This window comes from Balaenoptera musculus, chromosome 19 (assembly GCF_009873245.2).
Source record: "Balaenoptera musculus isolate JJ_BM4_2016_0621 chromosome 19, mBalMus1.pri.v3, whole genome shotgun sequence".
Taxonomy (NCBI): Eukaryota; Metazoa; Chordata; class Mammalia; order Artiodactyla; family Balaenopteridae; genus Balaenoptera; species Balaenoptera musculus.
The window spans coordinates 59,961,269-60,088,465 of NC_045803.1; the positions used below are offsets into that span (position 1 = coordinate 59,961,269).

General features: G+C 57.1%; 1 protein-coding gene and 1 long non-coding RNA gene across 4 annotated transcripts; one reads left to right on the top strand and one right to left on the bottom strand.

The window, feature by feature from the left end:
- Positions 1 to 53,390: 53,390 nt before the first annotated feature.
- LOC118885502 lies at positions 53,391 to 58,352 on the bottom strand. The gene is made up of 4 exons (XR_005017497.1): positions 57,943 to 58,352; positions 57,699 to 57,865; positions 54,397 to 54,645; positions 53,391 to 54,087 (listed from the first exon to the last, which is right to left on the bottom strand). It is a non-coding gene; the product is annotated as an uncharacterized LOC118885502 (long non-coding RNA).
- A 397-nt stretch (positions 58,353 to 58,749) lies between these two features.
- Positions 58,750 to 115,868, top strand: ACSF3 (acyl-CoA synthetase family member 3). Of its 3 annotated transcripts, none has more exons than XM_036834940.1 (10): positions 58,750 to 58,808; positions 64,910 to 65,613; positions 66,823 to 66,978; positions 79,783 to 79,937; positions 81,532 to 81,677; positions 88,642 to 88,754; positions 104,024 to 104,150; positions 111,591 to 111,725; positions 112,166 to 112,277; positions 115,535 to 115,868. In XM_036834940.1, the coding sequence occupies exons 2-10, from the start codon at positions 64,942 to 64,944 to the stop codon at positions 115,680 to 115,682; spliced, it is 1,764 nt and encodes a 587-aa protein (XP_036690835.1). In that variant the 5' UTR covers positions 58,750 to 58,808; positions 64,910 to 64,941; the 3' UTR covers positions 115,683 to 115,868. The 3 variants fall into 3 exon arrangements, with proteins under 3 accessions (XP_036690835.1, XP_036690836.1, XP_036690838.1); XM_036834941.1 differs by having other exon boundaries at positions 58,761 to 58,808; positions 64,914 to 65,613; XM_036834943.1 differs by lacking the exon at positions 58,750 to 58,808 and adding an exon at positions 58,864 to 58,960 and having other exon boundaries at positions 64,914 to 65,613.
- Positions 115,869 to 127,197: the final 11,329 nt, after the last annotated feature.

Genomic DNA, 127,197 nt, shown 5'->3' on the forward strand with positions numbered 1-127,197 from the left:
GGTAAGCGAGAACGGTGCAGCAGCTCAGACTGGAAGGGCCTCCAGACGGGGGTGTGAGGCTGCAGGACCAGGGGTGTCTGGAGACCTAGGAGGTCTCCTTGGAGGAGGTGAGGATGTGTGGGTCTTGGAGGATGAGCCTCTGAGGTGGAGAAGTTGAAGAACATTCCACGGGCAGAATCAGCATAGCAGGGGAGGCCGGGCTGCAGAGCGGGCAGCCGCTCAGGCTACTGAGTGTGGGGCTGGGGGCAGGAGGAGGCGTGGGCAGGGGCGGGGTTGGTTTGGCCTTTGACGCCAGTTGGCCAGGTAGCTTGAACTCCACCCTGGTGGGTGACGGGAGCCGCTGGTGAGGACGCCAGAATCAGATCTCCCACATCAGTGTGTGCGTGAAGCTCTGTGGGGACCAGGAAGACGGCAAGGCTGGCTCTGTTCAGGGAGACAGGGGACCCAGGCCAAGTATGAAGAGTCAGGGGCTGCTCACTGTGGTGTGTATCAGCTGACTCTTGCTGTGTAACAAAGCACCCCATGGCTCAGTGGCTTCAAACAACAGAGGTTGTTTCTTGTGACTGGGGGTTGGTGGCTTCTGCCTGCATTTATGCCTGCAGCCGCTTCAGACAAAGGAGCTCTGGGCTGGACAGGCCAAGACGGCCTTGCTCACATGCCGGCACGTGGAGCTGGCTGTCCGTGGCCTCAGGCCCCCATGAGCTGCCCCAGCTTCCTCCCACTCGGGGTGGCGTTCCAAGAGGGTGAAGTGGAGGCCACATGGCCTCTTAGGGCCCAGGCTCCAAACTCCCCCGACATCAATTCTGCTACATTCTATTGGCTAAAGCAAGTCAGAGGCCCGCCCAGGCCTGAGGGTGGGGGAGACGCACCTCTTCATGGGCATTTCCACAAATCCTTTGTGGCCACATTTCATCAACAGTATCCCAGTGCCGAGGATGGTGTCTGACAAGTGCTCACATGTGTTTGCTGAGTGCCTGGCTGTGGGATGCTTCAGGAAGGGAAAGGGGAGGGGCGCACACCTGCGGAGGTGCAGAGGCGAGAAAGGGCCAGGACAGGTCGAGGGAGCCTGGACGGGCTCCGTGGGGTGGAGCCGAGGATGGAGGTGGATGTGAGGAGGTGGTCAGTTAGGAGCCGACCAGGTGAGCGATGGGGGGGCACAGTGAGGTCGGGGAGAGCCATGGAGGGAGAGTGAGGGACCCAGGGCTGGGGAGCAAGGGGCCTCTGGGAAGGCCGACATCTGCCTACCTGGCCAAGGGAGGGACCCAGGGCAGCCCCCGGCTCTGGTCTCCCACCCCATTTCCAATCCCCACTACCCCCCCGCCCACGGGCCCTTCCCAGGTCCTGAGGGAGCCCCGGCTCTGCCTCTTCACCCCCACCTGAGCCAAGCATCCAGCCTGGAGAGGAGAGATCCTCAGATCCACAAACCACCGGGGAGAGCTTTAAAAAATGCAATTAAATGGAAAATAATTGAATCCAATTAAAAATGAACCATGGGGGGAACTCCTGCCACTGCTGTTGGATGTTTTCCGAGTGAAGGCCCAGGCCGCCTCCACCCTGTCTTGGCAGCCTTCCCGGTGCTCACCGGACTGGGCTTTTAAGGTGGAAGGAAGAAGCCAGGTGCCCCCAACACCCTCAGGGGCCCAGGACCTGCCTGGTCCTCCCCCGCCTCGCGGGCTCCCCCACGCCCACCCCTCCTCCCGCTGGGACGCCTGGCGAGCCCTGCTCCCTCCCAGTCAGGCAACCGCCAAGAACGTGTCAGAAGCGCGTTCACTCAGCATCGCCGCCAGGCCCTCTGGGTTTGTGACCCTCAGAGCCACCAGGTGCTTGTGAAATGCAGATTCACCGGCCCCACCCCACCTAAGCTGGTGGATCCTGGGGCTCTGAATTTATACCAAGCCCCAGGGATTGTTCTGGCTCATGGCCTTAATCTAGGGCCTTCCCTTCAGAGTGGATTAGCCCGTGGTCCGGAGAGGGGGCCTGGCTGAGGCTCATGGGGAGCGTGTGGGCCTGGGTGGACGCACTGTGGAGAGACCACAGGCATTGGCCAGCTGGGGCGGGTGCAAGGACGCCCTGTGCGTCTGCGCGCCCCACCTAGGAAGCAGCCCGCTGCGATGGGCTTTCTCAGGAATCCGACGCACCCCTCCCCTGCAGCATGCGTACCAGGCAGGGCCACAGCTGTTTGCCAGCTGGGGGCTGAATCCACGAGCCAAGAGTCCACGAGGCTGTCTCCCAGGGGCCCAGGGGTCCATGAGACTGAACTGCTCAGGGCCATCAGCAGGACAGGCCGTGGAGGTGACAGCTCCAGCCGGGGTCATCTGCACCCTCTGTCCCCAGAGCACATGGGGGCCAAGGTGGAAACCCCGTAGAGGGCAGTTGAGGGGGTCTGTCTGCCCCCAAATAACGCTCCAAGGTCGTCACTGACCAGAAATTCCAGTCTTGGAGGGAGGGCAGAGTCTGGAGAAGGTATCTTTTAATGATAAATGGAGAACAGGTGCCAACAGCAACACAACAAAAGCAAATGACCAGCACAGTCAGGCAGCCCCCAAAGCGTCCCCCGTCGCCGACCCCCCAGGGGACTCCCAGAGAAGACAGACCCAGTGGAGAAGGGAGCTCCAGGGCCGAGGGCAGGATGGCCATAACCCTGCGAACGCCTCACTGAAGCTTGGGGTTCACCACCTGCTCCTCCAGCCAAAGGCCTGGCCATGGACGGGAAGCTGGCCTCCACGGTGCCTCTGCCAGGTGTCGGAAGGCTTCCCAGACCCCTGCTCACCATTCTGCAGGCAGCTCACACCCGGGGGTTAAATGGGTGGAGGCCTGGGGACCGGCCTCCAGATGGCCAGGTTATCAGTGCCGAGGGTCTCTCGGTTCCCTGCCCCTCTTCCCGGCCGGCTCTCCCCTTCTCTCGCAGCGCCCGGTCCCACTAGCTCCTCAGGTGGACCCCAGCCTCCTGCCTTCGCGACCCCGCCTGCAGGCCTTCCTTCCACCACAACGCGGGCGTCCGGCTAGACAAGGCGGGCCCTCCAGAGCCAGGTCTGCGTCCACACTGCTGCCTGCTCTAGATCTCCCTCCTCCACCCGCGCAGCAATTTCGGGCAGGGTGCGAAGGCGGCTGCTGCTCAGGCGCAGTGCCTCCGCGTGCACGGGGCCTGATTCTCATTGGGTCTAGCACCTGTCAGTCATCTCACATGGGGGGAGGAGCTTGGGCCAACCGGAAGTGGGCCGGCGGCCATTGGCTGACAGGTCGGAGCCCACCTCCCCAGGTGTGGCGGCAGTTGAGGCCACAGGCCGGAGCCAGGCTGGGACCCAGAGGGACCGGCCGCCCTGGTTTGGGTCACGTGAGGGGCTGGCCGCTCAGCCGCCCCTGCCCTCACCCTACTCCTTCCCCCACCGGCGCTTAGTGGGGGAGGGGACTCAGATGGACTATGGGGAGGGACCGGAGGTCCAGAACCTGTGCCAGCGCCTGGGCTGCCTGTCTTCACCCACCTGCCAAGGACGTCCAAGGTGCTGCAGGGCGCATCCTGGCGAGGGGGCTACTGAGGAGCGCTTTAGGGCCATCGGGTGGTGACAGCTGGAAAGACAGGTGACAGGGAGGTCAGGCCGAGCTGGCAGGGGGTCCCCAGCCCCCCACCGGCTCTTCAGTGCGGGAAGGAGTGCCTGAGTCATGGCTGACTCATTCCGCAAGGAGATGGCGGCCCCCAGTAAGACGCCTTCTGTCACCAGCAAGCGGAAGATGGCATGAGTGTTCCCGCCCCAGTGCGGCCCCGGCCGGCTTTGTAACCTTCCGGGGGCTGCTTGAGGCTTCGTCTAGAGGGAGGGTCTGGCCTTACGTGGACACGCATCGTGAGGGTGACATGGCAGAGCCAGCACTAGGGTTTTCACGAGGACGAGGTGTGAGCTGCTGCCCGGGTCCTGCGTGGCTCGCCCGCCCTCCTGGGTGGATGCCGACACCTCCCGCCCGGCGTCCTTGCCCCACTGCCCTTCAACGGATCGGTTCAGAAATGGCCGTGAGACCTGCTAGAGGGAGACTCCTGGGAAACGTTCTTCTGGCACTTCAGAGAGATCTTGGGAGGACGGCCCACCTTCCTCTCTACGTGAGTCCCCCGTGTCAGCGTGTGACACCCCGATCGCTGAGCCTTCTCGCCACCAGCCTGTGTTGGGAACTGTGAAGGGCTGAAGCTAATAAGTTAGTCTGCCCTGGTTTTGAACATGCTGGCAGGACACAAGCGTCCTGGATCAGAGCCAAAGCGCTTTATCACCCACAGCACAGCCGGAGCTGGAGTTCCCTCGTGGCGCTGGTTTCCCTTCCCCGGACGTGGTCCAGGTAGGTGCTGTGCATGCCAAGGAATGGTGAGCTTAGGCAACCTGAACCTTTCATGTGGGCTGCAGGCAAACTTGCCTGATCTTACCCCAGAGAACAAATCACCTTGTCCTCCACTTGGAGGGGCATTCTCTCTGTCAAGGCCGCTTGGTAAACAGGCATCCTTGAAAAGACAGTCTGGAGCACAGGCTGTCCGTGGCTGTGCTTGTGACATGTGCAGAAGTGTGCAGGGCTGCGGGAAGCTGCAACACGGCCAAGGTGGGAACAGGGACTTTGCTGACACAACGGGGCTGCTGAATCCGCCCCCGCAGGACCCAGCCCTTTTGTGGACTTCCGTTTGGGAGGGGACGTTTACTTATTGTCTCAGCCTGTTACCGCTACCATGAGCACTGGGGGAACCCGCTTCTGTCTCCATCCACTTAGTCTTACCTGCTGTTGACAGTGTGACCTGGGCAGGTAATTAAAATCCTGCTCACCTCGCTAAGGGGTGGTCAGAGCCCAGCGAAGTTTTGTTGGCAAAAGCGTTTAGAAAACTACAGACCGTGTCAGGAGACAGACATGAGTGTCTCCATTTTTTCTCTTCCTCCTGGTCAGAGATTGGAATCTGGATTCATTTCCTGGGTGCTTTGTTCCAACAGCTGAGATAAGCTCAGTTAGGGTTCACCGGACACCGAGTCTTCCGGCACCTTGATCTTGGACTTCCAGCCTCCAGAGCTGGGGGAGCTCAATGGAAGTTGTTTAAGCCCCCCAGTCTGTGGTATTTTTTTCGTAGCAGCTGAAACAGGGGACGGGGCGGGGGTGCTGGGTAGGAGAGAAGTGAAGACCCTCCTGGGCACGTTTGTGTTCACCACCGACAGGTGATGCCAGGGTTTTGCTGAGGGGCAGCGGAGGTGTGAGCCCCACAGGGTTAGCAGGAGCCAGCTCGGTGGGCGCGGTGGCGGCGTCCCCAAGGCTTCTGTTCACGTGTTGCCCATTTGGAGGTCTTCCTTGTGAAGGGTCTGTTTGGTCTGTTGCCTCTTTTCCTACTGACGTGTAGGGGTTCTTCATACATCCAGGAGGACAGCTCGGCTTGTGGCGATGGGGCAGGAGGTGACGCGGGCCGCTCTGCACGAGCCCCTCCCGCGTGCAGTCCTCCCGGCCCCGCGCCTCCCACGTGTGCCGTGCGGAAGGGGCTCACACAGAACTGGTGGCCGCGTGAGGGGCTCCCACACGTCCTGGGGAAACAGACCGGCTCAGCCGTGCTCCACCGGTGCTCCACCCGTGCTCCGCACACTCACTGACCAGCTTTTGGGTATCTGTGACCGTCTTAGGGAGGCTGTGAGGCGTGTTCCGAGAAACGAGTGGGAAGTGCCGACCCAGCCTGGTCCTGCCTGGAGCCGGACGTGTGGACAGGCTCGTGCACACACCACCCACCACACACACATGCACACACACACGGCGCACCACGCCCCCCCGGCGGCTGCCCTCCAGCGTCTGGGCGGCAGGTCCTGAGCACTGGCCCCTGGTGATCCGCCCCCCAGCACAGGTTCTCCCCTGTCCTGGGGTCTCACTACTTAGGAGCTTGGGTTTCTGCATCAGTGGGACTTGGGGTGCCAGCCGAGGCCCCCTCTGGCAGCCTGGCTTCCTGCCCCCCAACCCAGACCCCATTCCATTCTGGGGCCCCTTCCCCCAGGAGCTCCGAGGCGCCCCCTCCTTGGCCCTCGCCCTCCCCCGCCACCGCCGGAGCTGGCCCTGCCACGCATCATAACCCCTGAGCTCCATGACAGCTGGCTGAGCTTAATTAAGCCCCACAGCACCGGGGTCCACCTGGCGAGGAATTAACAATAACAAAATAGCAAACACGCAAGGGGGGTGTGCCGAGGCGGGCGGGAGTGGGGCCTCCCAAGTAGCCCTCAGGTCCTGGCTGCACTGACCCGCTCAGGTATGACACGGCCGGCCGGGGGGTCTGCGGGCCCCCGTGTCCCTCACTGTGCGGGAGGCCGCGGGCAACCCCACTCCACAGGTGTGGGGGCCGTGGTGTCCAGGCCCATGTGCCGCTCAGGGCACAGGCGTGTCCCCAGCTCAACAGCTAGGGATGAGAGGACGGGATGGCACTAGAGGACGGAGGCCTGCCGCGTGCTTCCAGAGGGGCTGGAAGGGGCGTAGGTTTGCCCTGGGGGTGGGGGGGGCCTCCCTCCGTGATGTCTTGGCTTTCCATGGGGTGATCAGGCAAAGGTGGTGCCAGCAGAAGGGGCCTAGAGTCGGGGCTGGGAGGAGCCAGAGAGCAGCAGGGTCCCCTGGACGGCTCACAGCCTTGGGCGCCCAGGATCCTTTAGCTGACGGAGCCTGGGCTCAGCAGAGGGCCTCTGGGGGTGGGGTGCGGGAGGGGTGCGGTGGAGGGTCCTGAGGGCCAGCCTGCAGGGCTGGAGCTCTGTTCGCTGCCCCAGATACACTCACCAGCCCCCCATGGTGGGCGGGGCTCCTGCTGGAAGCAGGCGCTGAGTTGACCTGAGAGAGGAGGGCTGCGGGGTGGACACGCCCAGGAAGGTACTTTGCGGGAGGCTCGGCGTTGGGCAGGACTGGTTCGTGGAGCACGAGGTCCGCCTGTGCACACAGGTTGGTTCCTTTAGAAGTCGTGTTTATGACTTGCGCCCCATGTGCTTCCGAAAGGGCTTTGGGGAAACGTGAGAAAGCAGGAGGCTGTGGAGGAAGAAGCGGCAGGTCGACCTGTCACACTCGGATCAGCCTGGGCCTCCTGACACCGAAGGTGCTGCAGATCCATCTTTGTATTTCAGAGTTTCCAGGAAATTGTAGGAGATGGTGCTTTCAAGGGAAAGCTCTGTAAGGCCTAGAGTGGCTCCCCGCTCTCTGACCTCAAGAAAATCAACCCACCTGCCTGGAGCAGGAATGACAACGTCCACCTGCTCCCCGGGCGGTGGGCAGGCGTGGGGCCGATGGCCAGGAAGCACGGTGCAAGCAGTGACGTGGCTGCAGAGCTGTCACTGCCGTGGTTATTGTATCACGTCCGGTCCCTGGACAGTAAAGACCCTGTCACACCTCCCGCTCAGGCTGGTCCTGGTCTGTGCCCGTCATCCTGAGGTGGCTACCAGTAGTGCCCCTTTCACTCTCCAAGTGCCTTGCCCTGGGGGATAAATGATAGGGTTACCGTATGTGTGTGTATAGGTATTTATGTTTCTGCTTTATTACTAACGCATTAATAAAACGGAGTCCCTCACCTCCGGGGCATGTGCTACCAAAGAGTTGACAGACGTGACGTCCAGAGAGCAAGGGGGGGTGTCGCTGTTGTGGGGGGCGGCTCTGTCCTTGGTCTGGAAGGTTCGGGGGTGAGAAGGAAAGATGTGGGAGCCCAGCTTCAGCAGCTCCAAGTAGCCTCCCTGCCATGGAGAGCTCTGAATCCTGCTGTGTGACTTTGGCCAGAAATTAAATCTCTCTGAGCCTCTTATCTTCTCATCTGTGAACCAAGGTTGCCATGAGGGTGAGAGGTGGTGGGATAATCCCCAGGTGGCGCCCAGGGCAGACACAGGAGAAAGGGCAGAGGCGTTAGGCTCACACCACCCTCGCTGTGTGTATCCACACTTCCCACACACCTTCCTCAGCAAAACCCGGTGACCCGCCTTCCTGGCACCAAGCAGCCTCCAGTTTTTGCTCTGTGGAGAGGGGTTCAATTATGAATTCATTTTTAAAAATCAGATATACATCTCTTCAGAGTTTCTGTTTCTTGTTCTATCAGTTTTAGTAATTCTTGTTTTTCAAGGGGTTTGTCCCTTTTCTCTGTGTGTCAAATTTATTGGCACAAAGTTGTTCATAATATTCCCTTATTTCCTTTTAATGTCTATAGGGTCTGTGATGATGTCCTATCACTCATAATTTGTTTCTCTTCTCTCTGTGTGTCTGTCTGTTTCTCTTCCCTTGAGTAATATAGCTAGAAGTTTATCAATTTTATTGATCTTTAAAAAAAACTACTTTTGTGGTTTTAAAATTTTTTCTCTATTGTTTGTTCAATTTCTGTTTCATTGATTTCTGTTCTTTATTAATCCTTCCTTCCACTTTGAGGTTAATTTGCTCTTCCTTTTCTAGATTTTCAAGGTGGAAGCTTAGATCACTTATTAAAAACCATTAGTCTTTTCTAACACAAGCATTTAAAGCTATAGTTTTCACTTTAAGCACTGCTTTGGCTATAACCCACAACTTTTGATATGTCATGTTTTCATTGTTATTTAGTTCAACATATTTTCCAATTTCCTTTGTGATTTGTTTTACTCATGGGTTATTTAGAAGTTTTTTGTTTAACTTCCAAACATTCGAGGGAATTTTACAAATATCTTGATGTAATTGATTTCCAGCTGTACTAGGTTAGAGAATATATTTTGTGTGATTTTAGTTTTTTCATATTTATTGAGACATGTTTTATGGTGAATAATCCATGTGCATTTGAAAAACAGAAGTGTGTGTTCTGCTCTTGTTTGGTGGAGTGCCCTATAAATGTCACCTAGGTCATTTGGTTGATGGTGTCGTTTAAGTCTTTAAATCCCTTGCTGATTTTCTGTCTACATGGCCCATCGATTATTGAGAGAGGAATGTTAAAATCTCCAGCTTTAATTGTGGATCTGTCTCCCTTTAGTCTGTTAGTTTTTGCTACACATGTTTTGAAGCTTGTAAGTGCATATACATTTATGATTATGATGAATTGAAAATACCTGTATTTCACTTACATTTTTAAGAACTTTTTTTCTTGCAAGATATAGACTTTTAGGTTCACAGTTTTGTTTGACGTCTTTAAAGATGTCATTTTATTGTATTCTGGATTGCCTCATTTCTGATGGGGAGTCAACTGTATTTCTCGTCCTTGTCCCCTTGTGATGTGCTGCTTTTTGAGGCGATCTCTGTATCTTTGGTTTTAGTATGTTCCTAGGTATGGGATATTGGTTTTTGTTTTTGTTTTTTAGTTTCTGCTTCTTGGTTTTATTGATTTGTGGGTTGATATTTTTCATCAAATTTGGGAAATTTTCACTTATTATTTCTTCAAATATTTTTTTCTGCTCCACTCTCTTTCCTCGCCCTCTGGCACTTAAATTATTTACACATTGGACTGCTTGATATTGCTCCACAGGTCACTGGGGGTCTTTGCTGTTTTTTTAAAAGGCTTTTTTTTCTCTCTCTGCTTAAATTTGGATTGTTTTTATTGGACCTGTCTTCAAGTTCACAAGTCATTTCTCCTGTAGTCCAGTCTGCTGTTAGAGTCATCCAGTGAATTTTTCATTTCAGATTTTGTACTTTTCAGTTCTACATTTTCCATTAGATTCCCACCCCATATAGTTTCCATTCTGTTGAGAGTCTTCATCTCCTCACTCATGTCTTTCTTTTGTAATTCCAGCATCTGTGTCATCTCTGGATCTGTTCTATTGACTGTTTTTTCTTTTTTCTTTTCTGGTTACATTTTCTTGCTTCTTTGCATGTCTAGTAATTTCTTATTGTGTTCTGGACATTATGAATCCTGTATTGTTGAGGATCTGGATCACGCTGTGGTTTTTGGTTTTTTGTTTGTTTGGGTTTTTTTTGGCTGTGTTGGGTCTTTGTTACACGTGGGCTCAGTAGTTGCAGTGCACAGGCCCTAGGGCGCGTGGGCTTCAGTAGTTGTGGCTCGCGGGCTCTAGAGCGCAGGCTCAGTAGTTGTGGCACATGGGCTCAGTTGCTCCGTGCCGTGTGGGATCCTCCCGGACCAGGGCTCGAAACCCATGTCCCCTGCACTGGCAGGCAGATTCTTAACCACTGTGCCACCAGGGAAGCCCCCACACTGTGTTCTTTAAAGAGTGTTACGTTTTGTTCTGGCAGAGTTAGTTTGCTAGCAGCTTGGCTTGATCTGTCAGAGCTTGGTTTGGGGCTTTGTTAGGGCAGGAGCTCAAGTAACCCTCCCCCTCAGGCTAGGAGAGCCCTACTCCTGAAACAGGCCGTTCTGGTGTGTTGGTGCGGCCCCTCCACCCAGCCGTCTGGACTGCACTGTGCCTCCCCGCACCACCCACCCCAGACTCTCCGGTCAGCTCGCGGCATGGTGCTTCTCTGCTGGCTCTTGTGCATTCCCGCCCTGCCTGTGTGTGGCTCACTGTCCGGAGACTCGGGGAGCCTGTGCAGGTTCCTGGGCCTTCTGTGCACGGCTTCCTCCTCTCTGTGCTGTGCAAGCTGCAGACACCTCAGCAGCCCCAGCGTCACCTCCGTCTCCCCTCTTGTTAAGACCGCGGCAGTACGTTGGGCTCTGCTTCCCTGTGCTGGTTTGGGAAGTGCTTTCAGACAGGAAGCTGGGGGAATGTGGAGCTGTCTGTTGTGCAACGTCTGAAGACAGTTTTTGCACGTATTTTGTGCAGTTCAACAGTTGTTTATAGCAGGAGGGTAAGCCTATGCCCTTTATATTTATCACAGCCAGAAGCAGAAGCCCACTTTCTACTTTTGCAGCCCGTTGCCTTCCATTTGTAATGCCCTTCCCAAGGACACACTGAGTCCCTTCCAAGCCCTTCTCTTTCCCCCGACCCCATTTGGACGCTGCGTCACCAGTAACGCTTTCCCTGAGCCCTCCGGTGGAGCGGTTCCCACGCTGAGCCTCGCCATGTTCTCACGGGCCTCCTGGGTGGCTGTTTGCCCATCTTCTTCTGGACAGGGGCACCTTGAAGGGACTCTGAACTGTGCTCTGTAGAAACCATTCACGGATCCTGGCACACTGCAGCTTCAATATGTGTGGGAGGTTTGAATTATTGCTGAAGCAGGGACTCCTCTCCCTCCACAGCTGACCTCTCCGCCAGGCTGGAGCGGACGTGGGAAAGACTGGGGGGTGACAGTCCTCAGCTACAAGGGACCAGGGTCTTCATTTTCTATGTGAGGACATGGGCCCAGGGAAGATTTGTGATGTGTTTCAATGATGTCATTCATTTATTCATCCTTTAACAAAAAGTCGTCGAACATCAACCATGTGTGAGGCGCTGGAGCTAGAGATGACACACTGTGCCCTAGAAAAGCTCTGCGGCTGGGGCGAGGTGGGGGAAGTAGAGGGATGGATAAGTGATGTCCACCCACGGAAGGGCTTCGGGAAGAGCAGAGCTCAGCTGTGGAGCTGTCAAGGGGGAGAGGGAGGAGCTTGTGGAGGGGCCGGGGGGCCTGCGGGTGGCGTCCCGGGTGCGCACGTGGGCTCGCCTGGGATTTGGGACGAGGGCCTTGTGTGCCAGAATGAGGAGGGTGGACATGATCTGGACGGCAGTGGGGAGCCTTGGGGGGAGGCGGGCTCGAGGGGGACCAGGAGGTGGACGGGGAGGCACTCACCAAATGCCAGCTGGCTGTCCCCGAGCTGAGACCCCAGCCCGATGGCACGGAGGCAAGGAGGGTTTCCTAACTTCCCATTCACCACGTGGTGTGGAGCTCCGGCTGTGTGCGGGCACCCCGTGTGGACAGACGGGCTCTCGGACAGGTGGTGTCCGTCCTGCACCGCGGGGCTGAGCGGAGGTGACTTTGCGGCCAAGACTGCGCACGCATGCCCACGCACGCGCACACCCACGTGAGTGGGTGAGGGTGTCGTGGGGGCTGCCTGGCACAGCGCGGGAGGGCAGCGTGGTGGGTGGAGGCGGGCTCACCCGAAGCAAATGCCCGTCAGGTGCAGCCCCGCGTGCACGTGGCCGGCAGGCGAAGGTGCCAGGGCCCCAGGACAGCAGCGCCGAGACCGGGCCGGCCCTGCGTGAAGGCTGGCGAGACGGGGGTCCCACAGCTGCGCCCAGCCCTGTGCTCTGCTACGACTGTGTCTTTGGGGACAGGGGCTGCATGGCTTGTCCGTCAGAGAGGGGCAGGCAGAGCCAACACATCCCCCTCGGCACGTCCCTGGTCCCAGGGTGGCTGCGCTCTTGGGGTGCCGGGTGTGCCCCTGACCGCGTACCCCTGCAGACCCCGCCCCTCCTCACTCCCCCAAGATCCTTCCCTCCCCTTCCTTCCCTTCCTCCCCAGCCTTTTGTCCTTTCCTGTCTCCCTCCCTCCGGAGCCACCCTCCCCCCGCAGCAGCAAGGAGATGGACTGTCAGCCCCCCGCCAGCCCTCCCTCCCGGAGACGCCGACCTGCAGACCTGCTCGTTAACTTGCCATCTTCCTCCCCTCCCGCCTCTTCTTCCTCTCTCCCCTGCTCTCCCTCGTTCTTTATCTTTCTCTCCCCCTCACTCCCCTCTCTCTCTCTCTCCCTCCATCTCTCTCTGTCTCTGCCTCCCCTCATCCCCCTCCCCATCTTCCTCCTCTTGAAAAGCAAGAGCAATGGAAGTCAAGCTCTTCTCTTGGCGATAATTATTGAAAAGTTCAGTGTAGACAGAGCGATGCTGTGAGGGGGAGAGGAGGGGAGAATATTAAAATGCGTGTGCACAGCTTGGTTTGCAGCAGATGTTGGCATAATTAGAGAGGAAAAAATTATGAAATTAATTTGTGGTTCAGTGTAAATTTCAGCGATGGGGGAAAGCTGGGCTCCAGTCACCTCATGTGCACAGATAGACACGCACACACGCGCGCACATACACACGCGTGCGTGCGCGCACACACACGCGCGCGTTCAGTGCACCCCAGCTTCCAGGGAAGTGGTAATTGTCGGAACCCATCTAGGGGGGAGAGACAGGCATGAGCAACAGGGAGGGGGCTGAGGGTGGGATTTCGTCCTCTTAAAGGCACAGCGGCTCACCTGCTCGATGGGCAAGAGGGGAACGCCCCTCCCCCCAGGAGGAGGTGGGAACTTGGTGGGAACCTTCCGGCTGGTCAGGCTCTGACCTCAGGCCCTCTGATATCACAGCAGCCCAAGGAGGACCCTGCGGCCCTCACCTGAGGGTAGATACACCACAGGGTGCCGGGCCCTAGCCCTGTGGGTGTCCCTGCTCCCCATGGGCGGCCCATCCTCCCACCGCGAGAGGTCAGGTTGGGTGACACGGTCACATGGGGCCATCAGGGGATCAGAAGAGAGATGGTCCCTGCTGGGGGTGTGTAGCAGTGCAGCTGGTTCTGGGGGTTCCGTCAGGCAGGTGCAGGGACCCCTTGAGCAAAGGCAGGGATGCCAGCTCCAATGTTGCTGAGGAGGCACTGAGGAGCCATGGAGAGTTGCTGAGCAGGGGAGGGGCCCCTCCCGCCCAGCCTCCCAGCCTCCCAGCCTCTCTCTCTCCTTTACTCTCTGCCTGCCGCCGTCCCGGTTCCCTCTCACTTGTCAGCTCATCTCCGGAACCTCTGACACTGGGTGGCACCCCCTTGCAAGGAGACTGGGAGGCAGGCATGTCCCTGGGGCAGGTGAAGGTGACAGAGACCCATCGCCCACTGCACCGCGGCCAGCACGGGCAGCCTGGCCCTCCAGCCCTGTACCGCGCCAGACCAGCTGAGTGAGCCTCTGGCCTCGGTTTCCCCCTCAGTCTCCCAGTGAGGGCTGGCCGGGGCTCTCCATCTGTGCCCTGGGTGACTCTGCCCTCCCTCTGGCTGCCGCCATTCCCCCCACACCTCCCGCAGCCTGCCGGTAATGACAAATGGTTTGTAAACGCGGCCCCTGCCGCCTGCTCGCTGCATCCCGCACGCTGAGGAATCACCCCCAGCCCAACTTGGAGGTTCCTGCCAGAGCCTCGGACCCCCAGCGCCTGCGTCCCCACCTCCCATGGACACTGAGCCCTCCTGTCTCCCCACCCGCCTGGGGCACATCCCTTGCAGGTGGTCTGTTGTGTGTCCCGGGGACATCGTGCCCTGTGCCCCTCACGAGCCGTTCCTGCCTGCAGCGTGCCTCCCCATGGGGCCCCTGTCACCCCCTCTGCCACCTCATACACTGGCCTGGGTCATTTTGGCCCCTGTGTTCCCCAGGCGAGCCCTCTTCCAGGAAGCCCTCCCGGATCACCCTCTGTAGGCCTTGTCAGCGATGTCTGTGCCCCTCCCCTCAGGGCCACAAGCCTCTTCAAACACCTCCAGGTGCACTGCAGGCCCAGAGCACCTGCCCACGGGCTCCTAGGCGTGCTCCATCCTCCTGGGAGCCGTGTCCACACATCCTAGATTCATCATCGACGTTGCTGACTCTCCTTTGACCCTTCTGGGACCTGAGGAGAAGGTTGGCCTCCCCAAGACTCAAGCATTGGCATCAGTGGGGCTCTGGCCCGCAGGCATCCAAGCCGTGTTTCCATGGGGCATCCGGCACTGGCTCTCACCCAGTCCCGTGGGTGGTCACTGGTAGCAAAGTTTCCCAGTGGCAGCTTCGTCACAGTGCAGGACAGGGGTCAAATGTGGCCCCAGGGAGCCCCCAGCCCCAGGTGGTTGTAGAGGAGACAGCTGGGTGGCCAGGGGGCCTTGTGGTTTGTCCAGGGCCATCAAGGCTGGAACTGATGTTTGATCCCACATCTGCGTGGACCCAGCGTCCATGTGTCTGCCACCTCCTCTGGATGGGGACAGACCTTGTGCAGGGCTCTGGTCAGAGGCCACAGCCTCTCCTGAGATCGCTGCTGACTCCAGCCCTGCCCGGGATCAGGGCTCAGAACCCTGGGGCCAGGCTGGTCTCCAGTCCTCTCCAAAGTGCTGAACGACCGCCTGGCCAGCTGGTCAGCGCAAGGCTGATGCCACCTCCACATCCTCAAAGGGTGAGGAGAGAAAGGCAGGCAGTCCAACCCCCGTGCCGTCCTCGCAGGACTGAGCCGTGTGCCCTGGGCCGACTGTGGCGCCCTTGTCCGCAGCCCCCCTCAGATGCCGAGAGGAGGAGGGATGGTGATGGGGTTGGACTCCTGGGGCCCAGGTGGAGGGGGTGACTCCTCCCCCCCCAGCGCTCCCCGCAGTCACAGGGCAGGGGAGCGGCCCAGCCTCTTCGTTGCTCTGATTCTGTTCCTTTGTTTCAACCTCTAAACTCACATCCTTATTTATAAGGTGAGTAAGAAGCAGCAGGGAGGCTGAGGCTTGGTGAGAAATGTCTGTGTCCATCAGGAGCGGGACAGATCCTGTAACGTGTGGAGGGGGCCCTGCGTGTGGAGGGCACGTGTGCGGCGGCCACGGTCTGTGCACCCATCCCGTGCGTCTGTGTAGCATGTGGACATGCCTGTTCTGGGTTATTCCCAATAGCGCCACCCCCCACTCCACCCCCAGCTCATTAAGGCTCTCCCATTATTCTGACATTTGTGCGCGTCACGTACTGGCAAGAAGTAATTTACTTAGAAGAAATTAAAAGTTCATTTTAATTGAGCGCACACTGCACTATGCAAATGAGCGCATTATGCACCCCAAGCAGAAGAAGTAGAATCAGCGCTTAACCCTCTGCGCGCCAGGCTCCTCAGCTCAGTGCTGGTGTGGTCCCCGCCTTTCCGAGGTCTCCCCAGCCCCAGGTGGGAGGGGACTGGCCACACTGGGGGGCGTGCATCCCTCCTGAGCCCTCCGTGAACTTTTTCCAGATGTAACAGCCATGTGAGTGCCGGTGCCCTGGGGGACACCCCGGGCTCTCTGGGGAGCCAGGCTCACCCAGGCTCCCAGAGGCCCCCAAACCAGGGTGAGTGCAGCGGCAGAGAATCCCCGAGGCCCGACACCCCATCCCACTGCAGGAGGGCCCCAGGGTGGTGGGACATCTCGGACTCCCCAGATCTGTGACCTGGGGCTGGTGTCCAGCATGTGCTCCGACCCTGTGAGCTGAGACCCCAAGAGCTGGTGCTTTACCGCAGCCCAGGGCGTGGTCAGACAGGCCGAAGGCCAGTCCCCCAACACGGGCCCTCCCCTGTGCCCAGATAGGATGCACCCACCCACCTACCGCCATCTATGGTTGTGGCTTCAGAGGTTCAGAAGGGGCGAGTGGCTCATCCAAGAGATGAAGAAATCTCCAAAAACAAGGCTGATGTCCATCCTTGGGGCCTGCTTGAGTGCCCATGGGGCTGTGTCTCGCGGTTGGGGTACTGGGGCCGCCTGTAGTGCCCTGACAGAGGGGCGTCGGCTCCTTCGCAGGGCCCTGGGGACCACCACGTCTCCCACCCAGAAGGGCAGGGAGGCCTCAAGTCTCAAGGACAGCAGGCCTGGTCTCTGGCCAGAGGGCCTCTCCCAGGAGGCCCGGTGGAGGTCAGAGGCAGGTGTCGGGTTCCATCTGTGTGCCTGTGGCATGTGGCGCGTCATTTGTAGATGGGGCGGTGTCGGGTCACTCACTGCGGTGTCCAGCGTCCCACAAGGCGTGTACGTGTGGCCCAGGGCCGGTCTCTTTGCCCCCCATGGGCGTGCCTTCCTCCTCCATTCCCTCCTCCTGCCTCTCTGTCCCCTCTTGTCCTACCCTAACCCACCCCAGAACAATGGGGGCAGGGCGGACTCCCCACCCCGGTTCCCAGAGGGCCCTGGCCTCTGGCCCGGGAGCTGGGCTTCCGCCGGAGCTGCGATTGGTCCCTGGGGTGTTTTTACATTGGATTTTCCCTACCTGTCAGACCTGGGATTTTTAACGACAGTGAGAATGAGGCCGGTTCACAGATGCGCGCTGACAGCAGCTGCGGGAGGCACACAGCACCTCCAGACCCAGCCCACGACGCCAACAGGTGCAAACAAAAGCGCCGTTGTGGCTCACATGGACGCGCGGGGACGGCAGGGCCGAGCAGGCTGTTCCCACCCCCCTAGGGTGTCCGGACGACCGCAGCCTGGCCGCAGCCCCTCCTGCCCTGCCGCTCGGCGTCCGCACACGCGGGTGTCTGTGCGCCCCGGGTGACAGCCCCGCACCTCTGCCATGGCTCCGCCTCCTGAGTCCCTTGCTGTTTCACCTCACAGGTTCCCTGCAGGAAGAGAGCAGGAGGGGGAGGCTGCCGCCCCGACGTGAGGCTCAAGGGCACTGGGCTCTTGGACGCTGGGTGGCCAGTGACCCTGGGAGGACCCCAACAGTCAGGCAGTGGGACCCTGGAGGGTGGGTTGGATTCACTGGGCCAGGGCGAGCCCGGGAATCTGCATTCTCAGCAGGTGCCTTGGGAGCAGGTGAGGCTCGCCAGGACCACCCTGAGAAGGATTATGGGCCACTGGCCTGGGGTCCTCAGGCGAGCCCTGCACCAGCCCTCAGCCCCTGGGCCTCGTGGCCACCTTTTGTTGGAGGCAGAGGGAGAGGGCGGTGATCGCCGGCCCGGGTGAGAGGGGCTTCAGCCTTGGGGCTTCTTCCCTCCCGGCTACTAGACACAGCACTGAATTCCATCCTCCCAAATTATCTGGAGCAGCTATCTCCGGGCCCCACATTATGGGGGGTCAGCTAGTTTCTCTGGAGCCGCCGGGCTCCTGGCTGCACTCTGAGTCTGCCAGAGTCTCCGCAGGGTGACCCAGAGGGGCTGGGGGCAGGCAGCCCGCCACTCGGTGCAGGCTGTGCTCGGGAGTTTCCTGCACCTGCGGCGCCTGCATCTCCTGCATCTCCCACATACAGACGCTGGTCTCGGCAGCTTGGCTGAGCAGAGTAGGCTCCATGGGGGCCCACGGTGAGGGGCCCGAGGACTTGTCAGGTCCCAGACGCCCCTGCGCTGGCTCTGGTACCTCGTTACTGCGCGTGGCCACCCCCTCCTCTCAGCCAGCAGCTCCCAGGAGCAGGGCGGCCTCTGGCCTGTTGGTGCGCGCCCACCACCCTCTCTCCCTGACCTCGGCCACGTCCTGTGTCCTCGGGCCTCCCGAGCTGGGAGGTGCGCAGCCCTGTGTCCGTCGTCGTGGCCGACGCCCTGCAGCTCTCGGCACTGTCGGCTTCACGTGTGGGCGCGTGTCGGTGCTTCACCGAGCACGTGCAGTGTGCCCCACGGAGGCATATCATCTGTGGCCCCGTGGTCTGTGCTCTTGGTCACAGCGCGCAGCTCAGCAGGGACGGAGGCAGCGTTTGGCTGCGGAGATCCCCGGGGCAGAGTGCTGGGCAGACCTCGCATCCACGCACCGTTCACCAGCTGATGGTGGGAGCTTGGTGGGAGCAGGACGTTCACGGGTCTGTGCCAGGTCTCCACTGTGCTGGCTGCCACATGGGGCAGAGGTTTACCCTGAATGGTCATCTTGGAGCTCATCCAGTCCAGGTGGCAAACAGCTGGTGGACAGCGGCTCCCTGGAATTCCCCTGGGTTGTGGGAGAGGCTCTGTGATGGATTAGTGATGTCTGCCCTGGCTCAGGATGGGGCCAGGCCTCTCGTGACACAGACGGAGAAACTGGGTCTCCAGGGGGCACGTAGCTGCCCTGGCCTGAGCTCTCCCTGTGGGCGCCGGTTTCTGTCTCTGGGGTCAGCCCTCCACCCGGGTCTCCCAGGTCTTGTGGCTCACAGGGGCCCTGGCAGCTGCCCTCAAGTCCCCCGCCTGCCCACTGCCTGACATGGGCACCCTGTCCCAGTTCTGAAGACGATGAAATCCTGCATGGCCAGCTGTGGTTTGGGTGGTGTCTACACACTTTACGGGTTGCTTCGTGTCGCCCCACATGCGGCCTGAGCTCCTGGTTGCCGTCAGGCGCGTGACGGGGCCGCTCTTGTCCCGCTCACTGTGCGTGGTGGGCCGACCCGTGTCTGCAGTGCACACTAGGCCTGGGGGTGTCTCCTCGGACCTCTGACGAGGCAAAGAGCAGGCCTTCTGCGAGATGTATGCCCCCAGCCCCCCAGTAAACATCGTCTCTGGGGAACTGGGCTGCCCGTACGGCTCTGAAGCATCACACCCTTCCAAGCGGACGCGCTACTGTCCATCTGAGCGGGAAACGTGACCGCAGCTCAGGGCAGCGTCGCCTGAAGACAGCAGCCGTGCTGATTGCTCACAGCGTCTCATTCCATCCTGCAACAACCCTTGGAATTATTATCATCGCCTACAGACCAGGGCCATCATCGGGGGTCCTGCACAACCCCTTCCAGCTTCCGAGACCTCACAACCCAGCTCCCCAGGCGTCTCCCTCCCAGGTGCCCCCTGCCCCAAGGCCCTTCCTCTCACCAGCTCCCTCCTACAGGGCCCGGGGCAAACGCCACCTCCACCTGGAAGCCTGTCCTCCCCTCTGAAGTCGGAGGGCTCCCCACAGAGTCCCACCCCTCTGTGAGTACCAGCTTCTGGCTCCAGTGCGGGGCGGGGCCACCGGCCCCGGCACTGGGCGGAGACTGGATGCGGGGTGCCGTGGAGGTTATGGAGTAAATAAATAGGTGAAGGTGGCGAGGTGGCTCTGGGGACCCGGGGATCTCCAGTCCCGGAAAACCACAGGTGAGGGTCAGTGAGAAGGGGAACTCGGGGTCATCAGCAGACTCCCAGCAACACCAGTTTCTGTGTTGTCTGGCCCCTGAGGAGCCCCACGTGGGCCCTGCAAAGAGAGGAGGCTGCAGCCTGGCACGTGCAGGGGCCACCAGGGTGGGACACGGCGGGAGGCCTGGGGTGGGGGGGATTTTGGGACGCTGGCTTCGCCCCAGGCATGCCCTCCGGGTGAGGCTCCAGACAGCAAGCAGGAAAGAGTTAAGTCCTCTGTGAGCGACTGGGAGAAAGAAGTGGTAAACAATTTTTCTCTCCCTGGGCTAAATTAATATGCAAATTCCTAAACCCCCTCCACTCCCTTCCCCAGCCTTGAAATTAGCGAGGTAGGATGCTCAGGCTAATTATGCATTCAAGCAAGCGGGCTGCGCTGGGGCGCTACGAGGATGCTGAAATGATTGTGAGAAGATGGCACGACACGAGCCTGCCCCCCTGCTGCATCTGGAGCCGCTCTCCTGTGCCGGCAGATGCGGCCCAGCAGTGGCCACGGCCCCCAGGCTCAGGCAGGGCCTCAGGACCAGCGTCCTCCACACCCGGGCCCCGGGCGAGGGGAGGGGCCGAGGGGAGACCCCGTGCACTGTCCCTGTTCCCCTCCCTCCCGAGCCAAACCCCACATTGCCACCTGCAGGCAGCATCCCCCCGAGACCCCCGTGGGGCAGGTGCCCGGGGTCAGGACCGTGGGCTGGGGGGCTGACGACTGGAGCGGGCGGGGTGGTCAGTTCGGCTGGTGGATGAGGCCTGTGAGCAGGGCGAGCAGGGGCGGCTGAGCAAGCGGGACCCTCACCTCCAGCCCCTCTCTACAGAGCTCTCACAAGCTGCTTTATACGCTGTGGCTGTAGGGTCAACTTCATCCCCAAAAGGTGTTTCTCTGCCAAGTGGGTGTCTGGACAACAGGGGAGGACAGGGACCAGGCACCAGCGGTTCCCTGTCGTCTGGCAGCGTCAGCAGGAAGCAGGCAGGCCCAGGAGCTGAAGGTGGGCCAGACCCCGGCCCCTCTCCTGGTCCTTCCTCTGCTCTCGAGGCCCGGCGCTCTGCCCGTCAGCCCCAGCCCTCCCGACCCACCCCTGCAGCCTCCTCCACACGCTGCCCCTCCCTCTCGGGTGCTCACACGAGACCCCTCCTGCCTGCCTCCTCCCGGCCTCCACCTCGGTTACCCCCCAGGGCCCAGCTCCAGGTCGAGTGCCCGAGCCCCCCCCACTCCCTGGGCCACTTCTCCTGAGAAGCCTCGCAAAGTCTGAGAGGTCCTCCCAGCTCGCCTCCAGGTCCCTGCAGGACAGCACCTTGTGCTGGGCTGTGTGGCTCTCCTGGCACCTGGCCCTCGGCTCAGGGCTTGAAGCTCTGCCCCGGGGGAAGCGGTGAACGGGCTGGGCGGGTGCCCTGCTCCACCGGACACACCGGGAGCACAGGGCAGGGAGCACCCATGTGGGGGCTTAGCGACTGCAGGAGGTCGGGAGGCTAGAGTGGGCAGATGGGCGGGTGGGCACCGGCACCCTTGCCAGGCAGGCAGGACAGGGATACCCCAGGGCCCGGGGCTGTCCTGGGCTGGAGAGGGGTGCAGACCCCCGCTTTCCCCGACCTGGAAGCAGATGTGCGGGCCGGGCTCTGAAGGGCGCAGGAGTGGGCAGTGGACAGAGCCTGTGGGTCGTAGTCCTGGGGCTGTGACGTGGGTCAGGTCACTCCCACTGCGCTGGCCTCAGTTTCCCCACATGGACCACTGGCTTAGATGCCCTCCCACGATCCTTCGTCGTGTACAGTTCCGGGTCCAGGACCTTGTCATCCCACCTGTCTGTCTGTCTGTTCATCCGTCACCCCTTAAGGACTCACTGAAGGCCTCTGGGAGCCCAGCGCCTACCTCAGCAGCAGACGCAGAATTCCAGGGCGACCCTCCTCCCCCAGAGGAGAGAAAACAAGTCGGGAGGGCAGAGGGGACCAGCAGGCAGGCTGACGCCCCCGCCCTCCACACCTGCCCTCTCCCTGCCCAGCCCGGGGGCAGCCCAGGTATCCGGAGTTAGAGGGTCAAGAAGGCAGGAGCACAGGCGGCAGGGAGGGATGGATGGATGGATGGATGGATGGGTGGGTGGGTGACGTCAAACACTGATCGGATGCGACGAGGGATGTGGAGTGTGGTCCAGCTTTCCCTGACCCTGGAGGTGGGCACTCGCCAATCAGAGGGCCGTGGCGGCTGAGGAAGACAGATCCCCCCGGGGGAGGCAGCGCGTCTCAGCGCCTCCAGTGTCGCTATGTCAATAGGAAGCTGCAGCTCTGAGCAGCCGCAGTGGTGATAGAGCAAATGGACAGGGGCTAATTAGGCCGGGGTGGAGGGGACCTCCGGTGAGGGAGAGCCAGGAGGTGGGGTGTCCTTGAGGCGCCAGGGAGAGGGGCCCAAGAGCACAGGGTCCAAGGCAGGACTGGCCGCCTGCCCCACCAGGTGTGACCTGGGTTCCTGCAGGAGGGGGTCCAGATGGCCAGCCACACCTGACCCCACCCGGACCCCACTCCTGACCCAGTGGTGGGTGCTGGCCGCTCTGGGCAGGGATGTCCGGGATGGGGGAGGGTCTGAAAAGCCGATCCTCTCGCTTCCCAAGCCGGCCTCTCCCGGAGGTGAGGGCTGCCCCCGTCGGGGTTGGGGCTTTGTCCCTCTGATGGTGATGCATGGCCCCAGTAATTCGCTGTGTGTGCGCGTCTGTGAGTTCTGGCGCAGCTGTTGCCCCCCACCCCCAAGCGATCGGCAGGGCCAGGCTGCGGTGCAAATTAACACCATTTGTTCTGCAGAACATGCTTTATTTCTACGCTCCACACAGAGCTCATTACCTCGCGGCAGCTCCAGGAGGGGCGCTGGCCCCTCCAGCTCCTCCATCCCCAAGCCACTGCCTGCACTGGGGAGGGCGCTGGTGCCAGATCCTTGGACCGTGAACTTGGAAGGCTGGTGGGCTCTGGGAATCATTTCTGAGGGAGGGTTTGGGTGACAACGCTCAGGGCTCCCGGCCTGACGCTACTGGCAACTTCATTCCTGCACCGCCCAGCTGTGTGGCCTTGGGGAGGTGATTTGACCTCTCTGAGTCCCTGCACCAGCCTCCCAGATAATCAGACAAACCAGTTGGTGAAGCTGGAGCTCACCTCTCAGTAAAAGGCACCGAGTCTATTTTTTTACTGTAGGTGACAAGGTCAGAGCAGGCATTTAAGACAAAGACTCCACCCAGAGGCCAGGACAGGCGGGCGAGGCCTCATGCAGATTCAGGGAGAGCTGGGCGGCCCTGGAGCCCCTGCGTGTGGCAGAGTGAGCCCAGGGGTGGGCCGCCTGGCTCTGATCCAGGGCGGAGCCCCCAGGACTGGACCCTGAGAGCACGGGGGGAAGGGTGGCGGGTTGAGCATGTGATGCCCGGGGAAGGCCTGGGGGGTAGGACTCAGGCCCTGGGGGGGCACAGCCACCCTGTGGCCACAGCCTGCCACCGGAGCCTGGGGTCTCACCGACCCCTCACAGTGCTACTCTTACCATGATTCCCGCCTCTGTGGGGCCTCAGGGGCAGCCACTTGCCCCACCAGCCCTCCCTCCAGACCTGGGAGACCCAGCTAAGCAGAGGAGCCCAGCACAGGGAGGATTTCGTTAAAGACCTGCCACGCGCCGGCTTCCCAGCTTAGACCTGGGGCCACAGGCCCCCCTCCCGTGGGACGCACGTGCTGGCCTCTCCCCTCTCCCCGCGAGCTTTCCCAGCCGCCTGCTCTGCCCCTCGGGGGCTGGAGTCCCAGGGTGGTGCGCCTGGGGAGCTCACGCTGCGTGGAGAAGCCGCTGGTCCCCCAGACCACCCCCCCGATTAGGGGAAACGCCATCGGTGTCTCCTCAGGGAAGGACTGTTGAGTCCAGAGTTCCGGAGGTTCCGAGCCCCTCTCCCTGCGAGTAGCACCTTCATGGAGGCCGCTGGACCAGAAGGTTCCATAGGGCTCCCCTGGTCCACCATGAGGATGGTCCCTGGGGGAAGAGGTGGCAGAGGGGTTGCGTAGACCCAGGGTGGCCAATGGCAGCAGCTGGCCTTGGCCAACTGGATCCTGGTCACTGCCAGCTGGCTTTTCCTGGGGGCAGTTGGGGCCAAGCACCATCCTTCCGTGAACTTGCATGTGGCTGGGACCATCATCCCATTTTACAGATGAGGAAGTGGAGGCTCAGAGAGGACAAAGGTCACACAGCAAGCTCGGAGCTGGGCTCAGCGTCTGGCACCGCCACCTGCACCCCCCACTCCATCCCCCGCTCCTGATGAGCAGAGCGCCAGGCCACACAGGCACCAGCAACGCCGCCTGAGCCCCACCCACCTCCCCCTCCTCTCCTCTCTGTCCAGCCCCTGCCTCTCACCCAACGACCCAGCCTCGAGGACCAACGGAGCCTTGGCTTCGAGCTCAGACACGTACCCCGTGTATCCGAGGGTCGGGAGGAGTGCTGTACCGCCTGGGAGCGCAAGTCAGATTGGGGAGCAGAGGAGGCACGCTGCAGGGGTAGTCACTGCCTAAGCACAGCCGCAGAGGTGCAGGCTGAGGGGCCGGGCGGGTGGGACGGCGGCACGGGCAGCCGACCTCAGAGCTGTTGTGGATGCGCCTGGCACCATCGCAGAGCATCTGCCCAGGGGGCGGCTTTTGTGGGCCGCCCACTGGCACTGACAGCAGGGCGGTCCGCAGCCATCCCAAGGGGCTTGGCCGGGTCGGTTGGTTCTCCCATTTCGTGGAATGCTACAGTGGGGCCGGGGGCCGGGATCCATGCGCGTGCAGCGCCTGGCCCACCTGTGTGAGCAGTGGCTGAGGCCACTCAGTGCCAGACCCCGGGCTGGGACCCCCCCGCCGTCTTGTCCTTGCTCCCACCAGGCATGGCTGGGAAGGGGGCACAGCGACCGTGACGTTCTCCATTGCGTCTCAGGCACCTGATGGGGAGACCTGGGGCCCCTTGCAGGCTGCAGACCGTAGTTGGGGTTCTCTATGGACTTTGCAAGGGTCTGGGGGCGCCCAGCGTGACCAGCGTGGGTGATGTCAGTGTGTGTGGCCCAGAGCAGGGGACTGGGTCCGTTTTGCTCCATTATGAAGCCCCATCTCCACGCATGGAAACCACACATAGGTTTTCAACTGATACAGAATGAGCAAGTGGATGGATGGATGGATGGCAGGGGGATGGCAGGTGACCAGAGTGTGGCCACCACACAGCGGGTGAGACTTTGTGGGCTGTGGATTGGTCTTGTTGGCATGGGGTAGGGGGGCCGTCAGACACCAGAGCAAGTCTTCAAAGGAAGCTATAGATCCCTTTCCAGCTGGGGCTGCAAAACAGCACAGCTTGTCCCCATGGGGCAGCTGGTGCCCACGAAAGGTGGCCAAGGTTTGATGCGGGGAAGGGCGGTACCCTGGCAGTCACCTGCTCATTCCCGGGACTTCTCTGGGAGGCTGGGTGCCGAGGCTCACTTTCCGAGGTGCGGGAAGCTGCAGAGGCTTTTCTGTCAAGAAGCAGAAAGACTCCGTGAATATTTCATTAGGGGAGCGCGTGCCGGCCGCGAGGAACGTCTGGCAGGGTCTCCAGGGCGCTGGGAGCCCGTGCAGGAAGCAGGACTGTGAAATGTGGGGGGGCGGGGTGGGGGGCTCAGAGGCAGCGGGTGGGACGCCAGCCTCTGCCTCCGAGGGTGGCTCTCGCGTCCAGCCGCCCGGGGTCCCTCGCGCTCTGTCTGTCACCACGCTGGCTTGGGCCACCACCCCATTTCTGTGGACAAAGACCTACTGGCATGTGGGTGGACGTCCTGGGCCAGCTTCCTCGTTTCCCCCCAGCACAGCTCCCATGGCCCATGCTGCTCCAGTCGGGCCCGTGGCCAGGTCAGAGCGTCTAAAGGGGCAGGGGACCCCAGAGCGGGGCTAGACCTGGGGTCGGAACCTCTAGATGAAGCCCCAGAGCGGGGGCAGCATGGGACCAGGGGCGCCCAGGGAGGCAGAGAGTGCCCACCTGGAGCTTGAGGGGCAGGTGAGCTGTGGTGGGGCGGAGGTCCCTGCACCCTTCACTGGGGGCACAGTGGACAGGCACGGTTGCCCAAAGCCCCTGGGGTTCCGAAATCTGCTGGGAGCTCAGACGGGGGCTCACCTGGGCCAGGCCAGCACCTGCCCTGCTGGTGAGAGTGTCAGGGCCAGAGATGGAGAGGCCTGGGGGCTGGGACAGAGTGACAGCTCCGGCCTCAAAGACCAGGGCAAACCCACCCCAGGGCTAGGGCGTGGCCCTGGCAGAGCGGGGAAGGCTCTCCACGGGGCCGCCCTGGTCCCACTGGCCGCACACCGAGGGGGTCGCCCCCTGAGGCCGGGAGACCTTGCTCTCCTGCTGCTTCTGGGGGCCCCGGGGTGCTGCCCACCCAGTGCTCGACGCTGTGCACCGCTGGCCCGGTTCCCGGAGATGGGGGTTGGGCTGGGCACCCTCTTCAGAGCCCCCATTACCTGCCTGGTGAGGTGGGTGGCCCCCCGCTGGGAGCCCCTTCCCTCTGCCCAAGGGACTGCCCAGAGCCCAGACCCCTCTCTGCCTCCCAGGGCCAGGCACCCTCAGCCCAGCCAGACCCTGCACTTGGCTTTTCAAGCTCCTCCCGACTCGGCAACACTGGGACCGGCCACTGCCTGGGGCGCAGGCGCTGCTGGGGAACCGCCACACCCTGCTGGGCCACGCGCCCCATGAGCTTTCTTTCTGGGTCTATACTGGGAGCTCCAAGCGTCAAAGTGGACAGTGTCCAGCCTCGGGCCCCTGGGGCGGCAGTGGCATCCCGTCTGCTCCTGTGCCCCCGGCCGAGGTGCTCCGAGGCTTCCCTCCCCCGAAAACATGGTTCTCACCCAGGGAGGGGTGGCCAGGCGCCTGCCGGCTGGCCTGGCCCCTTCTGCCCAGGAGGGCTTTGTCCAGTGAGCCCCTGGCACGGGTCCTCCCCAGCCAGGCAGCTCGCCCCCACCCCGTGCCCTTGACAGCTGGCACCGCCGCCCGAGCTCCTCTGACGGGCACGCTTGGCTGTGCTCCCGCGGGTCTGCACACGGCACTGCCGGGCCAGGCAGGCTGTGGGGCTCCGCACAGACGGGAGGGAGGGAAGATCTTGGGATCTCCCAGCCCCTCCAGGTGTCGCCCTCCAACCCCGCTTCCCAACCCAGTCCCCAGGTTGGTCTGCGAGAAGAAACAGACATTCAAGGACGGTTTGGGGACACATTCCAAAACGGGGGGCAAGAGGACCCAGCCCTGAGAGCCAGCAGGGCTTCGCAGGGTGGAGATGCCGCAGCCACAAGACCCTGGAGGGAGGGCTCAAGCACCAGAGCCAGAGGCGCCGCCGTGCAGAGCCAGGGACCCTGGGCGTGGCTGCTGGCAGCTCTATTCTCCGGTGCAGGAACGATTCCTGTGCCACCTGAACAGACAGGCCCCGGGGTGGTGGACCCTCGCCCGCACCCAGGGCAGTGCTCGGGGAACCGGGGAGTGAGGGGGCCAACTGCGCTGGCCTGGACATGGGAGGGTCCAGACCCGCACTGGATGCAGCTGTCCTCTCAAGCTGCGTGCCATGTCGCCCGCGCCCAGGCCAAGACCCAGCCGCCTGCCCGGTGAGCCCCACACGGCCATTACCTGTGCCGCGCGGGCTGCCCGCTTCCAGCCGGTCCTCCGTGGCTTCTCTGCCGAGCGGCTGCCGCCTTCGGGACGGGCTGCCAGCAATCTGCCGCGGGTTTTGTTTGTGAATTTTGGCCCCGTGCGCCCGCTGGCACCCGGGAGGCGCCAGCCCTACCGCTTGGCCGTGGCAGGCGTCCATCTTCCCTTCCGCAGCATCCGCTAGCCTCGCCCTCCTCCTGTCCCCGCGGCGCCAGCTCAGACGGAGCTGGCCAGCCTGTCACAGCGGAGTGCAGCCACGCTTCCTTTTTCCATGTTTTGAACGCACACACGTGCTCTGGCACACGCACGCGCGCACACGCCAGGCCCCCGCTCCTGACGACACGCAGCCCGTCTGTCGGGAGCAGTCCCAGCCAAGGCAGCCCGGCGGTGGGCGGCCTCTGCACGGCTGCCTCTGCCATCGCCTCTCTCTTACGTCAACCTCGGGGAAGGAGACGGACTCAGAGTGACACACGCTTCAGAGCCTCCAGACGGGTCCGCGTCGTCCCCGGCCCGGTCCGTCCACGGCGTCCCACTGGCCGCGCTGCCGCGGTGACGGCACCCACTCCCCGCCCTTCCCTGAGGGCTGCTCGCTTGCGGAGGGCTGACTGCGGGCCTCGTGCTGGGCAGCCAGCTGGGCGAGTGCGGGGCCGGCCTCCTGGAGCCCACAACGTAGCAGACGTGATGAAACGCGGTCTCGAGGACGCGCGCGGGCTGTGTGACGGCGGCCAAGTCTGCCTGAGGGGCCAGAGCGGGGCCCCAAGTGGCCGTGAGTGTCCAGGCCGACCTCAGCCCAGGACCGGGGATGCAGGAAGAGGGGCCTCACCCTAGGGAGAGGGCGGCAGGGCGGATGCAGCTCTGAGCCCGCCCGGCATCGCTAACGGAACCCGATGTGGTCGGCACGCAGCTGCTTCTGACCCAGGAGACAGAGGCGGCCGACCCGGGGGTGTGGGGTGTGGGCAGGTGCAGCTCCAGCCCCAACCGGGCTGCTCTGGAGGGTGGGGAACCAGGGCCCTCCCTCGGGAACTCGGAGCAAGGAGCCGAGCCTCAGTGATGCCCAAGTGGCCCTTCCACCCGGACCTCCCACCTCCGCCTTACCATCACCGGGAAAACAACCCCTGCTGGGCCGAGCCCGCCGCCGAGGCCTCTGGGAGCCCACAGAGACCACTGTCCCCGCAGACGCAGGTGGGAGGCTGGCAGCTCTCGGGACTCTCCCTGCCCCTCTCGGGGACCTGGTCTGGCCGTCTGGCTGGGGGTCCGTTTGGGTCAAAGGTCACCCAAGCCAACCACCTGCCCTCCCCTGAGCGCCCGACCTCGGCAGGAACCCCTCTGACCTTCCGTCTCTAGGCCTTGCTTTGCACTTCTCTGTGTGAATTCTTTTCCTACCAGTTATTCTAAGCACTTGACAACCGTAATTGGCTTGAAAACTCCTTGAAGTGCCCCAGGTGGGCAAGAAGGAAGAGTCGCCACCGGACGGTCCTGCTCTGTGGGACTGAGGCCCAGCGGCCCCTCTGCTCCGCCCGACCCTGGCCCCACGCACCATCCAGGTGGCTCCGAGGTGACCTCCAGCGCAACCTCTGACCGCGAGGCCACTGGGTCTCCCCCTCTGGAGGGTGAGCCTGGACCGCCCTCCTCCACATCCTCCTCACTGCTCCGGAACATTCCGGCAGCTCCTGCAGAGGTACCGCTATACCCTCCCTTCCTGAGAGGCCCACGTGCCCCCTCCTCAGGGAGTCTTCCCTGACCATGCCTTTTGTTTGTTTGTTTGTTTTAAATTTATTTGGCTGAGCCTGGTCTCAGTTGCAGCACGTGGGATCTTTGTTGTGGTGTGCAGAATCTTTAGTTGTGTCATGTGGGATCTAGTTCCCTGACCAGGGATCGAACCTGTGCCCCCTGCATTGGGAGTGCAAAGTCTTAACCAGCGGACTGCGAGGGAAGTCCCCTGACCATGCCTTTTTTTTTTTTTTTAATATATATATATATATATATATATATATATATATATTTATTTATTTATTTATTTATTTATTTATGGCTGCATTGGGTCTTCGTTGTTGGCTCTTAGTTGCTGTGCGTGGGCTTTCTCTAGTTGCAGTGATCGGGGGCTACTCTTCGTTGCGTTGTGCAGGTTTCTCACTGCGGTGGCTTCTCTTGTTGCAGAGCACGGGCTCTAGGCGTGCGGGCTTCAGAAGTTGTGGCATGCGGGCTCAGTAGTTGTGGCTCACGGGCTCTAGAGCGCAGGCTCAGAAGTTGTGGCGCACGGGTTTAGTTGCTCCGTGGCATGTGGGATCTTCCCAGACCAGGGATCAAACCCGTGTCCCCTGCGTTGGCAGGCGGATTCTCAACCACTGCACCACCAGGGAAGCCCCCGACCATGCCTTTTTAAAGTGCGTTCAAATACACGTAAAGGTCACCATTGGAACCACCTGGGAGAGCAGAGGTCAGTGGCATCCAGCGCGGCCACCACCTCTGTCCAGTTCCAGGATGTTTGTGTCCCCAGCCCGGCCACCACCTCCGCCTTCCGCCTGGGGCCCTGCTCTGGCTGTCGCTCGTGGCTCCGCCCGCACGCGGCTCCTCTCTCTGACCTCGCTTCGAGGCTGCTCCAGGCTGTGGCCTGCGGCAAGGCTGCCCTCCTCTGGGGGCTGATTTGGCTCCTTATTCAATGGCCCTGCCTCCTCCTAGGTGGCGGCCGGTGGCTCCGTCCATGGTGACCGCAGGGTGCGACCGGGTGGGGCCAGGCTCGCTTTGACGAGAATGAAGCTTTTTAGTGACTCAGGATGGTGCGGGAAAGGAGGACACACAATTCCCCTAAACACAAGCCGGGTCCCCATCTCGGTCGGGCTGGGGGTCACCCTGCCCTGGCCCCCCCGCCCCGTGGACAGGGTCACGCCACCACCCGCTATGCTCTAAGCCCTGCTGGGCGCACCCGGGGCTGCGGGGCCCAAGGCCCACAGACACCCTAGCAGCCGCCACTGCACCCAGTGAGGTGACACCTGCCATCCGGGCGTGGTTGTCGGAGCTGGGCCACGCAGAAGTCGGGGAGGGAAGGCTCCAGCCGTCCCGCTAAAACGCAGCAGTCAGCTGGCTGACCTGAGCTGGGGAGGGCAGGGGCGGCCGAGGGACGATGAACGACCAGGCGTCCCCTGCGGGCCTGGACTGGCGTGCTTAGGGCACGGTCAGCGGGAGGGCAGCCCATCAGGAAGGTGGACCCGCAGCCACGGTCTGACTGCCCAGCTGCACCAGGCAGAGTGACTCCAAGCCCGGTCCTCCCGGGGATGCGCACGTGTGCAGCTGCTGGAGGCTCAGCCTCCCCCCACCTGCCCAGCCCCACCTTCCCTGGGGCTCCACCTGTCACGCTGATGGATGGGCCGAGCCAGGGGACCCCCAGCTGGGGTCAGCACCCCACTGCCTGTGGGACTCACGCCTCATCCATCACTGGGGGCTGCCGGCAGGCCGGCGCGGCAGCTGCGCGAGTGCCTAGTGCGTGCCTTCATAGGCTGCCAGGTGGGCGCTAAGTGCCTCTCGCCCCCGGGCCCTCCCCAGCCAGGCGGGTGGGTGGGTGGCCGTGCCACACCCACCTCCCTCAGCCCCCGGAACCCTGGCCAGGTGCCACCTGGTGCTGCCTGCTGTGGCAGAGGGGCTTCTGGTGGTCCGGCTGCAGGAGGGGCGTTCCTGGGGGCTGTGCAGGGGGCAGAACCAGGCGCAAGGGGGAGGGCCACCTGCAGCTGCGTCTGGTGACCGCACACGCAGAGACACGCTGACCCGCAGCCTCGGTCCAGAGCCAGCTCCCTGGGGTGCGGCCTCGCAGCGGTGTACCTCCTGTGACCTTCCGCGCCTCGGCCTCCTGGCGGACATGGCAGCGCTGCTCACAGGCGCCTGAGGCCTCGGCGGAACTTGGACGTAAAGTGGGGAGCAGGGGTAGGTGCGTGTCTGACCGCCTGCGAGTGCTGTGGACCCACGTGTGCACGTGTGCTGCGGGTGTGTGCGGACCCATGGGGCGCGTCTGGGGGTAGGCGAGTGGGAGAGGGGTCCTGAGTCCTCTTCCACGGCCCCCTTTCCACCATTGAGGCCCCAGGGGTTGGAAGAGATCTCGGGGTCAGCCTGGAAGAGATCTCGGGGTCAGCCCTGCAGCTCATTGTGAGTCCTGCGCCCCCGCGGCCCTCCCAGCTCTGCAGGGCTGACCAGCAGCATGTGGGTGAGACACTGCCCCAAGGGCCTTGGTGCGTCCCGGTCTCTCCCACCCCAGACAGTTCAAGTCGGCCTGACTGTGTGGTCTTGTGTCCATTCCTGTCCTGATTTGCCCTCGACTTGAGGAAACGTCTAGCACAGTAAGTCCTGGAGATGAATGGCAGGTGTTTCCTCTCCTTTCCTGCCTTCTCCCTCCGGCCCCTCCGGCCTCCATGCTCTTCCTGGAACCCACGCTGGCTCCTGCCCCAGGGCCTTTGCACTTGCTGCTCCATCAGCCTGGAAGACGCTTCCTGCAGGTCTCTGTTCATACGTCAGCTTCGCAGCAACCGCTTCCAGGGGGAGCCTTCGAGCACTTCTCACAGGCCCACCCCCACTTGCCTTTTCTCTGAAGTGCTGCAGCTAACGGAGCGCTGTGTTACTGACCCCCAAGAGACCAGCAGCTTGGTGAGGGCAGGTCCACGGTCAGAGAAGGAGCCGCAGGTGGTGGTTGAAGGAAGCAGTAGCGGGGAAGGAGCTCCCCGCCCCTCCATCCATCAGCTGCCCTCTGATGGTGGAGCCCTCTGGTGCCCACTGGGGCTGCCCTGGCGCTGGCCGGGGTGAGGCCCACAGGTTACCCCTCGGGGCCTGCTATGAGGCCTGCTTGGCGAGCCCCGGGGCTGACCAGAGGCGTAGGGCGGGCCTCCAGCGCCAGCTCCTGGGTGGCGGTTACCACCTGGGGTGCTCTCTGTGCGCCAGGCCCCTCAGGTGGTCGTTGCCTGCAGGCACTTACCCAACAGCCCGGCGACGCCCACACTGCCGTCTCCACTTAAACAGAAGAGGAAACCGAGCCTCGGACACAAAGCGCCCGCAACTCAAACCCCGGGGGGGGGGGGGGGGCTGATTATGACACGCCCCGCGCCCCGCCTCCGTGGTGGGTGGGGCCGTTCACGCGCCCCCAGCTGGGTTGGGTGGGCATTTGCGCAAGTGTGCCAGGTCAGGTGCTCTGTGTCGGAGAGCGCGCAGGTCGGCCGGCCTCCGAGGACCACCAGGTACTGCTTGGCGGTGCCTGCCGGGATCCGAGGCCTCAGTCCCCCCGCCTGGCAGGTGTCCGGCCGCACGTGAGGTCACCGAACTCGGGGAGGGGAGAATGAACGCCACCCTTTCCGGAGCGGCTCCACGTGTGATTGTCACCGTGCACGCAAAGGTGGGGTCGCCTCTTCTGGAGTCTGGGTGTGAGTCTCTCGACCTTATTTTATGCCCGTCGGGAACATTTTGTGGCTTTATCCTGGGCTGGTTCTGCAGTCATGCCGGCGCTGGGAGTTTAAGTTGTTGATTTTCATTAAGAAAGGGGGTGACGTAGAAGTATTTAGGGGTAAGGAGGCATCATGTCTGCAACGTAATGTAGAAGAGAACGATAAGCAAATGTCATCGAATATTAACAATTGAGGAAACCGGGAAAAAGGTGTGTGGACGTTCTTCCTACGATTCCCCCAAATTTTCTGTCAGTTTGAAATTATTTCAAAATAAAAAGTTACAAAATAACACACAAACACACTCTCCCCCCAGAAGAAGTAACGGATGACAATGCGATCAAGTGGGGTTTTCCCTTTTGGTGTGTTGATGTGCGGAATTCCAAAAATGGATCTTCGCATATGGAACTATCCTTGGATTTCTGAATGAACCATACTTGGCCAGAGTGCAGTGTTCTTTCTTATACTGTGAGATTCAGTCTCTAGTATTTGTTTCCAGTGGGTTGCTTTCAAAGCCATAGTAAGAGCCGTCTGTATTTCCTCTTCTTTTTTGTGTTATCTTTGGTTTTGCTATCAGGGTTAAGCTATACTTGTAAAATAAATTGGGAATCGAGTTTCCTTGACTGTTTGGAAGAGCTTGACTATATAAAACCTTCTGAGCCTAGGGCCCTCCTTGGAGTAACTTTTAAATTATTTTTGCAGTTTCTTCTTTGGTTGTGTTTATTGGTTTGTTTGGATTTTCTACTTGTTTTTTTATTTTTATTTATTTATTTATTTTGGCTGCGTTGGGTCTCCATTGCTGCGCAGGGGCTTCTCTCTCGTTGCCGCGAGCGGGGGCTACTCTTCGTTGTGGTGCATGGGCTTCTCATTGTGGTGGCTTCTCTTGTTGTGGAGCACCGGCTCTAGGCACACGGGCTTCAGTAGTTGTGGTGCACGGGCTTAGCTGCTCCGCGGCATGTGGGATCTTCCCAGATCAGGGCTCGAACCCGTGTCCCCTGCATTGGCAGGCAGATTCTTAACCACTGTGCCACCAGGGAAGTCCTGGATTTTCTACTTCTTTCGGTCAATTTTGATCACATATATTTCTAGAAAATTATGTATTTCAATAATATTTAGAATATATTAGTATAGGATTATGCCTGTTGTCTTGTAATTTTTAAAGTCTTCTCGTTGGTCACTATACCCCCTTCCTTATGCTGCACTCTATGTCCCAGTTTCTTATTTTCTGGATTAGATTAACTAGAAGTTAAGATATTTTATTGTTTGCTTGTTTAATCAAGAAGTATCTCTCAGGACTTCCCTGGTGGTCCAGTGGTTAAGAATCTGCCTGCCAATGCAGGGGACACAGGATCGATCCCTGGTCCGGGAAGATCCCACATGCTGCGGACCAACTGAGCCCGTGCGCCACAACTACTGAGCCTGCACTCTAGAGCCCGTGAGCCACAACTACTGAGCCCACGTGCCACAACTACTGAAGCCTGTGCACCTAGAACCCACGCTCCACAACAAAAGAAGCCACCGCAAGGAGAAGTCAGCACACCTCAATGAAGAGTAACCCCTGCTCACCGCAACTAGAGAAAACCACGCGCAGCAATGAACACACAATGCAGCCATACATAAATAAATAAATAAATAAATAAATAAAATTTTAAAAAATAAGATATTTTAAAAAAAGTATCTCTCAACTGAATCTATCAATATGCATTTTTCTGTCTCCTAATTTATTTTTTTCTGCTTTAGCTTTCATTCTTCTACATTCTTTGAGGTTTTTTTTCTCTTTTCCAACTTTTGATTTGAATGCCTTATACCCCACGTTTAATAATGAAAATATTTCAGGCCATGCATATGCCTTTTAGTTCAGCTTGAACTGTATCCCATAGGTATAAAAATCTAGGAATTTCATTATGTTATTTTCTAGATACCTTGTAATTACAGTTTTGGTTTTCTTTTTGTTAAAGTAGTCAATTAGGTTACGTTTTAAATTCCAATTGGGAATTGTAACAAACTTTTAATTATTAATTTTAATGTGTTGTGGTTTCTGGATTCTGCCTGGATAGTGTCTGGGTGTCCAACCGTCCTGGTTTTTCTGGCACTGAGGGGCTTCTCAGGACTCAAGTCCTTTGATGCCGGGCAAACCAGCACAAGTTGGTAACCCCAGTCACTGAGGCTTTCTTTGTCACCTAAAGTGTGACTTGTTTTAGCACTTGCTACAAAGAAACTCGAAAAAGGATATGTTTCTGGGTGCAGAATTTAAATTTAGATTTACTTAATTAACTTAATAATATTTCTCAGTTCCTCAATATCTATTTATTTGCTAATTTGATTAGTCAAAAATTGAGAGAAGTACGTTAAAGTATGTCACCACTGTTTTGTCTGTCAATTTTTTCAAACAGATTTTGCCTTACGTATATCATTGCTGTTATTTTTCACATAAAAGTTTATCATTGTAAAATTGATAAACCCCTAGCAAGACTGATGAAACTAAAGTGAAAGAAAACTCAAATCACCAATATCAGGAATGGATCGGATACCACCACAGATGCTGTAGCCATTAAAAAGATAATCCAGGGACTTCCCTGGTGGTCCAGTGGTAAAGAATCCACCTTACAATGCAGGGGACGCACGTTCGATCCCTGCTCAGGGAACTAAGATCCCACGTGCCACAACTACTGAGCTCCTGTGCCTCAACTAGAGCCTGCATGCCGCAAACTACAGAGCCCATGAGCCCTGGAGCCTGAGCGTCACAGCTAGAGAGAAGCCCACGTGCCACAACGAAGAGCCCGCATGCCTTAACGAAGATCCCACATGCCGCAACTAAGACCCGACACAGCCAAAAATAAATTAAATAAATAAATAAATAAATAAATAAATAAAATCTTTAAAAAAAAATAAAATGCAAAGGCAAATAATAATAATAATAAATTTAAAACTTTAAAAAAAGCTAATCCAAGAATACTAGCAAGAACTTTACATGCACACGTTTGCCAACTTGGAAGAAATGGACACCACCAGAACTCAACCAAGGTGAAGCAGATAATCTGAATAGCCCTATAACCATTCAAGAAATCAAAATCATAACCTAAAAACTCCCCAACAATAAATTTCCAAGTCTAGATGTTTCGCTGGAGAATTGTATGAAGTATTTAAAGAAGAATTAACATCAATCCTTCTCAAGCTCTTTCAGCAAATAGAAGAAGAAGGAATACTCTCCCTCATATATTATAAGGCCAGAATTACCTGGTTACCAAAACCAAAGACAGTACAAAAACAAAAACAAAAGCAAACAAACAAAAGAACTCTACAGACCAATATGTCTCATGAACTTAGATCCAGAAATCCTCAACAAAATATTAGCAAATCAAATCCAACAATGTATAAAAATAATTAAGCATCATAACCAAATAGAACTTATTCCATAAGCAAGGCTGGTTCAACATTAAAAAAATCAATCAACAGGCTAAAGAAAAAGTTGTGTGCTTATATCAGTAGATGCAGAAAAAGCATTTGACACTATCCAACACTCATTCATGATAAAAAAAAAAAAACCTCTCAGCAAAACAGGATTAATGGGGGAACTACCTCAATGTGATAAAGGGCATCTGTAAAAACCCTACAACTAAAGTCATACCTAACGGTGAAGAATGAATCTTTTTCTCTAAGATCAAGGACAAGGCAAGGATTCCACTCTTACCAATCTTGTTCAACATAGTACTGGAAGTTCTAGCCAGTGAGATAAGACAAGAAAAAGAAAGAAAGGGCATGTCGATTAGAAAGGAAGAATTAGAACTGTCCATATTTACAAATGCCATGATTGTCTATGTAAAAAAAAATTCTACAAAATACAATTAAAACTAATAAGTGAGTTCAGCAGGATGCAAGACCAACATACAAAAATTAATTATATATACCATATATATATAAAAGCTTCATACCTTATATAAAAATTAACTCAAAATGTATCCAGAACAGGCAAATCCACAGAGACAGAAAGTGGGTTTGTGGCTGCCAGGGGCTGGGGGGGCGGGGCGGGGGGGGGGGAGGAGGGAATGGGGAATGACTGCTTAATGGGTACGGAGTTTACGTTTGGGATGAGGAAAAAGAACTAGTTGGTGGTGATGGTTGCAGAACATTGTGAATGGATTTAATGCCACTGATTTGTGTGCTTGAATATGGTAAATTTTATATTATGTGCACTTTTCCAGAATTAAAAAAATACCCAAAATGGATCACAGACTTAAATGTAAAATTATAAAACTTTTAGAAGAAAACATGGGAGAAAATCTCTTAAGGCCTACATGAGAGTTTTTGCTCTTAGAGTTGCCACCAAAAGCACAATCTATAAATGGAAAAAATTGATAAGATGAACCTCATCAAAATTAAAAGTTTTCCCTCTATGAAATACCTTGTTAAGAGGATGGAAGGACAAGCTTCACACTGGACAAGATATTTGCAAACCACAGCTCTGACAAAGGACTAGTATGTAGGATATACAGACAACGCTCAAAACTCAACACTACAAACACAATCCAATTAGAATGTGGGAAAAAGACATGAACAGACATTTTGCCAATGAGGAGATGGCAAATAAGCACATGAGAAGATGTTCAAATCATTAGTCTTAGGGAAATGAAAATTAGAACCACTGTACATGTATATATCAGAATGGTTAAAATAAATAGCAGCCACACCGAACGCTGGTGAGGATGCAGAAAACCTGGATCTCTCAGATGTTGCTGCTGGGAGCGGACACAGAGCAGCCTCTCAGGAGGGCAGTTTGGCAGTCCCCTGTGAAACAATGAAATGAAACACGCGGCTTCCACACGACCCAGCAACTGCACTCTCCAGCATTTATTCCAGAGAAATGAAGACTTACATTCACACTAAAACCTGTACGTGAATATTCACAGCAGCTTTATTTGCAACAGCCCAAAACAGAACAATACAGATGTCCATCAGCAGGTGCATGGTTAAACCAACTGTGGTACGTCCACACCAAGGAACGCCACCTGGCAATGAAAGTAACAGACTGTGGGTGCATGCAGCACCACGGATGGATGGTGAGGGAGTCCCCAAAGGTTACGTACTGCAGGGTCCATTGGTGCCTCATCCCTGAAATGACAGACAGTGGAGAGCAGACTCGTGGTTGCCAGGGGTCATGGAGAAAGTGGGGGCGGGAGGGAGGCTACAAAGGGCAACAGGAGGAGCCCCCGCTGGGGTGGGGATGTTCTGGGTCCAGAGTGCGTTGATGCCAGCATCCCAGTTGTGACGTTTTACCGTAGTTTTGCATGTTGGGATAAAGGCCACACAGGGTCTCTGTGTCATTTCTTACAGCTGCATGTGAATCTACAATGATCTCAAAAACAAAAATGTTCATTTAGGCAAAAAATGGCCTTAAGGACTAGAGAACCTCGAGAACAGTCCATTTGTGATGGTTTGGGGACTCTGCCGTCAGGACTGTCAAACACAGGTGTGTGGTCCATGCAGCTTGTTTGTCCATTTGATATATATCAGTGAGCACTTTTGAAAGGGTTACTGTTGTAGATTATACGCTTCATCAATAAGAAGCGGTCTCTCTTATCCTGTGCGTGGAACTCCACTTTTAACACTGGAACTTCTATCTCCTGTGCTCTGCACTTCCTGGCCTGTCTTGTCTCACTTAAATTTTAACCTTTCTGATTTCCTTTTTTTTTTTTTTTCCTCTAAATATTTATGTATTTATTTATTTTGGCTGCGCCAGGTCTTAGTTGAGGCACACAGGATCTTTAGTTGCAGCATGCAGGATCGTTTTGGGTTTTTTTGTGTTTTTTTTTTTTTTAGTTGCGGCATGTGGGCTTCTTAGTTGTGGCATGCGGGATCTAGTTCCCTGACCAGGGATCAAACCCGGGCCCCGTGCATTGGGAGCACGGAGTCTTACCCACTGGACTACCAGGGAAGTCCCTTGATTTCCTTTCTTTTAGGTGTTTTCTTATAGATTTCAGTTAGATTTTGATATTTTTTTTGTTTTTTGTTTTTTTTTACCAAATCTAAGAGCCTTTGTCTTTTTAAAAAAGGATCAATCTATTTTTAGTTATTGATATACAAACCAGTGATATGTTTGTCATTTCTCCTTCATCTCATCTTGGGGTAGTTGTTCTGGTTTTGTTTTTGCTATGTGTGTATGAGTGTGTGTGTTTGCTTATTTTCTTTATTTTCTAACTATTGGTAGATTGACTATATTTTATTTAATTTCACTAGTTGCTTGAGAGATATTCTTCCTGTTCTTAATGTTCTCGTGGTTACCATATTTTAAAAAACGTATCTGACCTCCTGGGTTTCTGATTCGCTGCATCGGTTGTGAATCCTCTCCAGGTGATTTGAGGAAATTCACCCACGTCGCCTCCTGTTCCTGCCCCCTCCCAACCCCACCCTTCCTTGTTTTTATTGGCACACTAGGCAAAGGAAGGCCCCGTTGGTTGACATTATTTGTTTTAGCATATTAAATTTTCTTTTTAAGTTATTTATGGCAGTTGTATCCTGTTTTCTTAACCACATCTTAATGGTTGTTTGGATTTGCCTCTAAGTGTAGATTTTGTCTGTCTTCAGCTATCCCGCTTCCTTATTCCTATGGGTACAACCTCTCGTTGGACTGTGGTCACCTGGGGCATAATCTCAGAGCTTCTGCATAAGTGGGAAAGTTTTCCTGCTGCTGCCACACAGGATAACACCTTGGTTTTACATAAAATCTTGGACCAGAATCATTTTCTCTCAGAGCTCTCAGAGTGTACTGCCTATTCTCAGAATTTATTATTTTAAGGAAGTGATGAATTTAATGTAAATTTTTTCTTCCTGGAAGTTAATAGAATGATTTCTTTAGTCTCCAGATGGAAAATATTTTTTTCCTCTGAGAATCATCTAAGGCTTTTTTCCTTTCGTTAATTTCACCAGCTGCAACATGAGGGGTTTCACCTTGATGGGAAGTTTCCCCTGTCATGTGACAGACTCGCTTCTGCCCCTGCTCTTGACCCTTTCCGGGATGGCAGCCCCCCCCCCGGACCTGCCCACCACCCGAGCTCCTCCGTCCCCTCCCTCACCGTTCTCCTGGCATCCCAGTTGCCTCCCCTTTGCTGTCCATTTTTTAAGCAGCTTTATTGAGACATAAGTGACACAGGACAGACTTCACATATTTAAAATGTGCGATTTAAGTTTTGACGTTTGCATTCAGTCATGAAACCATCACCACAACCAAGATACCAAACATGCCCGTCACCCACCAAGCTTCCTGTGCACCTTTGGGACCCCTCCCCCAACCCCCGGGGCGGGGGGAGAGGAGGCTGTGGAGGGGACGAGGAGGGAGTCCAGGGCGCAGAGAGTCCAGGGTCCCGGGAGTCCATCCGCAGAGATGGGCACCACGGGGGGCTGCCGTGGACACAGCCAGGTGGGACGAGGACAAAAGTGACCCACGGTGACCGAGTGGCCCCAGGAAGTCCAGGGAAGGACTGAGCCTGGTGGAAGCTAGAGAGAGGGAGGGTCTGGAGGGCTCTGCAGGAAGGCACGGCCCCTGGGCCACCAAGGAGTCCAGCTCTTCCCACCAGGCCCCTAAGTGGGCCCTGGGCAGGGTGGGGCTCAGCTGGGCAGGTGATCACTGGAGTCCAAGACCTGCGGCCTGCTGGCTGCATGTGTTCCTCTCTGAACCGCAGTCTCTTCATCTGTGGGCTGGGAATGGAGGTCCCTAACACAGCTGGTCCATCTGAGATGCCCCTGTGCTAGTTCCTGTTCCTTCACTCCCTGAACAGGCTTCATTTCAGGGGCATGGGAAGCTGTCCCTTCTCTCCCCCCAAGAGTGAACAGCCTCTTGCGGGGGCCATGTGGTGATTCGAGGAGAAAACATTTATTAAGCAAGCATCCCCTCTGTGCCCGTTACGTCTGACCCTCTGAGCTTTACAGACCTTCGAGTGTCAGTGCCATGCAGTGTCACCAGTGTGATTCCTAAGACACCCACTCAGAGCCCTTTCAGTGGCCCCTTTGCCAAGATCCCGCTGGCCTCTGCAGGGTTGGGGTCCCAAGGCCTGGGCGAGTTGACCTCTGGGTGGACGCTCAGCTCTGGGCGTCGCTGATCCTGTGGGAACAGCAAAGCCACAGCCTGGCCCAGGGGCCCCACCACTGCCCCCGGTGAGTCCAGGACCAAGGCAGCCAGCCTACAGGGAGCCAGGCCTCTGCTGCCCCTCCCTGGTGACCGAGAGAGGGTGAGTGCTTGTCCTCGTCCCCAGCAGATCTCTGGCCACACCTGGCTAGGACCCAGCTTCCCTCTCACACAAGGGTTTCCCTCTGGCTGGTGAGCCCTTCTTCCAGCGGCCAGGAGGACCTAGAGGATGCAGGAGTTTGCAGGAGTTACCCTGAAGAGCCCTGAGATGGCCAAGGCCGAGACTGGTGAGAGGGCTCACTTCAGGCCAGGTTGCTCGGCCACTGCTTCTGGAAATTTCCATGAACTTGACGGCCTGTTCAGATGAGCCATTTGCCTTTCTGATCACACACTGAGCATGCCCAGTGGTCCGAGGAGAGTGTCCCAGGCCCAGGGCCTGGTTTGGAGGCCCCGGCCGCCCCTCCCCCAGTACGGCCGTTCTGCAGCTCGTCCGGGCCCTGGGGAGTGACCACCTGTGCGGCCGCAGCCCAGGCCTGTGAGAGCGGAGAGCGGTCCCCCGGCCCACGTGCTGGCAGCCGCTCCGTCAGGCGCGGTGGGCTCCGAGGCCTGCGGCCCAGCTGCACCTGAGCGGATGCAGACGCTGCGTGGGCGCAGCGATGTTCCGCCCGCCGCGCCCCGCCCACCGGGACTGGGAAGTGAAATTGCTGGGCGGATGGGCGAGGGGCGGGAGGGTCCGCGGGTGGGGCTGTCGAGGGCAGCGTGGGGGCTGGTCTTCTGCCCAGGCACCCGGGTGGACGCTGGTGTCCTCGCCACGGGATCTGCAGGCTCGGACCTGCCAAGAGACCCCCATGCCACTGACTGCCTGCTCGCCGGCCAGGAGGAAGAGGTGACTCTGCAGCCGGATCAGTGGCGCCCGTGCGCGAGCGTCCCCTGCGGGTCGGGCATCCTGCGTGGTGGGTCTGCGGGAGAGGGTCCACCTGGCCAGACGCCTACCTCGGTACGCAGCGCCCAGCACGTGTCACTCATCACAGCCCCGCAGCGGCGTCATTCCCCCACCTCTGATGCAGATGAGGAAACAGAGGCTCAGAGCCGGGGCCAGCTACCTCGCTGTGCGGCCCACAGAAAATGAACATTCGGGCACTTACTTAAAAAGTATGAAGCATTTCAGGACGTTGACAGACGAGCATTAACCAAGGACGGGCGCCACTGAGCCTTGCGGAGCCCTCAGTGCCCAGGGGCGAGACCCAGTGCCAGGGACTCCCAGGCCAAACCGGAAGGGTCTGAAGTGGCCCAGTCCAGACATTGTCAGACTGGGTTCCCTAGAGAAGCAGGTTCCATGGGCCCCGCAGAGACTGCCCTGGGGGTTGGCCAAGCAAAACCCCCAGGCTCCCCCACCCGACCCCCAGGAACTGCAATTCTAGTTGACATACTCGTGGTCAATATTGTTTGGAATAAGTGACTATTGGGGTTCCATGTTTAAAAAAAATTTTTTTTGGAGGAAAGATGGTTCAAAGTGTTACACGTGTTAAAAATACAAACCATGGGTTTCATCCAACCCCATATTTGAACATAAGGGAAACAGGCGCCAAGAGCAAGTGGGAGCTCCTGCAGGGCCGACCGGGAGTCCAAGTCCCCCGCCTGTCACTCAGAGCCTGGCTGGACAGGCTTGGAGCTGGTCCCCGGAGTCGGGTCTGGGGGGCTCCCTGCAGGCCGGAGGCTCTTCGGGACTCACCCTCCAGCTCACGGCTGCAGCTCCCGACACCGGTCGCCCTTTGTGGCACTTCTGCATCTGCACATGTGACTGCTGGTCAAGGTCCCCTCCAGTGGGAGGGGACTGTCACTGTGTCTCGAGGTGCTTGTCACGTTTAGAGGAGCAGGACCTGTGTGTGGAATCGCCCGGGTCGGGAGGGGCAGGTGACAGGAGTCCAGCCCGTCCCTCACACCTGGCTGCTGTCTCCGTACCCGCCAGCCAAGGACCAGGAGCAGTGACAGTGAAGGGGGTCATGGCCAGGTGCAGACCAGGAGGTTAGTGGAGGTGGGGGCAACAGGAGGGCACACCCTACCAAAGAGATCAAACTTTACAGATGTCATCGTGTGCTGGCCAAGTAGCAGGTGTGGCCCAATCTGCAGCTCAGGCCTGCCCCTGCCTTGGAGGCCCTCCTTCCACTGCACGGGGACATGAGCATACCCCACCCACCTCATCGCTGCCGTCAGCAAGTATCTGCTGGGCAGCTGTGGGCACCTGCCCTGAGGGTCTAAGCTTGGATCCCGCTCTGCCATGGGCTTGCTGTGTGCCCCTGGGCAAGCTGCTGGACCCCTCTGAGCCTCCGTGTCCCCACCTGTAAAATGGGGGCAGCATGCTCAGTGAAGGTAAGTGGATCACACGTGTGAAAGGCTGGCCCAGGGGAGGCTCATTCAAGGGGCATTTTGTTTTGTTTTTTGGGAGGAAGTGCCTCCCCATGAGCCTTGTGGCTAAAGCAAGGTGAGGAGGTGGTCAGGGGATAGCCTCTGGGGGAGCCCTGGGCGCTGACCAGGCCATGCTAACGATGCCAAAGCAGTGCCCAGGCCCTGGAACTGCAGCTGCCGTGGAGGCTGTCACCTGGTGTGCATCCCCAGTGCCAGGGGGCCTGGCCATGCTGCTGCGGCGCCATCCAGGCAGACGTGGAAGGCAGCCGCCCAGCACTGCCCCACAGCTGTGGCTCTTGTTTGCAGAGTGTGTTGCCCAGAGCAGTTAGGCCTCACTGTGGCAGCCCTGCTCCCGATCGCCCTGGGCTGGAGGCTGAGCTTTAGTGGGCAGCTCAGCCCTTACCCACTCTGTCCTCTACTAGGGCTGCCAGGCCACCTGCCACACAGGAAATGCCAGCTGCTTACACAGCCCAACGTGCTGGCCAATGAGGGGCGATCACCGAGTTCCAGGTACGTGGGCGACCTAGGGAGGGGTCCGGGTGGCCCAGTTCCAAAACTGAGCTCGTGCAGGGCTCTCAGCACAGCTGGTGCACTTGAGAAGTCCCAATGCCCAGACCCAGCCAGAGCAGCTCCATCAGAACGCTTGTCACCAAGCACCCAGGCTCACTGACATGCACTCAGAGCTGAGAATCACCAACAAGAAGACAGTCAGGAAGGGGCACAAACAAGTCTAGCTCTGGCCAGTCCCAGGGTGGTCTCCCGGCTCTACCACCCACTAGCTCCAAGGCTTTGGCAGATCTCTGCCTTCCCCAATCCTCAGTTTCCCCATCTGTAAAATAGGGATCGGAGTACTTCCACCTTCCTAGGTCCTTGAGAAGATCAGATGAGAAGACGGCCACCCAATATGTGCTATGGTATCATCGGCAGATGTCAGGGGCTTTGATCCTCACAGGCACTTGGGAATGGAGGTGTTGTTACTGCCACTTATGGGAGAGGGGACAGCACAGAGGTTCAGCAGAGGCCATGCAGCTAGTAGAAGAGGGAGCTGGAGATTCAACTAGGATGGTGACAGTAATGGTGACAGTGGTGGTGATAATGGTGATGGTGATAATGGTGGTTATGATGGTGATGGTGGTGGTGATGATGGTGATGGTGGTGGTGGTGGTAACGGTGATGGTGGTGGTGATGGTGATGATGGTGATGGTGGTGGTGATGGTGATGATGATGATGATGGTGGTGATGGTGATGGTGGTGATGGTGGTGGGGATGGGGGTGGTGGTGATGGTGGTGGTGGTGGTGATGGTGGTGCTGGTGATGGTGATGGTGGTGATGGTGATGGTGATGGTGGGGGGGTGGTGATGGTGGTGGTGGTGATGGTGGGGGTGGTGATGGGGGGGTGGTGGTGGGGGGGGTGGTGATGGTGGGGGTGGTGGGGGTGGTGGCGGTGGTGATGGTGGTGGTGGCGGTGATGGCGGTGGTGATGGTGATGGCGGCGGTGATGGTGGTGGTGGGGGTGATGGTGGGGGTGGTGATGGTGGGGGTAGTGATGGTGGTGGTGGTGGTGATGGTGGTGGTGGTGGGGGTGGTGGTGGTGGGGGTGGTGGTGATGGTGGGGGTGGTGGTGGGGGTGATGGTGGTGATGGTGGGGGTGGTGATGGTGGGGGTAGTGATGGTGGTGGTGGTGATGGTGGTGGTGGTGGGGGTGGTGGTGGTGGGGGTGGTGGTGATGGTGGGGGTGGTGATGGTGGTGGTGGTGGTGATGGTGGTGGTGGCGGTGGTGGTGGCAGTGGTGATGGTGGTGGCGGCGATGGTGGTGGTGATGGTGGCAGTGGTGGTGGTGGTGGTGATGGTGGTGGTGGTGATGGTGAGGGTGGTGATGGTCATGGTGGGGTGGGGGGGGGTGGTGACGGTGGTGGTGGTAGTGGTGGTGATGGTGGGGGGGGTGGTGACAGTGGTGATGGTGGGGGGGGTGGTGATGGTGATAGTGATGGTGGCAGTGGTAACGGTGATGGTGGTGGTGGTGATGGTGGTGATGAAGGTGGTGGTGGTGATCATGGTGATGGTGGTAGTGGTGGTGAGGATGATGGGGATGGTGGTGGTGGTGGTAGTGATGGTGGGGGTGATGGTGGGGGTGGAGGGGGTGGTAGTGGTGGTGGTGGTAGTGGTGATGGTGGGGGTGAAGGGGGTGGTGGTGGTGGTGATGGTGGGGGGGGTGATGGTGGTGGTGGTGATGGTCGTGGTGGTGGGGGTGGTGGTGGTGATGATATCTAACACTGAGATAGCACGTACTCCACGCCAGGCACTGTTCTAGCAGTTTATACATATTAACTTTTAATTCTCACGATTGGCCAATGATCATCTCCAGTTTACAGATGAGGACAGGGAGGCATAAAGAGAGGGAGTAAGTAACTTCCTTAAAGCTACACAGCCAGGCAGTGGCAGAGCAGGGATTCAGAGTGACAGAGTTGGTTGGAGTCTGTGTCCCTAGCTGCCCCGTGAAGCCATCCTGCCTCCCACAAAGGTACCTGGTGAGATGGGCACAGGGCTGAGCCCGGAGGAGAGAGTGAGACCCCCGTGGAGGGCCTGGGGTTGTGCAGGAGGTAAGATTTGAGCTGTGTCTTGAAGGACGCGTATAGGGGCCAGGTGGGAGGGTCTGACTGGTACGGGAGGGGATCTCTGACCGACTGTCACGGAGGGAGTCCTGCTCCAGGGAGCCGCAGCGCCCCCTCGGCGACTTGTCCTGCTGACCCATGAGGCTCCCTCCTGGGCTTGGGCCTTAGGGCCTCTCTGCCTCAACCCTCCCATCTGCCAAGAGTCTTGTTCAGGCCTGAGCAGGGCTACACCTGGTGCTGGATGCGCCAGATGCTGTAGGAGTCGGGTGGGGGACAGCTGGGCCTCCTGAGGGGACACGGCCGGCTGGTGGGAGAGAGGCCCTCGGTCGGCAGCAGGGGCAAGGCCTGGTGCCCCTGCCTCACCAGAGCCCTCGCTTGCCGCCTCCGCCCCGCATCCCCACTGCTCCCCCGGCCGCGCCGCAGGACGTGGCCAGGAAAGTCCAGACTTGGGAACGGCCGGACTCAAGCGAGCTGCACACCAAGCCCGCCGTGGTTCCTTTCCTGGATATACCCCTGCACGCGGCAGACACCGCTGGCTGTCCCTTTGTCCCTCACCAACGGGACCCAGACCTGCCCCCCTGGAGTGACCCGCCCTGGCTCAGGTGGCAGTGTGGCCGCCGGCCCACCTGGCTGCTGGCAGGACTGGGGGGCGGCAAGGCCTAGCGGTGTCCCCCGGGGGCTTCTGTCTCTCTGCTTCTGCGGGGAACGGTCCGGGGAGACCAGCTGCCCCGGGTGGAGGGCGGAACAGTCTCCCGGCTCTTGGCTCTTAGACCAGTGAGTCAGGCGTTCAGCTACTTGCACCCATGGCCACTCACGCCATCACTTTCTTGTCCTGAGGACCAGCTGAGACAGGAGTGGGACACCTATGTCATCTGCTCTGGGAGGCTGGGCCCTGCTGGCTTCTTCCCGGAGCTCCTCTTTTCCAGTGTGTCTCTGCTTGAGAGACAGAAGGAAAGACAGAAACGACGTTTGTCGGCCAAGCCTGCCTCTTCAGATGTTCTCATTCGATCCTCCCACCCCTGTGAGGCTGGTGCCATCACCGGGCCCATTTTACAGTTGAGCAGACTGAGGCTCAGTAAGGCATCAGCAGTGAGTGATGGAGCCGGGACCCCAGTGCTTGTGTTTCTCCTCTGCTGCCCCTCCCAGTTCCTGGGGCTGCTTTCCCTTCTCTGGACCCCAAGGGAGTCTGGGGCCCCGGCTGTGGCTATTCCTGTCCAGCAGGGCTCCCTCCCGCCCTTCCCCCACCCACAGGGCCTGTCTGTGCTTGAGTACATTGGTACCCGTGTGTCTCCCCATGCTTCCCTTACAAAGAGCGTCCACTGCCCGTCACTCACCAGGTGTGGCCCCCACCCCCGCTCCGCCTCCTCCACTGTAAAAGCTCCTGTGGGCTTGAGAGGTCTGCACTGGGCAGTTTTGTGGCATTGCTTGGCCCTTGCTGGCCCCGAGACAGAGCTCAGTGAGTTACTGTTGTCACCACCGTTACTCTCACACCGTTGTCACCTTGCCTGGCCTTGCTTCTGCAGGCCCCCGAGGGCCCAGTCCATAGTGCCCTGGACCGTCATATGATGGCCTCCTGGGCCAAGAATCGGCCTGACCCTGTGGCCTCTCCCAAGCGCAGGTGCCCCGGGGGGCAGCTCCCGTCTGAGGGGACAGGACAGGGTCCTGGAGAGGAACCTGGGCCCACCTCCTGCTCTGCAGGCCGGGAGACACAGGCACCGAGGGGCCGGTGGGGCGGCGGGAAGGGGTATGAGGGCAGGACGGCTGTGCTGCAGACCGGCTGGCGCCGAGCCCACTCAGGAACGCCCGGGGCGGGGGGCCCAGACCGCTCAGCTGTCACTCTGATTAAATCCAGACGCCCTTCCTACCGGTGCAGATGTGCCCTGGGAGCATTTAAATGAAAAGCACAAGGATCGGAGAAGAGTTCCTGGAAACCTGCTTCGTGGGGAGAGGGGGGAAGGGGAGAGCGGGCTGTGGCGTCCCCGCTGCTCGCCCATGGCCAGTGGCCCCGTGCAGCGAGGCCCCTCCAGCCTCTGCCTGCTGCTTCCAGCCCCTAGAACAGGGGGAGCAGGAGCTGGGCAAGTGCTGGGAATGGGCCCAGGCCACCTTGCCCCGCCCCAGGCTGCCTGGGTGATGCCTGGGTGGGGGCTGACCCCTGTCTTCTGAGGACTCTGCCCTGGGTCTGGAAATGGGGCATTGAGCCCAAAGTGACCTGAATTCGAGTATCATTCCGACAGAGAACAGCAGAGGAGACCAGGAGTGGAGGCCGAGTCCAGGCCCCAGGATGGGGACGGGAGACCAGGCCCCAGCAGGAGCGGCCGAATGGACGACGCGGCGAGCTCGCACCTGTTTTTCTCAGGGCCTGCGCTCCCTGAGGGGTGGGGCGGGGCCAGGCCTGGGGTCGGGGCCTGGGTGGGAGGGGACGGGCCTGCTGGGCCAAAGCTGGGCTCAGTGGACCTCCTGCTCCAGGCGATGCAGATGTGAGCCGAGCAGGACCCCCTCCAGGGCCACCTGCTGGGTCTAGACTATGGCAGAGCTGGGCCCTGGACAGGTCCAGAACCTTGCCAGGCCTCTGGTTTTCCCGACAGTAAGCTGCTCTGAGGAGCTGGGGCGAGCCTGGAGCCCAAGCGACACACCAGCCCCCCAGCCCCATGGCTCTGCCTTGGGCACCCCAAGATCTTGCTGGACCTGGGGGCACCGTGGCCTCGTGGACGAGTCCCTCGGCTGCCGGCCTCAGGCACGAGCTCTCAGCTCGTGACTGACAGCGGGAGAAAGGCCCCACGTGTGGGCGTCCCTGCGCGTCGTCCGGCTCACCTGCCTCACTCGTCCTCCCCGCTCCGTCCTCCACCGGCTCCCGGCACCGCTCACCTTGCTGACACCTGCCACCTCCGTCCCTGCAGGTTCCCGGGCTCCACACCCTGCTGGAGAAAGGGCTGGGCGCTGTGCACCCTGACGGCTCGCGTACCCTCTCTGATCTGATCTCAGGGTGATTTTTCCTACAAAATGGGGGAAATAGGGCATCTCCTGTTAAAAGACAGGAGCTAAGGATGATCCACGTGTGGACCTGGCTTGTGGCCTTGGTGCCCTGTCCTCAGGGGCCCGACGCAGCAGGAGGAAAGGCTACAACTGAGGATGGAGCCGACTGGCTGGAAGCCTACCTTGCGGGCTCCCGCCGCACACCCCACGTTCCGGCCAGCAGAGTCCTTCGGCTTCCCGGGACTCCTGGCTCACGCCTTTCTGTGCTGAGGCCTTCGGGAGACGTCTGAGCGATCACAGGTGAGAGAAGGCAGAGGGCAGGGGACCAGCGAGGCTCTGCACAGCCTGCCCCTTGCACCTGGGCTTGGGATCAGGGCCTGCATTGAGCTGCTCAAGTCCAGCTGGCTCTTGAGGGGTCTTGGGCTCCTTGACAGCCTTAAAAATCGTCAAGGACCCCAAAAAGCTTTACTTTATGTAGCATTAGCTATCGATACGTACCATATTAAAAATTAAAATGAAAAAGTTAAATATTTACTTATCAATTTACTAAAAATCACCGTAAATAAATGTAATATAAATTACATTTTAATGAAAATAACTATATTTTCAGAAAACAATTCTAGACACTTTTACATTTATTTTAAATTATTATATATTTTTATATTTGTATTTTATTATTATGTATTTTTCACTATTTATTGTACATTGTTGGCGTTATTTTACATTTCTGCACATTTCTGTAATGCCTGGCTTAATAGGAGACAGCTGGATTCTCACATCTGCTTCTGCATTCGTCTCTGTGATACATTGTTCTGGTTGAAATATGTGAAGAAAGTTCGGCCTCACACAGGTATGTGGTATGGGGTATTAACAGAGAATGTTGGATATTTTTTTCTTTGATGCTACACCAAAACTCAACAAGTGTATTTTCTTAAAGGTTAGCTGTAATGTGGAGTCTGACACCAAAGCAGTGACCCTTTTCTACTCTGTTCCATGAAAATCTACTGGCGTGTTTTGCACTCTGAGTGGATCATTCCCCGAGGCGTGATTTCACAACATCCCACATGGGTCATTTGGAAAATATTGGTTCATTGAGTTATGCATCCAAATATTGACACTTTTTTATGTAAAAGTTCACATTTATTGATATTATTCCTGCTCTCAGAAATGTCCTTAAGTGTTGGAAAGCTGTTAAGGTTACAGAAGTAGCACAATTTTTCCAAAATTAGAATTTTCTCTTGTGAGTTCAAATGTTACCATTTTTTTTTCCTGGTAAATATCTTATTTTTTCCAGTAATAATTCTTTTTTTTTTAAATTGGAGTATAGTTGATTTACAATGTTGTGTTAGTCTCAGGTGTACAGGTAAGTGATTCAGTTCCATATATATATATATATATATATATATATATATATATACCCTTATCTATTTATCTCTGTATAGGTATTTTTTCAAATTCTTTTCCATCATGTTACAAGATAATGAATATAGTGCCCTGTGCTATACAGTAGGTACTTGTTGGTTATCTATTTTATACATAGTAGTGTGTGTGTGTTAAACCGAACCTCCTAATTTATCCCTTCCCCACCTTTTCCCTTTGGTAAACATACATTTGTTTTCTATGTTTATGAGTCTATTTCTGTTTTGTAAATAAGTTCATTTGTATCATTTTTTTATGTTCTACATATAAGTGATATCATATGGTATTTGTCTTTCTCTTTCTGACTTCACTCAGTATGATAATCTGTAGGTCCATCCGTGTTGCTGCAAATGGTATTATTTCATTCTTTTTTACGGCTGAGTAGTGTTCCACGGTATATATATATATATATATATATATATATTTATATATATTTATATATATATATATATATACCACACCTTCTTTTTCCATTCCTCTGTTAATGGACGCTTAGATTGTGTCCATGTCTTGTCAATAGTGCTGCAATGAACACTGGGGTGCGTGTATCTTTTTGAATTATGGTTTTCTCCAGATATATGCACAGGAGTGGGATTGCAGGACAAATGCTACCATTTAAACAAATACTGTCAGGTGTTTTTCTTGAATTGGCAGGTTTACTTCATTCATTTTCAGGGAACTGTCTGCCAGATGCCCGAGTCTGGGTGACAATGGGCCATCTGTGTCATTCTTTCCCATTAAAAAGGTGTCCCCGAGAGAAGCTTCCCTGAGACCACCCTGTGTTCGGTCAGGGTTCTCCAGAGAGACAGACCAGTAGGGTACATATAGATAGATACATGTGAGAAGAGATTTGTTACGGGAAGTAACAACGTGGTCACGGAGGCCGAGGAGTCCCACCATATGCCGTCTGCAAGGGTGATTCAGTCCAAAGAAGCATCTGAGAACCAGCAGCCCCAATGTCCAAGGGCAGCAGAAGATGGATGTCCAGTTGAAGAAGAGAGAGAATTTGACCTTCCTCCCCTTTTTGTCCATTTGGGCCCCCAGCATATTGGATGATGGCCGCCCACCTTGGTGACGATGATCTTCTTCACTCGATTCCAACGCTAATCTCTTCCAGAAACACCTTCACAGACACACCCAAAAATAATGTGCTACCAGCCACCCGGGCCTCCCTGAACCCAGTCACGTTGACACATAAAATCAACCCCCAGAGCAAGACAAGTGGCTTATGTGTACTTCCCACTTTGCCGCAGAAGACATGAAAAAGACGATTACTCTGGGCTTGGGATTTAACACGACTGGTGTTCAGTGCTGCCTTGTTGAGGACAGCCTCGGGGAAGCCGTGTTGCTCTGACCACGAGGGTGAGCCGTGAGGACGCGGTGACCATGAGCACAGTCCGGGCTGAGGCCATAGTGCAAAGGTCACCTTGTGACAGAGGCAGATGGCAGCAGTGTCGTTACGCAGCGGGTCTGACCTCACAGACCCCGGAAGGGCTGGGGCCCTGGGGGGTAGACTGTGGGCTGGCGCAGGGGACCCAGTTCAAGCTCCCTGGGGGAGCACTCACGCCTGCCCCCTTATCCCACTGCCTCCTCGTGTAATGCAGTGTCCACCTGCCCCAGCCAGGGGCCTCCCCACCTCCAAGCCCTGGCTTTGTGAGGACTCTCCCTTCCTCGCTCACTTGCTGTGGTCTCGGGTGCCGGTTTTGAACCCCAGCTGTGTGGCGAAGCCCCTGGAGTGTGGTGACCTAGCTCTCCCTCCTCACCTTTTCCTCCCTAACCAGTGCTCAACAAAGACTCTGATTAGCTGACTGCTTGGTCATGAGTCTATCCCTCCTCCCACTCCCACCTTCTTCTGGTACCTTCAGTGTGAAAACCCAAACTCAGCATGATGAGAGAGGAAGGAGAATCCTTGGCTCACCTAAGCAGAAGTCTGGAGGCAGGAGAGCTCCACATATAAGTGCAGTGGCTCTGGATATCGCCCTGGACTCAGGCTCTGTCTGCCTATCTTCCCACTGGCTCACTCTCAGGACGGCACTCCTCATGGTTACAAGATGGCTGGGGTGATTCCAGGCATCACACACAGACACAGCATCCACCATGAAAAAAGAGGGGCTGCTTCTTCCAACGCATCTTGTTTCCTTCGGGAGGAGAACCTGCCCAGACTTGCCCTCACATCCTTGGGCCAGAATCTCTGGCAAGGGGATGAGACCCCTGTGGCTGGTTTAGGCCAATCATGATCTGCCCTCTAGGGCTGGAGGTCTGGGACCCACCTCTCTTCCCCACATGACTCGCGGGGAAGTTGGGAACATGAACAAAATCAGGGTTCAGAGGAAAGAAGGAAGGTCGAGTGGCAAACGTTTGTCAAACAGCAGGCAGAGCTGGATTCCTGGGTTTGGGAGAAAACAGATCAGTTGCAGCAGCAGCCTGATAACCGTTCCTTCCAGCCCCAGGCACCCTCTTTAATATTTGCTCCTGCCAGAATCCAAGAGGGGATGCTTTGGGGGTCAGGGAGAATTTAATTCATTCAGCACCTCTTCCGAAGGGCTCCTGTGTGCTGGGGGGCCACGCCTGGGGTTCTCGCCACCTTCGCAGGGCTGACTCACAACCAGTGGCTTCACTTCCCATCACGTAAATTCCAGACCCCTTAACGCCAGCACCCCAATCTGACCCCAGCCAGCCTTCACAGTCTCACTTCCCGTTTCCCGAGTTTACGCTGCGCGTGAACTGCCCACAGCGGACCCTCCTGCCCTTCCCGCCATCTCCCCGGGTCCAGATCCTGCTTCTCCTTCAAGGACCAAGTCAAACATTACTTTCCCACAAAGCCTTCCTTGAACCCACCTGTGTGAAGTGAGGTCTTCCTGAGCCCTTCGCATCTTGTGATATGTTTGTGTAAATATTTCATAATAATGATGACAGCTAGTTTTTCAGCATTTGCTGTATCCCAGGCCCAATGCCAAGAGCTTATTTAATTTTTATAACATCCATTGGAGGTAGGCATTCTTATTCTCGGGTGAGAAGCTGAGACTCAGAGAGATTAATTTGCCTGCTATCACACAACTATAGCTAGCAGAAGCGGCATATTGGCTCTGTTGCTATGTTCAAATCACCCCAAACTTAGCAGCTACAACAACACATTTTTATCTCACAGTTTCTGTGGGTCCCGAACCCGGAAGTGGCTCGGCCCGGCGGCCCTGGCTCGGACTCGAGCGAGGCTGCAGCTGCAGTGTCGGCAGGGCTCCCGCCTCACCTGAAGGCTCCACCCGCCTCCAAGGAGGCTCCTCCCCCGGCTGTGGGCAGGAGGCCTCAGCTCCTCCCGTGGCCTCTCCCCGGGGCTGCCTGAGTGCCCTCGCAGCATGGCTCCCCCCGGGGTGAGCGATCCGAGAGGCAGGAGGAAGCTCAGTGCTGGTCACGACCTTGCCCAGAGTCACTCACATTCCTGCCCAGGTCAGCCCTCTTCAGCTGGGATGGGACTGTACCTGGGCACGGACACCAGGAGGCGGGCCCAGTGGGGCTGGACCTCCGTCTTGGAGGCTGGTGGCCAAAGGCAGGGCGGAACCCAGGTGCTGCCTGACCCTAACCCCAGCTCTGACTGGCACATCCTCCATAGGTGCATCCAGGGCCGACTTGGTGCCCTTGAGCCCCTTCTTTGTGTAACAACCGTCCCTGGGAGGCAGGAAGCTCCGTGCTCACAGTCCGCAGAAGTTCCGCTCGTGAGGACACTGCTGCAAGTGCATCTGTGTTTTGCTTTAATCAAGTGAAAAGGTGTGACCCAGAAGCCCCCAGCAGCTTGGGCTCATTAAGCTGGAGGTGCGAACAGAATCAGTGGAGGGAAAGATTCCTACCTGGTCTCCTGCGGCTCCTGGGTGCTCCAGCTGGAAGGGTTTCCCCTGGGAAAGGCTGGGGCTTGGGAGTGGACAGGGGGCCTCAGGGCAAGTTGTCAGGTGGGGAGGCCACCGTGCTCTTATCTGCCTTCTGGAGAGGCCGTCCCATTCATCCACTTCCACTGACCGAGCACCTGCTCAGGGTCTCTGTTGAGGGGCGGGCGATAAAGATGCCGATGATGACAGTAGTGCCCGCAGCTAATATTTATGAACAGCTTTAAGTGTCCCGGCTCTTTGACCTTCCCAGTGGGATTAAGCTGGGAGCCGCCGTGGGAGCTGTCATTGCCCATTTCATAGGAGCACGTGGACCCCAGCGTCCCACAGCCCTGCCGAGGCCGCCCCCCACCCCAGACCCCCTCCCGGGGACGGCTCTCCTTCCAGGGGCAGATCCAAGGGCAGCTGAGGTCCAGAACAGCAGGGCTCCCCCGGATGCCCCAGGAGCAGGGAGGCACTCACCTCCTGTGGCCTCCCGGCTCTAGGGCCTGCCGTGCCAGGCGGCCCCAGCACTTTACACGCAGGGCCGCTCCCTCCTGACCGCACACGTGGCCATGGGAGACCAAAGCGGCGGTGATCCCAGGAGCCCGTCTCTTCAGAAGACAGGTGCCTCCCTCCTTCAAGCTGTCCCATCCTTCAGAGCTCATCTGAGTACACAGCGGGAAATCCTAGTGCACATGGTTTTGTGTTCCAATTTTTCAATGGTATGATCTAGGAAATTATTGTATGCTATTTTTATTCAACCGTAGACTGCTATGAGCAATTCTAGTGTTTCTATACAGCTTCACTATTGTACTTCGCGTGGCCCTGTGGTCTCGCTATTTCCTCTGTCCTAACTCAGCCCCCGCGGAGAAGCACTTAGGTTGTTTCCTGGTTACAGCAGCAGCACTGCTGGGAACACCTCTGAGGGTGTCGCCGTGGAGACCATTTATTCTCGTCGGAAGGAGCTGTCTGGCTTTGTGTGGGGAAGAGTTTTGGTCTTAAGCACAAGGACACACGTCTGCTTGTTCCCTCAAGAATCTCAGAGCCATGAAAAGGTGAGGGGCACGAGGCGGGGAGCAGGCAGCAGAGCTCCGGGTTCAAACCCTGGCTCTGTCACTTTGTCAGAGGGACAGGCACTTGGAGCCTCAGTCTCCTCATTTCCTGTGGTCAGAGTCACATGGCCCGCTGCCCAGCCAGCCTCAGACACCGGCTCCGCGCACCCCTCTGAGGGCCCCCATCACCTGGCCTGGCTTGATTTTCCTCCAGACCACTTGTCTGTCTCGGCTTGGACAGCTTGAACGACACATGCCTCTTTCTCACACGTCTGGAGGCTGGATGTGTCTGATGAGAGCCCACTGCCTGGCCTGTAGACGGCCGTCCTCTCGCTGTGTCCTCACCGGCCGGAGAGCAGAGAGGGGAGCAGGCTCTCTCGTGACTCTCGTAAGGGCACTAATCCCATCCTGGGGGCTCCACCCTCATCACCTTATATAACCCTGATTGTCTCCCAAGACCCCACTTCTTAACACCATCACATTAAGGGGCAGGGTTTCAACATGTGAATTTGGTGGGGGGGGGGGAGGCGGGACAAAAACTTCAGTCTATAATGTCATCAATGGCATATGTCTAACTATTCCCTTTCCTTCTCCCCCACGAGCACATAAGTGACCGGAGGGCAGGGGCTGTGTTTCCATCTCCGGTGCCTGGAACACGCCTGGGGACACGTCGGCACCTGCACAAACACCCAGCTGCCTGTCGTGAGCTGCGGGAGGCCGTGGGGTCCTGGCTTATTCAGCAGAGGTGGTGGCGCGATGATAAGGATTTGCCACGGCTGCTGATGGGGGTCCTTTCCCCACTGTGCGCCTGGTGGAAAGCAAACCCCTGGGAATCCTTGGAGTGTCTGGGACCAGAGGCGAGAGAGCCACCTTGGAGACTCAGTGATGGGCAGGGGCTGCCTGCAGGTGGAGAGGAGCCACGTCCACGTGGACATCCTCGAGGTGTTTCCTGTCCCCTCCCCCTTTAAAACTTACTTTATAGTCTAGTTTAACTTTTATCTTTATCACAGGTACACACAGTTATCCAGCCACACAGTTTAAGGAACCCCCCTTCCCTTCCCAATCACCAGAGACACGGCTTTCAATTCCTTTCATATTTACCTCCACGTGTCCACCCCGGCGCTCTTTGCTCCTGTGATGGACACCCGGCCTCAGTGTCTCTCTCCACCCCACACCTGTCCTGTGCCCCCATCCCTGCCCCACAGAGGGAGAGAGGGAGAAAGGGGGAGAGAGGGAGAGAGAGAGAGGGAAAGAGAGGGAGGGAGAGGGGGGGAGAGGGAGAGAGAGGGAGAGATGGAGAGAGAGGGAGGGAGAGAGGGTGGGGAGAGGGGGAGAGAGGGAGGGAAAGAGAGGGAGAGCAGGGGAGAGAGGGGAGAGAGAGGGAGAGAGGGGGAGAGAGGAGGGGGAGGGAGGAAGGGGTGGGGGGAGGGGAAGAGAGAAAGAGGGGGAGAGGGAGAGCGGGGGAAGGGAGAGAGGGAGAGAAGGAGAGAGAGAGGGAGTGGGAGGGAGGGGGAAGAGAGGGAGGGAGGGAGAGAGGGAGGGGGAGAGGGAGAGGGAGGGAGAGGGAGAGGGAAGGAGAGAGAGGGAGGGAGAGGGAGACTGCCTAAATTCGTTAGAGCAACGTCAATGTCTGCACTATAAGTGTTTACATTATTGCAATTCTGTAAATGCTTGTCTGAGCCAAGCCTCCTAGAACCACGCGATACTTTGCTGCTGTTTTCCCAGTATTTAATTATTGCCTATTTTTCTCTCTTTTTAAAAATATTTATGTATTGGGCTTCCCTGGTGGCACAGTGGTTGAGAATCTGCCTGCTAATGCAGGGGACAGGGGTTCGAGCCCTGGTCTGGGAAGATCCCACATGCCGCGGAGCAACTAGGCCCGTGAGCCACAACTACTGAGCCTGCGTGTCTGGAGCCTGTGCTCCGCAACAAGAGAGGCCGCGACAGTGAGAGGCCCGCGCACCGCGATCAAGAGTGGCCCCCACTTGCCGCAACTAGAGAAAGCCCTCGCACAGAAACGAAGACCCAACACAGCCAAAAATAAATAAATAAATAAAATTTAAAAAAATATTTTATGTATTTAGGCTGCACAGGGTCTTAGTTGCAGCATGTGGGATCTTTAGTCGCGGCATACAAACTCTTAGTTGCGGCATGCGGGATCTAGTTCCCCAACCAAGGATGGAACCCGGGCCCCCTGCGTTGGGAGCGCAGAGTCTTACGCACTGGACCACCAGGAAAGTCCCTCGCCTATTTTCCTCTTGATCAGTTTTCTAGGTATTTATCCTTCTTCTAGCCCCAAACTCTCCCTCAGTGGTTCAAATCTCCTCTCAATAGAGCAAACACACCAGTTATTCCCCCAGTTTCATCTTCCTCAGGATGACTGCTCCCGTCTGCCAGGTGGGGGACCACAGAGTCCAGGATGCTAGGATGTGACAAGAGTGGTCACTGGGCCACCCAGCTGCTGTGCTGGGGACAGACTGATGGGGCAGGGAGGTGCAAGCAGGGAAGCCAGGAGGAGGCTATTTTAGTAATCAGGGTGTGAGACCAGGGTTTCCCAGCACCCTCCCCACCGCCCCCTGGTTGCAGTGGTGATGGTGGGAAGTGGCTGGTTTCTGAAAGATGCTGAAGGAGAAACCAGCAGGACTGGATGTGAGGTAAGGCAGGAAGCAAGGAGGGGAGTCTGCACGACTGAGCCCAGGAGTGATGGATGGGATGGGAGCGCTGACGGACCTCAGGGGTGAGCCGAAGTCCGTCAGGGCTGCTGTAACGGATGCCACAGACCGGGGGGCTTGAGTTCTCACAGTTCTGGAGGCTGGGAATCCAAGATCAACAGAGTCGGTGTCTGGTGAGGGCCCCCGTTCTGGTTCATGGACCGCGTCTTCTCGCTGTGTCCTCACCTGGGGAGGGGGGGAGCCTTGTGGGGTCTCTTTTCTAAGAACACTAATCCCATTCATGGAATCTCTGCCCTTATTACCTCATCACCTCCGGAAGGCCCCCCTTCTAACACCATCACATTGGCGGAGTCAGGGCTTCAACAACGAAGTTTTGGAAGACACACATTCAGACCATAGCAGAGAAGAGCCCACGTTCGGGTGGATGTCTGGTCAAGTGGGCGATTAGGATCGTCCCCACCCACACGCTCGGGAGCAACCCCGCTGTTTGCCAAGTGCTGTGGGCCCCTGCCACTCACTCCAACAGGAAAGTTCTGCTGATTTTCTTGAATTTCTTCGATGATTTCCCTCCCTCTGTCTTGTCTGCGGTCCCTTCCTGAAACTATTATACTTTTCTTACTGGACCGAACGGAGGGCCCAGGGATCTTCCCATCTTTTTTCCATCTCAGTCGTTTTGCTGCTCATGGGAGATTCCCGGCCCCTCTTCCCTCGGGCTCCGCGTCCTCAGCCCTCAGGAGGTTCACGGCCGACACCGGGGCGGGGGGGGGGGGGCGGCGGCCCAGCCCGGGTTCGGCCCGGCCCGCGGCGCCCCGGGAGGCGGGCGGGAAACGCGCTGGCTCGAACCGTGTGTCCGTGGTTGATGTGTTACTTCAGAGAAACCTCACGTTTCGGCCGAGTGGACTTGTGCCCGGCTCCGCCCAACAGGGAGTTAGAACACCTGAGGCGCCCGGTTCCCAATCCGCTTCAGGATGGGAGCGGTTAACACGCAGCCGCCCGTGCCCCGGGGCCGCGACGACCGGTCGTGGGGAACGTTCGCGCCCGGAACCCGCGGCGCCGTGCCGCGCCGGGGGACGCGCTTGGGCGCCGGACGCGGGGTGCGCGCGCAGCCACGGTTCCGGTTCCGGTTCCGACCCGGCAAGGAGGAGGAGCGCGAGCCCGGCCTGCGGAGGTAGAGCCCGCCCCCTCACCCCTCACCCCCCGCTCCCCAACCCCGCGTCCCGCCCCGCCCCGCCCCCTCCCTCGCAGGGGCTGCGTCACGTGGGGACCCTGCCTGCCCTTCCGCGGCGCTGGCGGCGACGTCCAGGCCCCCGGGGTGTGGGGGTGAGTCAAGTCCACGTTCAGCCATAGTTGGAGGGAACTTGATCTGTCGTGTCGGAAACAAATCCATTTCCGGCCTCATTGGGCCGCAGGAATCCTCCTTGAAGCACCACCCCTCCCCCCCCCCACTTTCTTTCTTTGCTTTGTGCACTAAAGAGGAGGTGATACTCGGCCGGGCTTTGAAGGATGATTAGGAGTTTGCCAAAAGGGGGAAGGATGACAATTAGAGGTGGGAACAGGAATCCCGTGTTTGGGGAGTTTGTAGGCTTCCATCCAGAGGAGGGGCATGTTTGTCTGGAGACCTAGGCAGGGACAGTTGGGGGTAGGGGGCACCGGTGCTGGGCCCAGGAGCACAGACATCCCCAGCAGGCTTCAGGGGGCCCCCGGAGGTTCTGATGTGAAACGTGAAAGCCCAGCGAGTCTAGCGAGCTTTCCTCAGTCCCTACTGTGCCCCCACCCCATGTCCCAGACCCACTCTTCAAGGCAGACGGCATCTGTGGATTAAGCCACGGCCCGAGATTGTAAGCTTCATCCCTCCAGATGGCATCTTTAAAATAGTATTTTACGTCCTAATATGGATATGGGTTTAAGCGTTTGTTTTTCCCTTTTGGTTTTTTGATTTGAATGCAGTGTGAATGTCTGTTAGTTTAAAATGTAACTTTGAAAACAGCCCCCCAAACCGCAGGCAGTATGCTGAAACAAGTGTCCGGCACCAGAGGGAGAGTGTGGTCCCCTCTCCCACCGCGCACCTTCACCAAGTCTGCAGACAGCGGGCAGGGTTGGGGGCAGGTGGCGCTCATCCATCAGGTGCCATTTTATTCATTTCGAAACCAGCCGCCTTCATTTGAATGCAAGTATCATTCTTATCGAGTAATTTTTGTCACATGGCTCCGTGGTGAGCACGGTGCTGAGGATGGCTGGGCCGTTTGCTTCCCACTATATGTGCTGGGCGGTTCTCACAGGAACCAAAGGCTTAGACGGCTGAGGAAAACTCGGAAAAACCAGTGAATGTTCCAGTCTGGGTCTGTTTTGGCTCTAGAATCTGTGCTCTCAACCAGCACACTGGTTAGGACGTGACAGATGTCATCTTCCTGGTGTTGGGTGTGTGTCCTGAGAGGGCCGTGCACCTCAGTGGTCTGACCCGGGAACCTGATGGTCAGAGCACCGAGTGGCCGCTGCTGGGTCTCTGCCTGGGCTCTGGCCTCCTGGAGGGAGCTGAGCGTGGCGTGGCCTTCCCGGGAGAAGGCATCTGGTTCACCAGAATTCGGGTTTCCGTGCTCTTGGCTGGGATTTTTTCACATTGCTGCACGGTGATGCTGGCCTCGTGACGTTCATTAATCGAGACAGAGAAAAATCCGTGGCCAAATTGCATTTATTGGGTGGCAACATCACTCCAGGCTGTGCCACCGGCAGTGGTGGGGGGCCCCGTGACCAAGGGGGCCGGTGGTTGGAAGGCGTGGCCTCTTTTCCTGAGGTAGCTGCTGGTCTTTCTGCACCTGGACCTGCTCAGGACACAGTCATCTGACCTGACCTGATTCTTTCTGCTTGTTCAAGGCAGGGCCTTGCTCCCCTTGACCTTGGAGATTTTAGCTCTGTATTGAATGGCTTGATGATGAGTGGTTTCAGGAGCACATAAAAGCTGTTTTGAAGGGGTGGCCCCAAGTTCCCACATGTTTGGTGGGAGAAAAAATTAGTGCAGCTTCTCTGGAGGTCACTCTGGCAGTATTTACCCAATTGAAAGTCATTTTGGTTGTGAGGCTCCGTGGTGAGCAGGCAGGGCCCCTACTCAGCGTCTGTTCCACAGACGCCCCCGTGTGAGCACAGCTACGTGTCCCTGAGCCTCCTTCCCTGCAGGTCACCTGGCAGGCTCCCCGTCCCCCGAGCTCCAGCCACCTGCCCCACCCTGCCTCGGGACACCCGTCCCCACGCGGAGCCAGGCGGTCTTGCCACCTCCCAGCACTGGGACACTGGGGCCAGGTCACTGCTGCCGGACACCAGCCCTGCGGTGCTCTGAGTGCCGGCACAGCGGGCGTTCCAGCTGCTTCTGTGAGGACTTCTTCATTGTCCCCATGAGCCTTCCGTGAACCACTAGGTTTAATTGAGAGAAGAAGGCTGTTATCTCATTTTTATTTGCCTCTGTCATTTTGAGAAATTGAAGAGCTATAGAAAATTACAGACACCCTGTAGATCACCATCCAGAACAAATAATTTTAATATTTTCCTCTTTTTTTTTCCTCTTTTTTTTCCTTTTTTTTGTACCAAAGAAAATGTTAATGCTGAAGTTGAAATATCTCCATTTGAAAATATAAATGTCATTTATTAGACTTTTAAAATCTGATTACAAAAGTCATACGTGCTTATTGCAGAAAATCTGGAGAAAATTGAGAAGCGCTAAGAAGAAAACAAAAGCCACCTGCGGCCCTGCCGCCTTGTGTCCACCTGGAGGTTCACCTTCCTGTCTCTGGCTGGGACGTCCCTCCCCTGAGCAGCGCTGCAGGGGCTTTTTGTGCAGTCGGGCCGTGGCCCAGACCCACACGCGTGTGTGTGCCCTGGCCTCCTCAGACCTTCCGGACCACCCGGCTTAGCCCCAGTTTTTCAATATGAGAAATAACCCTGCAGTGAACACCCCATAGTGAACCTTTATGTACATCGCTGATTATTTCCTTAGGATACATTTAAAAAACAAAACCGTGGGAACAGAGGGCTTGCATTTCCTATTTTCATGTCGCACCTAGAAGGGACTGCTGAGTGTCCTCTTGGATGGCTGAGCCGTCACTAGGCTGGGGCTGCCGGCCAGTTAATGTGTGGTGTCTCTTGGGGCAGCTCCCAGCACGGACTTGGCCTTCACTGCGCAGGGCCTTCCTCACCACCTGCGGTGTCTCAGAGTGGGTCGGTGTGCTGCAGCCAGCCGGGCCTGCGTCTGGATGCTGCTTCTCCGGTTACTCTGTGGCCTTGGGCAGGTGGCTTCACCTCTCTGTTTTCCTTGGAGGTGCTGCTCTGCCTGCCTGCCCCCCGCATCCGTCCCCAGCCCACTGTGGATTCGCTGCTGTGGAGTCAGAAGTGAGCTAGCCCTCCAGCCCCCCGGCCAGGGAGGGAGGGAAAGTGGGGGTCAGCCTGTCTTCCAGTTTTCCATTTCAAGTTCTCAGACCCCAGCTTCTCACTGACTGGCCCCCGTCAGTGTGGTACAGCCCCTGGGGCCCCGGGGGGAGCAGGCAGAAGGCTTGCCCTCCCTAGGCCCCTCATGGGGTGTCTGGACAGAGGGAGGCTGAGCCGGTGGGTCTCACTGGCAGCAGCTGTGACGTTGCCTGTGAAGCCCTGTGAGGCCCGCCAGGCAGAGGGGTGGGAGCAGCAGCCCCTCCTGGCTGGCCGTCTGTCTGTCCTCCGAAAATGCCGTCACTTCAGCGGGCACCCCCGAACATCCCTCTTGCGTGGTCACCAACAAGAGTCAGGCCTCGGGCCGTAACCCAGAAACGTTGTGCGGTAGGTTTTCTGTTTATAGATTGTCTTTGTTTTAGTTTCTCCTGCCTGTAAAGCAAATAGAGATGAATTTGCTAGAAGTGAGAAGAGGAAGCGCTTAAAGCGCCCTGGTTTGCTTTTCACTAGCTCATTTTCTTTCTGAAACTGGCACATCTCACATGCTTATCACATTTCTTATTTTCTCTGGTCAAGCCCAGCCGTTTTCTTACAATTTGTCAGGTTTCTTTATAGTAACAGAAATCCAGAGGTGTGAAACCAACTGCGAGCCGGCCTCTGAACCTTGCGTAGAGGGCGGAGCCCAGGACGTCACAAGACACTCTGGCCTCCTTCATCTGGAAGGGGTGTGGGCCACGTGTCCTGGAGAGCCTGCCGGTGGTGGAGGCCTGGAGCTTTCGGGAGCGTTTCCACAGGACCTCAGAGCAGCCGCTGGGGAGGAGACGGGGCCGCCGAGGCCCCTGCAGGCAGGAGGGCCGGGCAGGCGGGCATCTCCCCGGTGCCGGGTTTCCGCCTGCTGGGCCGGGAGGCTGGGTGACCTTGTGTCAGAGCCCTTGCCGCCGGGGGCAGCCAGCACGCGGAGGATCTCAGGACAGGGGAGAGCTCAGTCCCGACCTTTACTGCTGTGGGCTGTTTGTTTTGTGAGGTAATTATAAAGTGTTGTGTGTAGTCTGCTTTTTAAATTAACAACAGAGACCAAAACTGGTTGGTACATGTAACAAACATAGCACATTCGTTTTCCCCTGTAGCGAGTTAACGAAGGAGAGGGAAGAGTGAGGCTTGTGAGGGAGAGGATGCGCCAAGCCCGGAGAAGCCGCCTCCTGGCCGCAGGTGCGGGGCTGCCCGCCCCCCAGCCCCCACCTGCCCCGCTTGGCTGGGCCCGTTGCAACGGGAACGAGAGTTACAAGTTTCCTTTTATGATGTTGTTGGACAGCCCCTTGGAGGCGTCCTCATCAGCCTCTGACACTCAGAAGTGCCCTCTAGGGTCCCTGTGACGTCCGCCCACCCCCCCGGCCCCCTCCCCAGTAACAGGGAGAGACACGCCCCCCGCCACGGCAGAGCCAGCATCAGGCCATTTCCTTGTGCTGTCGTGGGCCAGGGCGGCCGTGGGCCTCTGGCGTGGTGACTCTGGTGAGGAACGATGGCTGGGGGTGGGAAGGCTCCGGCTGGGCTCCTGGCTGTGATTTAGGAGCGGGGGGACTTAGAATTTTCTCGTGGGTGAGGTAGGGTTAACAGTGCTTGCCTTGCTTATTGAACAGGGTGGTCGAACGTGAAAACACACCGTAATATATTAAGTGTGTTATCAAATAATACTCATTAAAAATCCTTCAGGAACGACCGGGAGAGCTGGTCCATCCATCAGCTCCCCGTCGGGGCCGCTGCTGTGGCTGAGAGCGCCCCGGCGGAGCAGAGGCGGCAGAGGCTACGGCGGGGAGGGCACGGCAGTGGGGACGCCGAGCCAGGGCAGGTGGTGGTCTGTGGACCTTGCTGGCCGCCCTGGCGCTGGGAAGGAACCGTCTTCCGTGGTCCTGGGGGGCAGGAGAGCTCCTGACCTCTCGAGTGGAGGGGCGGCAGCGTGGAGAGGGTGCGCCCGGCCACCCTTTCCCAGGCCTCCTCCTCTTGAGCATGCTGGAGAATTCCAGGTGCGTGTCGTGGGTCACGGCCTTCCTGGGCAGCTCTCCTTCTGGCGGACTGTTTTGGTCATTGTTTAGTAGTTAGGCTGTGGGGAAGAGAGGGAAGAGTTATGTTTTAGCTTAAAAAACAGAGTGACGCTTTGCAGACGTGTGAACCTGCCCTATTTGAGTCTCTGCTCTATTTTAGACAAGTTCCTAGGAGTCCATGGCTTGGCACGTGTTCCAGAGCAGAAGCGAGCCCAGTGTCTGTGCTCTGCTCGCTGGAATCTCCGGGCCCCGCTGCTGGCGGGGAGGGAACACAGTCGACCCTTGAACCAGGCAGGGGTCGGGTGGGCGTTAGGGGCGACCCCACAGCCGAAAATCCCAGTAACTTCACAGCCGGCCCTTCCTGCACGTCCCCGCCCGCCGTATTCACACTCGTGTAAGTGCCGCAGTGCAGATTAGTGAAAACAATCCACGCGTAAGTGGACCCGCGTCGTGCAAACTGTGCTGTTCAAGGGCCCTCGTTACTTACTTTTCTCGGCTAGTATTTCTCCGGGTTCAGGTTTTTGAAAACCATTATTCAGAATTTACCTGAAGTGCATTGAGTTCTGTTTTGTTTCTCCTTGGCTTCACCTAGTTTAGTTCATTGTTTTAGAATCTTGCATGTTTTTAAAACCTTTAAAACAATGAGATTGAATAAAAAGCTGAACCTTTGGTCATTTTGAGTTCCAAAGGTATGTGTTGTGAGATCGTTAGCGTTTCTGGTCTCGGGATGTCCCCCCACGACTGGAAGTGAGGCCGCCTCTCCTGGCCGCCGTGGGGGTCCGGCAGGACAGGGCAGTGACCACGGTGCCCTCTCTTCCTGCCAGGTACCGGCAGCTGGCATCTGCTGCTGCGATGCTGCCCCGCGTGGGGATGTCCCTCCGGCGCCTGGCCTGGGCCTGGCCCGGGCCGTGTTGGTGGCCAGCCCCGCGGAGGTGCAGACGACGCGGCGCCCTGCACACGGCCCCGGCCACGCGCTCCGACAGCAGCGCCCTGGGCTTCCACCGCGCCCTGGGCTTCGGGGACAGGCTCGCCCTCGTCGACCAGCACGGCAGCCACACGTACAAGGACCTCTACTCACGCAGCCTCTGCCTGTCCCGGGAGATCTGCCGGCTCCGTGGGCGTGCCGACGGGGACCTCCAGGAGGAGAGGGTCTCCCTCCTGTGCGGAAACGACGTCTCCTTCGTGGTGGCGCAGTGGGCCACGTGGATGAGCGGCGGCATCGCCGTCCCCCTCTGCAGGAAGCACCCCCGGGCCCAGCTGGAGTATTTCATCCAGGACTCGCGCAGCTCCGTGGTCCTCGCCGGCCCGGAGCACGTGGAGCTCCTGAGCCCGGTGGTCCAGAAGCTGGGGGTCCCGCTCCTGCCTCTCCCGCCCGCAGTCTACCACGGGGCAGCCGAGGACCCCGGGGAAGGCCGGGTGCCAGAGTGGGACTGGAGAGACCGGGGCGCCATGATCATCTACACCAGCGGGACCACGGGGAGACCCAAGGGCGTCCTGAGCACCCATCACAACATCAGGGCCGTGGTGAGTGCTCTTGGGGCCGCCAGTCGGGAGGTGTATGCTGTGTCCCAGCAGGCCAGTCCCAGCAGCAGTCACGGCAGGTGTAAGTGCCTTCCCAGGTGGCCTTCTGTTCACTCTCTAGGGCCAGTCACAGCTCTCACCATCCCACCCCGGGGCCGTGTGACCAGCAGCCCCACTGGCCGTGTAGGGGGGTGCAGTGCCCAGGTGCCGGGGGGTTTACAGGCCCCCTCGGGCTCCTCCAGGGCCGTGGCGTGTGGAGCATAGAACGGGCCACTGCATGTGACGCTGAGGTTTTAAAAGAAACCAGCCACAAAGCGAATATCCAGAATGTGCCATCCGCACCTAGAACTGCGGCTTATTTGGGAAACAGGAAAGCAGGAACTCACGTGTGCCACATCTTAGGTGTTACTTTGTGTTCTGTGGCCTCAGTTACCATTTTTGTGAAACTCCCCAGCCGCTGTATTTATCTGCAGTTTATACTCTTCTTGCTTCCAAAAAGCATTTGCACGTACAATGAAGACTCTTACACAGCAGGAGTGGGAAAATAAGAGAGAAGTTCAGACCCACAAAGAGGGAGGTCAGAGGTCAACGCCATCGACTCAGGCTAATTCAGTCCATAAATCAGCATGAACTGAGTCGGGCCGGCTGCAGGCAAGGCGTGATTATACGTTGTGTCTGTCTTCGAGGAGGAGACATGCTTTTTGTCTGGAGAGGCCATCTCTGGACCCGTATCTCTGCGGGGTGGGCATCTCACTTGTGTTTGCACATGGCCGTCACCGCGGCACGCACCAGGACAGGCTCGGCAGTGATTGGGGATTTTTTGGCTAAGCCGGGGCGAGGGTGGTGCCAGAATCGGCGTGGCTCAGACAGACAGCCGGATTCAAGCCTGGACTCTGGTGAGGCCAGAGTCCCAGGGCCTGTCGGAGCCGCCTGAGGGGAGAGCTGCCCAGAGTCTGCAGAGGCCTTTGACCCCAAATCAAAGGCCCTTTCAGACTGGCTGAAGCCCCTGACTGCATGCGGCCCTGTTCTCTAGCAGGAGGGTAAGCGGTGGACAGACGGCCCCCCGCTCAGACCCCAGGTCGTTTCGTTACCATCTCCTCGCCGTGCCGTCAAGGGCGGGGCGGGGCAGCGGCCGTCTCCTCCCCCTCGTCTCGGCTGGGGAGGCCGGCTGTGTGCACCCTCCTGCTCTGAGGCTGTGCTGTCGTCCTGCAGGTGACGGGGCTGGTCCGCAAGTGGGCCTGGACGAAGGACGATGTGATCCTCCACGTCCTCCCGCTGCACCACGTCCACGGCGTGGTCAACAAGCTGCTGTGTCCGCTCTGGGTGGGCGCCACCTGCGTGATGCTGCCCGAGTTCAGCGCTCAGCTGGTGAGTCGGGGCCGGGCTCTCGGCGTCGCGGGCTCTGGGCCTCCCCGGGCTAGGCCCCTTCTCTGGGGGGCAGAGTCCCAGCGGCGAGTTTCCTGTTACTGCTGGAGCAGAGGGTCCCCACTGGGGCTTCGCACAGCACCAAGTGTATACTCTCAGTTCTGGAAGTCCAAGTCCAAGATGAGGCTCGCGGGGCTAAGGGCCAGGCGCCGCAGGCCTGATTCTCTCTGGAGGCTGCGGGGCAGAATCTGCTCCTGCCTCTTGCAGCTGCTGGAGGTGCCTGTGTGCCCTGCCTTGTGGCTGCATCACCCCAACCTCTGCCTCTGTATTCTCGTGACCGCCGCCTCTTCTGTGGCCAGATCTCCCTCTACGTAAGGACCCTGTGACCATGTCGGGCCCACCCAGTGTCCAGGGCAACCGCACCATCTCCAGACCCTTGACTTCATTACACCTGCAGAGTCCCCGTTGCCACGTGAGGTGGCACATCCACAGGGATAAGCACGTGGATGTCTTGGGGCTGTTATTCAGCTGACTGCTGGCTTTCAAGGTCCCAAGTGGATGGCCCAGCTGGGGGCTCCGTGTCAGTCTCCCCACCGGTCCCTCTTTTCAGCAGGTGGTTCTTTCCCAGCACTGCCGTCGGGTCAGCGGGGGAGGGAGGCCGAGTGGATACGAGGCGGGGCAGAGTGGGCCCTGCAGAGCAGAGTGCAGAAGGAGGGGAGAGACCTGGCCAGACGCTGCCCCTGCCCCCGGCATGTGGTGAGCTGCTGTGCAGCAGTCCCATCCCAGCCTCCGTGTCCCGTGTACTGGTGGGGACAGGTGCCCGGGGCAGGTGAAGGCAGGGCTCTGAGGTGGTGATGGGCTGACTGCACGGAGAGGCTGCCGAAGTGACACATCGCCGTGGGGCCGCCAGGAAGCACAGGGCTTGAACGAGGCCCTACACTGTCACTGACTCACGCTATAACCTATACAGCATGAGAATGCGAAGTGGGAGAGCCCAGGAAGCACCTGGGCTGGGCTCCTGTGGGCGCTGGACTTCAGATGGGGGCTGGGCCCCAGGTGGGGGCTGGGTTCCTGTGGGGGCTGGGCTCCAGGTGGGGGCGGGGCTGCTGGTGGGGGTGGGGCTCCTGTGGGGGCGGGGCTCCTGTGGGGGCGGGACTCCTGTGCGGGCTGCTGTCCTGCAGGTCTGCAGCCCCAGGAGAGGAGTGGCTTGGAGACCTCTGCGCAGCAGGGCCGCCTAGTGAGGTCTCTGGAGAAGTGCCCAGGCTCGGCCCACAGCACAGAGCTTGTTGTTTAGTCACTTTATTCCGGCGTGAATTTCCTCACGAGGGGTCCCTGAGGCCTGGGGTCCCTGGTCTGCAGAATCCATCGTTCACTGAAGTCGGCCTCCTCTGTCCCCACCAGAAAGAGGCAGCTCTAGCTAGATCGTCTCCGGCCCGTCCTCACGTCACGCCTGGAGCCTTAATCCACATCGGTGCTGGTGCCAGGTCAGAGTGAGAGGACGAGGTGCTACAGACAGGCCGGCCCCGGGCGAGCCCCGCACCTCCCTGACCTTCCGTCTCGTCCTTTAACGGAGGAGCGATGAGCCCGGCACAGGGTGGGCACTGAGCCCAATGCCAGCAACGCAAAGCAGGGAGAAGCAGGGACCCTTTCTCCTCCTATTTGCAAGGGTGCTGCGTGCGGACCAGCATCAGGGAAGCTGGGGAGCCTGTGTGCTGACAGGTGATGCTGTTGGGTTTAGAGGAGAACGTAGCTGAAAACCCGGCGTGGGCGCTGTGCACAGACCGGCGAGCCGAACAGTGGAGGTGGCAGCCCGAGGGCCAGGGCAGCCTGTTCAGACCCTGCCCAGCAGCCAGCCCCCTCCTCCGCCCACTGCCGCAGCTCCGCCCCCATCCTGCTGTTTGTTTTTCAGCTGCAGGGCCTCAGGATTTAGACAGCGGAGTCTACAGAGGGCTGTCTGCCTCTTAACACAAGTCCCAGTGACTCTCCACAGGGGTCGGTCCGGCCCGGCACACACGGCTTCCCGAGGGGGCTCTGACCGAACTGACTGGGCAGTGGGGAGGGGGAGAACGGGGGGCCCTGAGGCTATCGGGAGTGACTGATAAGGGCAAGTGGGGACAGCCAGCTCGTCCCCTAGTCCCCGGGGAGGTTTTGTGACTGCCTGGGCTTGTGCAGCAGGAATGCAGGAGTGCCCTGGGGTCTCCAAAGAATGCAAATTGCCCTCCCCCACAATTCTTCATTCACTTGGAGGGCCTCCCTGCAGGGCACCACGAAGACAGGAGGAGGGAGAGGTGCCCCCACCCCGAGCTTAGATCAGGGACCCAGACAGGCTGAGCCGCAGCGGCTGACCGGCCGGCTACAGCCCCAGCTTCGGGATTTCCTCGTTCCTGATCCATGTGAGTGCCTGGTGGGCGAGGCAGGGGTGCAGGCAGGCTGCTGGCCTGCAGACTGAGCAGGCCTTTCCTTCCCCAGAGCACAGACCCAGGAAGGTAAAGAAAGAGCAGGAAGTGTGGCTGCCTGGTCCAGGAGGGGAGCCCCGGCCCCTGCTGGCCTCTTCCACCGCCACCTTCTCCTCCCCACCCTACCTCCACCACCCTGGGCCTGCAGGCTCAGTCTCTGTGCATCTTGGCCCCCGTCCTGGCCTAACCTGCGCTACTGTTCAGTGTAGCACTTACCACCTCCAAGCCACGTAGACTCTGCTGTGGGTCCTCATTTCTCTCCCCCTAGAATGTCACCTCCGAGGGCATGGTTTTCCTTCTGTTTAGGGCCTGCCCCAGGGCCTAGGGCAGGTAGCTCAGAGCTGTTGTGGATGAATGGACGGTCGTCACTCACGGGCCCCATGGGCCACAAGGGGACGCTGGCTCCTTGAACCCTCTCCACAGGCTCCCCCTCGGCTTTTGTCATCGTGATCGTCTGGACTTGTGAACAGGCCTCTGGGGGGAGCGTCCCTGAAAGTCACTTAGGGGAGTGGTTATTTGTTTACTGAAAACTTTACTGTAGCAGCTCCTCAGGAGTCAGAGCATAAGCAGGTAAACGTGACAACATTCCACTGAAACACCCACCACAAGGTTCCCCTAAAGGGACAGACTGCTCTGCACACTTTGGGTTTGTAGACGTGTATAAAGACCAGGACGGGGGACTTCCCTGGTGGGGCAGTGGTTAAGAATCCACCTGCCAATGCAGGGGACCACGGGTTCGAGCCCTGGTCTGGTAAGATCCCACATGCCGCGGAGCAACTAAGCCCGTGCACCACAACTACTGAGCCTGTGCTCTAGAGCCCGTGCGCCACAACTACTGAGCCCATGCGTTGCAACTACTGAACGCTGTGCACCTAGAGCCCGTGCTCCACAACAAGAGAAGCCACTGCAGTGAGAAGCCCACGCACCGCAACGAAGAGTAGCCCCTGCTCGCCGCAACTAGAGAAAGCCCGCGCGCAGCAACGAAGACCCAACGTGGCCAAAAATTAAATTTAAAAAAAAAAAAAAGACCAGGACGGCGGATGGGGCCTCCTGTGCTCACAGCTCCGCTCCATCTGCCACTGCCCGTGGCCGCAGGTGGCAGGTTATGTGGGTGGGCTTGTCATTGTCCCTGAGCCAGGGGTTCCATGTGGAATATCATCCTCGGGGTGTGGGCAGCTCCACCTGTCGGCCTTGGTGTTCACCCTCCCGAGAGGTCTTGCTGGTGTAAAGCTTAATGGGATTAGCTCTGTTCAACATGTACCTGTGTAGCTTAGATACTGTGAAAACGAGAGCGGATTTTGGACAAGGAAGCACTCAACAGGGAAACAAACCTCAGGGATTCCCACCTGCTCCCAGGCCACCAGGTTCCATTTATTTTCTTTGGCCTCCAGGTCTCTCCCGTCACTCCAGTGGCCCCTCGCTGTCACTACTCAGCCTGCACCTCTGAGAGCGAGACCCTGGGATGCTGCCTGTCTCCTGCACGGGGGCTGGAGACCAGAGACTGCAGGGCAGCTCGCCGGGACAGTCAGCTCAGACCTTCCCGATCCTAGGCACTGACTTGGGGTTTCTCAGAACCATGCAGCAGGGCTGAAGAGTCAAACACATTTGCTGTGGCTGATAAAAGACGCAGCCCTGAGTTTCAGAGTTTTGTGACTCTACTTATACTATTGATAGGAAAACCCCACCTTTAGCATTATTAAATATCGGGGCTTGTCTAAGCTTGTTTTTGAGAAATGCGTGTAGGGACTTCCCTGGTGGTCCAGCAGCTAAGACTCCTCGCTCCCAATGCAGGGGGCCTGGGTTCGATCCCTGGTCGGGAAACTAGATCCCACATGCCACAAGTAAAGATCCCACATGGGGCAACGAAGATCCCGCCTGCCGCAACTAAGACCCAGCGCAGCCAAATACGTAAATATATTTAAAAAGAAAGAAAAAAAAAAGAGTGTTACCATTCATTGAAAACAAAAAACAAAGAAATGAGTGTAAAGCGGTGCGGGGCCCAGAAACCTGCACTGGTGTTGACACGGTCTCAGCTCCTGGCGGCTTCAAGTCCTTCTGTGAACAGTGGGGTGAGGGGCTGTCTGCATCCCGCGAGGCTGAGTGATGAGGTGGCGGTGACTTGGGACGGCAGGAAGACTGATGGCGGGCTGTCCGCCATCAGCCCCGGGGAATGATGTCTGGTTGTTGATTAGGCTGCCTGGCCGCGATCGATCCCTTGTTGCAGATAACGTGCTCTGGCAACTTCTCGGGATCACGGTGGCTCTCGGAGAAGGCACTGAGTCACGGTGGGGCCCGGGAGGTGAGGCAGGAGGGCGCAGACCCCGGCACGTGGCGCTGCTTTCGGCTCGGCAGTGCAGGCCGCTGGGGCCACTGCCAGGGCACTCTGTAGAGACCAGTGCCCTGCTCGGGACTCCGGTGCCCATGTGAAGCCTGCTGCCTGGCACACCTGTGGCCGCAGAGGTCGTTCATTCTGGGCTTTGAGAAATCTGCGTCTTGCTGAAGTGGGTGGAGGTGTTTGCAGGCGGAGTTGGGGGAGGGGAGCAGAGCTCTTAAGCTCAAGTGCGTCTCAGATCTGACCCACAGCCTGGGGCCACTAGGGCGGGGCCTCACACACAGGCCCAAGGAACGGGACAAACAGGCATCTGTTCTCCTGTCTCCAGCCTTTCATTATGGAGTGTCCTCTGTCATTGCCAGATTTTGGCCAGAGCACCTTAAAAACAGAATAAGAGCCCTCTCGTGGGTTGTTAGAATTGCCAGAAACGGGTGATGGCTTAACCCTTGGCCATTACTTCAAGCTGAGGAGGCGCCCGTGGCAGCTGTGCGCCAACCCTGTCCTGGCTTTTGCCGGGCAGGGCAGTCCTGCTGGGGGTCTCGCCCCAGGCTCCAGTCCCGGATGCTCTGCAGGGTGAGGGCGGGGAGCTGGTGCGTGGAGAGGCCCCGGACCCCCGCTCTGCTGCATCCGGTGTGGGCTTCCTGTGTGCAGCCCGCTTGGGAGCTGCTCACATCGCGCTGGGCTCTGCAGCCTGGCTGCCGCAGGAGTGTTTTCACTGGTCAAATGCGGGCCCTAGAGAGGCTTTTGAGGGCATCTCCTGACCTTCAACTTCTGAAGTGTATGGACGTTGAAGCAACGGGGACGCGGCGTGGTCGGGGCGCTGCTGTTCCCTTTGCCAGTGTGGGTGAATTCTCAGAGTGGCCAGGCCTTCCCGGCTGCACAGTTCTCAGGACGCAGCCCCTGGGGCAGATGTCGTCTGTGTGCCAGGGATCCAGTGTCTGAGTTGATGACCTTAGGGCCGCTCCTCCCCCTTCATTCAGCTGAGTGTGAGCTCTGTCCTTCCTTCAGCCTCCGGTGAGAAGCCTGGGTGGGGACCACGTGTGCGGCCGCCAGAGGCCTGGCCGGGACCGCAGGTTCCCAGAGTGACGGCCGCCTCACCCAGCCTGTCCCCGCTTCCTCCGAGCCTGGGCCCTGCGCCTCACCAGGCACGTGGCGCGGTCTGTGCTGTTCTGTGCCGTCTTGTCCTCATGCTTGTGGTGACGGGCGAGCCCTGGTGAGTGGGAGGAGGACCGGGCTGCCGTGAGGGTGCTGTCGGGACTCGCCAGGCTGGGTAGCGGCGGGGTCTGCGCACCAGTGGAAGCACAGCCGCTAACCTGTAGATGCTGCCGCCATGGGTGAGAAGGAACGGGGGCTCGAGGCTGTTCCTGGTCAGCCAGATCGGGATACCCGCGCTCCCAGGAGATGCCCGAGTGGTGTCCGGTGTGTCCTCCAAGGACCCATGCCTTCCCTGGTGCCAGGTGGCAGCGAGGGCACTGCCCTCCACCTCGGGGAGCAGCCTGGCCCCCGGCGCGGACCTGGCGGACAGAGTTTCTTTAACAAGCCAGTGGGAAGCAGGATGCCCCGCAGGATTTCCAGCAAATCTGCATGTCAGAGCTTGGAAGGGACCTGAGGGATTCAGTCCAGATTGACACAGTGGTGTGAGAAGATAGCAAGAAAGCCGCAGGGCCTGGTCAAGGTCACAGCCACAGCTGGGCGGGAAGGCCTATCAGGAGGTCTCTGTCCCCCGGGGATTCGGGGATTCTCGCAGGCACTTTGCTCTCAGTGGCTGGACCACTGCTCGTGCGCATGGTTTTACTTCCTCAGTTTCTCCTCAGTCTTTTCCTCGCAGTTTTTGTTTATGAAATTAGGCTGTGTGTCCTGTAGACTTCCCCACAGTCTGATCTTGCGGATTACATCCCTGTGGTGTCGTTTAACCTGTTTCGCTATGCCTTATACTTGCTGAAAACTGGTGGTTAGGTCTAGAGGTGTGACGAGGCTCCGGGTGTTGCTTTGCTCTGGCGGGGAGGAGACGTCACAGCCAGCGTGTGTCTCTGTCCAGCAGGGCGCGTGACGCCCAGTCGTCTCTCTCCTTCTGACGTCAGCACTGCTGGTGCTCGTAGCCTAGAGCTGTCAACTCATCGGGGTTTGTAAAGTGGGGAACGTTGTCACGCTTCTTTTATTTAATTGAGGCATAAATTACATACAGTAAAACGTATGTAAACTGAGTACGCGTCTGTGTGACGGTCACCACGCAGATAAAGACAGAGCACGTTTACATGGCCCACAGTGTCCTCTCCTAGTCAGGGGGTGCACCATAGCTGAGTTTCACATGTTCTTCATATATGTGGACCCGATAGTATGTGTCCTTTTGTGCTTTTTAGTTAATCGTACTATTTTAAGATTTATTCTTGAGTTCCATCAATTGTAATTTGTTCTTTTTGTGTTGCTGTGTTGCATTCCTTTGTATGAAAGTGCCACAATTTATCCATTCTTCTGTTGAAGGAGGTTGGATTGTTTCAAGTTTGGGGATATTTTGAATAAAGCTGGTATAAACATTTGCATAAAGATCTTTCTGTGGACATTTCTCTTGGATCTGTACCTGCTGGTGGCGGACGCCCACTGGGCTGGATGTATGTTTAATTATGGTTGAAACTGCCAAAGAGTTCTGCAGAGCGGGTGCATGTTTTATACTCCCAGCAGCAATGTGTGAGGGTCCTAGTTACCCCAGATCATTACCCACACTTCCTGTGGTCAGTCTTGTTAATTCTAGCCATCTCAGTGAGTGTACTTTTGTTTCCTTTTATTGAGTTTTCGTTTCCATGAAGTGAAATACACAGATCTAAGTGTACAGTTTAGTATGTTTTGATGACTACACTTGTATAACCCACACCCAGGCTGGGAAAGAAAACATTCCCATTGCCCCAGAAGTTCTTTCATGACAACCCCCAGTCACCCCCCTGCAGGCAACCACCTCTTCTGATCTTTGTTACTGTAAGTTAGCTGACCTGTTCTTGAAATTTGCATGTAATGGCATCAGCGTTTGTAGGCTTTGTGTTTCCCTTCTTCCACTGGGCATCCTTTGAGGTTTATCTCTGCTGCGTGTGTAAGCGGCGAGTTCCTTCCATCACCAAGGACCCACAGTTGTCATCCCTTCTCCTGTTGATGGGCATCTGGCTTTTCCCAGTTTTGGCTTTATGAATGAAACTGCTGGGAACATTCTCATATGTCTTTTTGCAGATGTACATTTTCATTTCTTCTGGGTAAATACCCAGGGTTAGAATTAGTGGGTCACAGGATCACGTATGTGAAATGTTTTAAGAAACTCCCAACCCTTTCCCAAGTGCTTATCCGTTCTACGCTCCTGTCTGCAGCGTGCCCCACCCTTTAGCAACTGGGTCCGGCTTTCTAGATTTCGGCCATCCTAGTGGGTGTGTAATGCTGCTACCTCACTGGCCTTACAAGATTTGCATTTCTCTGATGACTGATCGTGTTGAGCACTTTTCATACGCTTACTGGTCATTCAGAGATTTTCTTTTTATGAAATGCCTCTTCAAGCCTTTTGTCCATTTTTAAATTGGGTTGTCTTTTTATAACTAATCAGTAGGTGTTCTGTATATATTATGGATAAAAGGCCTTTGTCAGAAATACGTGTTGTGAATCTTTCCCCCGTCTCTGGTTTCTCATTTCACTTTTTTAATAGTCTTTTGATAAAGAGAATTTTAAATTTTGATGAGTCTAATTTGGAAGTGGTAATGGTGGACATCATTGACTTATTCTCAATCTTGGAGAAACATTAATATTTCACCATTAAGTATGATGTTACTTGTAGTATTTTGCAGATACCGTATATTAGCTTGAGGACATTCCTATCCCTTGTTTTATGAGAGTTTAATTATAGGGTGGGTTGAATATTATCAAATGGGTTTTCTTTACCTCTTGAATTGATTGTATAGAGTTACCCCCTTTATTTGTCTCCCTCTTTATTCTGTTAATGTGGTTAGTTATACTGATTAAAGTTTTTAATGTTTCTAATTTCCTAATCTTACAGTCCTTTAGTAAACTTTCTCGGCCATGATATATTATCCTTTTCATATACTGCTAGGTTTGATTTGCTAATACTTTGTTAAGGGTTTTGCTTCTGTGTTTACGAGGAACACAGGTCTGTAGTTTTCTTATGACATCCTTGTTAGGCTTCTGTATTGGAGTTTTGCTCATTTGTGAAAGGAGTGTGGCAGCCACCCCTCCCCCCCTTATCTGTTCTTTGGAAGTTTGTGTGTGGCTGAAAGTATTCTTTCCTTCAGCGTTTGATACAATTCCATTGAAGCCATCTGGGCCAACCTTTCTGGGAAGGTTTTTAATTAAGGATTCAGTTTCTTTAATAGATGTAGGACTTAGAATATTTTCTACTTTGTTTCTTGTGTCAGTTTTGGTACTTTTAAAAAAAATAATTGTCCATTTCATCAAAATTGTCAAATTTATTGGCATAGGGTAGTTTATAATTTCTCTTCATTATCCTTGTGGTATCTTTAGGATCTGTAGTGATGTCTCCTTTAAATATCTGATATTGGTAGTTTATGTTTTCATTCCTTTTTCTTGATCACTCTTGTTTTAGAGGCCTATCAGTTTTACTATCTTTTCTAAGAACCAACTGTGTTGATTTTTCTCTAATGCACCTGTGCTTTATATTCCTGTTCCTTCTGTTTTTTTATTATTCCCTTCCTTCATCTTCATGATACACTGCTACTACTGTTGCTTTAAACAGTCATGGGTCCTTAAAATTTTTTTAAATTATCCATATATTTGCTTTTCTGGTGCTCTTCATTTCTTCCTCCAGATCTCTGTTTCCCTCTTGGATCGTTTCCCTTAATCTTGAAGAATTCTTTTGATAGTTCTTATAGTGCAGCTTTAAAAAACAATTTATTTCTTTTATTTTATTTATTTTTGGCTGCATTGGGTCTTCGTTGCTGCGTGCGGGCTTCCTCTAGTTGTGGCGAGTGGGGGCTACTCTTCGTTGCGGTGTGCGGGCTTCTCATTGCGGTGGCTTCTCCTGTTGAGGAACACGGGCTCTAGGCACGCGGGCTCAGTAGCTGTGGCGCACGGGCTTAGTTGCTCTGCGGCATGTGGGATCTTCCCGGACCAGGGCTTGAACCTGTGTCCCCTGCATTGGCAGGTGGATTCTTAACCACTGCGCCACCAGGGAAGCCCTGTAGTGCAGCTTTGAAGACAAATTCTCTCAGCTTTGTTTCACTGAAAATGTTTTCATTGCATTGTCCTTTTTTAAAAATAGCTCTATTGAGATGTAATTCACATACCATAAAATTCACCTATCGTGAACGATGTGATTTTACATAAATTTATAGGGTTTGTTCAACTATTATCTCAGTCCCTATTCCCACATGCAGCCCCTGGCAACCACTGTCTGTCCTCCGTCTCTACAGAGTTTCCTTTTCTGGGCCTGGCATATAAATGGAATCATAGAACATGTGGTCTTTTGGGCCTGGCTTCTTTCACTCTGTAGAACGTCTTTGAGTTCTGTCCATGTTGTAGCATGTGTATTAGTAGTTTGTCACTTTGGTCCCTGAGTACTGCTTCATCACGTGGCCAGGCCACGTTTGGTACACCCATTTATCATTTATTGGGCATTTGGGTCAGTTCCAGTTTTTGCTGTGGACATTTACATACAAATCCTGGCGTGGACACTTTTCATCTACCTTGTGTAGATAAGTAGGATTAGAATTGCTGGGGTGTACGATAAGTTTATTGTTAATATTTTAAGAAACTGCCCAACTTTCCCACAGTGGCTGTTCTGTCCCCTTTCTCATCAGCAGTGCGTGAGGGCTCGTTTCCCCACATCCTCACCAACATTTGTTTTACTGGTTTTTAAAGCCATTATTATGGTCATTGTAGTGGATATGACGTGGTATCTCATTGTAGTTTAAATTTGCATTTCCCTAATCACTGAGGACAGTGAGTGTTTTCTCATGGTCTTATTTGCGTCCATGTATCTTCTTTGGTGAACTGTCTATTCGGATGTTTTGCCCATTTTTAAATTGGGTTATTTGTCTTCTTATTATTGAGTTTATATATTCTGGATACTAGTCCTTTATCACATAGATGGTTTGCAGATATTTTCTCCCATTTTGGCTTGTCTTTTCATTTTCTTAATGATATCTTTTGAAGCACGCATGCTTTTAATTTTGATGAAATCCATTTTATCAGTTTTTTAATTTCATAGATCGTTTTTGCTGTTGTATCTAAGAAATCTTTGCCTAACCAAAGGTCATGAAGATTTTCACCTATGTTTTTTCCTGAAAGTTTTATAGTTTTAGCTGATACGTTTAGGTCTCTGATCCACTTTGGACTGATTCTTAGGTGTGGTGAGGTAAGGGTCTACAATTCATCTCTTTGGACGTGGCTATTCAGTTGTCCCAGCGCTGTTTGTTGGAAAGATGATCCTGTTGAAGTGACTTGGCTCCTCTGTCACACTCAGTTGGCCATCATCATATTGATTTGTTTCTGGGCATCTGCTCCGTTCGTCTGTGTGTCTGATCTTACACCAGCTTCACACGGCGGTGAATGCTGGTGCTTTGGAGTGGGTTTTGGGTCAGGAAGTGTGCGTCCTCCACCTTCCTGCCTCCTTCTCACGTGTGTTCTGACTCTTCCGAGTCCTCTGCCTTTCCCTGTAAACTGTGGGGTCAGCTTGTCAATTTCCGGAAAACAGAGCTTGCTGGGGTTTGGGGAGAGCTGCCATCTTAGCAACACTGAGTCTTCCCATGTGTGGACATGGATGTGTCTCCACTGACCGAGCACTTCTGTCTTTCCTGACAGGTCAGAGTGTCATCTTGTCCCACACGTGGTGACACTCTTCTCTTTCTCCTCTTTCCTGTCTGTACTTCCGTTTAGATCATTTCCACTAACTGCTGTCTTTGCTGCATCTAGTCTGTTCAGTGTATCCAGTGAATTCCTAGTTTCACATAATGTACTTTCCAGCTTATAATGGTTCTCTTGCAGTTCCACTTCTCTGATGAAATCCTTGATCATCCCCCATTTCATTCATCTTTTCTGAATTTCTTAACCTATTTATTAATTTAAATTCCTTCTTTGATAATTCCAACATCCGTATTGAGGGTCTGCTTCTATTGACTTTTTTCTTAGTTATGGGTCACATTTTTCTCTTTTCATACAGGCTTTATAATGGGGGCGGGGTTGTCTTTAAAAGAACGATGTAATTTTCTCCCCAAAGAGGAGTGCCTTTGCTCTGTCAAGCAGCTAAGGTGAGGAGCTAATTACAAGCGTGCGATCAGGGACTGGGGCAGGCTGGGGCTGGCTGCAGCGTTTTGGACGCCTTGAGGGGGAAGGCTGTCTCTGTGGGGTGTACTGAGCACGCAGCACCCCGCGCTCCCCGTCCCGCCCTGACCGTGGGCTCATGCGGTGGCTGCACGGAGAGAGCCCCTTCTCTGGAAGATGAGGGCTAACACACGAGCACGTTCTCAGCATGAGCTGAGAAACTTGAAGCACCTTTATATTAAAACGAGAAACATCTGTTACAGAGTAAGATACGAAATTCACATGACTTCTTCGGATAAAACAGCAGACGCCATCCGTTCCCCGTGTGTGCTTGCCCGCCTGCCAGACGCTGTGCTGTGCTCAGGCCTGCCCGGCCCCTCGTGCAGCTTTGTCCACCCTCGTCCGCGTGGCTGGAAAAGCCTGAGGCGCCACCTCTCCCCTGATGGCAGATCCGAGGCCAGTCCCCAGGCCCAGGGCCCACTCCTCCCCGATCCGCTTCCTCTTCACGGGCCACCCCTGAGGCCAGATGCCAGTGTCCCCTGCACAGTGACTCCACGGAAGGTCCACGCGCTTGTGTCGCCCTGTCAAAGTGAGACCCCCTTTGAGACAGGAGCCGCTTGCAGACCCTCGGATGCTTAAGAAAAGGGGGGGGTCCTCTGCTGAGAGCACTCGTCTTGGAACCGAGGGTCCGTACGTGTCTGTGCATGCGTGTCTTCTCATCTTTTTGCTGTGTGCTTCCTTTTTTCTCTTTAGGTTTGGGAAAAGTTCTTAAGCTCTGAAACTCCACGGATTAATGTATTCATGGCAGTGCCTACCATATACAGCAAGTTGATGGATTATTACGACAAACATTTTACCCACCCTCATGTCCAGGATTTCGTGCGTGCAGTTTGTGAAGAAAAAATCAGGTAAATGAAAAGAGTCCACCTTCCCATCCAGAAAGTCAAATATAACTTATTTTTAGTGAGTCAGTTCTACTAAGTTTTAGGAAGCAGTATTTTTTCTTTGCTTTAAAATGTGTATCTACGTCTCTCTCTACGTATCTGTGCTCCCGACGCAGCTGCCTGTATTCTGTATCCGTGTCTCTGTTCTACCTCTGGGTCTTTCTGTCCCTCTGTCTCCGTCTGTCCGCCTGTCTTCCGGTAGAGTCTGAAGGACGAGGATGGGGAAGTCCTTTCTGACCCCACATCTGCTGGCTCTCAGCCCTGCCCCCTCCCCGACCCCCTGCAGACACCCTCCCTGACAGACATGTGGCTGTCTGGCCCCTTCGGTGGCATGGGGTTTGCTCTGCGTGCTCCCACGAGCCTGCCAACTGCAGCGCCTCTCTGCTCGTGGTCACGCGGTTTGTCTGCAGGGCGCACGGAGGTCACGCGGTTCGTCTGCAGAGCGCACGGAGGTGAGCAGTGTGGCGGGTCTTCACAGGCATGATGACACGTGCGCCTAAGAGGTGTGACACGTGTGTCTGTGGCAGACACAGCCTTTAACAGTGCAGCGAGTTGGCGCTGGACAGCCACGAGCTTCATGGCCTCTGTGCGTCTGATTCCTGGTCCTTAAGAGGAGCTCAGGAAAGCCCTCCGTTTCCGGGAGAGAATTCCCAATTAGCCAAGACGAGTATTTCACCTTGTCCTCTGCTCCCATTTAACCACTCTTTGCTCCTTTTCTGAAAAGACGTTTTGATGGAACTAGAGCCCTTTTCTGAGGGTGCCACTGCCAGCACCTCCCTGGATCGGCCTCCCACGAGGCGCCATGGTGGGGCTGGGGTCCAAAGCCCAACCACAAGGACAAGAGTGGGATTGGTAGCACGATGTACCCAGATCTCAGGAGCCAAGGGCAAGAATGAGATCAGAGAGGGGAGATCAGGGTGACTCTGGGTGACAGGCCCTCAGACCTCAGCAGCCAGGCTCCTGGTGGGGAGGGTCCTTGTGCCTGCACCTCCGTGGGGGGAGCACAGGGGTGGTCGTTGCTCCGGCCCCCACTAGAAGCAGAAGCACCTTCCTTCCTGCACACAGTGCTTTCGGGACATGGTGCATGCTGAGGCTCTCAGATATCAGATCAATGTCACTGTCACGTGAGCCGTCAGCGCCAGGCAGTGTTCGTGGAGGAGCCCCCGTGCGCCCCTCACTGGAGACTGCCTGCTTCCGTCTCCCCCTCCTCCTCAGACCCGGTGGCGTTTTGTCCCTAAACCAGATAAGCCGTCATCACCTTATTCTTATCACTGCTCTTTTGTGGGGCTGTTTGTGATTGTTTGTAGAGCGTGCCACCAGGGACCCTCAAATCACTTTCCTTTTACTGTGATTACCCCTTCCTTGTGAAGACCTATTTACATTCTAAAATATACCCAAGGTTCTTCCCAAAGAACAGAGTTAAATTTCAGCCCGAACTGCAGTTTTAGCCGTGAGTTAAAGGGTGACAGTGAGTGGGGTGCTGGGCGCGTTGGCTCTCACCGGGCTGACGAAGCCGTGTGCTCCCGCGAGCTCAGGAGCCTGTGGTTGTGCCGGGCAGGTTGATGGTCTCGGGCTCGGCCGCGCTGCCCCTGCCTGTGCTGGAGAGGTGGAAGGGCATCACCGGCCACACGCTGCTGGAGAGGTACGGGATGACGGAGATCGGCATGGCCCTGTCCAACCCCCTGACCACAGCTCGCCTGCCAGGTACGAGCGGCGCCCGCCAGCTGTGTCCTCCCTCTGCTCTGGGTCCTCGGGTGGGCCAGTCTGCGGAGGATGCTCCCCTGTTGGGCCACGGGCACGTTCTCAGGGTGGCAGTGTCCTTCCCAGGTGACCCAGACGCCGTGTGCTTGGCAGGGCGCCCCCCTCCCCCCCTCCCGGGCCGGGAGCTGCTTCCGTCCAGACCAGGTCGCCCGCGGCCCAGAGTCTCCCATGCAGGTGCCCTGAGCCACACAGGCCAGTGGCAGCGGGAGAGACGGCAGGTGTCGGGGGCAAGGGAGGAGGGACCCCCGCCTGTGCTTGGGGACCTGCATGCGTCTGGATGGCCTGCTGGTCTAGACGGGTTCCTGCCCTTTGGTTTTCCTGTCCCGCCTTCTCTAGGCCATTCCACATAAACAGCCTTCACGTCCCGGGTCCCTGACAGGGAACCTGCAGGCAGAGCCTGAGGCCTGAGACGTGAGCCTGTTCTGTCCTGGACCCTTTTCCAGCCCTCCCGGTCAGTGCCCTCCAGCTTGTCCAAAACACAGTAGGCGTCTGGAAATAAACGTACGTCATCGTGTGCCTGTACTTGCCTCTGGGCATCCGCTTGTCTTGCACGACACTGAAAGACACCCTTCTGGTGGGCAGGTCTGTGAGTTTTCAGTGTGTCTGCCGTCATACTCAGGTAGACGAAGTTGAATCACCTCCAGAGCTTCCCCCTTTCGTGGTCAGCGCCTCCTCGTCCCAGGCTGGCGAGCACGTCCCTGGTTCCTCTCCTTGTAGCTGTGTGTTTCCTGGAACAACACAGAGGCACAGCCTCCAGGACCTGCCTTTGGGTCCGGCTTCTCACACTTGGCAGGACGAGTGTGAGAGACATCCTGTGCCGAGCAGCACCTTCGGTGTTAACCTGTCCACCACCGAAGGACGCTGGGTTGTGTCTGGTCTTGGACAGTTCCCAGTCAGGCCGTCGTGAAGGTCTGTGTGCAGGGTTTTGTGTGAATGCGTCTTTACGTCTCGTGGGCAGTCGCCTCAGAGTACAACTGCTGGGTCAGAAGCGGGTGTGAGCTTGACTTTCTAAGAAGCTGCAAACTGTCCACTCGACAGCCCCGATACTGGGCTGATCTTACCCCTCTGATGGCCTTGGAGAAGTCCCACAGACGGAGCAGGTGTTCACACTGTCGGACCAGGACACCCTCTGTCAGGCGGGGGCAAAGGCTCCGGGACAGAGGGACCTGCGCCCGTGCCCTAAACCCGAGGCTTCTGGGCAGAAATTCTCGAATCTTAATTCGCTGCAGCTCTTCAGGCTCAGGATTCTGCTGTGGCTGTGCGTGGCCTCTTCTCGGCACCGGAACCAAGAGCCCGGGGTCTTTTCTCGCCCGTGAAGCAGGCGGCTCACAGTGGGCGCACGGCCGGCTCTTTGGTTTAGAAACAATGAAGGAAGTAGCTGTCAACCTTGAATCCGGGAGTGAGTCCCTGAGTGCCGCTTCCGGAGCAGTCAGGCTGTATCCTCTGTGCCCCTGACTCCTGGGCCGGGCTCCTTCCAGCCGGGACTCTGGGCTGGCCCATCACAGGTTCCCTGGAGGCCCGGAGGGGCGCGTGGCCTGAAGGAGACTGTTTGCCCGGCTGAGGCCCCGGATGGTGACCTGAGCTGCTGGGCCTGACATGGTTTGATAGGAGGCTGCTATCAGATGCTGGGCTTGCCGGACAGGCGCTCCAGGACCCAGTGAGGCAGTCACCCGCCCCAGAGGCTGGACGGAGCCACAGGACAATTAAAGTCACCTGGCCACAGCTCACACCTGTTATAAAAAGAGGCAGAAGGATAGCCTGCCCTCCTGACTGCAGCCAGCCTGTTGCCCAATGGATACCAGGAGGGTACTCAGTCCCTGCGGGTGTGGGAGGGGCCCGTCCCGTGCTGTGGGAGGGGCCGTATCACGCCGTGTGGGAGGGGCAGCGCCACGTAGTGTGGGAGGGGCCGCACCCATGCAGTGTGGGAGGGGCCATGTCACGCGCTGTGGGAGGAGCCACGTCATCGCAGTGTGGGAGGGGCAGTGTCACGGCGTGGGCGGGGCAGCGTGCACGTGGCGTGGGAGGGGCCGCGTCCACCCTGCGTGGGCGGGGCAGCGTCCACGTGGCGTGGGAGGGGCGGTGTCACGCGTTGTGGGAGGGGCCGCGTCCTCGCGGTGTGGGAGGGGCAGCGTGCACGTGGCGTGGGAGGGGCAGTGTCACGCGGTGTGGGCGGGGCAGCGTCCACGTGGCGTGGGCGGGGCAGCGTCACGCATTGTGGGTGGGGCCACGTCGTCGCGGTGTGGGCGGGGCCGCGGCGGCACGCTGTGGGCGGGGCCGCGTCCACGTGGTGTGGGGGCACGTCACGCGGTGTGGGCGGGGCAGCGTCACGCGTTGTGGGAGGAGCCACGTCGTCGCGGTGTGGGAGGGGCCGTGTCCACGTGGTGTGGGTGGGGCCGCGTCACGCGGCGTGGGCGAGGCAGCGTGCACGTGGCGTGGGAGGGGCGCGTCCACGTGGTGTGGGCGGGTACTGTGCACGTGGCGTGGGAGGGGCAGTGTCACGCGATGTGGGCGGGGCAGCGTCACGCGTTGTGGGAGGAGCCACATCGGTGCGGTGTGGGCGGGGCAGCGTGCACGTAGCGTGGGAGGAGCCACGTCGTCGCGGTGTGGGAGGGGCGGTGTCACGGGGTGTGGGGGGGGCGGTGTCACGTGGCGTGGGAGGGGCCGCGTCACGCGGCGTGGGAATGAGCGTGCACGTGGTGTGGGTGGGGCAACGTGCACGTGGTGTGGGAGGGGCAGCGTTACGCGGCGTGGGGGGGGGCCGCGTCCTCCCGGCATGGGCGGGGCAGTGTGCACGCAGTGTAGGAGGGGCAGCGTCACGCGGTGTGGGAGGAGCCACGTTGTCGCGGTGTGGGCGGGGCAGCGTGCACGTGGAGTGGGAGGGGCAATGTGCACGTGGCGTGGGAGGGGCCGCGCCCACCCTGCGTGGGAGGGGCAGCGTGCACGTGGCGTGGGAGGGGCAGTGTCACGCAACGTGGGAGGGGCAGCGCCACGCGGTTTGGGCGGGGCGGGGCGGGGGCGGGGCGGGGGCGGGGCGGGGGCGGGGGCGGGGGCGGGGGCGGGGCCCCATCTAGGTGGGTATAGGAGGCTGGCCCTACCTGGTTGACCGTGCTCTGTTCCACCCACTGGGGTAGGGGCGGGGGGTTCTGGGGTCTGAGCAGCTGCCCTGTCCTAACACAGCAGTTTCTGCCGTTTGTAGACTTCCCTTTAACAAATCATAGGTTTTGTCTCTGTGTGGAGATTTTAATGCCACTGTTTTGGTAGTGGTGCTGTAATTCTGTCAGCATTTTCTTTTCTTTTTTTCATAAATTTATTTTACTTTTATTTATTTTTGGCTGTGTTGGGTCTTCGTTGCCGCACGCAGGCTTTCTCTAGTTGCAGCGAGCCGGGGCTACTCTTCGCTGTGGTGCGCAGGCTTCTCACTGCGGTGGCTTCTCTTGTTGGGGAGCATTGGCTCTAGGCGTGCGGGCTTCAGTAGTTGTGGCTTGTGGGCTCAGTAGTTGTGGTGCATGGGCTTAGTTGCTTCGCTGCATGTGGGATCTTCCCGGACCAGGGCTCGAACCTGTGTCCCCTGCATTGGCAGGCGGATTCTTAACCACTGCGCCACCAGGGAAGCCCTGTCAGTGTTTTCTTTATAGACATTCTTAGCAGTTCAGGTCTCATTGAATACAATGGACAGTCCTGACTTCCTTAGCATGGGAGAGGGGCTGGAGGTTGAATCAAGCACCAATGGCCAATGATTTAATCAATTGTACCTGCATAATAGAACTTTCATAAAAACCCAAAACAAGGCTGGTGAACACGGGTTGGTGTTGGAGTGTGATGTGCCTGGAGAGTGTGCAAGTTTAGAGACTCCCACCCACCCACGTACTTGCTAGAGGTGTCTCTTCCATCTGGCTGTTCCCGCCTTGTAGCCTTTGTAATGAACTGGTATTCTAGGAAGTGACCTGTTTTGTTGGGTTCTGAGAGCCGCTCTAGCAAACCGTTTAATCCCAGGAGGGGCCCAGGGAACCCCCAGTTTGCAGCCAAGTTGTACAGAAGTTGTGGGTAAGTGGGGACGTGCCCCTGTGACTGTCAGTCCTGTGGGACTGAGGGCAGCCACTCACCTCCCTGGAGGCCACAGCAGATCCCGTAGGGTTCCCTTCCCCACAGCATCTCCCCGCATCTCCCTGAGTTCCCAGCGCCTGGATGGAGCCTCTGCTTCCTCCTTTCTGCAAGTGTTACTGAACTGAGCCAATTACTGACATGGGGTTGTGGGGAAGGAACGTGCAGGATCCAAGCACGGAGAACAAGCGGCTGGTGCTCAAAGGACCCAGACTCCTTATGGCTTTCAGGGAAGGGCTATTAAAGGCGACATTTGCGGGGAGGGCTGCAGATGTGTGACATTCTTCTGATGGGTTGGTGGTGAGGTGACAGGGTGGTGTCCCAGGAATCTCAGTCATCAGCCTTCTGGTTCCAACAGGGCTGGGGGTCTCAGCCTGTAGTCACCATCCTCCACCCGGGTGGGGGCCTTAGTTCACGCAGAACAACTCCAAGATGTGCGTCAGAGTAGTGTGTATGTCTCTTGAGGAGGAGGTACGACTCTGTCTTATTACCGATTTATTGTTCGAGCTCTGAGGTAACTGCTTTTCCTTTGTTTCTGTGTTCCTCTATTTCTCTCATTAGTAACTGCCTCCGTCTGCTCTCTGGAACTCAGGGAAGGTTTAGGAGACTAAAGTGTCTTTTTACAAACACGAAACGAGGGACATGGAGGGGCTTTCGTACTCCCAGGATCCCCAGGGCTCACACTTCAGGAGGCGTCGCCGTCTGGAGGGCTTGGGCCTGAGCAGGCGTCACACCACTGCGGGGACGAGAGCTCAGAAGAAAAGGGAAGAAGAGCAGATTTCACTCCTGAGCGAGGTGGTTGCTCGTGCTTAAGATTCTGTACTTAGTTTAATGAAGTGCCTTCTGATGAAATCATCATATTCTGCCTGATGGCTCAAGGTGTGTTCATGGGACTCTTTATTTCTGGCACATAGTAAAGAAATCATCCTGACCAGTCTCAGAAAGTGATAAATCAATTCACAGTACACCTCCTTCACACAGCACGAAATCCTCTCACTGCCTGGGAACACAGGAAGGAGGACCATCAGCCCAGTGGGCCCGACCGATGTCCTCTTACACATGGCCTTTCTCTCCTGCACTTTATCAGCCCATTTCTTCCCTTAAACCTTTTGTTCTGTGGCTTTTACACACACACTGAGGGCTAAAACCTAGGTCATCCTGCTGACATTTGGCCATAAAATATGAGCAATTGGGAGGGATCTAAAGACCTTGGAAAAAAATCTCCAAGATGCCCGGGCCTGGTCTGTAACCAAGCAGTCAGAGCTGTGGCCCCGCCGGTCCTTAGCAGACCATGAGGTCCAAGGAGGAGCAATGCAGACAACAGGGCTGAGACAAACTCTTCACTGGAGACAGATCCAGAGGGAAGCTACGACCCTGAGGTCCGCTGGGAAACACATCCCCAGTGTCGGGACTGTGGCCGCCTTGGCCCCAGGTCCTGCAGAGCCTGCAGGAGGGCAGGGCTTGGACCCAGCTCGTGTTCACAGCCTAGGTCTTGTCTCTGGTCCTCGTGTCTTGTCTGCAGCTGAGGTGGAACACCCCCTTTTCCAGGCTGTCTCCGGTCTTGAGCGTCCTGCCACTCGTGCAGCCCCCGGCCCCAAGTAGATGACCCGCAGGAAGAGAGGAGGGTAATGCGTGGCGGTTCCTTTCATACACAACATCCAGGGGGCAGGTCCCCGGAGAATGGGTTAGTGGTTGCTGGGGTGGGGGGAGATGTGACAGCTGACGGGGACAGGTTTCCTTCTGGGCTGCTGGAAAGTTCTGGAGCTAGATGGAGGTGATAATGGCACAATGTTGTGAATGTGCTGAATGCCCCTAAATCCTAGGCTTTATAATGAATAGCTGCATCATATGTGGATTTCACTGTAGTTCTTAAATATTTGGAAGCAAAAGAGAAGGAGGGGAGGAAGGAGGAGGAGGAGGCGGCGGTGGCCCCCAGGACCCCAGACAGAAGACGGGCTGAGGAGGACAGGGCCGCACCGCACCATCTAGCACGCTGAGCCCTGCGTCACAGACGTTTCCAAGCGTGCGGATCCCAGAGTGCTAAGCAGCTCGTGGAGTTTGCCAAGTGGGCTTCCTGGGACTTGTCTCCTGTGACAAGTCCTCATTGATAACAGTTAAAGGTCCTGAGACCTTGAAGTGAAGCCTCAGACACTTGGCATTTGGCCCTGGAATCTCTGCCCCGCGTCAGCTATTCATTACAGTGGCCGCGGGGACTCCACTGCGGCCACCACCTGCCCTCACCTCTGCAGGTTCAAAAGCTGATTATAACCACACGGGGCGAAGACACTGAGCCAACCACAGGCACCTAGCGAGTGAGCAGGACGCTGGCTACATCACCCCTGCCCTGAGGACCCGCTCACCCTCTGGCATCTGTCCCACTCCAGCCCCTCCCCAGCGACAAACCGCGGCCACCTGTGCCCTGACCGCTCAGCCGGGTGCTCCAGTGAGATAGAAGTGCCCTTGCCTCTCGCCCTGGGTGCTGCGCGGCCCTCCCGAGGTGCCCCGAAGGCCCCGTAGGGCATTCGGAGCCCTGGCTGCTGCTCTGCGTGTCCCGCCTAAGGCTGTGCTCTTGGCTCCTGGGGCTTCGCCCCCTGTATGCACGTGACAACGGGGCAGGACCCCTGTGCGCGCACATCATGTCCGTGCGGGGTTCCCATGCGTGTGCACGTGACAGCCACGCGGGACCCCCCCCCCGCCTCCGTGTGTGCACGTGACGTCAGGCAGATCGGAGCACCTCAGTGTGCGGCGCTCTCCTTCAGAACCCTGCTGACCGCCTCCTTCCCTCGTGCCTCCCCGCCCCTTGCAGGCTCCGTGGGGACCCCGCTGCCCGGCGTCGAGGTGCGCATTGTGTCAGAAAGCCTGCAGAAGGACGGCTACCCCTACGTTGTCCACGCGGAGGGAAATGAGGAGGACACCAAGGTGAGCCCCTGTGTTCTCTCTGGCGGCACGTGGGCATCACACGGCCACGACCACCCAGCAGGCCGATGGCAGAGGTTGAGGCCCCACCGCTCGGGGACGGCCCCTGGACTGCGGCGCCGCCGGCTGGCCTTGACTCAGGGCGCTGCTGGTGTTTTGGGCGTTGCCTGCCATGTGGACGGTGCAGAGTGAGGCCCAGCAGGGCTCCCCGCGCTCAGCCAGGCTCCTCCTGGGCTCTGTCCTCTGGGCCACGTTGAGATGGGTCCTGATAGCCTCAGCTAGGACAGCCCGAGTTAAAGCAGAGATCGTTGTCGGCAGGATCTTGTCAAAAATTCTGCGCTGGCGGGACGCTGGCACCCACTTGGAGTGGACGCCGACAGTGTAACCGGCCCCCAGCCTTGCAGTCGCCCATTTGGACAAATTCACGGAAGCTGTAAACTGACGTTCCCCACTTGGGAAGTCACTGTTCCCTGCTTTCTGTGTTGTTCTAAGATCCGGAGGGGAAGGGGAAGAGAGGACTGCTGTCTTGTTTCAGTGAGGACTTTCACAGCCACAGGTCTGCTGGTCATAAGCGATCAGGGTCATAGAAGAGGTTCGGTTTTGGTAGGAAGTGGAATTTTGATTTAAGAGACTGTTTTCTCCACAGCGGCTGTCCATACTCTTGACTTCTGTTACCCTGACAAGTTTTAAAAGCTGAAAGTAGCAGTGATCCTGTCTCTCACTTGTGCCGGGAGGGGCCGCGGACAGGCCCTGCCCTTGTGGGCCTCGGTCTCCAGTGGGAAATGGCAGCGTTCAAGAGATGGTTGTTGAATGTCTTAGCTCCAGAACGTAGGTGGAACTTGGGTGGGTTTTCCTGTAATTTTATGAAAAATGACATCAAGAAGTATGTGTTCCGTTTACCCGAGAACCTCTCACCTGGATCCTCCTTGCTGGGCTCGCGCCCTCTCGGCCTCTCCTCCCAGATGTGATGGTCCTCCCCACCAGCCTTGCTCCCGTCCACGGTGTGTGGGCAGCTTTCAGGGCGGCCTCAAGGCCCCTGGCGTCCAGCCCTCCTGGCAGTAATGGGGCTGCCGCCCCCTGCTGGATGCTCAGTCCGCCGGCTCGGGGTATCGTTCCAGGGACCCCGCGTGGGAGGAGGGCCCCAGCAGAGGAGCGTCGGGGGCATGTGGGTCCATCAGGCACTAGCAGCACAGAGGGCGGGGGGGGCCCCTGCACCGCCCTGCCTGAGCTCCTGTCATGCTGGATGTGGCAGGGATGCTGCCAGAGGGAGGTGCGGCTGGAGAGCGTCTCCCTCCTCAGTCACACCGAAGTTTAACAACTTGGGGCAAGCAGCCGCCCCCTCACGCGGCTCCCGCTCGGGGCTGTAGGGGTTTCCTCACTGAACCGCGCTCAGAATAGGAGGTGGCAGCCTGGCCCTGAGCATCTTGACGGTCAGAGAAGGAAGCGCGTGGTCCACGGCGTGGGGGCTCGGGGGCAGTGGAGACAGAGCAGGGATGACGATCCGCTGGCCACAAGCCAGGCCCCATAAACGTGAAGGTAAGGGGACCTGGAGCTCGAGGCTGCGTGTTCTAGAACGTTTCCAACTCAGTGGAGGAGTCAGTGAGACACACGGTCCAGAATGGAGCCGTCTCCATGGCCGATGACGGCCCGGGGCGGAGAGCGCAATCACAGGCCGGTTGCCCCTGGGGGCTGGGGTGGGCCTGGGCCTGGGCTCGCTCCCCCGAGCTGGTCAGAGGCCACCGCCGCCGCCGCCCCCCGCTGCCGGGAGCGCGACAGGGGCACTCCCCGCCTCCCATGCGCTTTCCCCGGCTCCGTGCGGAGCGGCAGCCCAGGGGCCGCCTCCCGGCTGGGGGTATTGCTCACCGCCCGCCCCCAGGACCCTTAGCGGGGAACAAGGCCAGACCCCAGACTCAGGCGGGCGAGACCTCCGTGGAGCCTCCGCCTGGGTCCCCGCGCTGCGCAGGACGGGTGGGACGGGGTGCGCCCCTAAGGCAGGAGAACCGGGCTCAGGCCTTGCTGAGGAAGCGCCTGCTCTCGGCTTCTGTGACCTCACAGGCACTCCCCCTTGCTGACGCCGGCAGCGAGGAGGACGCCGGCTGCTCGCCTGGCCTGGAAAGTGCTGGCTCTGTCCCTGCGGGGACTCCAGTGAAAACCGCCAGCTCTCTTCTGATCGCCGCCCACGCTCGGCAGGTCCCGACGGCAGGGACTCTTTCATGTTCCGAAATCAGGGGGGCTGCGGGCGATGTGGCTCAAGATTTTTGTTAACATTTAATTGGAAATCACTTCAAACTTACAGGAAAGTTGCAAAAATACCAGTGTGAAGAAAGCCCGCTCGCCCTTGCCCGGTGCACTTGTCCTTCCCCTCTGCCAGGGCACCACGCGGGCCAGCATGGGCTCCTGCAGCGTCCGTCCTCCTCCCACTGCCTGGCGCCCCTCCCTCTGCCGCTATCCCCGCCCCGCCCCCCCCATGACGCCGCGTGGTGACTCCTTCCACTGCAGGCTCTCTGGGGTCAGGGTCCTCTTTGCTTGTCATGAGGGCAGATCTTGAACTTGGAAGTACCTCCTAAGCCAGATGGTCACAGGCCCTTTGACCTGAATGGCAGGCGCAAGGCCGGCGCAGGCGCATTGACCAAGGAGACGTGTGTCGCGTAGCGGGCGTGTGCGCGGAGCCCGCAGCGGGGCAGCAGGACTGGCGGGGCCCACAACCTCTCTGGGGACGACCTCTCTGTGGGGTCTGTGGCTGGGGCCTCTCCATCCTCCCTTCCTTACTCCTCTCCTCCAGCCAGAACGTGGGGAGCCCCCCTGGGCTGGAGCCTGGGGAAGGAAACGCAGCAGCGGCGATGGCGCCCACCAGGCGGTGCAGTGCTGCGGTCAGGGTCCTCCCGCCTCTGAAGCCTGAGAGCTCTTGCTTCTCTGGCAGGAACCGACCGCCGAGAATCAGGAGTGGTGACCAGGGGCCTCTCGGGCCTGTGTCTACCCCGCAAAGCGGAGGCCCAAGGGCGGACAGGAGCCCTGCGAAGGCACAGGGTGCCTGGGCCAAGGGGTGCTCCCAGGCAGCAGGGAGAATCCGGTCCACTCCTGCCAGCCCAGAGCAAGGGCAGAGGGAGGCTGTGGAGGCCCGGTGCCCGACGCTCAGGGGATGCTCCCTTGTCCTGGCTACGGTCAGGGTCACCTGCCCACCCTGCAGAGCATGGCGGGGCTCCTGCTGTGGGTCCCCGTCTGTGCCTCCCAGTGTGCGGGTGCCCTGGCCGCGCTGGGTGGTCCGTGGCCGGCAGCCTGGGGGCACTCCGGTGCCCCAGCGTCCGCGGCTCTGCAGCCATCGCTTCCTGCGTCTTGCACTTTGTCTGGCGGGACGTCAGGGGCTGGAAGAGCGGGCGGCCTCCCCACAACGGCCTGGTCCCGGTGAGGTGGTTCCAGCGTCACGGTGTCCTCTGCTGTCTCCCCGTGAGGCCCTGGGCATGGGGTAGGGGGCTTTGTTTGCCGCGATGTTTCTTTTTGTGTGTTCCTCTTCCCAGCTGACAAACTCTGCAAGCACACGGTGTGGTCTCTCTCTTTTTTTTAAATTTAGTCATTGAGGTATAGTTGTCTCTATTTATTGTTTCAATTTGCTCACTTACGTAAGAGCCAAATGCCAGCCAGCAGAGACGGGTCCATTGACAGATACAGGCCACACTGCCATGTAACGCAGAGGTGACCAGGCCTTACGTGGAATCCTCTTGTCTTGCTAGGATGCAGACAGCCACGTGGGGTGTGGGACAAGCTGGGACAGGAGGACAGCGGCAGCGAGCGCCGCTTCCCTTTATCCCCTTAAAATCAGTTACCTCGTGTGGCCACGTGCAAGCTGCCGCCCCGGACAGTGGGCTGATGTGTGGGTGCCTGTGCGCCCCCCGCCTCTCCCATGCTCCCTCTCGCCACTTCCCCTGTCGCTGCCATGGACCATGGATTGCTGCGCGGACCGTGGGGGTGGGGATGGGGACAGGGGCCCTGCGGGGCCTGAGCACGCTCTGCCCTGCGATGAGTGGTGGGGTGCTGTCCCCACGAAGGCACTCACTTCAGGCAAGCAGCTGACCATCGTCAGCCGTGTGCTTCTGCCTCTTAGTGTGAGGTGGGTCCACTACCTCTTTTCCAAGGGCCTGGTAGGAGGCGGCAGGACCCTAAATGAGGACTTTCACACGGGAAGGCGGGTCCAGTTGGCCCCCTGACGTGCCAGGCGAGCATCTGGAGCGCTTAGCCCCGCTGTGCCTCTTGCCTGCCCCCAAATGTGCTTTTAACGTCCCTCTGGAGCCACCCTGCCTCCTCTGTTGGCTTCATCCTTCGTGTTGTGAGGACCGGCTCCTGTCCTGGGGCTGGGCAGTGGGCAGTGAGCTACACAGCCCTCCCATCAGGACGCATTGGGAGCGGGGCCCACGGCCCAAGAGGCGCCAGGCCTTTGGGGACAGGCTCTGCGGTGTGTCCGGTCCCGCCCCTGCCCCGGTCCTGCCCCCTCACCTGAGCTCCCACACCTTCCGCCAGCTCAACTCCTCCTCCTTGGAGCTTGTGTCATGGTTCCACCCGGGACTTTCCAGCAACTCCTGCCTCTGAGATGCTTTCAGATGAGGAAGCACGTGTTCTCACGCCGGCAGCTCTCGGGCACAGCCCTGGCCGCCCAACGACGGAGTGGCCCACGAACGAAGAGTACATGTGTCAGGTGCCCTGGGTCAACACGTTCTTACGCGCCCGAACGGGGTCCCCTGTGAGGACAGCCAGCCTTTTCACTGCAGGGTGGATGGCAGGTGTGGTCTGAAGCCATGCGGTCGCCGGGAGTCCGGGTTCTGGATGCGTGCCTCGCCCCCTGCACCCAAGCTGGGTCCCCAGAGTACGGGGACTGCCCGCCCAGTCCCATGGGCAGATAGTGTAGCTCTGAGTGCTTCTGAGGCATGGCAGCAGAAACCTGCAGCGCCCTGGCTCTGCCTGTGACCCGGTGATGTACAGGACGGATTTTAGTCGAAGGCAGCGTTTATGGTTACGCACTATTTTAGGTTGTTTGTTATTAGAACTTCGAATTGGTGGTTCGCTTTCCCCCTCCCTGAAGAAATGAAAAAATGCCTTATCTTTCTCTGGCATAAAGAAAATGGTGATGTGTCTTAGTTTCTTTATTTTAAAGATTTTTGTTTTTTGAAGTGGACCATTTTTTAAAGTCTTTATTGCATTTGTTACAATATTGCTTCTGTTTTGGTTTTTTGGCCCTGAGGCATGGGGAATCTTAGCTCCCAGACCAGGGATTGAGCCCGCACCCCCTGTATTGGAAGGTGAAGTCCTAACCACTGGACCGCCAGGGAAGTCCCATGTCTTAGTTTCTTGATACTTGCTTTCTGTAGACCAGAGACTCCCTGGCAGATCTGTACAAAAACTAGAATTGGTGGGTGGGTGTGTCTTTCTGGCATTGAACCCATGATGGGTGTATAGATGAACCTAAGAACACGCTCAGATGGAGTGTTGAGTGGGATTGTGCTGAGTAGGTGAGGGGTCTTGAGGGGATTCAGTTCAAAGAGTTGGTTTCGGTTCCAGAAGACCCTGACTCTGTGCTCCGCGTGTCTGTGGCCACAGAGCCTGCATGCCAGCAGCTCCTGTGCTCGGGGGCTGGTCTGTGTGTCACGGGAAGGGGCAGAGCAGTGTCCGTGGACAGTGGCCATCCTTGTTCACCAAATCCATGTCCCGTCCGTGGGGAGGCGCGGCCCAATTTCAGAGGTGCTAAACGTGAAAAAATGCTCCGTGGAGTTCAGAAGTTAGTATCTTGCATTTCATGCAACTTGCCTGGAAGAAGACTGTGAATATCCTTTCTTACTGTATGAAATCAGAAATCTAGGACTCAGTGCTGGGGGTGGGCAGGAAGTCCTCTCTGACTGGATGAGCTCTGGTCCCTGCTTCCTGCCCACCATACACGCCTGCTCGCATGCGGTCAGCATGCACCTGGCCGTGGGTCCAGCATGATGGAGGAATAAAGGGAGGGTCCACAGACAACAGGAGCTGGAGTGAACGCAGCACGGGGTTGGGTGATCGTGTCTGTAAATTAACACACAGTAGGTATTGTCAGGACACAAGCACACAGTGATTTGAATAGGTGATGTGCAATACCAAGAATGCCTGCCCTGAGGCAGAAGAGTGACTGTGATAAGAGGTCTCTGTAGGGCACCCAGTGCTGGGGAGTGCTGAGGAAGGGGACACAGGGACGTGGATTTCTACGGTAGAATGGAACTCAGTTAGAACTGCCCACTTCTCCCTTCAGTTCTGTCAGGTTTTTTGCTTCGTATATTTTGATGGTTTGTCCTTAGGTGTGTGAATAAAGTCTATTTTCTCTGATATTAGTACCGCCACCCTGGTCTGTTTTGGTCGGTTGCTATTTGCAGGAATATCTTGATCCACCCTTTTACTTCCCATCCACCTGTGTCTCTGGATCTCAAGTGAGTTTCTTGTAGGCAGGCTATACAATTGACCCTTGAACAACATGGGTTTGCACAGGTCCACTTATATGTGGGTTTTTTTTTCCAGTAAACATGCACTACAGTATTACACGATCCACAGTTGGTTGAATCCATGAATGTGGAACCACAGATACAGAGGGCTGACTATAAAGTTAGTCGCAGATTTTCAACTGTGTGATGAGTCTCTGCCCATAATCCCCACATTGTTCAAGGCTCAGCTGTCGTTGGATCATGGGTTTTTATCCATTCCACCAATCTGTCTTTAGACTGGAGAATTTAATCCATTTCCATTTAAAGTAATTACTGATAAGGATGGACTTACTTCTGCTATTTGTGTTCTATGTGCCATATAGCTTTTTTTGGTCCCTAATTTCCCACATTACTGTCTTCTTTTGTGTTTAGTTGATTTTTTGTAGTGAAATGTTTAAATTCCTTTCTCATTTCCTTTTGTGTATTTTCTCCAGCTAATTTCTTTGTGGTTGCCATGAGGATTACATTTATCATTCTAAAAATTTTAACACTAATTTGGATTTATACCAGCTTAACTTTAATAACATGCAAAAACTCTGCTCCTTTACAGTTCTGTCTTTACCCCTTTCAGCTGTTGATGTCACAAGATTACATCTTTATACGTTCTGTGCCCTAAAACATAAATTAATTCTTTTCAATGTATTAGTCTCCTAAATTATGTAGAAAAAAAGATTTGGAGTTACAAACCAAAGTTTGTAATACTAGTTTTTACAGTGATAATTTTTTTAATGTGTTAGTCTCCTAAATCATGTAGAAAACAATGTGTAATAGTGCATGTATTTACTTCTGTTGAGATCTTTCTTTCTCCATACAGCTTCGGTGTGCTGACTAGGTGCTTTCTTTTAACCTGCAGGACTCATTTGAGCATTTCTTGCAGGGCAGGTCTAGTGGTCACAGACTTCCTCAGCTTTTGTTTATCTGGAAATGTCTTAATTTCTTCCTCACTTCTGAAGAACATTTTTAGTGGATATCGGATTCTTTGTTAACTTTTTTTTCTTTTAGCACTTTGAATATATGGGTGCACTGCTTCTGGCTTCCAAAGTTCTGATGAGAAATCTGCTGACATAATCTTATTGAAGATCTGCGTCCGTCTTGCCCACCCTGGCTTCCACAGTCTGTGTGCAAGCTGCTCTAGGAATACATGCACAGCTGCCTGCGGGGGCGGGAGGAGTGGTAGCTGCTACGGTGCTAAGAGCTGAAAATGACCAAAATTACCCACAGTTTACCCTCCAAGCCTTCCCCTGGAAGTTGCAAGCCTTCAACAGACTCCAGGTTTCAAAAATAGTTACATCAGACAGATCTGCCAGTGCACTTGTCCGGGTGGGAGCTGGATTCCTGGTGTTTCTTGCTCTGCCCACTTCCCCTCCAGTTACTTTCTTACTGTTGGGTTTCGAGAGTTCTTTGTCGGATATGTGATTTGCCAATATTTCCTCCCAGTTTGTGGCTTGTCTTTACACTGTCTTGTATTTCATAAAGCAGAAGTTTTTAATTTTCATGAGGTCTAATTTCTCTCTTTCTCTTACTTTTATGGATCATGCTTTTGGTGTTATCGCTAACTCCAGGTTACAAAGCTTTCTCCCGAAAGTTTTATAGTTTTACAGTTTACATTTATATCTATTGTGCATTTTGGTGAATTTTTGCATTATATATGAAATTTAGTTGGAGCTTATTTTTTTCCATATCCAGTTGTTCAAATACTGTTTGCTGAAAAGACTACCCTTTCTTCTTTGCAATTTTGTCAAAAATCAATTTTACATATTTCAGCAGGTTCATATATAGATTATATATTCTCTTCCACTGATATGTGTGTCTGTTCCTTTGCAATACCACAGTCTTGACTACTGTGGCTTTATAGTAAGCCTCAGAATTGTAGTGTTACCCTACCAACTTTATTCTTGTTCAGAGGTTTTTTTTTTTGGTTATTCTAGTTCTTTTGCTTGCTCATACCAATTTTAGAAATAGCTTGTCCATATCTACAAAAAATCCTTTTGGGATCTTGGTCAAAGTTGCATTAAACCTATAGATCAATTTGGGAAGAATTAACATCTTTACCTTGACGACTCTTTCAATCCATGAACATGGTGCCCCCCTCCATTAACTTAGGTCTGCTTTGGGGGTGTGTGGGGGGGAGTGTATGTGTGAGATTTTCAGCATGCTGATACTGAACGTGTTCTGCTAGGTTTATACCTAAGTATTTCTTCTTTTCTCCATCTCTTTCTCCTCCTTTTCCTCTTCCTTTTCAACGATTGTAAATATAGAATTTTTTGGTTTTTTGTTTCTAATTGTTTATCACTAGTGTATAGGAATACAGTTGATTCTAGTGTATTGACTTTGTATCCTGTAGTAATCCTGGTAAATTTGTTTTTCAGTTTTAGGAGGATTTTTTTTTTTAATTCCTTGAGATTTTCTACACACACAATTTTTTTCTGCAAATAGAACAGATTTATTTATTCTTTTCCAATCTCTATGCCTTTTATTTCTTTTTCTTGCCTAACTACCCTGACTAGGATTTCCAGTATGATGCCAAATAGGAATAGTGAGATTGGATGTCCTTGTCCTATTTCCGATTTATGGGGAAAGTATTTGGTCTTTCACTATTAAGCATGACAGTAGCTATAGGCTTTTTGTAGATTCCATTCTATTTTTGATATGCTGAGAGGTTTTTTTTTATATATAAATTTGTTTATTTATTTATATTTTATTTTTGGCTGTGTTGGGTCTTCGTTGCTGTGCACAGGCTTTCTCTAGTTGTGGCGAGCGGGGGCTACTCGTTGTTGCGGTGCACGGGCTTCTCATTGCGGTGGCTTCTCTTTTTGCAGAGCACGGGCTCTAGGCATGCAGGCTTCAGTAGTTGTGGCACACAGGCTCAGTAGTTGTGGCACACTGGCTTAGTTGCTCCATCCGCGACATGTGGGATCTTCCCGGACCAGGGCTCGAACCCGTGTCCCCTACATTGGCAGGCAGATTCTTAACCACTGTGACACAAGGGAAGTCCGAGAGTGTTTTTTATCATGAATGGATTTCGGATATTTTCAAATGTCTTTTTTGCATTGATTGGGTTTTCTTCATTAGGCTGCTGATATGGTGGGCTGCATGGATGATTTCCCTAGTGTTTCCAGGACAGACCCCACTTGGCCGTGGTGGGTCATTCTTTTTATTCAGTACTGGATTTGCTTTACTGACATTTTGTTGTGGATCTTTGCGGCTCTGTTCATGAGGGATTTTGGTCTGTAGTTTTCTTTTCTTGCAAATTCTTTCTGATTTGGGTATCAAGGTAATGTAAGCATCATAAAATTAGTTGGGAGGTGTTCCCTCCTCTTTTACTTTCTGGAAGAGACTGTATATAGTTGGTGTTATGTATTTTATAGAATTTCCACTGAAACCGTCTGGGCCTAGAGGTTTCTTCTTTTGGAAGGTTTTAACTATGAATTCAGTTTCTTTAATAGTTAAAGAACTATTCAGGTCATCTATTGCATCTTGGGTGAGTTTTGGTAGCTTGTGGTTTTTGAGAAATTGAATACTTTATGCGCATAGAGTTTTTCACAGTATTATTCCCTTACTGACCTTTTAATGTCTGCATAGTCTGAAGTGATATGCTTCCCACAACTCATGTTGATAATTTGTGTCTTGTATTTATTTTTTCTTTGTTATTCTTGCTAGAAGATTATCCATTTTTAAAATCTTTTTTCAAAGAATTCACTTTAGGATTCATTGAATTTTCTCCATTATTTTTCTCTTTTCAATTTTTTTTCTTTTTTTAATTTTTGGCCACAACCCGCGGCATGCGGGCTCTTAGCCCCCTGACCAGGGACCGAACCTGCATCCCTGCATTGGAAGGTGGAGTCTTAACCACTGGACTTCCGGGAATGTCCCTCTGTTCAATTTTTATTGGTTTCAGTTTTTATCTTAATTGCTTCTTCTCTTCTGCTTGCTTTTGGCTTATTTTTCTCTTTTTCTAGTTTCTTAAGGTAAAACTTTAGGTTATTGATATGAGATTTTTTTCTTTTTTTCTAATATATGCATTTAATGATATGAACTTCCCTCTAAACATTGCTTGAGCTTTACCCTTGAAATTTTGATATGTTGTGTTTTAATTTCATTCAATTCAAAATATTTTCTAATTTTCTAATTTTCCTTAAGACTTCTTCTTGACTCATGGATAATTTAGAAGTGTGTTGTTCAATTTTTCTGTTATTGATTTCCAGTTTAATTCCACTACTGTCAGAAAACATACTTGATATTATTTCAGTTTTTTAAAATTTGTTAAGCTGTGTTTTATGGCCCAGAATGTGGTCTATCTTGGTGACTGTTCTAGTGCACTTGAACAGAGTGTGTATTCTACTGGTTTTGGTTGGGGTGTAAATGTCAGTTAGATGAAGAAGGTTGATGGTGGTGTTCAGGTCTCTCAAAGCCATGCTGGTTTTCTGACTACTAGTTCTAGCACCAAGTGAGGAGTGTTGAAGTCTCCAGTTATAATTATGTGTCTATTTCTCCTATCAGTTTTTTTAAAAATAAATTTATTTATTTATTTATTTATTTTTGGCTGCGTTGGGTCTTTGTTGCTGCGCGCAGGCTTTTCTCTAGCTGTGGCAAGCGGGGGCTACTCTTCGTTGCGGTGCGTGGGCTTCTCATTGCGGTGGCTTCTCTTGTTGTGGAGCACAGGCTCTAGGCACGCAGGCTTCAGTAGTTGTGGCTCACAGTCTCTAGAGCGCAGGCTCCGTAGTTGTGGCGCACGGGCTTAGTTGCTCCGCGGCACGTGGGATCCTCCTGGACCCCGGCTCGGACCCGTGTCCCCTGCATTGGCAGGTGGATTCTTAACCACTGTGCCACCAGGAAAGCCCTCTCCTATCAGCTTTTTGTTTCATGCATTTTGAAAATCTGTTGCTTGGTGAACACACACTTATAATTACTATGCCTTCTTGGTGAATTGACTTTTATCATCACGTAATGCTGCTGCTAACATTCTGCTGTTAAGTTTATTTAATTTGGTATTAATATAGCCACTTCCATTTCTTTGGATTGATGTTTGCATGGTATATATTGTTCCATCCCTTTGCTTCTAACCTACCATGTAACTGTATTTGAAGTGAGTTTCTTATAGACAGCACATAGTTGGATCATGTATGTTTTTTAATCTAATCTGAAGTGTGTCTTCTAATTGGCAAGTTTAGACCATGTGCATTTAATGTGACTATTGATATGTTTGAATTTAAGCCTCTCATTTGTTATTTGCTTACTGTTCTGTCCCTTGGTTTCTCATTGCTTGGTTTCCCTCTAACTGCCCTCTTTGGGGTCAATTTTTTAGTATTCCATTTTAATTTATCTGTTGAGTTTTTGAACACATGTCTTCTAGTTTTTTAGTAGTTGTCCTAGAGACTACAAAATACATACTTCACTTTTTGAAATCTACTTAGACTCAACATTTTGACACTTCCAGAAGAACACAGAACTCCTACTACATGTACTGTCAAAGAAAAATTAATCATCACTCATGTTAAAGATGATGAGGCTGACTCAGGACCGTCACGATGGGTGTAGGAGCCACTGCAGTGGGATTTGCAGGAGGGGAGAGAGATTGAGCTCAACTTCAAATACAGCGTCGGCAAGTGTGGGTTCACAGCCAAGGAGCAGGTGGAGTCATTGGGTGGAAATTTGCTGAGAGGAAACATCAAGTGTCAGGGGGGTTCTGGCTAAACCGACCTAACAGGATCTTTGAAAGCCAGGTGGTCAGACGTCAACTGCGAGATGGTGGGGGATGAGGAACCCGGTCAGATATGAGGGTGAGCAGATATCAGGGCGGAGGGGGCCTCTCACTACACTGACTTAGCCGAGTTCTTGCTAAAACTGGATTTGTTTTTAAAGGTTTTTTTTTTTTTTTGCTTGTCTTTATGGAAATGAGATTAGTGGTTTTTTTTAATGTTTTATTTATTTTATTTTATTTATTTATTTTTGGGTGCGTTGCTGTGCGCGGGCTTTCTTCTAGTTGCCGCTAGTGGGGGCTCCTCTTCGTTGCAGTGTGCAGGCTTCTCATTGCTATGTCTTCTCTTGTTGCAGAGCACGGGCTCTAGGTGTGCGGGCTTCAGTAGTTGTGGCACACGGCCTCAGTAGTTGTGGCTCGCAGGCTCTAGAGTGCAGGCTCAGTAGTTGTGGCGCACGGGCTTAGTTGCTCTGCGGCACGTGGGATCTTCCCGGACCAGGGCTTGAACCTGTGTCCCCTGCATTGGCAGGCGGATTCTTAACCACTGCAGCACCAGCAAAGTCCCCTAAAACTGGATTTTATAGTAAGTGCACAGACGGGCCTAGGGGAGGTTCAGGAGCCTCACTGCAGTCGGGTGGAGCAGAGGATCTTTGTCACCACTCTGTGGGTCACTTTGCCGTCTCCCTTTTATGTTGTTGTTCTCATATGTAACATCTACGTATATGGTAAGCTCCATTAAACAATGTTATAATTTTTGCTTTCAATGGTCAAAATATTTTTAAAGTACTCATGAGGAAAAGAATAGTCAGTTTTATTCAACCAGATATTTACCAGTTCTGTTGCTTTTCCTTCTGATCTTCCAGGTTCATTCTGGTGTCATTTCTGTTCTGACTGAACATTCTGTAGTAATTCTTTTAGGTCAGATCTGCTGACGACAAATTCTCTTCTTTCTTCATCTAAGAATGTCCTTACTTTATCTTCATTCCTGAAGGTTATTTTCACTGGATTTGGAATTCTGGGTTGACAGTTATTTCAACACTTAAAAAAATGTTATTCCACTTTTTTCTGGCCTCCATTGTTTCTGCTGAGAAGTCAGTAGTCGTTTGAATGCGTCTAAGTTATGCTCTGCTGTCAAGATTTTTGTCTTTCTTTTTAGTTTTCAGTGATTGGATTATGATGTGTCTGGGCTTGTATTTCTTTGGGCTTGTCCTGTTTGGGGTTCATGGAGCTTCTTGAATCTGTACATTAATGTATTTCACCAAACTTGAAGAGTTTTAAGCCAAATTTTATCAAATATCTTTCTGCCCCTAGCTTCTCTTCTGGGAATCCGATAGCATGAATGTTAGCCCTTGTGGTATTGGTGTAGGCTTCTGAGACTCTGTTTATTTTTTCCAATAGTTTTTTCTCTGTTGTTCAGATTGGGTAATTTCTATTGTTCTATCTTCAAATTCTCAGATTCTTTCCTTTGTAATCTCCATTTTGCTATTGAGCCCATCCAGCAAATTTTTCTTATTTCTGTTGTGTTTTTCAGTTCTAAAATTTCCATTTGGTTCTGCTCTATGTCTTTTATTTCTCTCCTGAGACTTTATATTCCCACTTATTTGCAGTGTTTTTGCCCTTACTTGTTGGAGCACATTGATAATATGTGCTTTAACATCTTTCTTAGGCACTCCCAACATCTGTGCCATCTGGTGTTGTCCTGCACTGATGGCCTTTTTCCATAAGAGTTGGCACTTTCTTGGCTTTTCATGTGCTGAGCAATTTCGTATTGTGTCCTAGACATTTTGAATATTGTGTTATGAGACTCTGGATCTTGTTCACATCCAGTGGAGGATGTTGGTATTTTTGTTTTACTATTATCTAGTTGACTTAAGTCTGCAAGTTCCAACCTGCCATCTCGGGGGTTGGTTTCCATGTCAGATTATTTTCATAGCCTTTGCCTTGCCGTGCATACCTGCCCTGCAGGTGTGCCACCCCGTGGCCAGGCTGACCTTGGCAGTGGAGGAGATAAAGGATGGCAGTGGAAAAAATGGTGAAATACAAATAAAGCCTGCAGTTTAGTTGAAAACACAAACACCTCCTCTGAGCAGGCTGATGGCAGGAACTCGGCTGGGTCCAGAACATGCAGCCCGGTCCCCTCGGGTGACGTCACGCCTGTGTGAGAACCAGGGTGATGAGTCGACAGCAAGGCTTGGGAACAGAGCTGCTGTGGGGCAGGCTCTCCTCACCCTCTGCCTGCAGGGTCGGCCCCGGGGGCGTTCAGCTTGCCGTCCAGGCCTCAGACAAACAACTCAGACGATTTTACAGCACATTTCAAAGGGGCTCTGATTTTTTTTAAAAGAGGGGGATATTCTTTCCCCAGAAAAGTTCATCCCAGGTGGGAGCTGATGAGCTGAACAGGCCTGTATGGCACTTGATCTCGTGGGTCACAGTTACTGCCACCGTCAGCCAACTCTGTGAGCGCGGAGCCAGCGAGGGTGCACCCGAGGGGCTCACTGGGCCCCGCGGCGTGTGGTGCCGCCTCGCTGTATCCTCTCCTGGCATCACAGACATCGACTCCGAGTCCTCTAACACCCAGCCCCCTTCCCGCCCTCGCCGTGCTCCCAGCAGGGGAAACGCCGAGATCCCTGCTCCTTGACCACCTCGCTCTCCTAGGCGCCCGGCTCTCCCTCCTTCACGGGCTGCCCTGTGTGCTCCCTTCCTGCCCCGAGGCTGCCGACCCCGAGCTTGTCCGGCAGCCACGGCAGGTGTGGGCCGCTGCCCTCTCCTCCCGTGTCCGCGGTCGGTCCAAGAAACACCCTGAAGACAGAGTTTCACGGGAGCGTGGCCTTTAGAGGTGGGCAGGCAGGCAAATGGGGCCCAGCAGCGAGCTCTGGGGAAGGGAGGCGGACACCCCCTGGCCGGGGCGGGCGCGGAGGTGGCGGCCGGCGTGCCCGAGGTGGGCACGGAAAGCGGCATTTGCCGTCTTTCCCACTAAAGTGTCTGATTTCAGGAGAGCATGTGGGCCTCGGGAGGGGCGGGGACAGGTGGAGACGTGCCCTGGAGGGGCGAGCTCTGACGCCCACCTTTCTCTCCCATTGCAGGTGACCCCAGGGTTTGAGGAGAAGGAGGGGGAGCTCCTGGTCAGGGGGCCCTCTGTGTTCCGGGAATACTGGGGCAAGCCAGAGGAGACAAAAACCGCCTTCACCTCGGACGGCTGGTTCAAAACAGGTAGGAGGGAGGGTCCAGAGGGGACGGCAGGGCCACCCGGGTACCACCGCACCGGGACGTCCCCAGAATCCTCCCTGGCGGGCAGAGATGGGGTGGGGTACACTTTGTGCTCCCGTCTTAAAGGCTGCACCTCCCACACTGCACCCCAGCCCCCCTGAGGCCTCTAGAAGGAAGGTCCTGAGGCCATGACCCTCAGGGGGCCTAGCAGCCCCCAGCCCTGTGGCCAGGCTCCCATCCTGTCCCTTGGCCCAGCAGCCCTGCACGAGGTGGTCCCTCTGCCCCTCGTGGGTCAGGACTCCACTTCCCGAGTGACCACTGCACTCCGCCTCCGAGACCCTCCTCAGCGTGCCGCCCTCCCCGCCGCCGCCCCCTGCTTTGTAACCCCGCCCCCGTTTTCATAGAAGGAGGTTGGTTTGCACTTTGGTTTGGGCCCCTCGTTACGTTACTCCCCGCCCTGAAGTCTGCACTCTGTCGCCTGCTAGAGGAGCACGTGGAGACAGAGCCCGGGGTCTGTGCGTGGGCAGGCCGGTGCCCGCCCCCCAACCTCGGAGCCCTCTCGCCGGACACGCACCCAGGGCCCGCTCTGAGGAGCCCCACCCCTTCTGTCCCCCCCGCCCCCCTCCTCCTTGGTCCCAGCCGTCCTGTCTGTGTGGACGATTCGGCAGGTACTGGGAGTATTCACGGTTGCAGCTGCATTGATTCACTGGTTTGTGTTCACACAGGACACACCGGAACAGCAGCTCGTGACAGCCAGAGGTGGGGTTCTGGGGTTTCTCTTTTTCTTATTGCCTGTCTGTATTTCTAAAACTTTCGTACTGAAAATGCATTATTTCATAATAATAGTCTTAAAGCAATATTTTCCGAAAAGGAAGGCCTGTTCCCCTGTCGTCATGTGCTGGCCTCATAATTAGAAACGCACCTCTTGCCAGGTCTTCTGTGGACCACAGAGCTGAAGAGAAAGGCAGTGTGGGGGGGGCGGCCATGACGGGGTACCTGGGAGTGGGAAAGGAGGTGAGCGGTGGGTGTGGCCTTGGCCTGGTAACCCCTTGGGGAACTGCTCCCGGCCGATACCACACGCGTGTCTTCCCCACGGGCTCAGGCAGCGCGGGTTAGTAAGGGCAGAAATCACCTCCAATCTGCCGCCGTCGTGGGCCTGAGGTCACCAGGTGACAGAGCCGGCGGCCACGTGCAGACCCCCCAGCAGTCTCAGGGTGCTGGGGCTCCGCTGGGTGGGGCTTGAGGGGGAAGGGGCACATGAGGGGTTCTCCTGGGGGACCTCGGGGCTCCCTTTCAGGCCCCCCCAGAGCAGAGGCCTGTGCCGGGAGCCCTGGCCGGCGCCAGCAGAGGGCTCTGTGGTTGGGGCCCAGGAGCCTGGGCCACCTGTCCGTGCGGCATATTCACACGCGCCCCGGCTTCCCTTTGTAAACTTCGCATTCATACGGGCCAGCCTGGTGGCAGCCAACCACTATTATTGTCCTTCAAATGCAGTATTTAAGGAATACTACTTTTGAGCTAATCTTGCTTTTTTGTGTGTCCCTCCTGTAGCCCTCCGAGTGTCCTGACTTGGAAATCTGACTTCTTTGTGGCCATCCTCTTTCATTTTTAAATTCAGCTAAAGAGCTGCAACTTTTTTTCTTTAAAAGCACAGGGACCAAAGCCCTGTGGATTTTGCAGATAGCAGGGCTCGCTGAATGCTGGGCCGGCAGCGCTGCGAAGTGCAGGGCAGTCAGCGGTAAAACATTTTAGTCCCTGGTCGTGATGAATATTTCAGTTGAAAGGAATAGCATGCATTAATTATCGTAAAGAGATGTCTTTAGGAGAAAATGATTTTGAAATTCAGTTTAATTTCATTGTAATGCGCAGCAAACAGGAAGGGAGTCTGTGTGTTTAATTGGCTCTCGGGGGTGAGGCCTGGAAGCCGCGTGCCTTTGTCACAGGCCATTAGCGATACAGGCTGCATAATGAGCGCGGCAATCAGCTCACAGCTGCCGCTCCTGCGGGGAGAGCGTGATATTAAATAGAAATCAGGATGAATTAAACTTAACCCTTTCCCTGGCCAGCCCTTCCTGCCACACAGATTCTGGCCGGGGCTCGAGAGGGGCCGCACCCAGCTGGCTTCTCCTCCGTGTCTGGACGAGAGGAAAGAGGCCTCCTTCGGCCATGCCAGCCATGGCCACCCTCCCTGCCCGGCATGAAGCCTGGCTTCCATCGCCAGGGAGCTCCTTGCCAGCCCCAGGGGTCCTGGCTGCAGCTCAGGCAGGAAACCAAAGCTCTCTATCCAGAAGCACCTCCAATGGCGACCCCGATCAGGTCCCACCTGAGCACGCCAGGCTGGGGAGAACCTTCCACACGCACGTGGGCCCAGTGCCGGCCGGGGCAGGGAGGTGGCGGTGCCAGGGCCCCCCTCTGCTCAGGGCTTTACCTTGACCCTGCGGACGGAGCTGAGGACACAGGGATGCAGGGGCTGAGCTGAGCCTGCGCTACAGCCCCTCCTGCCCTCTGGACGTGGGAGAAAGACTGTAGCTGAACACGAGGAAACAGAAATTGTATCTCTGCCTTATTCTAAAGAAGATCTCCTCACGCCGTTTACTGTTAGAAAGTGACGTAGTAAACTGCACACACCTAATGACAAATCAACGCACTTGTAGAAGAAATTTAGGTAATTGGGGAAAAGGTCCGTAAGAAAATCCACCAGAACATTAACGGGGGTATCTGGGTGCTGAGTTTACTCCCTTTTTTTTCTTCTCTAATGAGCACATGATGTTATCAGGGGAAAACATAAAAGGCTATTTACGTAAGAAAAAAAGACTCACCAGCAGGAAACAAGAGAGCCCTGCTGTGGCCGGGTGCACACGTGGCCGAGGTCTGCAGCCTCGGTGGAGCGTGGGGTCCACTGAGAAGTCGGTGAGCGCACGACGTGAGGGCCAACTGGGGCCAAGGGAGTGGGTCCCTGAGCCCAGTAGCCCCAGTGGGAAAAACGAGCCACGGCCACGGGCAGATCCAGAGGAAGTGCAGTTGGCCATAAAAATACGGAAAACGTTTTACTTCCTGGTGGTGAAAGAGCGAATGTGGAAACAGTCTCCTTCCACCAAATTGGCAGAGATTCTTCCGAAGTTGACACTTGGTGCTGTGAGGCGGGTGCTTGGCACCCGCGGGCGGGTTGTGAGTCAGGAGGGCTCCTGGGAATCCGTTCAAAGGAAACGGGGTGCGGGAGGACGCGTACGATGTTTATAAAGTGGGAAATTGGAGTCCCTTGTTCTGCGCTGGGCTTGTGGGTGCCTCGTGGTGCATCCAGACCACAGAGGATCGTGAGCCTTTTGCAACCACGACTCGAGTGATCCTGGCCTGAGGGAGCCCCTGCTGGCGTGCACCACACACGTGTGTGTGTGTGTGTGTGGCCGTCACGCGGGTTTGCACTGCCAAGCACAGACGCTAGCTGCTGTCTCTGTGTGATTGTCATCTGTTCCTTTGTTTTCTCTCTGCCAGTGTTTCCTCAGTAAGCTTCGTTCCCTTACAAACACAGAGGAGAAGTATAAAATCTTTCCAGTTCTCGTGTGATGAAGGCCCCAGGGTGGACCCAGGCGTGAGCTCCGTCCTCTTGCCCAGCAGCTCACTCGGAGCCACGCTGAGTTCTGATGTGGTTCTCCCGAAAGCAGTGCTTTTATTTTGACCAACAATAGTTAGGAATCAGGCAGCGTGTTGAAAAGAGGGGGCCCGGTGCTTCGTGTTAGGGGTGTGACAGCACGTGTAGCTGGAGGTGGTCGACCCCTTCACGTCTGCTGACCGCGTACGACCAGAGCCCTGGGCAGGGCCCCCCAGGCCCCCCAGGACGTGTGGTGTGGTCAGGCTGCCGAGTGGGCAGGCCCCCGCCTCCCTGCGGGGCTTGGGCTCTCTGTGGAGGCGCCTTGTGAGCAGGAGGCTGGGGCTGTGTCGCGGTCCTGTCTGGTGGTCGTCCCTTTGTGTGTGTTTTACCCTTTGTTCCCCAGTGGTCATCAAGAGCTGTTCCTACACGTTCTTCTGAAATGCCCGGCTTTGTTGGAGTTAAGTCTCCGAGCCACCTGGAGCGGCTTCTGTGCGGACGGTGTGTCCCCATCCTGCGCACTCCTGCTGGGCCTCTGCGCTGCCCTTTGTTTTTTGTTGTTGTTGTTGTTTGTTTTTCTGGGTTTTTTTTTTTTTTTTTTGCTGCACCAGGTCTTAGTTGTGGCGTGCAGGATCTTTAGTTGCGGCATGTGGGATCTAGTTCCCCAACCAGGGATCGAACCTGGGCCCCCTGCATTGGGAGCGCAGAGTCGTAACTACCGGACTGCCAGGGAGGTCCCTACGCTGCCTTTTGGCCGCAGCGTCTGCCCCGGTCAGCCTCAGACCTCTGGGCAGAAGGTCTTTGTTTTTATCAAGGTCACACGTGCGCAGCTGGAAGACTCCAGCAGTCTGTCCGGTTTGGGAAGAAGGACGTGTGGCCCTCGTACCCCAGCCGTGCCCATCTTGGCCACCTGGAGGCTGCCAGACGCTTGTGGACGCACCGTTCAGGGTTGAGCCACGTGGGAGCCGCAGTGTTTCCGGAGGCGGGAGGGCTCATCTGTTCTGGCCCCCAGTCCCCCTGGGAGACCCCCCTGTGCTTGCCACCCACGCCCGCGCACAGCTCCCACCGGCCTCCCTTCTCCTCGTCGGCCACGTTCCCCAGGAGCCTCCTGAGGCTGGGCGAGTGGGAGGGGAGCTCTGGCGAGCTCGTGTCTGCCAGTGTCTTCTTCCTGGCTGGGCCGGGTACGGGAGTCTGGGCTAGATATTGTCTTTACTGGTGTCAGGCTTCCACGTGTGCTGCCGGCTGCAGCTGCGTTATTCCTGGCGCATCGTGACCTTTCCCCTCTTGAGGTCCTAGAGAACCTTCCCTTTGCCCTGGGAGCCCTGAAGTCGACAGGCCACGCACCCTGGGGGCTCTGGAGACCACGTCTTGTAATTCCGGGGGTTGACGGCTGATTTTCTCCCGTCTGATGCCCAGCAGGGGTCCGGGGGCCGAGAGCAGGAAGAGGGGCTGCGGAGGCCCAGCCACCGCTGCTCAGGGCCCGTGGGCTCTCGTGTTGCCGTCCACCCTCCTCCGTCCCCAGAGAAGGACCGGCGGCCGTGCGCTGAGGGCCGGTGCTCCTGCTCCTCGCTCGGCCCACCCTGCCACCTCCTGCAGGGCGCCTGGCAACCCGGCTGTAACCCGTCTCACACAGCCTCCCTCCAGCCCGCGGGGTCTGTCCGCTTGCTTTCCAGCTGCCAGTTTCTCACCATCATGCCCTCTCCTGTCTCCCTGTGCACGGCTTTGTGCTTTAAAAACAACAGTTGCTGTTGATTTTATTTCGAGAGGGAGAGAACCAAGATGTGTGTTCAGGCGAGGCTTCCGCTGTGGGAAGTTGTGTCTTCATTTTCCTTCTAGTGCCTTCCTTGGCCTTCTGCACAGCCACGTGTGAGGGGCACAGACCCGCTGGGACCTCCTGCCTCCGTCTTCACGGGGCCTCTCCTGGGTCTTCTGTGTCTCGAATATCCCTCTGCCCCCCTCTTACGAGGACGTGTGTGATCACACTGAGGCCACTGGGTAGTCCAGGGTGGTGTTGACATCTGTCGGCACACCCTGCCTGACGGTGGTCCGGGAAGCAGCAGGGCTCTCCCGTGGGGCCTTTCCTCACTCGGCACACAGACCCCCAGACATCCCCCTGGGACGATGTCTGTGTGTCCTCAGCACCGTCCCTACCACTGCGGTGCCTGGCTTTTCTCAGAGGAGACCCTAATTCTCACTGCTCTTCATCAGGCTGGATGAGGGTCAGTGTAAGAGCTGCTGACGGGAGACAGTGCAAGGAAGCCGCCGTAACTGTGAGCTGGTGCGCGGGCAGTGGGCACCTGGAGATGCCACAGAAGTGACGTCTGAGCAGAGGGACAGCGAAGGGTGTCGGGCAGATGGAGAACCAGATGCTGCAGATGGGGTGGCGGTTGTGCGCACCCCTGGGGTGAGGGGCGTGGCTGGGGGGCCTGCCATAGGGCGTGTGGGTACAGCCGTGGCGAGCTCTCACCCTGACTTAAGTTGGCGTCACACAGAGCAAAGAGGGGGCAGGCGACATGGCCAGAGGCCCCGAAGCCACGTTGGCCTTGGTATGGGCAATGGGGGTGTCCCTGGCAGGACCAGGGCAGGGCAGTGACCCCCACCCCCAACACTGCTGCGTCTCTGGCCAGCGGAGGCCTGGCTGGGCCATTGGGTGCATTTAAGGGGCTGGTGTCCAGTGGTTGGGAAGCCGTCGGGAGACCCAATGGCTGTCCACTGCGGAGGGGACATGGCCGGAGCCAGGGCTGCACAGCAGGAATGGGAGAGGGACCCCGGTGGGCCTCATGGGATGGGGGCAGACCGCGTCCTGTCCCTGCGGCCCGCCTGTTAACTCCACGCCTGCATCCTTTCCCGCCAGCCGGCCACCTGCCCCATCACTCTGTCTGGGGACCAGAGTGCCTCTCCTCCCTTCTGCTTCCCGTCAGGCAGGAGGCCCCACACCTGCAGGAGCCCAGCTTCTGCGGCATCACAGGCCACCGCAGCCAGCCGGGCACCGCCATCCGTCTTGTTTAATAGGCTGGGGCGCCCCGCGTGGCAGGTCGCCAGGAGCGCGAGCTGACGGATGGGCCCCCTGCGTTGGACGGTGTGATGGATCATGAAATGCTGATGATTTATTCCAGCTAATCACCCGTGTGCAGCGTGGGGTGTGTGAGAGCAGACGGTGAAGCACCAACGCAGCTCTCAGTGCGCGGTGGGCGTCCCCACGTGCACAGGCTCACATGTCCGTGCACACGTGTGTGTGTACGCTCACACTCAGCCCCACCACCCCCGACCGCAATGCCCTGTCTGGCGTGTGGCCCCGGCCCTCGCTGACCTCGTCCCCCCCCCCCACCCCAGGTCTCTAGCGCCTCCTGAGGTGGGACCGCATGGGTCCTTAGCTGGGCAGGGCTCCTGCCAGGACCACGTCCAGGAGAAGTGGGTGGGGAAGCCCCGGCGCTGAGCATGGCTGGTGGGGGGGTCCCTCCCGGGGGGGTCCCTCCCTCCTGCCAGACTCCCATGTGACACTGCGTATGGCCCGGAGCCCCATTGGGAAAGGGCCTGCTGTGGCCCTGCTGTGGCCAGGACCCCAGGGAGGCCCTGATGCTCTTGTTTCCTGCCTCCGTGGTCCTGGGCTGTTTCACGGGGGTCCTGCCCGTCCCTGTGGGACGCCGCCACCTGCCTAGGGGCAGGGCCACGGAGGCGTCTGGCGTCGGCATCACGCGAGGTCCCAGCTGTCCGCCTGGTGCTTGCTGCCTTGTCCCAGAGAGGTGCTGACGCTCCCAGACGCGGGGCCCACACGTGCCGGGGAGGGTGGCGCTCACATGCGTGTGCAGCGCCGACCGCGGCCGAGTCAGGTGCCTCCCACTGACCCGAGCCTCTCCCAGGTGACACGGCCGTGTTCAAGGACGGCAGCTACTGGATCCGCGGCCGCACGTCCGTGGACATCATCAAGAGCGGGGGCTACAAGGTCAGCGCCCTGGAGGTGGAGCGGCTCCTGCTGGCCCATCCCAGCATCACGGGTGAGCGGCTGGGTGCCCGGACCCTGACCTTTGGCTGACACAGCTGCACTCGGCCACCCGGGCTGTCTCGGGACCGGTCCAGATGTGTCTTCCTGTGTGTGTGTTGTTGACAAAACGGGGACCAGGTACCCGGTGGGGGGCACACCATCAGGGCCTGCCCTCCCATCCCCTCCCCGCCCCCCCCACAGTCGGCCTGCTCCCCCGCCCGCCGCGTGGGTCCAGGCTGGCCAGGTGCAGGCCGTGACCCCGTGCGCAGGAGTGGTGGTGTCCTGGGCCGTCCTGGCCCCTCAGAGACTCCGTATCCCCTGTCTCTGGCCGCTAGGCGGGCTTCTCTGGGGGCGGCGGGCCCCAGGCGTTTCCCGCACGTGCCCGCTGCCCTGCAGCCTGCGGTGCTCGTCCTCCTGTGTTTCTGAGGTCCCCACCCTCTTCTTTCTCCACAGACGTGGCTGTGATCGGAGTTCCAGACGTGACGTGGGGCCAGCGGGTCACCGCAGTGGTGACCCTTCAAGAGGGACACTCGCTGTCCCACAGGGAGCTCAAAGAGTGGGCCAGGTGAGGGCCGGGCGGGGGGGCGGGGTCTCGGGCTGGGGCCTGAGGGCCAGGTGATGTGGTCCTGTGGGAGCTGCGCCTCCCGCACCACACACACACACACACTCATACGCGCGCGCAAAGGGCCCCAGGGAAGCTGTGTCGTGACGATGGGAGCAGATGTAGTACCCCGACCCCTGACTCAGGTGTAAACTTCCGAGGCTGGGTCAGAGGTGGACGGGGTCCCGTGGTGAGCGAGTGCGTCCCCCCCTGGGTGTAGGAGGAACCTTGTCAAGGAAGGTCCGTTCCCAGGAGCTGAGCTCAGAGCCATCCCGACGGGACCCCGGGGCGTGGGCTGAGCGGGCTCGGGGCGGGGGCGCTGCTGGGCCCGAAGCACATGCTGAGCGCGGGGCATCACACGGGCCCGTGGGTGCTCGCTGCTGGCCCCAGGCCAGAGCTCAGAAAGGAGCTGTTAGTTACATCCCCAAGGCCTTTATTTTAGATCCAAGAGGTCCTTCCTTCTGCTCCTCTCTCCCCACACCCCTTGCCCAACTTGCCTCCTTCTCCTCTGCACTGAAGATATTTGTGGTTCATCCAACGTGATTTCACAAACAGGAGGAATCCTTGTTTATCAGGGCAGCACAGCTGGGCGATTAGATTCCCCTGGATTTGCAAAATCACAGTTGGAGCTTTGCAGTTTCACAAAGGCACGAAGAAGATTCTAGTTGGCTTTGCCGCTTTGGTTAAACAGTTGCTTTGTTAAAAGAAAGAACCTGCCATCCTTTGCTGAGAGCAGGTTTCCTGGCCCTCAAACCTGCTCCTTCACGCCCAGGGCTCCCGTTGTCCCTTCACCGCAGGGGCCTGAGACCCCGGCTGGGGCGGCGCTGTGCTGTGTGCTGAGGCTTTGGGTCCCTGGGGAGATGCTCCCAGCAGGGCGGGCCTGGGGCAGGTGGTCAGCCTGCAGTCCCCACGCGGCCAGTTCCCTGGGCTGTGTCCTCCCACGGGGCGGTCACTGGACAGTGACCCCGCGGCTGCCCACCCCCTGGAGGGAGGGCAGGGGCCTTCCTTTCAGAGCGCAGGGCAGGCGCCGCCCCCGCATGGGGGGGAATGGGGGAGGGGCCTCACTCCGAGCTTACCAGACGTTGGCTCAGTGAAGCTGCTCTTTCTTTCTGTGTCCTGTTCGTTGCCATTTGGGGGTCTTTTTTAAAGGTTTTTTGTTTTTTTTTTAAATAATGTCTTCCCTTTCGCTGCCATTTTTTTCATTTCTGAAGATTCTTGAATCTTACAAGACCCCCAAACAAAGGTCTGTCCTACGCCCTCCCGCAGACCCTGCGCTGTACTCCTAGCGGGGTTGCGGGAGGCTGGCACCCCCGCCCCAGCTCAGGCACCGTGACACTTGGAGGGGCCGGCGTGGCCTCTGGGCTCGGTGGCAGCACCGCGTTCCCGGTCTGGGACGTGGCCCGCCCACCAAACTCTCCAGTTGCAGCGGCCCACGTGGGGCTTACTCCCCGGGGGGAATTCAGAAATCCGGTGTCCGGATGGATCAGGCGCTGCCGTCCGATCAGACCGTGGAGGGGAGATGCTGCTGGCCCCCCGGGCCACCTCCCTTCCCCATGGGGCTGAGCGGTGGAGCTGAGGCCACCGCTGTCCCCAGGGCTTTTCCCATGGGGAAGCTGGCTTTGTAACAAACCACTCAGCCCTGCTGTGTTCCTGCCCAGGGCCTCAGTTTGCCTGGGAGCTGCTCTGACAGTTTCCTGTGAGACCAGTTGCTAAGCCGACGCCCCTCGCAGGAGAACAGGGTTTGTTCTCAGAATCCGCGGGTCTGCAGGCTTTAGAGCGCGTCCCTCCGCGTCTGCAGCTTCTGCTGCTTCGTGGTGGCCGTGAGTTAGGCGTCCAGTTGTGTGTCCTGCCTTTGCTGTGACCCCACCCCGCCTGTGCGCTGTCGTCCTACCTTTTACTTTTGTGTTCATTACAAGCCCCACGGTACGTTCTTGAACGCTTTTTGTTCAAACGGTTATCTCTTAAGGAGGATTCACTAATAAGGAAGATGACACGTATCCTGTGTCTGGCACTCTCCCCCCAGGGCGGCCCCTCCCACCACAGACCCTCAAGTGTGGGGAGCGGGTCAGCTGCTGGGGACCCCTAGCTCCTGTGTCTGAAGCCTTTAATTTCATCTTCATCCTTGAAAGAGACCTTCTCCGGGTTTGGGATCCTAGACAGACGGGGTTTCCTTTTCCTTCGTGCTCCACTCCCGCCTCACCTACTCTTCACTCAGGGCCCTGCATCCTTACAGCCGCCCCTTGACCCGCTCCACGCTGGTGGGTGGAGAGAAGGTGGGTGCCGCCTGGGAGGTGGTGCTGTGCAGCGGGGGGCGGGGAGCGGGTGTCCCTGGTGGAGGCTCCACGTGACCTTTGGCCCGGAGCAGGCGATTTGCGCCAGAGCTGCCCCGAGGTAACAGCGTTTCGCGCCATCTGTGGGCAGATGGACGTAGGCACCAGCTACTGAGGCCAAGGGGTGGGCTTTCTCTGCCCAGCCTCGCAGGCCCCTTGCTGCACACGTCCTGAGTGGCCAAGGCTGTCCCTACTCCTGCGGGCCCCGAGCAGACTTCGCGGTACCTCTGTCCGGAGCCCCACTGCCCGATGCCCCGCCGTCTGCGTCACTGGCAGCAGCCACAGAGCGTGGAGCCTTTGTGGGCCAGGAGGCCACGGTGGGTGGCCCCTCTCCCCACCGCCCCGGGCAGCATCCCGTGCACCTGCTGGTTCCCTACTGAGGGGCCCCGTGTGCGGCCCGCGAGCCAGGAGCAGGCAGCTCTGCTCAGGAGGAGCCTAGGCGTGGTGTCCAGAGCTGCCTGGGGCTGGGCCCACCACGTGGCCGTTCACAGGAGGGAGCATTGTCTAACGGTGCTCCTCCTGGGGGTGCGGGCTGCAGGCCAGCTGCTGGACCCAGACGGCCACTCCCACTGCTTGGGCACCAGGCTCTGGGGTGGGAGGGGTGGCTCCAGCCGGCGTGTGTGGTCATGGCACCCAGGGGTCTGTGAGGTGCCCACCCACCTCCCCCAGCCGTCCGGCCAGGGCTGCAGTGAATGGACCGCGAGGTAGGACCAGTTCTTTCCAGCTCAGGGGCTCTGGGGCGGGGTCTCGGGCGGCCTGGCCCTGGGTGAGGCTCACCCTCTCCCCCAGTGGGCAGAGGGCGTCTCCATGCCCAGGACCAGGCCCCGACCTGCTGCGGAGGTGCCACCCGCGCCCGCGGCTCCTGCACTCAGGCCTGGCCTGTCTCTGCAGCGGTTTCCTGGCCCCGTACGCGGTGCCCTCGGAGCTCCTGCTGGTGGAGGAGATCCCGCGGAACCAGATGGGGAAGGTCAACAAGCAAGACCTTGTCAGGCAGCTCTACCCGCGCGACTGGGGTGCCCCTGAGACCGGGCGCCAGTGAGCTGGCTTCCCGCCTGGCCACACCTGACCGGAAGGAAACCGCCTCGTGCCCTCTGCCCCGGCCTCGTGGCCACGGCACACCGCACAGCTCCGTGTGCTCTGCAGTCCCCGCCCCCCAGGTCCCTGCGGGTCTGGAGGTGTCACGGGGGAAGCAGGTCTCCCTGGAAACTCAATAAAGGCTCCACAGAGAAGCAGACGCCTGTCCTGCACTCCTTCCCAGGGCCTGCGCGGTCCCCGCCCACGGCACCGGGAGGGCCCTGTCTGCACGCATGTGCATGGTGCGCAGGGCGGGGGTCTCTGGTGGACTCGGACGATGGTCCTGGGCGTCCAGGGGAAGGCGTTTCCCACCACACGAGCGCCTTGCTGGGGTGTCCGGCACCCGTGGCCCTGGCAGAGGCTCTTTAGGCCTTCAGGGCCAGGGACGCAGCTTATGTGACCAGAGGGTGGGGGGCAGAATGCCTGACCCTCGGCCCCCAGAGGGGACCTCCTGGACCAGGGGTTGGCACACTCTGGGACGGGCCAGGGGGCCGGTATTGGGCTCTGGGGCCAGTGTTCCTTGTCAAGGCCGCAGCCCAGGTCCCACGGACCTCATACAGAGTCCAAAGTGCTCAGTAGCCAGAGGCCGACCACGAAAGGCCCCGCAGCTGCTCTCCTTGACCCCCATCCCCTCCCCTGTGCTGCTCCCTCCACGACACCCCCTGCTCCCTTTGGTCTTTGGATGTCTCCCTCTCCTTCCCAGACCCCCCACCTGCCCCTGCTGCCCGGCCCCAGGTTCCCTGCCCTCCCCAGCCAAGGGCAGAGGTGCCCTTGGAGGCCCAGGTGTCGTGGGGAGGATGGGCAGGAGCCGGGACAGAGCCGAGGGCCTGGTGGGCAGCGCGTGGGGGCCAGGGCTGCTCCCCCACCCTGTGCGCATGGCCTGTGACTCCGCGAGGCCGGCCCCGGGCACGGCATTTGCTCGGAGGAACGTCCACCCCAGCGCCCTCCTGCCCGAGCCCTGGACACGCGCTGGTCACCCGCCTGTGCAGCAGGCCAGCCTTCCGGCCTCGGCGCTGGCCCGCAGCCCAGTACTCTCAGGGCAGCACTGGACACTCTGGCTCCTGCTGTCCTCGTGTCCTGGGACCTGGGGACCATGAGCTCCTGGGAAGAATCAGCTCCCACGTCCCCAGAGCTTTACTTCACCCCACTGGTTTGACTCTGTGTCTGTCTTAATACTGAAAATTTGATTCCTGAAAACGTTCACGTCATCATCTGCTTTCTGCTATCGTCTGTACAAAATACTTTCCGAAAAATAATGGTCATCTTGGACCAAGAACAAGACCAGGCTGGGACGCTGACAGGCTCTTAGACCATGTCCCTCAGGACGCAGAACGTGGCCTGGCCCCTGCCCGCCCCACCGCGTCGGCGCCCTCGGGCCAGGTTCATCTTCTGCTGCAACTCACGGTCGGTCCAACCCAGCCTGGCGGGGGCCCTGGTCTGGCCCTGGAGACAGGCACAGCCCCCCCTGCTAAGTCAGCATGACTGAAGGTCCCGAGGCTTTGGGAAAGTTCCCTTGGCTGGAAATGCCTCAGCCTGGCAGCTCCGTGTTGCCCTGCGCTCAACTCCCAAACCAAAGACGGGGGCGGGCACCCTGGGCTCTGTCAAACCCGTAGTGCTTGGATCTCGCTTGGAGGGGCTCCTGGGCACAGCGGGAGTGGATTTGTTGAGAAGCAGCGGGAAGATAAGGGCGCCTGGCAGGGTCTGCTCCTCGGACGCCGCTCCCTCGGGGGCAGGGGGAAGGCCCGCGGTGGAGGGTCCGCACCTGCCACGTCCCTCCCTCCGGACATAAACCTGCGGGGCGTTCAGGGCCTCTGCTGCCGTCTGCCTGCATTTATTCACCAGAGCTCAGCATCCACGTGGGATGCGCAGAGGGCCCGCTGAGGAGAGACACGGGGGGACGGGCGGGCTTGAAACGGCCACAGAAATGTCAGGGCTGACACCGCGACACCTCAAGGCCCACGCGCCCTCTGCGCCCACCCCACCGCCCCGCCCCCCTGTTCTGTGACGTGAGGCTGCTGCCCCCTCAGGGCTCCGACCGAGGACGGAGGCCTGAGCTCCCCGTGGGAGCCAAGGTGGGCAGCTGCCCGCTGGACCCGGTGCTGTGAGGGGGCAGAGCCCAGGGAGGGCATGGCGAGGAGGAGGGGGCAGCCCAGGCCCCACGGGCGACGACAGCGCATCTCCGGGGGGCCCGGACCAGTGTCCCCGGACAGAGAGCCCACCCCAGGGCTGGTCAGGAGCGTGGACGCCACAACAGCAGGGCTGTCCCACGGGAGCCGGGCCTGCCTCTGCCAGTGCCTGAGGCCCCCCAGACGCCCTCGGATGCTGGGGCCACCCGTGAGGCCCCCAGAGTTGTCCACGTCCTGGCCCCCCACGCAGGCCCAGTGTCACCCCAGTGGAGAGGGGCAGGAGTGCGATAATGCGCAGCGCTTAGCACGCGGCCATTGCTGCGCACCTTTACCGCGCAACCCTGGTTACTAGGCAACGGTTACCGCGAGACCGCTGACGCGGGCTGTTTAGAGCGGCGGTTAGAGGGCCCGCTAGGCCGGCGGTCGGCGGGGTGGTGGTCCTCCAGCGGAGAGCGAGGTAAGAGGCGGATGGCGGCCTTCTCCCTGGGGCTCTCCAGGCCCTCCGGCCTCGGGCTGGCGGCTGGCGGGTGAGCTGAGGGCCTGGGAACAGCCTGGGGGTGTGCCCTGCAGGGCTCCAGAGCCCTCGCCAAGGCCGCCCACTGGCCGGGCGGAGGCCTTGAGGCGGCCGTGAACCTCTCTGCCATCCCCGCCTCTGCGACCTAGTGGCAGCGGCAGTCTGCATGGGTCTCAGCCCGTGGGACCTGGCACCCGCCCCACCCCACCCCCGTTTGGGCGGCCTGAGGAGGCTGAGGGCCGGCTGGGTCCTGGGCGCCTGGCTCCCTCAGTGATGACGGCTGGGCAGGGTCTGGGGAGCCGGCCCTGAGGGTGCCGCCAGCTGAGATCTGCCTCTTCAGCCTGGGCAGTGGCGGGAAGACCCAGGCTGGGTGCTGGATGGACGCTCCCGGGCAGGGTAACCACCCCCCCGCAGGGACCCCCTTCTCTTAGCCAGGATCTGGACCTCGGAGGGTGAAAGTTGAGCCTTGGGACCTTCCCTTTTTCTTGTCAGAACAGGGAGTACCATTTGTTTGGTGGAGATTTACAGGACCTGACCGTGACCTAACCTCAAGAACAAAGGATCTGACACCAAGAAGTCTGCAACAACTACCCACGCCCCTCTCTCACCTTTCCCATAAAAGGGCTTTGCTGAAAACTTTCGAGGAGTTGGAGGCCTTTTAGGGCATGAGCCACCCACCGGCCCTGCAGCAAACCTTGCTCTGCTCCAAACTCTGACGCTTTGGTATTGTCAATGTGCGTCAGACACACGGACTGGCGTTCGGTAACGGGGGTGGAGTCAGAGTGACGGGGGTGACAGGAGGTTGGCTCTGCCTCCTCCATTGCGAGCAGGCTGGCTGGCTCTTCACATGTTCTCTTGCCCGTGTGGTCTCCTGCAGGATTGCTAAGGGGGCTGCTGGGGTAGAGAGCTGGTCATTCTTTAACTGCTTACTTCTTCATTCTTACTTCTTTTCATCTAGGAAAAGAATCAGCGCCGTAGACAAGGCAAGGTGTGCATTCAGGAGAGCACAAGTCAGGAGTTAGTTTCAGTTGCCTGGTGATCTCATTCCTATAATTAGGTTCTTTTAAGGGTAGAGGGGACAGAAGTGGGCAAACAGGAAAGGGGGAAAAGGGCTGCTTTCCGTGTGCCAAACATCTGAAAAACTCTGAATCCCGACACGCTTCTTGCGGGGGCGTTTGGATGTGGGAATGGGCCCATCTTACTTAGGGCTCGGAAGGAGGGGGAGACGGGCCCTGGGACCCTCAGGGCCGGCAGCCTCGTCGGGCCGGGCTGTCTTTGGTGACCAATTTGGGCTCTTCACTGGTTACTGGTTTATTCAAACTCGTTACTTCCATTTGATGACCTGGATCTTCTGTAAAACCGTGCACTTCATCCAGGTTTCAGATTTATTTGCACAGTCCCTTATCAATCTTGCTTGTGCGTCTGGTTAAATTTCCCTTTTGTTTAGCTTCTCCTTTCCTGGTGGCTGGCTGGACCCGCCCTCACGGGCCTCCACCTAGCTGTTCTCCTAACGCCCACCTGGGCACCCCCGTCCTCACCCGGCTCCAAACTCTGGGTCCTTTCTTCTTTGACTTAATCTCTTAAAGCGGGGGTGATTGGAGCACGTTGTCTGCTCACTGTTTCCCCACTGGTCTCTGCTACTACCCCGAGAACACGGACCAAGGGGTTCCAGAGCTTTGAAATTTGGGGCCCTCCTGTGCCCCTACACAGTGGCTTTTCTTTCCTCAGGAGGCAGCTCTTCCTTTGATATTCCAGTGCTAGGTGCCCAGGCCCCGGTTATACCTTATTATTACCTATTCTGATGGATTGTTATTTGCGTTTTCCTGTTAAATCACATGTTCTCTGAGATCAGTACTGCTATCCGGCTTCTGGGGTTGGTATTTATTTATAATTAATTATTTTATTTATTTATCTTTGGCTGCATTGGCTCTTTGTTGCTGCACGCGGGCTTTCTCTAGTCGCGGCAAGCGTGGGCTACTCTTCATTGCGGTGCGCGGGCTTCTCATTGCGGTGGCTTCTCTTGTTGTGGCGCACAGGCTCTAGGCGCGCGGGCTTCAGTAGTTGTGGTGCGCGGGCTCAGTAGTTGTGGCTCGCGGGCTCTAGAGTGCAGGCTCAGTAGTTGTGGAGCACAGGCTCTAGGCGCATGGGCTTCAGTAGTTGTAGCACACAGGCTCAGTGGTTGTGGCTCGCGGGCTCTAGAGCACAGGCTCAGTAGTTGTGGCGCATGGGCTCAGTAGTTGTGGCTCACGGGCTCTAGAGCGCAGGCTCAGTAGTTGTGGCACATGGGCTCAGTAGTTGTGGCTCACGGGCTCTAGAGCGCAGGCTCAGTAGTTGTGGCGCACGGGCTTAGTTGCTCCGCGGCATGTGGGATCTTCCCGGACCAGGGCTCGAACCCGTGTCCCCTGCATTGGCAGGCGGATTCTTAACCACGGCGCCACCAGGGAAGTCCCTCTGTCTCTCCTTTAGTGAGCAAATGTAGTCCATTTATTGTGATTATTGATGTCTTTGGACTTATTTCTACAATCCCCATTTGCATTTTCTGCCACCACCTTAGGGATATGGCGTTTGTTGTTTTGCCTTCTCTTTCATCGTATTGATAAACTTCTTGGGACTTTCCTAGCAGTCCAATGGTTAAGACTTCGCCATCCAATGCAGGGGGTGCGGGTTCGATCCCTGGTTGGGGAGCTAAGATCCCACGTGCCTCATGGCCAAAACCCCAAAACATAAAACAGAAGCAATATTGTAACAAATTCAGTAAAGACTTTAAAAATTAAAAAAAAAATTCTCTACTCTTTTCTCTTTGCTTATTTGGAAATTATAAACTAAATTTCTGTTCTTTGAGTGCCTTAAAACGTTTAGATACTTGCTATAAAGTCTAAGTTGTTCACAGTAATGCAGCACGGGGCTCCCCTATGGCTGGGATGAGGCTCCCAATACCTGCCCCTCTGCCATCTTTTTTTTTTTTTTTTTAAATCTTTATTTATTTATTTTTTGGTCATGCCGTGAAGCATGTCGGATCTTAGTTCCCCGACCAGGTATCGACCCGGCGGCCCCTGCAGTGAGAGCTTGGAGTCTTAACCACTGGACCGCCAGGGAAGTTCCTCCTCCGCCGTCTTGATATGTTTCTGTAGCATTTCAGTTTTGTTTTGTTTTGGACACAAAAATTAATAGGCTTTGTTTTCACGGTCAATCATTAAATTTACTGACATTTTATCAACTTCTTGGCTCAACGGGTTTCATTTTAATGAATAATTCTCTGCAGTAGTTGTTTCAGTAACCGCCGCTGAGTGTGTATCTGAGTCTCTACTTTTTCTCACTCTCGAATGACAGGCTGTCTGGGCATAAGATGCGGCGCTGCTCCTCGGGTGCCGGAAAGATTTTCTTTGTCCTCAACACCAGTAAGTGTCTGCCTCACTCCCACGCCCCCAGGACAGAGCCCGGAGGGCCTGGGGCAGGAGCAGGGCCAGAGCACTTATGGAAAGGTCGCAGGACCGGGGAGAGGACTGGCCAGAGGGGGAGCCAGAGTGCACTCGAGTCTGGAAGGTCGGGGTTCCAGCTCAGCAACCTGGATGGAGAGCATGGGGGGGAGGAGCGGGAGTGGGGCACGGGGGAGGTCGGGGCCTCGGGGGCACCTGCCAGGTGCGCGCAAGCTCCCAGCTTTCAGGAGAGAGCCGCGCATTAGGACCAAGGAGAGTGGCTGAAACGTGTGATTCTCCCCAAAGAAGCAAGGAGGCCGCAGGCTGGGCGAGGCCCGGGCCTCCAGCCCCGGCCTGTGCAGGCCTCTCCCCGGCCATCCTGCCCAGGTCTTCTGTCTGGAGGAGAAAGGCCGGCAGGAAGGGCCCAGGCTCCTGAGCCCACCCAGCCCGCATCTTCCTCCTCAGCCCGTCCCTGGAGAGGGCCGCACAGCGGGCCCAGGAGAGCCTGCGCGTGGGCAGTGCCCGCTGAGCGCGCTTCCCCTGCCCACGGGGTGGAGGGGAGCGTAGATGCAGCAGCGTGTCTGTTACAGCGCCTGATCTAATCTGAACGGTCATTAATGTGATTTATGCAGCTGTTTGGGATTCTTTGCTCCCAAATTTGTCACCAGTTCCCTTGATGTTGATTGAGAGACAATGGTGCTGGTGCCCAGTGGGGCGGGCTGGGGAATGGGCGGGGGCTGCGCTGCCTGGGCGGGCTTGGGGACACGTTCCTTCTGGAGCCCCCCTGGGGCCCCACATGTCCCCCTCCCCTGCCAGCACCCCTCCACCCCTCCCAGCTCTCACCCACTCTGATTGGGGAGGTGCCAAGGAGCAGCTGTGCTGGCGGCATCTCTGGGCCGCATGGGAAGAACCATGAGGCAGATGAGGGGGGCGGTTGTCCTGCAGCCCCCAGGAGCCAGCGGTGCTGGGGGACAGCCCCCCGCCTCCCTTCCCCTCTCCCCAGGCCAGGAAGGACCAGCCACTGGGCGGCCTCGTTTGCCTGGAGCCCCTCCCCCCAGCTTCTTCCAGACAAGGACCCTCCCCAGCCTGGGCCGCGCACCAGGGTGCAGATGTGACGTGGCACGTGAGGGCTGTGACATGATGTGTGTGCAGGACACAGGCTCACTGAGGCCTCTCCTACAGCCCCAGGAGCCCCAAATCCAAACTGAGAGCTGCCAGGTCCCAGGCAGCCCCGCGGGTCTCCCCGACGACCTTCCCGCATGCCCCGCTCCACCAGTTACTGCCGGCGCCCACGGCACAGGCTGCCCGCCAGGCCGGCTGGGAGTGAAGACGCTGGTGAGCGGGTGATGACGGAGGCCCAGGCTGGTGTGAACGCCCTGCGGGGGTCTCACGCCCACCAGCTCAGGGACGGCCGCACACAGCCTCCTCTCCGGGTCCTCAGCACCCTGACACTCTCGAGTGAGCAGGACGGGGGCCTGCACCCCTGCCCTGGAGTCTTGGGGTGCATGCGTGCCTGGGTGCCCTGGCCCCGGCCCATGTTGGTGAAGGTTTTTACTGGAGTGGGTTTTTCCATGAAAGTCACCCTCTGGGGGTGACAGTTATGCTTACAAATTGCCTTAAAGCTTGACCATCTGAGCCCAGAGACCTGTTTTCTGCCCTGCCTGAACCCCCGTCAGTGTGGCCAGGCCTGCTCCCCTGAACCTCACGGGTCCTCGCCGTGGCCCGGGGCCTGGACGGGCCTCAGGAACTCGGGGTTCCGGCGGGGCAGCCTGGCTCGGCCAATGAAGGTGCCACCTGGCCAAGGCCATGCCCCCAGACCTCAGGGCCAGCACGTGGGAGGACCAGACCACTGCCTCCGCCCGGCCTTCCCTGGAGCCACACTGCCCTCTGCTGGTGCCGCCGGGCGTGGCGGGAGCCGCTAGGACCCCTGCTCTCCTGCTGCTCCGGTGCCTGGTGGGACCCTCCATCCCCCGTGTCAGGGCTGCTGGGCAGGAAGGGACCCCGGCCCCAGCACCTGGGGGCTTGGAGCTCAGGGACAGCCCTGGGGGAGGCTGGGGCGGAGCCTGCCGCCCCAGGGCCTTCCAGCCCGGCTCCCAGTTCTCATGGCTGCAGGGCCGGTGGGGGCTGCCGGTACCCCCAGCTTCTCTTCTGTCTCTGTCCATCTGTCTGTCTGTCCGTCCGTATTTTTGAGCACCCAAGACTTTAGAAGCGTAGTTTGAGAATGACTGTTCCGTGTGTGGGGGGGCCCATCACTGGGCTGCTGAACAGGCAAGCCCCCCAAACCTGACGGCAGCCGCCCAGACCTCTGCTGTCCCGGGAGGCCCCGCCTGGCTGTGCCCTGGCCACCAGAGGGCCCAGGCAGTGACGCTCTGCACTCCCCACGCTCCAGCCCACCCCGCCATCCCCTCTGACCCTGGGACCCATTTAAGGGACCGGAAGCCCTCTGCAGGGCCCCACTGCTCCATGCAAGCCATGGGGGCCAGGCGGGGATTCAGGGCCCCTCCAGATCCGCCCCACGTTTGCCTGCCTCCACTGAGGACCCCCGCTTGTGCCGCTTCATCACATTAGGGTCTGTCGGTGCCGGACTCCCCTGGGAGGGCAGACTTATGAGGGCTGATGCCCCAGGGCCTGGAAGGGGCCAGGCACAGGGGAACTGCGGAAGGAGGGAGGGATGGGAGGGGGGAGGAGGGGAGGGAGAAGTCGGGGGGGGGGGGGGGGGGGAGTGTCTGCCTCCACCCAGCCTCTCTCCTGACCTCCAGACCAGGCTTGAACTTGGAAAGGGCGTGGGCCCTGCAGCCGGTTGCCCAGGCTCCTGGCCAGGCCTCACCTGTATTGGCCGTGTCACCTTGGCCTCTGGGTCCTTGCCTGGTAAAATGAGGCCCCAGAGGGACGGGCCACGTGTGGGGTGAGATCAGTGCCTGGGCCTCCCGGAGCACACTGCTACCCTTGACTGTGGTTACCTGCGGCTGCCCACTGGGCACCTCCACCTGGATGACCACAGGCACCCAGTTCATATCTACGAGGAACCTGTCCTCCGCCCAGGCCAGTGCCTCGTGTCCGGGTCACCTCCTTCCTGTCCAGTCCTCCTGAACCCCCAGGCATTCTGCTCCCTCCCTTCTGTGTCCCATCCTGGACACGGGAGCCTGAACCCCGGGCGGGCAGGTGGACACCCCTTCGTGCAGCCTGAGAAGCTGCGTTCACCTGGCCGTCCCCTGGCCACACGACGCTAGCTGACCTTCACTTGCAGAATGGACATGTGCATGGGAGCCCCGGGTGGGCTGTGCTGGGGCGTGGGGTCATGCAATTATCCCAGTGAGCCCAGCGACCAAATGCCTGCTGAATGCCAGCCGTGCGGCCCAGGTGCACACCCGGCTACACCGCCAGAACAGTTACTGCAGACTTAGCGGCTGAAACAGCACAACTTTATCTCACTGGGTTTTTTTTTTTGGCTGCGTTGGGTCTTCATTGCGGTGTGCAAGCTTCTCATTGCAGTGGCTTCTCGTTGCAGAGCACGGGCTCTAGGCGCACAGGCTTCAGTAGTTGTGGTGCGTGGCCTCAGTAGTTGTGGCGCATGGGCTTAGCTGCTCCGCGGCATGTGGGATCTTCCCAGACCAGGGCTCGAACCCGTGTCCCCTGCATTGGCAGGTGGATTCTTAACTACTGCGCCACCAGGGAAGCCCCTCACTGTTTCTTTAGGTCAGTCGTCTGAGTGGTCTCCACCGAGTCCTCTGTTCCTGGTCACATGGGGGTGAAGGCTCTGTGTCGGCTGGGCCGGCTCTTACCTGGAGCTCAGGGGACAACTTTCTTCAGACTCATCCAGGTCCTTGGCAGACTCAGGCTCCTTGGGGTTGTAGGACTGAGGGCCCCATTTCCACTGGCTGTGGGCCTCCCGCCCCTGCACCCACATGTCTGTCCGTCTGGCACCTGAAATCGCTCTGGTTTCCTCTCTTGCTGCATTTCTCTGGCTCCAGCTGACCATTTAAGGGACAGGACGTTCTCTGCTCTTAAGGGCTCCTGTGAATAGACGAGGCTGGTCCAGACAATCCAGGACCCCCTCCCCACCTCAGGGTCCCTCTGTCAAGGAACGTGACGTTTTCACTTGTTGAGGGAGGCCATCTCTGCCGCGCCTGCCAGGCCACAGTGTCCTCACCTGCACATGGAGAGAGGCCCCTGCTTCACAGGACTATGGGGGCTAAACACCGGGCCTTTAGGATTGGGGGTGTATCTGTGTGCAATTTTATATAAACCTGCATACTTTTACACATAATTCTTTTTTAATATTTATTTATTTTTGGCTGTGTCAGGTCTTAGTTGTGGCACGCAGGCTTCTCTCTAGTTGTGGTGCAGGGGCTTAGTTACCCCGCGGCATGTGGGATCTTAGTTCCCCGACCAGGGATCGAACCCACGTCCCCTGCATTGGAAGGCAGATTCTTAACCACTGGACCGCCAGGGAAGTCCCCATAATGATTCTTATTACACTATAATTACGGTATTGTTCTAATGTAACTGCATTTTTTTTCTAAAGTTATAACAGCTTCACTTCTCTGCTGAAAGCCTCGGTGCCCCCCTTTCATCAAGAGAAAGTTGAAAATCCCTAGATGGGTGGTTGAAGCTCCAGGGCTGGAACGCCCCCTCCCACACCCCCTCCCCCCCCCCACCCAACACTCCTTCACAATCCTACCCCGGTCCAGTGGAGCCGCTGCCCTCCTCCCAGCTCACAGGTACCCAACCGTGTCCCACCAGAGACAGAGGAGGCCACCCACAGAGGGGCGGTCATGGCCCCACTGCGCTGGGTGGGGGGACCCGCACCTCAGGCCCCTCCCACTCGCACAGGACCCGAGGGAGGGTCCGCTGGTGGTGAAGGGTTGAACCCTGGGGAGGGGGCGCCTGGAGGGTCGGTCACCCTGAGTCCACCAGGAAAAAGGGCTCTGCTGGAGGAGCCGGTCCAAAGGCAAGGAAGGCCAACTGGCCCTTGCAGCCTGGGGTGGACCAGCGCCGGACGGGACCTCGGGGCTCAGACACAAGAGGTCAGCGGAGAGAACTTCCTGCACAGGGCCCAGAGCCAGACTGGACCCCAGGCCCCAGCCCCGGCTGCCGGGGCATGAGACCCGGGGGCGGAGCCGTGGGGGGTCCTAACCAGCCTGGGGACCACGCCCCTCCCCCAGGGACCCCTCCTGCTCCCAGGGCTCCCCCGTGACCAGACCCAGCTTACCCTTCCCCTTGGAGCACCCCCGCACCCGGGAGGTTGTTGAGGGGGACACAGATGGCCGAGAGGAGGGATGGCCTAGCGGGAGGAGAGGGTGCCTGAGGTTGGCCAGGGGGACTCGGACGCTGAGCTCCGCCCCCGTCTACTTCACCCTCTACCCGTTCAGGGGGCAGAAACCCAAAAACATTCAGAGGGCTCCTCCACCCGGGTTTGGAGTC

Excerpts from the sequence above, each read along its gene's own strand:
- ACSF3 (XM_036834940.1), top strand. The coding sequence starts at position 64,942 with ATGCTGCCCCGCGTGGGGATGTCCCTCCGGCGCCTGGCCTGGGCCTGG. Across the intron at positions 65,614-66,822 it reads ATCACAACATCAGGGCCGTG|GTGACGGGGCTGGTCCGCAA; the intron begins GTGAGTGCTCTT and ends GTCGTCCTGCAG. Across the intron at positions 88,755-104,023 it reads GAAATGAGGAGGACACCAAG|GTGACCCCAGGGTTTGAGGA; the intron begins GTGAGCCCCTGT and ends CTCCCATTGCAG.